General features: G+C 45.7%; 1 protein-coding gene across 1 annotated transcript; it reads left to right on the top strand.

Annotated features, from left to right (window-relative positions):
• Positions 1 to 18,454: 18,454 nt before the first annotated feature.
• Vps20 (vacuolar protein sorting 20) lies at positions 18,455 to 99,810 on the top strand. The gene is made up of 7 exons (XM_037431527.2): positions 18,455 to 18,735; positions 18,791 to 18,900; positions 18,957 to 19,044; positions 19,098 to 19,184; positions 29,632 to 29,697; positions 45,968 to 46,109; positions 99,558 to 99,810. The coding sequence occupies exons 1-7, from the start codon at positions 18,607 to 18,609 to the stop codon at positions 99,611 to 99,613; spliced, it is 678 nt and encodes a 225-aa protein (XP_037287424.2). The 5' UTR covers positions 18,455 to 18,606; the 3' UTR covers positions 99,614 to 99,810.
• Positions 99,811 to 121,896: the final 22,086 nt, after the last annotated feature.

Genomic DNA, 121,896 nt, shown 5'->3' with positions numbered 1-121,896 from the left:
AACACCCAATGTTAACAGTTTCTTTTCAAATGAGTTAAGTATGCGTTCTTTTTGTGTGAGGAGAGCTAGTTCCGTGGACATGCCCCGTCGGAAGCCAAATTGATGCGGTGATAATATAGAGTACTTTTCACAAAAAGATTGACACGTTGATATATTATTTTCTCTAGCCCTTTAGATATAACAGGAAGTATCGAGATCGGACGATAATTAGAAAAGATGTTTCGGTCACCAGATTTGTATAGGACACTAACTCTCGCATGCTTCATTTTTTCTGGGAAAACTCCCGTGGATAAGCAGATATTAAACAGATGGGTAAGAACAGGTAACAAAAGATCAAGTGCTGCTTTAATAGGTCTAATTTGTAGGTCATCTATGTCCCGAGCAGTAGTGTTCTTTAGTGACATAAATACAGACAGTACTTCTTCAGGAGTTGTGTTCAAAAAATATGCAGTGCTCATGTTTGGCACACCTAGAAAGTCCCTGTAATCACTATTACAGGCACGAGAAGGGTTTGATAAATCAGAGGACACCAGCGTTGTGAAGTACACGTTAAATTTATTAGCAAGATCTTGACCCTTTACTATCTTGTTATCTATGTTTAACTCAAGTGCGTTGTCTCGAGAGCAACTTCTATTTAGAAACTTATTTATTTCTCGTCAAAGCACGTCACCACGAGTGCTGACCCTCTTGAAGAGAGCTTCATAGTACGCATCCTTAGTTTTTCTCTGGTGCTTCGTTACAAAATTTCTATACCGCTTGAATTCCGAAAGATCGTTATGGTGTCTTGTTTTCACGAATTTCGCGTACAGTAGATTTTTCTTCTTAATCATTTCCAGACATTCTCGCGTCATCCATTGTCTCCGACCTTTCTTCAGGGTTTCGACAGTTTTATATTTAAAACACTTATGGTAAGTTTTTCTTAATAGGCACATGAATATTTCATACGCCTCGTTAGCGTTAACTGATTTATAGACAGGATCCCAACAAATCTGCGCAATTTCACGCCTAAAAGTGTCTAATGTTTTGTTACTAATGTCCTGTATTTTGTATGATTCTGGAGTTGATACTTTTGCACGATTAAGATACTCGTTGCGATATTGAAACATGTATATAGGGTAGTGATCACTAATATCGGCAATAACAGTTCCAGATACGGTTGAATCACTTATGTCATTTGTAATAAGTAAGTCGATAAGGCTTTCAGTATCTAAAGTGACACGTGTAGGTTCAGTAATAATATTAGCACACGCAAAGGAATCAAGTAGTAGTTGGAAGTTACGAGTGGTTTCAGTTTGCTGTAAAAGGTTTATATTGCAGTCGCCCCTCATGATAATGTGCAACTTGTTAGTGCACGCATACGTAAGCAGATCTTCAAGAAGTTGAAAAAACGCTTCTGTTTTTCCGTCAGGTGGACGACAAACTACCACATATACATACTTGTGACATGCTAGTGATAATGCCTCATAGTCTGGTGTAATCGCTGAAAATTCTGAGAGAAGGCTGCAAACTAAGTGGTCAGCAATTAGTTGCAAAACACCTCCCCCTCGACGAGAGGGCCTGTTTAGAAAGAACGATTTATACGTTGGCAAGCATAGTACCTCGTCATTGCACGTGTACCAAGTTTCAGAAATCATGATGATGTCGAATTTAAACGAGAATTCGTCGAGAAACGTAGTTATATCATCGTGCTTGTTGCGAGCTGAGCGAGCATTTAAGTGCATGATACTGCAATATCCACTAGGGTAAGGTATATTGACATCACGTGGTAATATCGCCATCTTAACAAACGGAAAAAAAAGAAAAAAAAAAGGTCGCGCCGAAAAAACGAAAAGTGCTAATCAGATAAGCCTACGGCATGCTAGATGCCCCGCGGCTGCTTGAAGTGGCCGCGTGCATTTTGTGCAAGTCAGCTTCACATGTGATTTGAACTGCACGAGATGTTTCCGTTTCACGCGCAAATATTTTGCCACCACTTGCCCACGCGAAAGCGCCAGTTCATTTCCCGTTTCCGAGCAATCGTCATACCCAGCAATTTTTTCAGTTGGGGACAAAGGTGCTCATTTACGAAAACAGACTGTTTAGTTGTGAAACCCAGTTCCTCAGCTGTGAATCGAGTTCTCCTTGCTTTCTTAACGATGGCATCCCTCTTAGCTCGGCGATTGAAAACAACCACGATGTTTTCGTTCAGGGGGGCGTCACTGCCTGCTTTGCTACCCCGATCGGGAACAGCGCTTGCATGAGGGCGTACCTCGTTGTTCTTTGCAACACCTGGGTCTGGTGCCGTGTTACTTTGCGAAGTGGCACTCCTCGCTGGCAAACGGTGGCATATTTCTATGTCTTGTTCACTTATTGGCTCCCCCAAGGCGTCACCAACTTTGGCAAGCAATTGCACAAGGTTTTCATTAGGGGTACGTGGGATCCCTTTAATTTCTATATTTTTGTTTCGAGAGTATTGATCCTGAGTAGTTAGGCGCGTGGAATTTTCGTGCACCAACTTTCTCAAACGGTCTATCTCACATTGCATTGCCTCTTGGGACGTTCTGAGAGCAGCGTTTTCCTTTCTAATTTCAGCGCACTCTTGTTTTATGTTTTCGTAGTCTTTGTCCATGTATTCAAGGCTTTTGTTTAACTCTCTGATTTCTTTCCGAATGTCGCGTTTGAAGTCCGCGAACTCAGTACCCATGATTAAAGGGCAAGTTACAGATTCAACAGTGGGCAAAACAAGTACGAACTTTGAAAAATAGGCAACAGAGACAGCGCTAGGATAGCGAATGAACTATACAAAACAGGAGGGCAAATGCCTAACCTGGGAAAACAACAGCAATAAGCGTCCCTGTCGTAGGCTGTCCCTGCTGCCAAGTGATCGAGGGAGGCGTTGCAGCTGTCTTTTTGAAGGGCCAGGGGTGGCCGCGGTGCCACGTGGTATGGTGCCGGGCGCAAAAAAGTAGCCGGTCGGTCGGCGCGGCACTCCCGCAAGGCGCTGGATGCAGCACGCTCCGCTATCAACGCCGATAGTCAGCCACTGTACGCCTCGAACACCTGGGAAAACAACAGCAATAAGCGTCCCTGTCGTAGGCTGTCCCTGCTGCCAAGTGATCGAGGGAGGCGTTGCAGCTGTCTTTTTGAAGGGCCAGGGGTGGCCGATGCCACGTGGTATGGTGCCGGGCGCAAAAAAGTAGCCGGTCGGTCGGCGCGGCACTCCCGCAAGGCGCTGGATGCAGCACGCTCCGCTATCAACGCCGATAGTCAGCCACTGTACGCCTCGAACACCTGGGAAAACAACAGCAATAAGCGTCCCTGTCGTAGGCTGTCCCTGCTGCCAAGTGATCGAGGGAGGCGTTGCAGCTGTCTTTTTGAAGGGCCAGGGGTGGCCGATGCCACGTGGTATGGTGCCGGGCGCAAAAAAGTAGCCGGTCGGTCGGCGCGGCACTCCCGCAAGGCGCTGGATGCAGCACGCTCCGCTATCAACGTTGATAGTCAGCCACTGTACGCCTCGAACACCTGGGAAAACAACAGCAATAAGCGTCCCTGTCGTAGGCTGTCCCTGCTGCCAAGTGGGGACAGCCTACGACAGGCTGTCCCCGCAGTGTTCTGCCATTGTGCTCCGTTCCCTGTTCCCTGCGCTCAAGTTGGGTCGACATGGGGCGTTGCAGTGCCATTGGTGTCGTGTTTCCCGTGTCTTTTCTTATACACAGTGTTCTGCGAATAAATGCCTCTGTGTAGCCACTGATGCCGAGGTCACGGATTACGTTTTTCCTTCCTTCCGCAGCTGTGGTGACAATTGGTGGTTGGATTATCGGTTGTTTATATATTTCAGTTTTCTCGTTTAGCAAGCTTTCTGTATTCTAGCCCAAGAAAGGCGATCTAGGAGTTTTTTTCTTGTGGGAATGGCCATAGGTATGCGCGTACGTGGTTGAAGCTCCACATGTCCAAGTCATACGACTCGGACTGCCCTGCCAACGGCCCCTATTCTCTTTCTGCTCTGGCAGCCATGGCCGTCACGTTCTTCCAAACCTTCTCCTCCTTCCTACTTCTAAACTCTTTTCTCCACTTCCCCCCCCCCTTCCTTCAACCCACTGAGCCCTGCTCTCGCAAGGAAAGATAGCGTCTTTTTCTTGTTCTTCAACCACAGATTCATCCATTCAGGGGAAACTTGCATGCAGTAACTGGTTTGGAAGGCAGGTAAGGTTCGCGGAAACTCACCTCACCCTGAGCTACCGAGCACAAAACAAAGCTTAGCCGAGAGTCATGAGAAGGCTATAGGAGATTACACAGCAAGATGAAAAGAGAAGATATTTTGCCTAATGAAGTATTGCGAAAGCCACTGGGGCCATCCTTTCCTTTACCACCACCCCACTTCTATTCGCACATTGAAGTAATGAGATAAGTCCAACCAAAACATATTAAAAAAAACGACGTTTTGAAGACAATCTCTCCCCCTGATGAAGAAGCCGGACCAGCTTCAAAACATCTGTTTTTTTTCCCCTAAATATATTTTGGTTGGAGTTCTCATTCATTCAGTTTCTATCCAAAACAGACAGGCTTATGTCGAATGTTCACCTTTGATTCCTGTCGTACATTATATCCTCGCTGCTCCGATAAACCCCCTCACACCGAAACATAGAGAAGCAATGACAGGTGCGCAACCGTAAACAGCCCCTTTTTCTTCTTGGACGCTTATAGCTCTCGTGTGCGTGTGTGTTCGGAGGGGGGGGGGTGGAGAGAGGAGTACTGACGAAAAAAATGTTGCATCTTGTTTTGTTTTTTTTTGCACCAGGGAGCTAACGACCTAGTCATTATTTTATTTTTGAGGAAGCAGCATACAATACAACATAATCATGCCCACCTAAAAAGACGCAAATACAGGCGCTGTATTGCAACTGATGAGGTATTGTCGAAAGACAGCTTATGTAGGATAACACGTACATGTGCACTAACACCAGAGCATACAATGAAGACAAGTTTTTCTTGCAGTGTTTTGCAGGAAGACTTGATGAAGGATGAACCATGAATGCACCTTACCTGATTCGAAACTCGGGACAGGTAACAGACTTTTTAAAAAAACGCGACTCTGTCAAGGTATGGTTCTCAGACTTTCTGCTGACAAACATTTTATATTACAGCATTCCGCACTATGACCAAATTACAAGCGTGGGCGAATGTATGTACCAGCATAGTATCACCAAATTTCAAAATAGCACAGGTATTTACAGCAGCCAATTCATATGGTACTTATTGTATTTAGTGCTATCAGCGCGCATGTGCCTGTCGCGGAAATTGCATGTAATGTCAAGTTTCTCTTTAATATTAATATTTAGAGACAGTGGGAAAACTTGTTTTTGTATGTTGAAAGCTATAATATATATATATATATATATATATATATATATATATATATATATATATATATATATATATATATATATATATATATATATATATATATATATATATATATATATATATATATATATATATATATATATATATATATATATATATATATATATATATATTGTGAGGAACCGGTTTATTCGGCCAGGCTCGAGCTCAATCACGCTGGTGATGATATTCTTAGATGAAGAAAAGATGTACAGGTGATGATGATTACAAAGAGAATAAAGAGTCATTCGCTTGTCGCGCTCACACTAATTCCCCCGCGCGGTGGAAGCGGCCGCCTGGTCGCTTGACAGTATTATGAAATGCGTCGCGCATAAGGCTTTAAACGAGATACGTGCACTATCTCTGTTCCTCGGCAACGATGATCAGGACTAGCGCTAAGAGGAGAAACGCGGTAATTGACAGGAGATGTCTGTTCGACCACCGTGTATGGCCCAATGAAGCGACTGATGAATTTGTCGCATAGGCCGGGGATGCGTAGTGGAGTCCATAGAAGAATTTCGTCACCAGGGGAAAAACTCACAACACGGCGAGACGAGTCGTAGCGAGATTTTCGAGTGTCTTGAGAGAGGCCGGTGTTAACACGGGCCTGGTGACGGCAGTGTGCGAGACGAGATAGGAATTCTTCAGAGAAAGGAGCCGTCGAGGGTGCAGGGGCCGAAAGGAAAGAGACATCCAGAGCGAAACTCGGCGAGCGACCATGGACGAGAAAGAATGGAGAAAACCCGGTAGTGCGTTGAGCAGCCGTATTATAGGCGAATGTCACGAAGGGTAGAATTGCATCCCAGTTCGTGTGGTTGGGATGAATGTACATGGCGATCATGTCCGATAAGGTCCGATGAAACCGTTCAGTCAATCCGTTGGTCTGCGGGTGGTAGCTAGAAGTGGTCTTGTGAACAGTGTTCGGGGCACGCAAAACTTGCTCGACAAGGGAAGATAGGAAGACTTTGCCACGATCACTGAGGAGAATGCGTGGAGCTCCATGACGCAAAAAGATGTGGTGAAGAAAGAAATCGGCGATCTCAGTGGCAGTCCCAGATGGTATAGAAGCTGTTTCTGCGTAGCGGGTAAGGTGGTCGACTGCCGTGACAATCCAGCGATTCCCATTGGATGATATAGGGAGAGGGCCATACAAGTCGATTCCAACGACTTCAAAAGGTGAGGCGGGACAAGGAAGAGGTTGCATTAAGCTAGCCGGAGCAGTTGTCGGTCGTTTTCGCCGTTGGCAATGGACACAGGAGGCGACGTACTTAGCGACGGCTGAAGGGAGGCCAGGCCAAAAACAACGACTTCGTATTTTGTCGTAAGTCTTGTGGTAGCCTAGATGAGCAGCGGTTGGATCATCATGAAAGGCTTCCAGAACTTCACGTTGCAGAGAACGTGGGGTGACGGGTACCCACTTGTTGCCATCGATGTGGTAAATGTAGCGACATAAAGCATCACCGACAAGCTTAAATTGTTTAAGTTGTCGACGGAGTCTGGCGTTTGGAGGAGTAGTAGAGCCGGTCAAGCGGTCAACAATGGTGCGGCAGTATGGGTCGACACGTTGTTGTGAAACAAGGACGGATAGGGTGGCAGGTGATGAACTTAGCGCTGCGATTGGAGAGGTGCTGTTGTTTTGGAGTATCGATGGTGAATTGCTTCCGCTGGGCAAAGTACAGCGCGATAGAGCATCAGCATCTTGATGCTTCTTCCCAGATCTGTAGGCGACATCGAAATCATACTCCTGTAAGCGAAGCGCCCAGCGACCAAGGCGACCCGATAAGTTTTTCAGCGATGAAAGCCAGCATAGGGCGTTATGGTCGGTCACGACGGTAAAATGACGGCCGTGAAGATATGGTCGGAATCTTTGCACTGCCCAAACAACAGCAAGGCACTCCTGCTCGGTGATAGTGTAGTTCTTTTCTGGAGCGGTAAGAGCACGACTTGCGTAAGCAACGACGCGTTCGCGTGAGTTTTTGTCACGCTGCAAGAGTACCGCACCGAGACCATGACTACTTGCGTCGGTGTGAAGGATGGTGGGTGCGGTGGAATCGAAGTGGCACAGTACCGGATCCGACGTGAGGGCTTGCTTCAATGCCGTGAAAGCGCTTTCGCAGTCTTCGGACCAAATGAAGGGGACGTTCTTTGCGAGGAGTTGATGGAGCGGAGACGCAAGTTCCGCGAAACCACGTATGAAGCGCCGGAAGTAAGAAGATAACCCAAGAAAGCTGCGCAGGTCCTTCTGACGTAGTGGACGAGGAAAATCGAGGACAGCGGCAAGCTTCTCGGGGTCGGGCCGAATTCCTTCTTTGCTGACAAGGTGGCCGAGAACCTTGATTGTCTTGCTAGCAAAGGTACATTTCTTGGCGTTAAGCTGTAGACCGGCTTTTGCAAGGCATGTGAGGACTTCGTCAAGACGTTGTAGATGCTGCGAGAACGTGGATGAAAACACTACTATGTCATCGAGATAGCACAGACATGTTTTCCATTTCAAACCACGCAATACGCCGTCTATCACGCGTTCGAAGGTGGCGGGCGCATTACAGAGTCCAAAAGGCATCACATTGAACTCGTACAACCCATCTGGTGTTGAAAAGGCGGTCTTCTCTTTATCAGACTCCGACATTGGTATCTGCCAGTAGCCTGACCTAAGGTCGAGGCTGGAAAAATACTCTGCGCCCTGTAATGAATCCAGTGCATGGTCGATCCGAGGGAGGGGATAAACATCCTTGCGCGTTATTTTGTTTAGCGCACGGTAATCGACGCAGAAACGCACTGTCCCATCTTTCTTTTGAACGAGAATAACTGGGGATGACCAGGGACTCGAGGAAGGACGTATGATGTTGCGTCGTAGCATGTCTGAGACGTTTTCCTTGATCATCTTGCGTTCTGCCTGAGACACGCGATATGGACGCCGATGTACAATACGAGAGCCGTCAGTCTGGATGCTGTGAGTAGCGGTGGTAGTCATGCTTAGGGCGGGCGAGTTCACGTCAAATAGAGAACGGTGTCTATTTAACAGGGCGAGTAAACCTTCAGTTTGATCAGGTGTTAAGTCATTGCTTATTGTCGCCGACACAGGTGTGGCAGAGGCATTGAATGGCAATGAATGGCTGCAGTAAGACGGCGACGTTGGATGGGCCAGGGTTTTCTTGGGCCGCCATGGCAGGGGGTTGTATGCGATGACCCGAGTGGAGCTCCAGCGAGAACGGGCGAGAGGACTTGAGGGAACGAAAAGCTCAATCCACCACTTGTGAGGAACCGGTTTATTCGGCCAGGTTCGAGCTCAACCACGCTGGTGATGATATTCTTAGATGAAGAAGATGTACAGGTGATGATGATTACAAAGAGAATAAAGAGTCATTCCCTTGTCGCGCTCACAATATATATATATATATATATATATATATATATATATATATATATATATATATATATATATATAGTTATGAACTTCGAGAATAGTGCAGTATAGGAAACAAAACAATAAAATATTTATTTGATCCTAACAGTTTCGGCTGGTGAACCAGCCTTCTTCGGAGGATGTAAGTGAAATGGTACAAGTTCCCGTAGCAGAGGGTCACCCTCACAGTTTGAAGACCCTCCAAAAAAAAAAACGAGACAAATGGGCGAACGAGGTAGCAACAGACAACAAGAAGCAGAAGAAGGAGAGGAACTAGAAAGGAGTGACGGAGAGCCGCCGGAAACGAGCGGGTTATTCTGGCATATATATATATATATATATATATATATATATATATATATATATATATATATATATATATATAGTGAAGGTATGGGATATGGCACAACGGGAGCGTTGTCAACAAGGATAAATATATTTATTTCCCAACAGTTTCGGGATATATATATATATATATATATATATATATATATATATTTATATATTTATATATATAGTCCAGTAGATCCTCCGTGAGCGGTCACAACGTGGTTTATTTCGACGTTTCGGCCTAGAGTCTGGCCTTCATCAGGATTAAAGGTACAGTTTGTTGGTGCTCTGCTTCATACAATCTCAAATCAGAGGGCAAGGAAAGAGGAAAAAAGACAGAAAAAAAGAGAAGAAAAAGAAAAGAAAAAAAAGAAAAAAAGAGAAAGAAAATAAAAAGAAGAAAAAAGAGAAAAAGAAGAGAAAAATTATATACGGTGGACTCTCCTCAGGCACCACCTTCCACTTTTCCTTCCACTTCCCCCTTCATCTCTCTCCCCTTCACCTTTCTGATGTCAGCGGTCTTTGTATGCTTCCTTTCACTAACGCATTCCTCTCGACCAGACGGCGCCTCCTGGCACTGGCGGTTCAGTGTGGGGCAAAAAAGAACTTTTTTAGGAAGTTCTAAGCCTTTAACAACTCGGAGTCCCGTCAACATTTCGTCGTAGAAAGAGGGGTGCCGCGTATTGTGGCAGAGGTTGGTAAGTGGGCATTTTAGGAAGTTCTAAGCCTTTAACTACTCGGCGCCCCGTCAACATTTCGTTGTAAAAAGAGGGGTGCCCCGTATTGCGGCAGAGGCAGGTAAGCGGGCGCAATGCGAATTCCATGCCCGCTTCTGGATTACGCGTGTAGTGGGGGCCTCCCGGCTGTGCACAGGGTTGCTGTTGGGCATGTCATGCATGGCACAATTGATTGGGTAGTAAAATAAAACAGAAAACAGACGACAGCGGCACTTAGGAAGAGTAGTTACACTTGGAATTCTTTTTGGGTTGTCCAGTGCCCTTCGCAGCTGCAGTGCCGTGAACTAAGTTACTATTTTCATTATTGCCGTTATTGTTTTCTCATGCTTTATATGCTGCAAGTGTACCAGGATTCTCATTTATTCTTCTATCGAGGGCGTTAAATCGGTGGCTAAGGTATGACTCTCGTTGTTCACGTTCTTGATTTGATTTGAATCCCGTCTCTAAGAGCGTTACTGATAGTTTGTCGAATGCATGGTCGAGAAGATTGAGATGTTTTGATAGAGGTAGACTTGGGGCTGATTTCGCATGGGCTCTGTGATTATTGAAGCGAATCTTAAATGGTGTTTCTGTTTGTCCGATGTACTGCATACCACACACGTTGCATTCGAGTAGGTATACCACATTAGAGGAATCGCATGTTAGGTTTCCTCGTATGTTAATCGAAAACTTGGATTGTGTGCTGGTTGCTTTGTGCGTTTCTCGCATCGCCTTACATACAAGACATCGTGGCTATAAACAAGGGCGGCATGAATTATTGGGGGGTGATGTGTTAATGTGGGAGTGGACAAGGGTGTCTTTGAGGTTACGTAGTAGTCGGTAAACGACGCCTGGAGCGGATGGAAATGCGCGTTTCAGACGTTCACTTTGTTCCAGAATGTTGTAATGTCGTTTAAGGATTTTCTTTACATTGGGGAAGTTTGTGCTGTAAGTCAAGCAGAGGTTTGTTCGTTGTGGGTCTTCTTGTGGTGGTCGCTTCATAAGTAAGTCTTCACGCTTTAGTTTTCTTGCTTTTTGAACAGCGTCATTAATTACATGTGGGGGTATTTTTGTTTCTCAAGCATAAGTTTTAGCCTCTGTGAACTCGTGTCAAAGTCAGCGTCTCTAGAGCAGATTCGCTTAAACCGGTGAGTCAGGCTGTATGGAATACTGTTTTTACAGTGGCATGGGTGATCGCTTTGGTAATGGAGGTATTGTTGTCGATCCGTTGGTTTGCGATATAGGGTTGTAGAGAGCTTCTCTTCTTATATCGTTATGGTAACATCAAGAAAATTTACGGTTACTTGCGAGTATGTGTGTGTGAAGTGTATGTTCGGATGTACAGCATTGTAAGTGTCGATAAAGCTGAGAAGTTTGTCCTCGCTGTGGGTCCAAATGAGAAAGATGTCGTCTAGGTATCTTCTGTATAACATTGGTTTCAAGAAACGTTGTGCAAGAAATTCAGATTCTAGCTTTCCCATAAATATGTTGGCATAATTAGGTGCCATTTTGGTGCCCATAGCGGTCCCGCTGATTTGTCGAAAATAGTCTTGGTTAAACTCGAATGAATTTAATTCGAGGACCTCATCAAAGTTGCAATGGCAGAGAAATCTGGGGTGTTAGATTGTCTATGGTTTGTGTACATGTTTTGTAATGCAGCTATGCCGTCATCGTGAAGAATATTTGTATATAATGAAGAGACATCAAGAGTAACCAAGTACGAGTTTTTCGGCACACACAGACTTGCAATGTCTCGAAAAAAATGTGTGGTGTTTTTTATGTACGACGCGAGGGTGCATGGAATGTGGCTTATTAGTTTGTCCACGTACCCTGATATGGGTTCAGTTATTGTACCGGTGCCTGATATGATTGGTCGACCTGGGTTACCGGGTTTATGAATTTTTGGGAGGATGTAGAAGCGACCTGGACGAGAGTATGCTGCTCGACTCAGTTTGTGGTCAGTGTTAGTTATCTTTTCTGTATCCAACAGTTTCTTTAGTTCTGTTGATACGATACGTTTGTATTCGTCTGTTGGATCACCTGGGAGGCGTTCGTAAAATCTTGAGTCGTCTAGTTGGCGGTATGCTTCTTGTAAGTAGTTGGCTGAATTAAGGACTACAATTGCCCCTCCTTTGTCAGTGGGTTTTATTGTTATGTCTGTCCTAGATGCCAAATTTTTCATACCTATTTTTTCAGATTTTGTCAAGTTTTCTCGGTTTCCGTTTTGTCTGTGGTATTCGTGTACAATATCTTTCTGTACTGCGGTGATATAAAGGTCCAAGCACTTGTCTCGATTACTGTTCGGTGTCCAATCATTTCATTTACGACGGTGAATTGTTTCGTGGTTAGAAGGCCTGTCCAAGAAATATTCGCGCAACCTTAAGCTTCGAGCGAAGTTGTCAAGGTCTCGAAGCAAGTGAAATTCGTCGAAAAATTTTGTGGTCGGGCCGGAGCTTAGTCCCTTAGATAGCTGTTTTTCTTCGTCAGATGACAAGCTCGTGTCCGATAAGTTTACAACCACAGTGTCACAGGGTGTGTTCCTAGATGTGTGCTCGTTTGTACCATTAGTGGTTTCCTGGGTGGTGGTGTTGTAGTGATAAGGAACTATATCAGGGAACGCGGGTTTGGGCACATAGTCTCTTTTGAGTTTATGAATTTTCGTGGTCATGATGGCTTGGTATTTATTCTGTTGAAATTCTGTTAATCGGGTGATTTGGCAATAATCCTAGCTAATTACGACACAAAAAACAACAAACAATGCTTCTAAGATGGCAGTGTCTATGCTTTACTGTAACTGTTACATTTTTTTTGTCAATTTGTTCAATATGTCATTTCATGCAGCGGCCGCCGAACTTGTGCCGCTGTTCATAGTGCTACTCTCGGTCTCTGAAGCTGGATGAAGATAACTAAGAAGCCTGATTTTTACTGGTCACATAAAATGTGAAACGAAGCTATGAATCAAGATGAAAAAGAAGACAAATCTGTGAAAAGTCAGAACTGACGCATAAATGGCGCGCCGATGAAAAACGTCGGCGGCGGCGGCGCGCCGATCAGTTCGCGTCGGTGGCGTGGCGAAAACTTTCGGTGGCGGCGCGCCGACCAGTCGGCGCACACCTCTAGGCACCAGCCAATGCCTCCTCTAAACAATGCCTGGGGAATGGCTCGCGCTCCCAGCGGAGATGGCCTGCCTTCAGTTTTGAGCAAGCGCCGCGCGGTGGCGCTCGCGACCGAGACTAATATTTTTGCTGATTGTTGCCACCCCGTGGGGGAGGTGCGCGTACATATAACACGCAAATTTTTGTAGTAGAGCTTAGACCTTCTTCTTTTTTTTTTCGTAGTGCACGGCTCGAGTTTAGTAATTATCGAGTATAGGGACAATTGGTGTCAAAAAGACATGGCTAAAAAGACTGTAAAGTGTTCAGGATGTGGAGTGGGTTTGAAAGTGGACCCAAGCGTAGAAGCGGATGGAGAAGAGGCTGACGCGAAGTGTAGGCAATGTGAGGTCGAGAAAAAAATGGAGAAAATGATGATTGCCCAAAGTGAACTGCTGGTGAGAATCGATGAACTCGAGACTGCGTTGGCGACAGAACAAGAGAAAACGAGGGCAATGGGAGAAAGACTGAAGTCCACCGAGGAAGCACTAGCGAAGCTGAACAAAGAAGCGGCCTACGGAGAGAACAGTAGAGAACCGGTAACCAGAACGGTGGAGAAGGAAGAGCAAGCAAGTTAGGAAAAAAACAGGTTTAGCTGGTTCAACTGTCGCAAGGCCCAGCTTCAGCGAGGTAGTGGTGGGGCAGTGGGGGAACAAAGCAGCCGGCGTCACAGGTGCAAGTAGCCCCCAGGTGCAGGACGCTCCAGCTGAAAAGTTACAGCATGTGATAATCGCCGGGGACTCGAATTTAAACCGATGCAGAGAAGCCATAAAAGAGAGGGTAAGAGGTGACAAGAGGGTTGCAGTAGGGGCGTTCCCAGGACGCAAGCTGGAAGCAGTCATGAGGCAAGCGAGCGCAAAACTCAAAACTACAGCTGATAGACGAAACCTCGTGATAATTTCAGGTGGTTTAAATGATGTCTTAAATGAAGATACAGCAGGACTAGCAGCCACACTGGCGAAAGGCGTCAATGACATGCGCGCCACTTCTCCTAAGGTACAGGTAGTGATATGCACGATACCGGAGGTACCGGTGCATGATAGCAACCTGCAAAGAGCGGTTGTCAACGCAAACCAAGAGATATGGCGGTTGAGTCGAGAGAAAGGGTTTAATTTGGTGGAAATAAACAGAGAGGTGCATAGGTGGGGCGGTTTTCAACGAGACAGAATTCACTTTGATGGGCGGCTAGATCACGAGGTGGGTTGGCGACTTGCAGGGCGCGCAGTAGCTTTTTTGGGGGGCAAGCGAGCCCTTCGGGGTGCAGGATAGCTAGTAACGAGGAAAACAACCAGGGAGACTCTTCGACAGGTGTTATGGACAGATACGATTCCAAAGTGGCACCAATGTCTAAGATAGGTAGAGTCCGGGGTATAAATAGACGTAGCCACGAGCGCCGAGCCCATTCAGACATAGGGTATATTAACATGCAGGGTGGTAGGAACAGGCTGAAGTGGGAAGAGATAGAAGAACATCTAAGGGAAGAGAGGCCGATGGTATACGGTTTTGTAGAAACACATCTCAGGGACATGGAACAACCTCCGAATATTGTAATAGAACAGAAGGCAGCAGAAAGGGGGGAGGTATTGGGGCATTCATTCATAAAAGTACAGACTGGCAAAGGGTCAAGCAGGAGTGCAAGGAACATTTATGGCTAAAAGGGAAAGTGGCAGGTCAAATGACACTCCTTGGTTTCGTGTACTTGTGGACGGGAGCAAAGGCCAGAGAGGAAAACCAGGAAATGGTAGAGTGTGTATCAAAGGACATTCAGGAGTTAGGAAGAGAGTGCGAGATAATTATACTAGGAGACATGAATGTGCACATAGAAGATATAGATGGGTATACCGACCCGACAGGCAAAATTATCATGGATATGTGTGAAAGGCTTGATTTGATCATTTGCAACAGTACCGAGAAGTGTGAAGGGCAAATAACATGGGAGGTAGGAAGGCTGCAGTCGACGATAGATTATGCACTGATGTCACATAGGATGTATGATAAGCTCAGGGGAATGCACATAGATGAAGGTGGCTCCAGAAGTCTGGGTAGTGATCACAAACGTATCAAGCTAAGTTTTGGAAGAGCAGTGAAAGTGGGAAGGAGACAAGATGAGCAACTATAGGAAAATTTTTATTCAGAAAGGCAAATTGAAATAGCCACTAAACAAATTGAGAATGTAATCATGGAGGATAATAAGACAGTGTGGACATACACGAATCTAACTAGACTCTTTGAGCTAGAGCTTGCTAAGACGCGTAACAAGTTACCCCGGAAAAAAAGACACAAACCCAAAAGTTGGTGGGATGAGGAAGTTAAGAGAGCCATAGCAAAACGCCAGGAAGCCTCTAGGGAACACAGACATGCTAAGCAGCGGGGTGAACCGACAGATGATGTTGAAAGAAAATGGGAAACTTTTCTAAGCTGTAGAAGGGCTGCATCCCTTCTGATTAATGAAAAGATTAGAAGAAAGGGAGCTCAGTGGCTGGCAGAAGTACATAAAAAAGATAGAAAGGTAGCTGCGAAATTTTGGAATCATCTAAACTCCCTAAGAAATGAAACGAGCCTAGAGCAGAGTTTTATAACTACAGCCCAAGGTGCCAGGCTAGAAGGGGACGAAGCTATTGAATATATAAGAACAAGGGTGATAGAAAAATTTCAACAAAGAAGTACTTTATGCACCACAATAGACAAGGACGAATCAAGTGGTGCAATGGCTCCATTTTCACAACGAGAGTGGGAAAGGGCTGATAAAAGGGTTCCTATTAGTACATCAACAGGCCCAGATGACATTTCAATTAGGCTGATAAAGACATTAGGTCCGAAGTCTAAGCGGGCTTTGAGAGAGGCAGTGAGCAAAATAATAATCGATGGTGAAGTTCCCGATGGATGGAAACTTAGCAGGATGAGCATGATCTATAAAGGAAAGGGGGACAAAGCTGACATAAACAACTACCGTCCTATAACAGTGACATCAGTGGTCTACAGGCTGGCGATGCAGATTATAAAGGAAAGACTGCAAGCATGGATAGAAGACGAGGGGGTGCTGGGGGAATTGCAGAATGGGTTTCGGAAACACAAGAGGTTGGAAGATAATCTGTTCTCACTTACGCAGTGCATCGAAATAGCAGAAAAGGAACACAGGCCCCTGTGGCTAGCATTCTTGGATATCAAGGGAGCGTACGATAGCGTGGTTCAAGAGGAATTGTGGGGAATACTGGACACACTAGGCGTAGAACATGTAGTCACTAATCTTTTAAAGGGTAGCTATAAAGGTAACAAGGTAGTTATAAAGTAGGAAAAACAGGTATCCAAGCCTGCAGAGGTAAAATGGGGGTTTAGGAAGGGGTGCCCCCTGTCACCCTTATTATTCATGATGTACCTACAAGGATTAGAGGCAAAATTAGAAGAAAGTGGGCTGGGCTTCAACCTCTCTTTAGTCAAACAAGGAAAACTTATTGATCAGGCACTACCAGCATTAACGTATGCAGATGATATAGTGCTAATGGCCAACAACAAGGAAGATTTGCAGAGATTGATGGACATCTGCGGTAATGAGGGAGATAGGTTAGATTTTAGATTCAGTAAGGAAAAATCTGCAGTCATGATTTTCAATGACAACGAAGGTAGTGAGCTTAGGATACAGGAGGTCACGCTTGAGATAACAGATAAATACAAGTATCTGGGTGTATGGATAAGCAATGGGACCGAGTACCTGAGGGAACACGAAACATACATGACGACTAAAGGTAACAGGAATGCAGCAGTGATGAAAAATAGGGCACCGTGGAATTACAATAAGTATGATGTTGTGAGAGGAATATGGAAATCGGTCATGGTTCCTAGGCTGACGTTCGGCAATGCGGTCTTGTGCATGAGATCAGAAGTTCAAGCAAGATTAGAAATTAAGCAACGTGGAATAGGTAGGCTTGCTTTAGGAGCTCACGGGAATACACCAAATCAGGGAGTACAAGGTGATATGGGATGGACATCATTTGAGGGCAGGGAAGCTAGCAGCAAGATAAAATTTGAGAAGCGATTGAGAGAAATGAAGGAGGAGCGTTGGGCTAGGAAGGTTTTCAGCTACTTGTCATGAAGAATGTCGATACAAAATGGAGGAAGCGAACCAGGAAGTTGACTGGTAAATACTTAGAAAACAGCGGGTGGCCAAACCAAAAAGATCTATCGGTTAAGAAGAAAGTGAAGGAAACGGAGACTGGCATGTGGAAAATGGGCATGATTAAGAAGTCCGCACTAGAGATCTATCGAACTTTTAAGCAGAAAATTGCCAAAGAAAGGATCTATGATAATACTCGGGGTAGTTCTCTACTGTTTGAGGCAAGGACGGGAGTACTGCGAACCAAGACATATCGGGCCAAATACGAAGGGGTAGACACAGTATGCAGTGCGTGTGGAGAGGAAGAAGAAACTGCCGAACACTTGATAATCTTCTGTAAAGGGCTTCACCCTATAGCTCAGGATGATGGCGCAGAGTTTTTCAAAGCACTGGGGTTTAGGGACCGGGAGGGCAAAATAGACTTTAAGCAAGTAGACTTAACTAGAAGGAGGTTATCTGATTAGTGGATAAAGTCAAGGCACGAGTGAAAATTAAACTCTTCACTGCAAAGTACGAATCCTCAAACTCACTTTTTAAGGAAAAAAAATATAATTTTGGTGTCATTAAGTATTACGGCTTGGTGGCGCTAGCCACCGCCCAATCTAAAGGGTACAGCCATATCCATCCATTCATTCAATATCACGGCGACGGGCGGTACTAGCTGAGCGTTTTTCATCTGCGGCCCCTAGGGGCGCGTCAGTCGAAAGTTGTTTGAGACCTACAACTGTGCACCACTGTTTCAGAGGCTATGCAAAGTGTTGCGTTGTTGCACCGTCCGCCACAAGTGTCGCTAGCGACCAAGAACATTTTAAAATAAAGGAGGAAAAGGGTGTGGAAGCCGTTTTTCTTCTCATGCGGCAGGCATCTTATAGAGGAGGCGTTGTACCAGCTAAGTGTTCTTCGTCTGCTGCCCATAGGAGCGCGTCAGTCAAGAGTTGTTCAAGGTCTGCAATTTTGCACCACTGTTTTGGAGGCTATGCAAAGTGTTGCGCCGTTGCACCTTAGAAGCGTGGCAGCTTGGGCTAGTTGGTATGGCATGACGAGAGTTATAGCGCGAGAACAAAACGACGACACAGAGACAAGAAGTCTCTGTGTCGTCGTTTTGTTCTCGCGCTATAACTATCATCATGCCGTTGCACCGTCTGCCACAGGTGACGCTAGCAACCGAGAACATTTTCAAATTGAAAGAGAGAAAGGGTGTGGCAGCTGTTTTTTTTCTTATGCGGCAGGCATCTTCCTAGAGGAGGCATTGGTCGTGATCACCTTTTTCCTTCCTCCGTGTACGGTACGATAATGTCACGTGACAGCGGTACGGAGGTGAGCGGTCTCATGTGGCGGCCGGTCACAACACAAGAAAAAAGGCATGGCCTCCGAGATTAAGTGCTGGCCAAAGACTCTCAATTGAATAGAAGAGCGACGTTTTTCTAGGAGGCGTTGGTTGATAAAGCCTTGGTTGAAAACATGCCTACGCAAAGTTGTTTGTAAACGTTGTTGTAAAAGTTGTAAACGTGCATGACTGTTGTTGAGGTGTGGAGATGGGTGCGAGTGCTGCGTTCAGAAACTTCTCTGAATAAGATGGGTATCCTGTTCGCGAAGCACAAGAAAGTGAGTCGCGTGACGGAACAAGACAAGGCCATCCTGGTAAGCTAGCTAAACGATCGACTGCAGTGCGTACTCATTCGTCTTCCCCGTGCAGCAACTGAAACAGCAGAGGGACAAGATCAAGCAGTACCAGAAGAAGATCCTCTTTAACTTGGAGAACGAGCGTCAGCTCGCTCGAAGGCTGCTCAACGATGGACGCAAAGAGTAAGTGCTCTCGTACATTATTGAGCCGCGTGTCTGAAAATCGCCGTTATGTTTAGGAAAGCGAAGCTGCTCCTCAGGAAAAAGCGCTTCATGGAAAAGGTGCTGGAAAAGACTGACGGCCAGCTAACCAACCTAGAGAAAATGGTGAGTGATGATGCACGTTTGTCGTGGTCAGCACCTTCGGTTCTTTCGCGCAGGTCCATGATATCGAGTTCGCCCAAATTGAAATCCAAGTTGTAGAGGGACTCAAGGTCGGCAACGAGTCATTGAAGAAGCTGCACGAGGCAAGTGCTCCTCTTGAACTTTTCTTCTATCCCGATTGAAAGCCAGACTTCATGAGTTTTTCTTGTACATTGTTTGAAGGACACGGCACAGTCGTTCGCCCATCTCGTCAATGACCTAACACTTGGTTTTTAATATGCAATATATTATGTTCCTCATTAGTGCTAAGATTTTTTTTATTTCGGTATGAATGCCATTATTGCTAAGCATTATTTATATTTTTCCTGATGTTGAGAATTTTCTTATTTTCGTACCTAGTATTGTATATTCTTATATTTTTATATTCTGTTTTGTCACTGACATTTGTTACCCACTCCTGCTTGGGCCCGAACAGGGCCTGCAGTATTTGTAAAATAAAAAAAAAAACGCTGGCTTTCACCCCATTCAGTGCATCGCTAACTTTTGCCGCATGCTGTTGCCGCAGTGAATGGACAGCTCAAGCAGATGAAATAGTGCAAACTTGCAGCTCTTTCGTTTTTGAGAACACCAGCACCAAGATAGGCGTACACAACACGTGCCGCTTGGTATGCAAACCCCCTGACCTCTGTCAACACGCACTGTTGTGCAAGTGTCAGAAAAAACGAAACAGCCACACTTTTGCAAAAAGCACGAGCAGCAGTCATTACACGTCCGCTTAAGACAGAATACCTCTTCTGCACCGTTACAAGACAAGTGACCCCTAATGGCGACCCTAGCAAAAATACTGATAGAAAAACTGATAGGCTATCAGGTTATTGACAGTTGTATCAGTTTATAGGTGTATCAGTCTATAGGTGCATCAGTCTATGAGTGTATCAGTCTATGAATATATCAGTCTATAAGTGTATCAGTCTATCAGGGTACCACTACTGGTGTACCAGCCTATAAGTGTAGCATTCTACTCTGATAGGCCCACAAGCGAATCGGTGCTTAGCCAACTGGCAGGTGCACCGTTACATCAGAGCAAGCAGGACAGAAATATGAACACAGAAATCAAACAAAATATTTTATTTGATGGGCCGTTCCTTGGTTAATCTTTTGATTTCATAAAGTCATTAATTTTGTTTGCCAAAGCTTTATTGAGGAGCTTCTTCATTTGCTCAACCTCTACAATCAGAACGGTGAACTTAAAAAAAAAAAATGGTTGAAGAAATCTGCATGATCAAAAACAAAGTAAGGTACAGGCACTTATTAAGCGATAATTATGTGCACTCTAAATAGAGGAGTCAATATGACAAGGAAATAAGTAGGAGTGCTACCAGTCTGCCTTTCTAATATTGTTTAAAATTAGTTTATGGATTCTTGTATAAAAGTACCCAGCTCCAGTAGGCAAAAGCTACACTTGAAGCTTTAGTAAGTAATTATAAAACAAGTTGGCAGTGAAACCTCGGCTGATTACGTGCAAAAATGGAGCCACGAACTTCTATGAATTTTGGTTAGATTGCAAAATTTCACCTACCTGAAAACACAGCATATGTTTCTTTCTCCAAGGGAGATTTCGCCTCCCCTTTAGACCGATAGGAGGCTGCGCCAGTAACACTTCTACCGACTAGGCCTGCTGTATAAAAAATGGCAACGGCCACCTCACGAACAAAACGGGTCTGTCTTTTCAAGCCCATGGGGTGATTCTACAACCTCTTGGGAATGGCAATTCCTTTGCTCCGATGCACCTATAAAACAAGTCAAAGATGATGTGCACACATTAGTTTGTCAATGCACATTTTCTCATTAAAGCAGGGAGCACGTCATCCAAACAAGACTGACTAGGTTCATGGAAGATGAAAACCTGTACCCTGATACTATGATAGGCTTCAGATCCCACCTATCGACGTGCGATATTATGCTACAGCTAAAGAAGGAGATAATAGACAAAAAGACTGTTGACACCAAAGTAATTGTGGGTCTGGACGTCTCCAAGGCATTTGACAATGTCAAACATGAAGCCTTACTTAAGAACCTTAGTGCGCTAAACGTAGGCGTCAAGACATACAACTACGTGAGGGGCTTTCTCTCAAATCGTACAGCCACTATCGGCATGGGAGGGCAGTCGCTCGAAAACATTAAATTGGGGAATAAAGGGACGCCACAAGGGTCTGTACTCTCTCTGACTCTTTTTAATATAGCGATGATTAGACTTCCTGAGAAGTTGGAAGGAATCGAAAATCTGCACCACACAATATACGCAGACGATGTGACGCTGTGGATAAACAGGGGTAGTGACGGACATATTGAAAGCGCACTTCAGGTGGCTATAGATACCATCGAACAATATCTCGAACCACTAGGGTTAAAATGCTCAGCAGAAAAATCAGAGGCTCTTTTTCTACCATTGCAAAAAAGGAAAACAAACAATCCTCTCGGAAGGGGTTGTGACGTCGCTTTGCGAGTGAATGGTAATGCTATTCCAACCGTAGACAGTATTAGAATTCTAGGGATTCACATACAAGCAAATGGAAAAAACACCGAAACTATCCGGAGACTCAAAGCTAGTGCTAACCAGACGTGCCGCCTGCTTAAGCGCATTTCTAACAAGAATACGGGGATGAAGGAAGCCAATCTTTTAAGATTAGTTCAAGCTTTCGTGATAAGCCGTGTACTATACATTGCCCCTTATCTTAAATTAAGTAGAGCAGAAAAAGATAAAATTGAAGCCATTATAAGGAAAGGCAACAAGACTGCGCTAGGGCTTCCCCCGAACACCTCTACGGTTAAACTTCTTGGGCTGGGTGTCTCCAACACTTTAGATGAACTAATAGAAGCCGCCATGATGTCACAGCACCAAAGACTTCTGAGAAGTAGAACCGGGAGGAAAATCATGGAGCGCTTGGGGTTCGAGCCCACGGAGTGTTCCAGGCAGACCGCTAGCATACCTAAATCAACTAGGGCAAGACTGAAAATTATACCGCTGCCGAAAAACATGCATCCGGTGTTTCATGAAGGCAGGCGCAAAGCTAGAGCGGTAGCCCTGCAGGCGAAACTAGAAGGTCGATCTGGCGTGCTTTACACGGACGCTGCAGAATACGAAAGAAAGGGAGCACACACAGCGGTAGTGGTTCGCGAGAACGGGGACCTGGTCTCGTGCTGCATCTCTAAAAACACAACCACCACAGAGGCAGAAGAACTTGCGATTGCTTTGGCAATAGCTCAAAAAGGCTGTTACAAGCTGCCACTCTAGCGTCGCCAGCGCGAAGTCGGCGACGGGAATGACAGCAGGTTGGTTCGTTCCGTACGCAAGCAGAGACAGTGAAGAGATCAGAGACGTGAGAAAACAAAACAAACAACAAACTTTACTCTAGTGATATTGCAGTACACGGGATCTAATACAACTCTTCAATACAACTAACAAAATACATCAACACTTGATACAACTAAAATACATATAAAAACAATAAATCAGCTTACGCGAGAGAACTACTACAAACTACACAAACTAACACCAATAGACTACGGGGGAGAAAGTTCGAAGATATAAACAGGTGAAGGCATACGTGTGATGACCGGCAGCGTTGCATCCCCGACGATCGGATGCGAGAAGTCGAAGAGAGTTCTGGCACGACTGCGATGTCGGCGGTGTTGCAACGCTGGTGGCTCCGGGAGTAGTGCTTGCAGGTGACTTCGAGCAGGTTGAGCTAACTCGAGGCGAAGTCCCGATGTCTACGTTGCAGACGTTAATATCGCGTCACAACTACACAAACGGCTAAGTTTAGGTGGCCAGCCGATACAGAGCCACACTAAAAACTTCTAGAAGAGATGCTTGTTGATCGGTTTCTACACCATGTTGGTCAGCGACTAGTCTGCCTAGCAGGGCAAAATCCTGCGCTTAAATCCCCCTCGTGTCTCCTCGCTCTCTTCCTTGGGGACAAGAGACCTCTGCATGGGTCCAATCATGTGCGTTTAATTGATGGAAACTTTGCCCCCAAAATATTTTGACCCCACCTCTTTTTAATTGGGAGAGGGCCCTCAACTAGCGAGAGTGACAACCTGTCGGGTTGTTGTCATACGGCTTGGCCACCAGAGCGTTTCCCACGCTTTTCCCCGTGGGAACGGTCAACCGTTTGGCTCTCAGCCGGTGCGTCTCGTAGTCTAATCTTTGTTCGGGGTATACCGCGCCCTTCTACGACCTTGCAGACGGCGCCGCAGTTACAAAAGGATCAACCGTCGGCGGCGACGTTCTAAGAAGCGCACCCCATTCTGCACTTCTCGGCTCCCCTTCATGCGCTCGCCATTCTCACGGTCAGTGGGGGAGTACGGCGCCCGTTAATTGCCGTGACGCGGTGTCGCCAAAAATGGCCGTCCGTGACAAAGGCACTCGAGTGATTGTTAGCGACTCTAAGTCAGCCATTAAAAACTACGATATGGGCAGGATCTCTGCTACAGCCGTCAAATTCTAAGACAAGGACCAGTACCCGCAGAGCTAATCTCACTAGTATGGTCCCCGGCCCATGAAGGTCTGAAGGGGAATGAGAAGGCGCACGCGATCGCCCGAGGGCTCACCTTCCGGTCGATCGACGCTGACCCGCCGCCTTCGCGCGAGCAGCCCTTCTCCACAAGGGACGAACTACGAACGTTTCAGGAAATCACCGCACACTATAAACTCCACCGTAAGATTTATCCAGAGGCAGCTAAACAGCTGAGCAAAAAGGAGGAAATTCTGTGGCAAAAATTGCAAACCGGGGTGTTTCCAAACCCTCACCTGTACAGTAAATGGCACCCGGAAGTGTTCAGCTCCAGATGTGCGCACTGCAACAGCACTGCGGGTTTAGCGCACATGGTATGGACCTGCCCATCCTACAATGATCCAAGTAGAAACGTAGAATCCTGGGAGGCCTTATTACACAGCCGTGACGCCGAAGAACAGCATCAAGTCATCGGTCTCGCCCTGACCGCCGCCGAGTCCCAAGGGATTCCGGCCGATGGCTTGGGGGATGATTGGGGGCAAAGGCTGAAGCCTCCTCCCCCGTCATTCTAGACGGGTGAAATAAACGTTATTTCTCTCTCTCTCTCATTAAAGCAAAGCAATATATCTTCAAGACAAAGCATACTAGAGTTTAATGATACCTCTCTGTCAGTGGGCACATAATTGATAAGCGGTGCAGTCTCCCTCACACTTGAGTGGGCTACTTCAGGACTGTCCGTGGTCGCTGTGGTGGTTCCAGTGTGGCAGCACATAGTGGTGGCAAAGGTGCAAGTCGTTTCTATTTTTGAGGCTTTTGGCTGCAACACCCGCAAACGACAAGGTTCTTTGCTGCAATGAAAAAGTAGAGTGTGCAGAAATGAACGATAACATCCTAGGTGTGCATGGTCAAATATATGATAAACATAGCATGCAGCTGAGATATGCAATTAAAGTGTAATGATACGTTGCATGTCACGTCTCAAAACCATGGTGTGATTATAGGGGATGCCTAGTGGAGGGCTCAAGAAATTTTGACCAAGTGGTGTTCTTTTTAATATCCACCACACTGTGAAAGTTTTAAAAGCCCATTTTCAAGTGATTAGAAAAGCATGCATGCATCCCTGCCACCCATGAGCTTACATTGCATTCTGCTTTTCAGCAAAATTGTACGCTATAAGAATAGGGCAACTTGCTGCTGCATACAACCCTAGCAGCAGTGCGTTACAACAGCTTATGAAGAAATGATAAACCTGTTTGGAAATTTTTGCTGCGAAGGGCACTTTCCAGTAGGCTTATTTTTTCTAATAATTTTGTATTTTGAGCCCTCAGCATATATATTCACTTCTTTCAGAAGCTCTTTCTCTGTTCTTTTTTTCAGCATCAGCAAACAGCAGGCCTCCCTGCTGCTTCTTAAAACGGTTGCTGACGTGCTTTGTCTTCTGCTTAACAGCAGCTTGACGTCGTGTTTCTTACAACTGCAGACAACCCAACACACAAATTTCACTGCAAGTTCACAAGCACAAACAGGGCGTATATCCGCACAAGCAAAAATAATTTTAAACCAGTCAATTGTACAAAAAATTGTGACTAAGCTGCGCTGATACTATGATAGAATAAAATAAAATAGCTCTTCAGCATATTGCAACTTTACTACCGCCTTCAATACGACGTTCCGGCGCCCACGCAGTAGTGGAGCAGCGATGCTCTGATATATTTGCTAAGGGGGCGGGGAGTATATCAGAGCATTGGTGATTCATGTGTGACATGGCACCACAAGCAGAGCAAAATTGGCTGTCGATTATAATAGCGCCACAGTAGCACATCAGCCGCAATGTCAACGATAGCCAAACTTGGCTGTCGGTAATAATTACGCTGCAAGTAGCATATCAGCTGCAGAGTGACCAATTGTAACTTACTTTTCAAACGACTCATTGTCCACTCCATTTGAACTGCAGCTATTGGAGGAGTCGCAATCGAGTCTGCGGAATGGATGGTTGTTTTTCTGTTGCATTCTTTGCATCATCCTCAGTGCCTAAGAAAATATGACCAGTAAATAACTTCAGAATGACTGCTTCCTCCTCTTCGTTTTCGTATTGGGAATACAAGAGGCGCGGACTTACCATAAAGCTTAATCACTTGAGCGTGATACTGGCCGCAGTGTGTGTTATCCTTCCAGAACACCCGGTACCACCTGTGAGGGTCAAAATTGCCCGTATCCTTCGGATTGATGTACTTACATGCACTTACGGGACTATTAATATTTAATTATCATCACGAAACCAAACATCTTGGACAGTTGCGAGTGTACAGGTGCGATACTGAGCAATTAAGAGACGCAACAATGTTCACATGCGCGACACATGCACCAAGGCCGCCACGAACTTGCTATTGATGATGATGGCAGTGACATTTGTGGATCTCCAAACTGGTAGGTGTTCTGTGGATCTCCCGAGTAGTTTATGCAACAACGAGTCCACGACTTCTTCCTCAACACAACGCAATTTAGTTTCTGAAAACAAAAATATTTATTTGCAAAAAAACATTTACTTCATGTTTTTACAACTTTAGAGGGTAGTTTTTTTAGAGCTCACAGCAAATAATATATAAATAATGAACACAGTTACTGTAAAATGGTGACGCTGTGCATAGTCTCCGAGATGGCAAACGCGCAATGACGGGCGCGCAGCGGCAATTTCAGAGGTCATGCGCTGTGTCGCCATATTCGCGTTGGTTAGGCTAGGTGGCGCTAGCCGCCACCCAATTTAAAGGGTACAGCCATATCAATCCATTCATCCATCCATCTATCACATCATTATGGCTACAATCATTTAGCCATAATGGCAGTCAGCGACCACCATGACGACCACCTTCCTCCGTGGCGACCACAGTACAATACACCTTAAGCACGCAAGGTGTTCTGTAGGGTTTCTACCTAATGCTGTGATCTCGCGGCACATGTTATAGTTTTCGGCAAAATCCGCGACGCGTGCTTAACATTCAAGACACAGCAAGCAGGTTATGAATGTAAAGCCTTGGTCGATGTAATCCATCTTTACCCGTTCACGTATTATCAGTCCCGCAGCCTCACTTTGCGTGGACACCATCAAGCGCGCTATTTGAAGTTTGTGTCAAGCTCGACGAGAGGTGGATTCAACTCAACCCCAGCGTCGATTAAAAAGAAAAAAAAATCTATTTGGAGCCTGGATCGCAATATGTAGTACCTCGGACAAGGAGTGGTGGAGGCGCAGTCGGCCAACCAGCTACACTCAGCAAGAGCATTCCTCAGTCTTTAGCTGGTAATTGATGTTCTGGAGTAGCGGCCTTCAACACGCGAAGTCTGAGTGATGCACATGGTGACAGCAATGAAAATCCTGATCCCGACGACACTTACGGCTTCGAGGAAAACTTGCTCAGCGATTCCGACCGGACTGCAGATGCGGCTCGTGACAATGTTGCCATGAGCGACACTTTTTAAATGAAACAATGGCATGTATTTTACACTGGTGCATATCAATAAACTGCCAGGCTCTTGTGTGTGAGGCTTACATCAAAACTACTCAAGAACACATCTCACAGTGGTATTTGCTCAGAAACAAAGAAAAAAAGTTGTGCTTCTGCCGAAGGATGTGGCCAGTGTGTTTGCACATGAAAGTTGGATGAGTTTGCTATGTTGCTGACGTACCAAACTTGTTTAAAACTTGTGACATATATAGCCAGTCTAATATGAGTTTAGCAAGGTAGGACAACTAAATGTTGGCTTGATCCTTTCTATTGTTGTTCTCTTCACAACGGCACTTTTCTCATGGTAGGCAGTTCCTTGTGTGTGTCTGTGTGCGTTTTGCAGTCAAATGCTTTAGCCTTAATAAGTACATGGTTTTTGATTTATCAATCTTGTGAGGATTACAGGCAAGTAATATAGCAGGTCTGTGCCACCGCTTGGGCTTTTTGAAAAGACACGCCTGTGAATAACAGATGCTGCTATCAACATATCAGCCAAATCTTGGAGCTGCAAGTGACTTTTTTCATATATATGACTGTGCTCACTTTGAATTTTCGGATGCCTGTATGTGGTGTAAAACAACTGAAAGCATGCTATTGGCCTATAGCCAAAATAAATCAAGAGCAGGGTTTTAATCGAATGTGCTTCTTGCCGCAGTGTGCTGCCACATGCTGGCACTGCTGTCCAAAATCTTTTAACATTGCATAGTCACACTCACACATGGGAATGGCAACACGAAAAAGCTAATGTGTTTCTTCACGCATGCTCTAGCTCATAATGTGTGCTTACATATTGCACTTCTTTACTGCCATTCCTCCCTGTAGTTTTCGGTGCAGCTTGTTGGGACCGACGAGATAAAAAAGAAAGCGGTTGAAGTGCGCAGTAAACCCCTCACCTTGCTTTGAAACATTTCTGGCAGTGGATTTGCGAGGCATTAAGTTTTGATGATGAAGTCAATTAATGATTACTCATTGTTTCTTCAAAGTATCTTATCCAGTATGGGTTATGACACTAATGTAGTGGCTCGTCATTAAAGGCAAAGCACTATGTGGGAGAGACAGCTGGGGTTGGCTTGTGTTGTGAAAAGGAAAAACTGCAGCACCACCCAAGGCTTTCGCATCTACGCCGTTTGGAAAAATTATTTTATCAGCATGCTCATTTCACAGTAGTGGACTGATTATTAAGCTATCTCCCTTGGAATGTTCACTGGCCCTCTAAATTAAAGTTTAGAAATTATGTTAATATAGCTCTGTGATGAGAAGTTTTGTTTGTATCGTTTCAAGTTATGTTTATACTGTCATCTGATAAGCTTTGGATACTTGTATCTTGAAATTTTTAGATGTCATCTATCATTATCAGCATTAACTGTGTTGCTATCTGGCACCTGCAATCCCATTTGTATACAGAATAAAGCGTTCATCTAGGCTGAAAGCTGCTTTGCATATTTAAAGCTCTGTTTGTCAATTATGCACCACAATGAAACATTGTACATTTTATTCTATGCATCCAAAAGCTGCCAGTTGCACTCTTTGAGTCATCATAATATTTCACACAATGGTCGTCAAGTGTTCAATAGAAAACACTGATACACTAATATACATGCAGAAGTGATCAATTACATATATGTAGGCAGTGCGTTCAAAAAAAAGATCTACCGTTAAAATGACAGTAATTCATCTTATGAAGATCCAATAATTGAACAAAAGACTAAAAATCTATAGACTAATATATGCCATATAAATGACCAATCAAACTTATTCAAAAGTTGGTAGCACTGGTAAGACTGTGTATCAGTCTGATATGAGACTGGTAGCACTGGTAAGAAAATGTATCAGACTGATATGAATGTCTATAGGAACTGGTAAGACTTTGTATCAGTCTGGTACATGACTGGTACAACTTATAGGAAACTGTATCAGACTGATTCAGACCTCTGTCAGAATTTTCGCTAGGGGATATATAAGGCCACTGCCCCGATCGACAAGTTGCCACCATGTGATTGGTCGTACATGTGATTAGTTGCCAGCTCAAATGATAAGTTCTTGAAGTCAAGAGTTCGACGAAAGTTCATCTCGTCAGGTGAGCGACGAGAGACGGTCACCGACCGAATCCGATAATGTGACATTCTGGAACTGCATACGGGTTCCTTGTTCACTAAGCTGGACCAGAAGTCGTCCCCAATATTGAAGCCAGGAGGTGATGCAACGAGCGTGCGTATATAGCAGGCGTAGTTCCTGTTGTCCTATTCTTTATAGCTGGCGTTGACTGAATGATTAGATATTCTAGGGGCTGGCAGGATGACAGGTTCTTTTCCTTGGCAATGACAGTGGCATTTTTCCAGTCAATGGTGTGATTATGTTTATGCGCATGGTCAGCAATGACATTTGTCGTGTAACTGCTATTAGTGTCATGCTTGTGCTCCTTGAGCTGTAGGGGGAACTTTGCTGTTTCGCCAATGTACACTTGGTGTCCTTGTGAATGCCTTGTGTACGTTTGTACTTGAATGCCTTGTGTGTAAATAGACTTGTTTTCATCTACCCAGCAAAAGTTCACGATATGATTATGTTCTTTACAGGTGCTGTCAGTGGAGGCCATAGAAAAAATAATGAACGAAACACAAGAAGGCATTGAAAAGCAAAAGGTAAGCTGTCTCTTGTATGGCCTGTCAAGCTATGGGCGTTTTTTCACTGGTCAGTCTAGAGCCATAGTTTCCTAATAATACACTCGGGCACTAGTTTCTTTGGGAGCGGATAAGCACGGCGCTTCAGCCGGCACGGGAATGACGAGTAGCATACACGGATTTGTTTGTCCTTCTTTCTTTGGGATTCGTGTGGACTGAATCTGCTTTGCCACAAGATGAAGTTCAGCAGTGGCTTAACAGTTGCGCTTCACCTTTTCAGGCTCACAAATTCAAATTTGCACCGGAAGTTCAAAATTGTTCATTATTTTATTTCATACAAAACCAAAACACGCCAGAAACAAAGCCACAAGTCTGTTCGAAGTACGAAACTAGGCAAATCTATGTGCCACTTGTCATTCCCACAGTGGCTGAACAATTGCAGGACCCCACTTAATTTTAGTAAACTCTATGCCTGGAGCGGCAGCCGAATTTCTGGAGTTCTTCGATTAGATGAATCCAAATATGCCATTGGAAAACAGGAGTGCTCTGCAAGAAAGTACTACTACAACCAATCCCATATACATCAAACTCAAATATATGGAAATATTGGCTATATTGAAGGGTTAAGAAATCCCTCGAATTTTCCATGCAAAAGGATGGGACTGGTGCTCCCGTGCATCGAACTCCCGCACATTGGGGCATCTGCTATATCGAACGCTGGGGCACGCTGAAGCCTAGAAAGTGCATTTTTTCTAGTAAATATTGCTCAATTTTCAGCTATGTTCTAACCAGTTCTAATCCCTCTTCGCGCGCAGGTGACTAAAACGCAGTGTTATTCCATTGCACTGATGTGGTTTGTTGTGCAGCACTTGCCAGTGCGCTGTGTCAAGGGCTCGAGGTCGATGGTAGGAACGGCGGGTTCTCTTTAAGGTAGCTGGCTTCCCGTCGTCGTCCGCTTAGTCGATCTTCGTCAGTGAGGGGACGCCTTAGGAGAGGTAGAACGAAGATTTATTTACGTTATAGAAGAAAGATACGTTATGGAAGAAAGATAGGAACTGTACAGGGATCTAGAAGATCCCGCAATATGTATATCATAGATTCAGTTCATGGTTCAGCTCATGATTCCACACAAGATTCAGCGCTCTTTAGAATCATGCTTCAGCTTTTATAGCCCACCGTCACCGCCGTCCTAAGGAGGCGCTGACCACTTTTGCCACAAAGCAGGGGACGAAGTCTTTGTGGTTCACCCACAGAAAGGGTGCAGATATTGCACCACTCGGCTGGGCGAAACATTCCAAAGGCAACAGGAACGCACCACACAAAGACTTACCCGGTGCACGCCTTGAAGGCCCCGCAGGGTGAGAAGGTAAGTCCGGAAAGGAAAAGTTGAGTTCATCCGGGGAGATGGCTGCTAACCCGTACGTCAGCAGCGGTCTAAGCTGCTTTCAACTTCAGCCAGTCCAAACGCTCGATCCAGGTGAACGGCTTCTTCGATGTGTTTCCACGCTTCCGGGCTGTCGGTGCTTTGAGATGGCCTCGCGTAAATGACAAAGGCCGAATCAAGAGGTTGACTTAATGAGGCCCGCCACAGTAGCGCCGTTCTCCTGCTGTTCGAGCCTGTTCAACAAAAGGCTTGCCTCGCGAAGCTTCCGTTGAGACCCGACTCTTTCCTGGAACATCTACCGGACAACGTCTTGCAGACTGGGCTCCGATGGGGGTGAAAGCCTCCCTAGTAGACCGGCTTACGTACACTGGTGGCTGCCCAGACGAATCGCCGGGCTCAACGTAACAGCTCCTCCGCCGCCCGGAAAATCTCTGCTGGCCAGCACTCCCAACCGCTGGGCACGAAGAGAACGGCTGGTGATGAGAACGATGGCCTGGCTTGGACCCTCCAGCTGCGAACTTGTAACCCACTCCCAAACCACCTCACAATGATCGACAACAGCAAGGTGAACCACACAACACAATACCATGCTGCAGTCAAGCACATTGGACTTGCTTAAGATCCCTCCAGGCTTCTCAAGAAAACACAAACAAATTCTACTCGAAAATTTTGACAGAATTTCGTGCCGCCAAAGTTGCAACAATCGTGGATGTGGAGATGCTTACTAAAGATGAAACAAATTGCCATGTGAGAAAAGCACACAAAGGCAAATAAAATTTGGCCCCATATAACCATAAACCCACTCTTTCAAAGCTAACCTCCTACCATCCGCACTATGTTGCAACTAATACCTGCTAACTTCTCATTAACTCATTGAAACACCACTAACTATAATGATTTCACAGGAATGCTGCTTGTACCTACTCAAGGTATCTGTGCACATTCTTCATTCTCTCAATCCACACTTAAAAGGTAGTCGTGACTATCTACTTTTAGGACGCCCCGGTGCCAATGAAAACTCTCCCACAACAAATCAAACTGTGTCTTTCAACTACCTGAAACGTATCCCTAACGTTAACGTTCGCTAAAGCGCAACTTTCAGCTCAAGAGATCCCATGATCCCCAAGCACTCATTAAAATAACAAAATAAAGGGAATAATACCCCTCATACTACATGCTCATTTACTGAATGTAGCCTCATGTCAGCCCATGTTTTTAAAGAATGCACAGGACTTTGCTGTGCGCCCTAGCACGACATCATACTCTCATCCAAAGAGCGCTAGCATACCAACACGCACCTAACCATAGGGGATATCCCTATAATCTAGGCATCATTAAACATTCATCTGAACCTAAATATTCACAAAGAACAACATGCAAAGAAAACAACGTCAGATGCCGTACACATCAAGAGTGCCTAACAAAACCTGCCTAAGTTTTGTGCCAAAAACCATGTACCAAATGCTTTTCAAACATGAGCATTTCGAATACCGGTTCTGGTTTTATCCTAAAACATTCCCTATAAATGCTCCTCTGCTCTTTCAAGATGGAATACAACTTCGCGTTGCACCAAAGGGCACGAGGCATACAAACTTCGGCTCCGCTCGACCAACATTAGCACGCTTTCAAATTTAGCGGATGAGCCACACTCTATTTACGACTTACGTGCCAATATATAAAAGAAAAATTTATGGCACACAGTCGGCTGACTGATGCGAGTTACTGCTTCCGCATAATGCTTAACAACTTAACTCAAAACTCTTACAATGCTTACAAAATATCTAGAAGGGAAAAAGCGTAGCAGTGGAGATGACAAAAGAATATTACTTCAAAACCAAAAATAAGCAAGCAAACATGCTTCCTTGTGAATTCCTTTGTCCCTCTCTCCAGCTTACAGCTGTCCCTCACTCTTCAATAGTACACGCGGTGGTCGCGGTTTCGGCGGATTTCGAGAGCGTCTGAGGCAACGTCGCGTATGTGCTACAAGCTGAACAGCGCAGTCACACATCATTCGCCTGCCCTTGACAGGTTCGCGGAGGGGACACGAGCATTGCGTGGGGAAGAGCGGCGATTCCCCTGTTGGGCTTGCACCCACGCAGTGCTTAGCTACTGTGGCTTTTCTTCTAGGACCACGTCGACACTCTTGTCCATGAAAAGCTCTTAATGTCTACAGCGCATTCCGTTGCGAGGATACATGCTGGGGACAACCTCTTCGCCGCATGCGCCTTACTGCACGAGCCAAAAGATTTTTCTTTGAACTAGCCCGTGACCTACACTTTTTTCTTTCGCCCCGTAGTGTGTCATCCCTTCGCATAGCCGCGCCTGTTCACCTCGCTCCTTTACGGCGATGCTTGCAACCGACCTTTCCTGCACGGTTAGTAAATTCTCTGTGGGCTGCATCATCGGCGTTTGTAAAGCTCAAGGGTGCTTCTGCACCACCTTTCACAGCACTTTGGCCGCTCGATTTTTCAGCATTGTTGCTATGTCGGCCCGATTCACTTGTGCTAAATTTGCACTCGCGAGCGCCTCTAAGTGGGCAGCCGATAGAACTGAAGTTCCGACACCTTACAGGGGAATGCAATAGAGAAAAACCCGCTTTTCTTTTCGTCCGGCGGCTCGGACGTATGCGAAGCAGTTTCGACGCTGCTGCAAAGCTCTTAGGTCTGCTTGCTACGCTGACATGTTTCGAACCTTCTTTTACACGCATAGTGTCTTTTGTCTTTCTCGCGGCTTTCCGACGTCTCTTGCGCCGGCGCCGCTTCTTGGGACTCAATTCTGAGCTTCCGGCTAGCATCTGAAGCTCTTCAATACTCACAGCTTTCGTCAGCCGTCTCACCCGCACAGTCTAAATGATTTTCGAAAAAATTATCTCTTTCACACTCTTGACTGGCGGACAGGCTAACGTGCTTAGGAACAGTGCGGCTGTTTTCCTTCAGGCAATCTAACTCGCATGGCTCTGAGCAGTCTACAACTGTACTGTTTTCCTCACTCTCTGCATTTGCTGCTTCTCCTGAGCTTTCTCCGGTGTTCTTAATCCCTTTGACCTCATTTGCAAGGTCCATCGTTGCGACAACCACAGTTGAGGTCTGTCCCAGCTTTTCTATAGCTGTCCTAGCTGTTTCACTAGCATTCAGTGGGCACAGTACCTCGTTGCACTCACTCTGGCCTTTGTCGGCCTCTCTACTCAACGCAGCATCATTTGCAGCACTCAAACTCGATTCGTCTTTGAATCTGCTACTATTTTCACACGTGCTAGCCTTCTCTGCGGCTCTAAACTGCACCTCACTTGTTTGTTCCTCGCACTTTTTGTGCCCTACACTTGCAAATGGCTGAATCTTCCGCCGCATTGCTTCAGCTTTACGTTCCGGTAGTTCAATCTCTTCCTCTTGTTCCCTTTTTCCCTTTTCTTCTCTTTCTTTTTTCTTTCTTCGTTCCTCCAACCTTTTGAAACCTTTTAACGTGAATCCAATATACTCCTCACTGGTGTTTTGCCAAATTAGCTCTAAAATTTGTGACCTGCCCATTCCTTCCTTAATCCTAATACCTAGGTCTTTGCAATTATTTAAAAGACCATCTTTTAGCAGTGTCTTTACCTCGATGATTGCCATTGTACTTTGGTCCTGCATCTCACATAAATGTAGGGGATCCCTCTAACACACAGATAGATGATCTCCCTAACTCGCACACAATCCAGCTTCTATTCAAATCGTACTCACAAAATGAAGGCTGGAAAGTTATAGCAAAGACCAAGCACTCACCACAGCATAGCAACATGTCGTGAAGTCCATCTCACCGCTGCCAACCTGTTGTAAAGGGTAGGAAAGTTGCTGATGGCATCCCACCGCTGCCTCCAGTTGTTAAGGGTAGGAAGGTCTCGATGGCAGGTACGGCGGGTTTTCTTTAACTTCCCGCTGTCGTCCGCATAGCTGATCTTCCCCAGTGAGGGGGCGCATTAGGAGAGGTAGAAGGAAGATTTATTTACATTATAGAAGAAAGATAGGAACTGTACAGGGATCTAGAAGATCCCACAATATGTACCCCATAGATTCAATTAATGGTTCAGCTCATGATTCCACACAAGATCCAGCACTCTTTACAATCATCCTTCGGCTTTTATAGCCCACCGTCACCGCCGTCCGAAGGAGGCGGTGACCACTCTTGCCACAAAGCAGGGGACGAAGTCTTTGTGGTCCACCCACCATAAAGGGTGCAGATACTTCACCACTCGGCTGGGTGAAACGGTCCAAAGGCAACAGGAACGCACCACACAAAGACGTATCCGGTGCACGCCTTGAAGGCACCGCAGGGCGAGGATTTAGAGTCCTGAGAGGGAAAGTTGAGCTTCTCCGGCGAGATGGCCGCTAACTAGACCGTCAGCAGCGGTCCACGCTGCTTTCAGCTTCAGGCAGTCCAAACGCTCGATTCCGGTGAACGGCTTCTTCGACGCGTTCCCATGCTTCCGGGCTGTCAGTGCGTTGAGATGGCCTCGCGTAGATGACAAAAGCCGAGTCAAGAGTTTGACTTAAGGAGACCCGCCACAGTGGTGCCATTCCCCCATTGTTTGAGTCTGTTCAACAAAAGGCTTGCCTTGCGAAGCTTCTGCTGAGACTCTACTGTTTCCTGGAACATCTACCGGACAGCGTCTTGCAGACTGGGCGCCGATGGGGTTGAAGGCCTCCCTATAGACTGGCTTACGCACAATGGCGTCTGCCCAGACGAATTGTCGGGCCAAACGTAACAACTGGTAAATTTGATGCCTGATCTGCAGGTCTAAGCATAATGTTTTTCAGAAAGACCGATAGCCGAGGACACGAAATTAGGAATTCCAAGTGACTTCGCGATCTCGTTGCAATGTTCGCAATCACTTCCTTGTTTATTAGCGCACCATGGCATGCAAGCGTGAAAAGCATGGCCTTCGAGAAGTCCAACTTTGTGATGAATTTTCAGTGTTTTTGGTTTTAAAACGCATGTCTCGAAGGCTGCACATCAAAGCAGCTGAAAACAGCGGCTGCCAGCTGGAAGCCCCTAAGTGACATCGATATCGCTATCATGTCTGCAGTGGGAACTCGGCACTCGGCGTTGTCTTTTGTGCGTTGTGGAGGTGTGTATTTCTCGTGGTCCCTCGTTCCTGATAAATGCTCGTTGAGGAGTTGAATTGAACATTAGCCTGCACATAGCAATAAAAATTATGACTGGCGCTTCGAGCAACATCAAGTAAACGACCATTCTAAACCGTCATTGCGGGCCGGGTGACGACTTTGGGTGCGTCGTGACCCCTGGCAACGGCGTATGGTGCCTGAGTGAATTTGGCGACATCGTTTCCCGGCACCATCTCGAACAGTGAGCGACTTCATTGGAGCAGATAACGACGTAGCTGTTTCTACTGCGCGTTAAAGAACCCCAGGTAGTCAAAATTTCCGGAGCCCTCCACTAAGGGGTCTCTCATAATAAAATGGTGGTTTTGGGACATTAAACTCTATAGATCAATCATCAGCTGTTTCTACTGCATCGATGCCGAGATTAAGTCTGCCAGTGTCGCGGAAGTGTGTCCACGTGTGGCTATGAATATGCCCGTGCTTTTGCTGCCGCCTCTAACCAACCTTTTACAACACTACAAAGGTTGCATCGACTTTCTGCATCAATAAACACTGTTGTGGCCGAAGGGGATGAATTCGCCTATTTTATTGAAAAGCTTCAGTGATACTGAGGATGACCGGAACTTGATGGCACGCAAGAAGCAAGACAAGTTTATGGACAATTTTATTGCAAAATAAAGTGCGCTAACTTGCAGTTCTCATCTTTTTCTTCATTATACTTTGTGAAAATCATTATTTTAGTACTTGTAATGATTTGTGTGGCCTAAAATGCTTTATTTTAGACCTTAAATACGCTTATTTTGTATTCTGAATTATCACTATACCGAACTGTTTCGCGATTCCCTTAAAGTTCAATATATCCGAGATCGACTGTATATGCTTGACAGAAGGTACAACGGATGTAGTGTGGCCTATTGCACCTAAATGTGCATGGCGATGCTGAAGCAGCTGAGAGGAATCTGGTGCTGAGGGAGTTCACCCGAAATGACTAGAGGAAGGCTTGAGCCTGAAATTAGGATTCGTTGCCGCGAAGCAGATTGACCATTGGTAAACACCATTGAAAACTGGTTTGGCACAAGCCAGTGATGAATGTTGAGCTACATATTACTTCCGCCTCGAGAATCCATGAATTTATCATATTTGTACGATGGTAGGTCAACCCATTTTGTCATAACTTGAAACCTGAAGTTGAGAGGGTCGACCAAGAATCGAAAACTAGTATCGGTTGTAGAGCCTTTCTGGAAATTATTTTCGCAAAGCTAGCTTGCTTGCCACAAGAATTTGACTTTTTTTTAGAAACATCGTGTATATATATATATATATATATATATATATATATATATATAAGGGAAAGAAGTGTATACCTAAGGGCTCGTTTTTCTGTGTTTTAACACAATATTAATGAGATGTAACAGACAGTAATGCCAAGGAATGTACAGGGGAAGTTATTAGAACCAATGGAATGTAAATAAGAAGAAAGAAAAGTGGATGAAAAAATAACCAGCCGTGAGCAGGAAACGAACCTACGACCTTCGAATAACGCGTTCGACGCTCTAACCACTGAGCTACCACAGCGGCTTTCCCTCCATCCACTTTTTTGGGTTTATATGTGAATTTAGATGTAGGACTGACAGTCAGCGCCATCTATAAGCCAAACGGCGAGTGTGAAAACACTCTTATGTGCATGTTTTGGCGTCACGTAGCACGTGAACTTATTATGAGCGGGCAGCTGATTAATTGTCCCTCTTATACAACCTAAACACACCAAGTCTGCCAGTACGAGACCCTCGTTCAATGAAATAAGGGAAAGAAGTGTATACCTAAGGGCTCGTTTTTCCGTGTTTTAACACAATATTAATGAGATATAACAGACAGTAATGCCAAGGAATGTACAGGGGAAGTTATTAGAACCAATGGAATGTAAATAAGAAGAAAGAAAAGTGGATGAAAAAATAACCAGCCGTGCTCACGGCTGGTTATTTTTATGCTATATATATATATATATATATATATATATATATATATATATAGCAATCATGGGTGTCACGACTTCCAGTCGTGTAAATACGATAATCAAGTTTTCAGAAAAAATACCTGACCACCTTTTTTTTCTTGGGGGGGGGGGGGGGAGCTCCGAATTTCGGGTTCAATGATGCAGTCGAGTATAGATGTATTGCATCTAGAGGATACTACAAAACTGTTTGATACTATACCTAATCCGAATTCAGTATAGGAGACTTGAAGCACATGTACTGCTCTAATTGCTTAGTTGTTTTTACAACTACAGTTTAGCCCGCTTAGCACAAACCTGAGTGGGATCTGGCATTCGTTCATTGTATCTTGAAGTTTGTAGTAAATGAAACACAGCTTTAGAACAGTTGGCAGTGAAAACACATTTGCCCCCTTAAAATTCGTATTGTACTTGTTGTATTGTACTTGTTTCTAAGAGTGGAAGTAATTAGGGTGTTCCATACCTGCCAATTCTTCTGAATTGTCCGGGAGACTCCCGAATTTTCACCTAATTTCTCAATTGTACGAATGATATCTGGAATCTCCTGAAAAGTGGGCACCAAAGCTGATGCATTTTTTAATAGCGTGCATACGTGAGTCTTTCCATCTGCAACAGTTTCGGTGCTGCGGAAGAGCACTCTCCACTACACTCCTGTAGTTCATTGTGATTTGTAACCATGCTGTAGAGTACCGTTAGTTGTGTTCTAGAAACTATATAGTACTGCGCATCTTGGCGAAGGCCGCAAGACGCGCTTGCATCTTACCGAAGGTGACAAGGTACTGCAACTTCCGCGTCTGTCTGTTTTGACCCCTGTATTCCATACGGTAGGCCTACACCGCTTGCTTAGGTGTCAGTTGTGCATTACGTGGTTGTGGAGTTTTATGTTTCCCCGAGTTCAATTGGAAGGTCGACGGCGATATCGAAAGAAGTAGCTGCAAGTGTTTCTGGACTCATAAACAGCGGAGTTTTTATGCTTCATGACTTCACAGGAAGATGAGAAGTATAGATTTTGTAAAATGTGCATCTGTATTGCAAGCATCTTGCACGGCGGCAAGGCCGACATAAAGGTGCACATCGCCTCATAGAACCATCAGAACTACGCTCATGCTATGAAAGGGCTGGTCAACATAGAAAGCTTTTTCCAAAAGAGTTGCGAAGACAGTGCGATCCGTGCAAAATATCAACGGTACTTCTTGTGGAAGACAACTTGGCACTAAGCGTTGATCCATTATCACGGAGGACTATTGTTTAGGAAAACGTTCCCGAAGTGCTAGGACACAAAGTGGTGCGAACAGGTGTGGACCTACGAAAGCAACTGCCATCCTCGGGAAATTGGCTGGAAATGTCAAAAACACAATGGTGGAGACTAAAACGCTGTGCTTTCGCCATTGCAGTGGACGGAAGCAACGACTGTGGGTTGCGAATGTTTCAGTCTTTGTAGTAAAATACCCCCCCCCTCTCTTTCCGCTGCGGTCTCCCGCACTTTCATGCTCCTATGTATGGTGTTTGGAAGTTCATTTATTTTAAGGTGGCAGCGTGCTCTTTGACAAGGTCCTTACATGCTGCCTTACGCAATTAATTTAGCCAATTGCTACAGGCACACTTGTAAGCACTGGCTCCAAAGTTTCGTGGTAATCATCATCGGATTCCTCCAAGTCGCTCTTGCCATGCACTTCATTCACAATGCCCTCGTCCGTGCATGGTTCCACAATGTTGGCGTCATCATCGGCCATTATGAAATCATTCCATAAAATGTCCTGCCCTCCCATGGAATCGACAACATGCTACAAATCGCCGGCAGGATGGTCCTGTTCAGTAGCTTCAGGCTCGGCAAGGGTGGCGATTTGGGCTTGTTGGTATGGTAGCATGATAATATATTATAGCGAAGACAAAGGACATGGACAAGAGAAGGCACATGCAAGACAACACAGCGCTAACTTTCAACAACATTTAATTGCTCGCAGATGCCCCTAGTATATGTACTCCACAACGTCATAGCTCACATGTGCATAGCTCTCATAACCATAAATTGTAACCGACGTGCATGCTTCAACGGATTACAACACCATATATTGCATGCATTTTCTTTTTTTTCTAGTGCATAACTGCAAAACGTTTATCGCAAATACATGTAATCGAGTTCCTTATTTGTCAACATCACCGATGAACTGCTCACGCAAGCGTCACCAACCGCTGAAATTCTGCCAGCCTCCATTATCAACCGTGCCATCTTGCACCTACTTCTACTCATAATAACCGTTACCTTAAGTTTAGGTTTGCACTTGCATCTTTGGCAGTGAAGAGAGAAAAAACCATGAGGAACAACGCTTTTTAGTTTCTTATTGTGCTCACGCAAGCAATCATTTAGGCATCTGCTGGTCTGTCCGATATAGCACTTTCCACAAGTAAGTGCAATCAGGTAGACAACACACATGATGCATTCAAGAAATAGGTTTCTATGCTTATTTTGGCACACATTCCCTTTCATCTTGTGGGGTCTTGTGTTTCTGCCTAGACTCATCAACTTATTGGGTGCTGAGAAAACTACGTTTGTGCCACATTTTTCCTCAATTTTTTTTATCCTGTGAGAACTTACGTATGTATGGGATGACGGCAAAATTTTTCTTTCGTGAGCTCACCCTATCTGCCTCCTCGCACCCTTTCTTTAGCGCTTTCCTGTGCAATCTTACTGCAACTGACACGACGAGGCTGTTAGGGTACCCGGCATCGTTTAACCAAGAGACTCGTTGTCTGAAGCTTTCATTCATGAGGCACTGGCAGGACTTATTCAGTGCCTCACTCAAGCACTAACTCTACTCTAGTAACTTTACTCTAGTAATATTGCAGCACATGGGATCTATTACAACACTTCAATACAACTAACAAAATACATCGACACTGGATACAACTAAAGAAATATATAACAGAAACAAGAAATCAGCTTACGAGAGAGAACTATTACAAACTACACAAACAATCAAGAATAGAACGACGGAGGAGAAAGTTCCAAGATATAAACAGGTGAGGCATACGTGTGATGACCGGCAGCGTTGCGTTCCCGACGATCGGATGCGAGAAGTCGAAGAGAGTTCCGGCACGACTGCGATGTCGGCGGTGTTGCAACGCTGGTGGCTCCGGGAGGCTAGTGCTTGGAGGTGACTTCGAGCAGGTTGAGCTAACTCGAGGCGAAGTCCCGATGTCTACGTTGCAGACGTTGATATCGCGTCACAACTAGACGAACGGCTAAGTTTAGGTGGCCAGCCGGTACAGAGCCACACTAAAAACTTCTAGAAGAGATGCTTGTTGATCTGTTTCTACACCATCTTGGTCAGCGACTAGTCTGCCTAGCAGGGCAAAATCCTGCGCTTAAATCCCCCTCGTGTCTCTTCGCTCTCTTCCTTGGGGACAAGAGACCTCTACCTGGGTCCAATCATGCGCGTTTAATTGATGGGAAACTCCGCCCGAAAAATATTTTGACCCCACCTCTTTTTAATTGGGAGAGGACCCTCAACTAGCGAGAGTGACAACCTGTCGGGTTGTTGTCATACGGCTTGGCCACCAGAGCGTTTCCCACGCTTTTCCCCGTGGGAACGGTCAAACGTTTGGCTCTCAGTCGGTGCGTTTTGTAGTCTAATCCTTGTTCGGGGTATACCGCGGCCTTCTACGACCTTGCAGACGTCGCCACAGTTACAAAAGGATTAACTGTCGGCGGCGACGTTCTAAGAAGAGCACCCCATTTTGCACTTCTCGGCTCCCTTTCAAGCGCCGCCGTTTCTCACGGTCAGTCAGGGAGTACGGCGCCCGTTAATTGCCGTGACGCGGTGTCGCCAAAAATAGCCGTCCGTGACAACCATGATTTTACCGGGGACACTAGTTAATGATATGAGACGATAATTTAGTGGCGAGTTTCTGTTGCCTGATTTGAAGACTGGAATAACCTTCCCCACTTTCCAGTCTGGTGGCAGATTGCTTGATAATATTGACTGTGAATATAACAAAGTTAGGTACGTGGCACACACATGTTTAATGTTTACTAAGAGTTTTGAGTTATATCGTCTAGGCTTGCAGACGATGAAAGCTTAATATTTTCAATGATTGAAATGATCCTGCTCGTAGAAAAAATAATTGGGGACATGGGCTCCGTACTACTAGAAAGTGAAAAAAAGCTCAGAAAGTGGACTTTCATTGCTAAAAACAGAGAAAAAAGCCTCGCTAAAAGTATTTGCACATTCAATGTTGTTAGGTGCATCACCATTCGCCTTTAGAACACTTATTGTGCGCTTCTCCTAAGGGTTCATCACTCGCCAAAATTTGTGACGGCTGTTTGCAAGCATTTTAGGTAACTCCTCATGAAAAAAAGAGTGCTTGGCGTCTTGTGTAGCCCTTAGATAATCATCTTCAGCGGCATAATATTTCTTCCATGCAGACAAATATATGCTTAGACTGTTTAGCTGATCGAAATAGATGTTTCTTATTGTTTTTTAATTTCCTAAGTGTATGGCCATGGCTTATTTTGGTTCGCGGTGAACGTGGTTTTAGGAATAAACTTCTCCACTAGAGTGGCTAGCTTATTTTTAAATATGACCCAGTTTCTATCAACAGAGTGTGTTTGACTTATTCTTTCGAATTCGCAAAGGAAAGACACCAGTTCAATACTCAAGACGCTCTAATTGCCTTTGTCATAAAGGTGGATCGTTTTAGTGACTAAATCGCGTTTTGTAGGTTGAAACAAGAAAGTCGCATGGATTGCCTTGTGGTCACTAATGGCGCGTCGATATATTATTGACGATAGGCTCTCTGGGTAACTAGTCAGTATTAAATCTAAGATAGTGGAATTGCTTTCTGTGGCACGCGTTGGTTGGGATACCAGTTGGGTTAGATTGCTAAGATAGTGGAATTGCTTTCTGTGGCACGCGTTGGTTGGGATACCAGTTGGGTTGGATTGCAGTTGAGACAGAAGTCTACGAAATCTCTTGCGGACTCACAGCCTACAGCTGACGGGACGCTATCACTCCAATCTATTTGAGTAATATTGAAATCTTCAAAAAGGAGTATCCCCGCTCTTGGCTAACGCCTACTAAGGTCACTCAGATTATTGTTTAGTTTGAAATCTGGGATACTATGTGGAGGCCTATAACAGACACCTATAAGAACGGTATTGGGGGTAAGCACGGCAAACGGCCCAGAGAATTTCAAGCTCGGGAGCGTTGGTCCTGACCAAAGAGCACGATAATTGTTGATTCACGGCTATCAGAACACCGCCCCCTGATGCGCCCGTACGGTAATTCGGATAAAGGTGAAATTCTGGCAGGTGATCTAGGCACCCCTGCATTGGTTACATTATTTGTTAGTCATATCTCAATTATTACCAAAATGTTACTGCTGGACGATAAAACAAGGTCATAACAAGCGTCTCGTTTTGGAAAAAACTGCTCGCGTTAGAGAAGACTTACCGACAGCGACAGGCTAGATTTAGGGTGAGGTATGGCGGTGTTCCAGTTGGATTTACCCTGAGGTAACCACTACGATACTTCCTTCACAGTTTGAGATTGCTCATCGTAAATGTAGTGCTTGAGACCCATAAGCAGTGTCTTGTAATTCAACGAGAAAGGCAACGATTTGGTTTTAGTGAAAGCAATCGGATGTCGGTGGTTGTATTGAATAGGACGAGAAATGGTTTTCTTAAATTTCCGACTGTTAGAAAGTATCGCTTGTTTTGTTTTATGGAAGGTGAATTTAGCAATTACGGGGCGATTGCGGTTATTATCTTTGTGGCGACCCAGACGTTGTGCACGCTCAATTTCTTTTGGATCAACAAAAATACCTAGATGATCACGGCAGGGCTTGATAACAAGTTGCTCAGCTTGGGCAAGCGTTTCTCATCCTGTTGATTCAAGAAGGCCATAAAAAATAAGATTATTGTGCCGAGAGCGATTCTCGGCCTCGTCCTTGTGCGCCTCAATCTTGTGCAATGTGTCAGGCACGTTAGTGGTGCCCACTTTCAGTGATTCCACGTCAGAACGCAAGGAAAGAATATTTTGGTAATGCCCTTCTAGATCACTGATGCGTCTAATAAGATCTGCGATGGATTTATGCGTAGATTATAAATGGGACTTCGGGTTCTGCATCTGGCTAAGTAATTCTGTCTGACCAGTAGATAATTTCTGCAGTTCGGTAACTACAGCATTAGATACAGGACTTGTGTTGTTTTCAATATTACCCGGCATTAATAACAAGGCACGAATCGCACAAGAACACTCACACGCGAGAAGACAGCAGCAGTGTGGGCTTGGCAGCTGGAACAACAGGTAATTACTAAACTTCTTAGCAAAAAGACTGTAAGAGTTACTAACCTGCATGATAAGAGTGAATGGATTAGTGTTCTGCGTTGATACATAGCTGCCGAGCCCACACAGTGCTGCGGGAAAGACAGCTCTTTTATAGCCGGCACAAACGCCGATGTCGATTGCAACAGAGTAAACCGGGTTTCATCGAGGACTACGTAGTTGTGTGGCGGATCCAGAAGAGGTGCAGAGTCGTTGAATTAGTGAAATCCGGCGACTCCTAGAACCTTGTGGTAGATAACCTCTTGGCGATGACCAGGTGGGTGTGACAGGTAAAAATGCCACCGTCACGGCAACACGGTCGATACTGCAGGGGAGCGGTCATGGATGCTAGCACGATGGCGCAAAGCAGTATGCGCATGAATGTGCACTGAAACACCTGCATCATAAGAGTGAATGGTTTAGCGGTGTGTGTTGATACACAGCCGCCGAGCCCACCATTCATGATAATAAGTTGTGTGGGGAATAACACGATGCCGAATCACATTGGGATGTGTGAGCAGCTGGTATTTGTATTCATTGTGTGATAATTTGACATATCATGATTGAGAAGCAATCAAGATTATATATGTTTTACATAATTGTGATATACTAACATTTAATGACAATGTAACAGGAGTGTGCTGAATGTTTTGGAGATGTTTGATGAATGTGCTTGGATTTTACAGTATGATTCAGTGCAGCCAATAGGAGTGTCCGTTGTGTGTTAACTTTTCTGTGTACTCTTGTGGACTTGCGAAGTGATCAAAGCTAGTCGTTATTATTATAATTGTGATACAGGTGTATGCACTGGGCCTTAATCTGCAAGGTGGCAATACCATTATCGCACCATTTCGTAGGCCTATTTGCACGGGCCGTCCGTGCACCCGCGTAGAGGAGGTGTTCTGTAGGTCTCTGGTCTCTGTACACGCTGTGTGTCACAGCGCGTGCAGCCAAGTTTTTTGACAGTGCGCGAGCTCACAAGATGATAACTGCACTGCTAACGCTTCTCACGGATGATCTCAAGTGCATACTTCCTCTACATTTAGTTATCTTGATAAATAAAGTGAAATAACATCATACTGAATGTTCAAAATATGCTTGAACTTCAAGCTTATACGGGAAAAATCTCAGCCGCTTTTGTAATTGATCATTGTGCGTTACGGTTTTGGGAAAAGTGATCAAAACATTTTTGTTGTAATTGTGGTACTTATTTTTTAAGTGCAATAAAACTAGCTATTTTTTGAAATATCAGAGAAAATAATTCCAACCTTACATGCTGTTTTTGAGAAACCTGCTGAAGGTCCTGGAAAGTCCTTGAAGATCCTTGAATTTTCGCTTTGGAAAGCTGTACGAACCCTGTTAGGGTGTGCTAGGCTCTTGAGGGCTTCGGCTTGTATTTCACGCAAAAGAGTGACAGCTCTAAACTTTCGGGTCTGCACCTCTTGACATGTTTTGTGCTGTTCATATTTTTTAGGAGATTGACGACCTATTGAGTGGCCAACTGAGTGCCGAAGATGACGAGGCAGTGCTAGCGGAGTTGGAGGCCCTGGTTTCGGAAGACGAGGCCCGAGCTGTTCTGGACCTGCCCCCTGTGCCTTCGGCGAATCTTCCCAAAGGTGAGGCAATCGTTCGGAACTCCGTTGCAGTTGGGAAGAATGAAGCGTGCAACCCTTACAGAAACAAAATGCTTCCCTAAACAGAAGAGGCTGAAGGGACTCAAAGATGCATTTGCAATGACCAGTAAATTGATGTTTGTGAAGAAAAGGTGTGACTTGTTTTTCGGTTTGCGGCAAAATATGAGAAAGTTATCTGGAGCATGTTCAATGGAGGACGTGGCTTTGCAATTGCGGAATTTGGCCAAAACAGGGATTTGTTTAATATTGCATTCTCACATTCTGTGACACTTTTCTATTTAGTTCTGAAATTTTATCACAAAAAGTAACATAAAACTGGCGCAAAAAATGTTTAATAGTGTTAAGCTGGCGATGAATTTTGTGAAAATGGCAAAAAACGACTTTTTTGAGGCTTGATGTTTCTACATCCTTGTAACCTAGCGCCGCCATTTTGGTCTCTGTGAATAGCGCGATTCTCTATCTTCAAATTTGCCACCTCAGGCGGCTGAACTAGGCGACAGGGAGCACACAGCAAGCAAATGTTTCAAGGTAATCACCACTGTTTCTGTTTGGCGGCGCACCCCATGGGACTGTTTGGCGGCGCCGCATTGGTCTGTCATGCTGTGGCTTGTAGCAACTGGTGCAAAGATCGTCTGCTCTACATGCTGACAGCTCTTATGAGCTGCAGACTTCCGTGTTTTCAAGTCATTGTCGCATAGTTTCGAGATTGCATATTACTGCCACATGAGACTAGCACTGTTAAAAGGAAAAGGACGTCCCTGATGTCATATTCTTTAGCGCAAACAGGAAAAAAAAAAAAAAGGAACTACCTGAAAAGAGAAGAAGACAGTGCACAGTGCAAGCACTTAACACTGTCTTCTTGTCTTCTCGGGCAGTTCTTCCTTTTTATTCCCATTTGCACTAAAAAACATTGTTACGTGATTTTGGCAGACTGAAACAGGGCATAGTGGGACATACCCAAAAAGGTGCCTGAGACTGAAAAGTGGACGTTTTTGGTGAGCTGCTGCATTGTGGCTGCGGACTGACTACTCTTATTTTCCACGTGACATTTTGGTGAAAGTGCTGGGTGCTCTTTTGACAACCGAGCTACACATTGAACACCTCCTTAAGTCTGCTACCATGGCTCCGGGTGAAGATACGACTTCGCCACCTACCTCGGCAACGACAGCAACCCGGTACGTCGCCCTAACGCAACACCGTGGTCTCGGTTTCTTTACTGGAGAGGACAATGCGCATGTGGACAAGTAGCTTAGTATGTACGAGCGCGTCAGCAAGCAATATGGCTGGGACTCAACCGTTATGCTTGCGAATGTCATTTTCTATTTTGACAAGACCCCTCGCATCTGGTTTGAGACCCACGAGCACGAAATCACAAGCTGGGAAATGTTTAAACAACAGCTCCGCAACCTCTTTGGCAACCCGTTTGGTCAACAGCTTGATGCCCAAAAGCGATTGGCCGTACGTACACAGACGTCCACTGAGCCCTACTTGACTTATATTCAAGACATCTTAGCGTTGTGTCAAAGGGCCGATCCCAACATGATTGAGGCCGACAAGATTTTGCACGTTTTAAAAGGAATCGCCGACAATGTGTTCAGCCTGCTTCTATTTACGAACGTAACGACCATCAACGCCGTGATCAAAAAGTGCCGCCGTCTCGAGCAGGCGAAGAGTCGACGCATTTTGCACCAGTTCCAGCGCCTACCCAACACCGCTGCAACGTCGTCTTGCGAAGCCACTCCTTGTCATCCGTCTACAACCGAAGACATGACGCACATCGTTCGACGGGAACTTGAGGCCGCTTACCGGCTGCCAACAAACTGACGTTGCAAGACGCCTCAACAACAGCTGTCTCCTTGCTCCAGGCTTTTTTTTGTTCGCCAGGAATTCACTAAACTGGGTTTCCTGTCCACTGCACCCACCTTGGATAATACTGATTCTCGATAGCTTCTGTGGACGTGAGACGACGCCGTCCGTACTCTATTCGAACCAGAAACCTGTCTGAATGGCGAACAGCTCATGAGAAGCCAATATGCTTCCGCTGTGTTCGTGCAGGACACATCGCTCGTTACTGCCGCAGCCAGTGTCCATCTATGCTTTCTGGCTCGTACCCCGCTTACAGTAACACCTTCCATCCACCAAACCACCGTTATTCGACCCGCACTGAGTCTACAGCATTTACTGCCCCTGAGGGCTACGTCAACCCTGTCCCGTCGTCGCCGCCGCCTGAAAGCCGCCCTTCTCATCCAAATACGCGTCGCCGCTCTCCCTCGCCATCGTTTAACCGCCGCATGTCTCGGGAAAACTAGGCTGCGCAGCTTCTGGAGGGGAAGCTGCCCTGCCGACCTTACCCAAAAATCCTCTGTTGCCCTTACGTTTGAACCGGAACACCCTTGAAGTATATGTTGATGGCACACCTGTTGGTGTGCCATCACAAGGACGGATCCTGGAGATTTTGTGTGGACTTTGGCCACCTTAACAACATCACCAAGAAAGAAGCATACTCTCTGCCCTGACGCCCTTGATTGCCTCCATGGTGCCGCCTACTTTTCTTCCATCGATCTTCGTTCTGGTTATTGGCAAATTGCCGTGGACCCCATCGATTGAGAGGAGACACCTCAATCACCCGATGGCCTCTACCAATTCAAAGTCATGCCTTTTGGCCTATGCAATGCCCCTGCCACCTTTGAACGAATGATGGACTCCCTGCTCCATGGATTCAAGTGGTCTACGTGTCTGTTATCTAGATGACGTGATTGTGTTTGCTCCCACTTTTGAAGCGCACCTTGAGAGACTGTCCAAAATTGTTGATGTATTCCGTCTCGCCGGCCTTCAGCTGAATTCATCCAAGTGCCGGTTTGGTCGCCGCCACATTACAATACTTGGACATACTGTTGACGCTTACGGCGTACAGCCTGACCCAGAAAATGTTCGAGCTGTGAAGGACTTTTCTGTGCCAAAAACCGGCAAAGATGTCCGCAGCTTTGTGGGGCTCTGCTCCTATTATCGGCGGTTCATTAAGAACTTCGCGGAAATTGTTCGGCCTCTAACAGATTTACTCAAACCAGATGAGACGTTCACCTGGGGTCCCTCGCAAGCAGCAGCATTCTCCGACCTGACCACTTTGTTCACTTCCTCTCCTGTTCTGACTCACTTCGACCCTACGGCACCGACCGAAGTCCGCACCGATGCCAGCGGTTACGGAATAGGCACTGTGTTTGCTCAGCGACAACGTGGGCAGCATTGCGTGATAGCTTATGTTAGCAGGCTGCTGTCCACCTCGGGGTGTAATTATTCTATCATAGAGCGCGAATGCCTTGCGCTGGTGTGGGCAGTCGCGAAATTTCGCCCTTACTTATACGGCCGACCATTTATAGTTCTCACCGACCACCACGCTCTTTGCTGGCTCGCCTCCCTCAAAGATCCCACTGGTCGTCTCGCCCGCTGGGCACTCTGCCTCCAAGAGTATTCTTACACAGTAGTGTATAAATCAGGAAAACTGCACAAAGATGTGGATTGTCTGTCACGCTACCCTGTGGCCAACTGCGATCCTACGAGCACTGATTCTGTGGGTCGCGTCCTTTCCATCTCCCAGTTGCTTCATCTTGGGGACGGCAACGTCGAGATCCGGATATCAGCCGCCTAATACAACAGCTCGAATCTTCACCGCAAGACGCTTCTGTTCGCATGTTTACTTTAAAGGACCACAACTTATATTGGCGTAATTTATCGCCCAATGGTCACGACTTACTTCTGGTCATGCCAAAGCACCTGCGCTCCACAGTCCTACGCGAGCTCCATGACGTGCCAACCGCGGGTCACCTTGGTGTCTTGCACATATGACCATGTGCGCCGCCGTTTCTACTGGCCTGGCCTTTCATGCTCTGTACGTCGTTATGTCAACGCTCGCGAAATTCGCCAGCGTCGCAAAAAGCCGACGAGACGCCCTTCCGGGTATCTTCAGCCCATCGACATCCCATCGGAGCCATTCTTCCGTGTTGGTTTGGACCTTCCTAGTCCCTTCCCAACATCCGCCTCCGGAAACAAGTGGGTCGCGGTTGCTACAGAATACACGACCTGCTATGCATTTACGCGAGCCATGCCAACAAGCTGTGCTACAGACGCCGCTGATTTTTTACTACGCGATCTCATTTTAGGGCTTGGAGCCCCTCGTCAACTGCTTACAGACCGAGGCCATACGTTCCTTTCGAAAGCGGTTGACGATATCCTGCGTTCCTGCTCTACCCAACATAAGCTCACGACATCGTACCATTCCCAGACAAACGGGCTTACAGAACGTTTAAACCGCACCCTAACAGACATGCTATTGAAATGCATCTCGACCGACCATCATAATTGGGACCTTGCACTACCCTACGCGACGTTCGCATACAATTCCTCCCTGCATGACACTGCTGGGTACTTGCCATTTTACCTTCTGTGTAGATGCGAACCATTATTGCCGTTCGATACCTTCCTGCCAGCAGCTGCGCAGTATACTTCTGAATATGCACGCGACGCTATTACCCGAGCTGACCATGCTCGTCAGCTTGCCCGCAGCAGATTAATGGCGTCCGAAGACTCGCAGAAGCATCGTTACGATGAGCAGCATCGCGGCAAACACTTTTCGACAGGTTCCCTCGTTCTTTGGTCCCCTATGCGACATCCAGGCCTGTCAGAGAAGCTTCTCTCTCGTTTCATGGGCCCATATTGCGTGCTTAGACGAGTGATTGACACTGCATAAAAAATTGTCCCTGATAATTCATCAACCTCTTCTGCTCTGCTGTCCCGGGACATCGTCCACTTCTCAAGGCTCAAGCGTTACCTCTCTGCTCCTGCTTTGGCCCCGTAAGCTTGCCGGGTCGACGCTTTTGCCGCCGGGGGTTGTGTTACATGATTTCGGCTGACTGAAACAGGGCATAGTGGGACATACCCATAAAAGGTGCCTGAGACTGAGAATAAAGAAGTGGACGTTGTTGGTGAGCTGCGTTGTGGCTGTGGACTGACTGCTGTTATTTTCCACGTAACAATATGATGTCTGGGATACAACACTAACTAGCCCTACAGGAGGTTTTATTGAAAAATGTTGTAAAACTCGGCGCATTGCAGTTTTGAGGCTGGCTCTCGCATGCGATCATGGGCCGGTGATTGTTAAAAAAAAAATCACGAGAATGTGCAACGATTTGGTTTTGTAAAGCAGAGCCACTGATTGCAACTAAAAAATTTAGTCCGGCGACTTCTGCAAGCAACGACGGTGGCATATGGCTCGACGAAAACTCGCAGTCAAGCACTTCAAGCATGCACGTAGCATCGTCCGTGAGCGTCGAAGAAACTGTTCATGTGCCCCTGGAGCAGTGTTTTGTGCCAGAGGAGGAAACGCCTGTTTGTCGTGGTGCGCAGGCTACCGCAGACATATCGGATCCTCGGCCTAGCGCTCCTTGCGAGGATGCGACACCGTTGACCAGTACCACCGATAGCGTGATTTAGGCTCAATTAGAGCCTAGTTTTCTTTCTGCTGAGGCATCTCACAAACTTGCCGCTACAGAATCACTTAAGGGGGACGCGGCAATGGGAACAATCAATTTGGTCAAAATTTTCGAATTTTGGAATAACTTTTTTTTGCGATTCTCAGACCTTATTCCACCTCGTGGTGAAATATTATAATGAAATATGCAATACTAATAGAGAAAACAGCACTTTATCTGTGTGTTATCATCGAAAACCACGAGAAAATCTGGCTTCGGAAGGTGCCGCCGCACTGAAAATTCCGCGGCTCTCGCAAGCGCGGAGCGCCGCCATCGTCGTGTCATTTTGAAGAGAAGAGATCGGATCTGAAGATAGCCACAGCGTCGTTTTTCTCCAACGAAAAATAAAACCAGCAAAAGCAAGCGAAAAATGAGCAAAAGTGGCATCACGATTGGCTGCAATAGTCACACGGGGGCACATGGCACGCTCCTATTGGTTGTATTAGTGTTGAACGGCTTACGCGCGCATTTGGGCGGGAGTGTGCTGCGCGTTTTGTTCATTCTCGTCTTGATCGTCGCAACCAGGCGCGAGTGTTCTGCGATGAGCCCCAAAGGAGCAAAGTACCAAGCAACCCACGCGTACGGGAAACGGCGAAAGCCATGGAATAAAAGGAGAAAGCTTGACACAGAAGCGGATGCCGCTGACCTCACCGAGCAGGAAACGCCGGAGCACTTGGGAGATCGGGAAAGCTCGGCCGTGTGTGACCGCGACAGTGCGTCCGTATGGGCGAGTTACGACCTGACCACGGGCCGGGCTGACGGCATGTCCGGTGTTTGTGACGCGTCTGCGTGTGGTGTTGTGTCCACGTGCCGAGTCGAAAGGTCTGCGTGCGGTGATGATGTGTCCATGTGCCGAGTTGACGAGTCCACGTGCGGCCTTGACGCATCCACAAGCAGTGGAGACCGGGCTTCTGCGAGCAACGGTAACGTGACATTGGCACCCGCAGATGTTCGCGCATCGAGCATTAAACAGCGGATTTCGGCTCCAACTCTCACTGCTGAAGAGATTGCACGACGAGAAGAAATGCGAGTGGACGCTTTGAATGCGTTATCTGATACCCCGGCCACGAAGAGGAAATTTCAACTAATGAACGATGGCGAGAGTGACAAGAATGTTGTTCCCGAGGCATCATTTTTTATTGCAAACAAAGTGATGATGGACAAGCTGCTGTCCACATTTCGCTGTCACCAGTGTGGGAGGGCCCTAGTTCGTTTTGAAACTGGACTATGCCTTGGGCTCGCAACAAAAATGGCAGTGATATGCAACCACTGTGGGATAATAAGTAATGAGTGGTCATCCCCAAGATGTGCTGGTCCTCAGCAGATCAATCCATTTGAAATAAATGTTCGTGCAGTGAGAGCTGTGCAGTCTGTTGGCAAAAATCAAACTGCACTGAACGATATTTTTTCCTACATAGACATTTCGCATGGGTGACTGCATCATAAATCATACAGGAGGCTGCACTGCAAGCGTAGTCACTCTGCCACTGCATCTCCAGCCACAGAAATAGAGGCACCAAGTGCAGAGAAGGTGCGTCAGATATATAGGGACCTTGGATGTGCCCCAGGGAACATTGACGTCATCTACGATGGCACTTGGATGACAAGGGGCCACAGAAGCCACATCAGTGTTGGCTGTGTCATCGAGTTATACTCTGGCCTTGTCTTGGACCACTGTGTGCTCTCCAACTACTGCCAAGGCTGTGCTCTTGAACCAAAGCCTCAAGACAGTGGATACTTGGAGTGGTATGAAAAACATGAACCATAGTGCCAAAAAAAAAAAACAGGCAAATGCAGGGCAGATGAAAACAATTGCGGCAAAGACCATGTTTCAGCGATCACTTCAAAAACATCAGCTCCGGTATACAAATATTCTTTGCGATGGCGACAGCCGCACATATAGTGCCCTCAGTGAGGATAAGGTGTAAGGCTTCATAGCAATACAAAAGCAAGAATGTGTGAACCATGTAAAAAAAAACAATGGGCACGGCTTTGCGCAACCTTGTTGAGAAAAACAAGAGCAAGGACCGAGAGCTCAGCATGAGCAGAAGAGGCCACCTCACACATGGCTTAATTAAAAAGCTCACCAACTATTATGGATGGGCCATCAAAAGTAACCCAAACGATGTGCCAGCCATGGAAAAGGTCATCATGGCTACTTTTTACCATGTTACATCCACTGATTATGAGCCTCGCCATGAGCACTGTCCTACTGGAGTGAACTCGTGGTACAAGTTTAATGCTGCTGCAACCTCAGGGGAACCAGCACCTGCAAATAAGCTGCAGCTACCTGCACATGTTCGGGCAGCACTCCTGCCTATATATAAGCACCTTTCAGCAAGGGAACTTATCGAAAGATGCCAGCAAGGCAGAACTCGAAATGCCATTGAGTCTCTCAACAATGTGATTTGGTCGCTCCAATCCAAAACACAGTTTGCCTCTCTCCTAACTGTTGAGAGTTCTGTGGCAGATGCAGTTTTAATGCTGGCTGTGCAAAAGCACTACAAGAGATCCCACCACAACTTGGGTTCACTCCAGGATCGTGCTCCCTGCGGCGCGCTGCTGATAAGGATGTGTGGCGCATGAAAAAGGTGACCAAGGTGCAGAAAACTGCTCCAAAGAAGCAAAAAACTGTATTAAAATTTAAACAAAATGTCTCTGCAGAAGCAAAGGATTACACCCCAGGTGGGTTTTAGGTGTTCAAAGTTAATATTTAACTGCTTTCATGAAATAAAACTTTGAGCTCTGTTTTTTTCAGCTTTCATTTTTTGTGCAGTTGCTGTCAGTCATCCCAGTGCTACTTTATAGCTAATGAAAATAAAATCATTCTGTTTTTTGCACTTAGATCCTGAGACATTGGTGAGTTCCATAATGCTATTAATTTTTATCTGGCCACCATAAAAATTTTTATAGTTCTATTTTTGCAAAAGTTGTCGTTAGTAAATATCTATAGCACATTTCAAAAATTTTTTCTGTGCTGGTGTGGACATTAAAAGAATTAACGAATAGCTTTACGACACCCAGTGGGCCATGCTGAATATGCTCAATAAAAAATTTTGACGAATTTTTGTCTAATTCATTGATTAATTTTGGGATGACTGTGAGAATATATCAAGTGCCGTAACTCAAAAACTACAAGAGATAGCTCAAAACTGATTTCAGTTATGATATCAGCATAACAAGTCACATCGTGTGCCAAATTTCATCATTTGAGCCCCATAAATAACAAAGATAGTTTTCATTGCCACGTCCCCCCTCAAGAGCAGTGTCAGCGACGGAACGCAAAATGATAGTGATATACTAAGGGGACTGTGGCATTAAGGGGAGACTCAGATCTTGAAACCACGAAAAATTGAAAAAAAAAAGTGGATTTTTGAAAAAGTGCAGTATTGCGAAGTCCAAACATTTAATAATCTCCTAGCGAAATCAGAAAGCTGAATTTATTCGAGGAATGTTAAAACAACAGCATTTTACATGTCAAGGCGGAGGCGAAATGACCGAAAGTTGGGTAAATAAGTTCAAAATTTGCTCGCTCGTAACTTCTGAACGTGAGGAAGCGACGGAATGCAAAATGATAGTGATATACTAAGGGGACTGTGGCATTAAGGGAAGACTCAGATCTTGAAACCACGAAAAATTGAAAAAAAAAGTGGATTTTTGAAAAAGTGCAGTATTGCGAAGATCAAACATTTAATAATCTCCTAGCGAAATCGGAAAGCTGAATTTAATCGAGAAATGTTAAAACAACAGCATTTTACATGTCAAGGTGGAGGCAAAATGACCGAAAGTTGGGTAAATAAGTTCAAAATTTGCGCGCTCGTAACTTCTGAACATGAGGACTGGGCACTGCCATCTTGGTGTTGTTTGAAGCTGCTTTCTTTGTGCGTCTTTCTCTATTTTCAAAATGGCACTAGTGCTTTGATAGTGACGCTACCACTCCTTTTTCAAAGGTCCCTTGAGCGCACGTGATTGGTCAAAGCGCGCGCCCACCTTGCGTGCTGGCCTCCTATTGGCTTGAGGCATGTGTTTTTCTTTTTTTTCTTTTTTTTCTCAGTCTCGCATTGTGATCGCACACCCGCTCGGCGTGGGCTTCTAACTGCCCTGGGACATTTTTCAAGTTCGCAACTTCACTACCATGTTTGACTAACTGCGATTATTGAGCTGCTCAAATGTCTGAAGTCATTAATCTGAAAAAAAAACCACACACCACATATTCGGTAAGAAACGTCAGCGAGCATGGAACGCCTGACAAAATTTGGCAAGGCATGTCCCCTAGCCACTCGATGGATTGAACACGTAGCTGCATCCTAGTGCATTCAGTGTGGACGCCTCGAATGCAAGCACGGAACTCATCATAATTGCGGAATTGCTTGTTAACGCATCGTTGTGGAGGTGCTTTTGTGTCACACTCGCAGGTGGGCTAACGCGAAGAGAATGGACACGAAACATCATATGCAAGTTCTCAAATTGAAGTTATAATTGACAATACATCATGAAAATAACAGCTTAATACAAGCATCAAAGTGAAAGTTACACGTTAAACAAAATAGACAACTCAATTCACCATACACAGCAATCTTCTCAATTAAAAGTATAAGACAGTGCATACAGAACAATAGCTCACAGATTATTGTCCATCATCTGACTTAATGCAGTAATGACCAATGTCGGTTGCTCGTTGGCTTTCTAGTGGTGGTTTGCAGCTCCCAATTAATGTTGACCGACGGTGTTGGCGATACCAACGCTTGGCCTCGCACATAGTTGCGGGCCGCTTCGTTCGTGCGTGTCTGTTAGCGCCCGCCCAATCCAAACTTCAGCGGGGCTCTTCTACAACTGACGCTCTCTGCCCAGCGGTCATCCGACACCGGCCCAGGGCGTGGCCCTTCTGGTTTCTTCCGCAAAATTCCAGACACCCGGTGCCAGAGCACTTTTGTTTAAGTCTGTTTGAATTCTGACTGTCTGGTGACGGTGTTCGAAATTGCGTCTGGTGGGACGATTGCATCTCTGCTGCCTTGCAGGCAAGCGTCTTGCGTCTTCCAGAGAAGCATTCCAACCACTACAATCATACACAGCGCCGCAGCTCACTACATCCAGCGCGTGCGCCATGCTTTGAGTGCTGACGCGGAACGCGTTGGTTTTGTTGGTTGGCAGTTTGTGTACGGAAACGCTTTTGGCATGTGTAGTGTGTGTGTTTCGTGGGCCCAAGCCTTGAATGTTATCATGCAGCACATCAATACCGTTTTCTTATCGGCTGAAGAAAATACCCAGCGCAAAGCAAGTGTGCCCAACGTCAAAAAGCACTTGGCGTTAACTCTTTCGTTACCATGCGAGAATAGTTGTTTTTCATATGTCTCGGGAAGATTGCTTTTGCCAGTTTGAAAAGTACTCCAGCGCGCATTGCAGCATAACAAACTTTGCAAAATGAAATGCTTTTTTCAAAAAATATAGGTTGTAGAGCAACAAAAATATTTCAGAATGAATAAAAATGTGAAAAGTGCGAAATTTTTTGTCACCATCTGGTAAACAGTGGAATGAAAAACATATATGCAAAAATTTCAAAAATAAGGAAAATTCAGAATATACATTTTGTAGATAAATGAGTCAGGAACAGTATGAAAATGATTAATGTTGTACTAAATGTTTCTCTTCACATAAACAAAGAAAATCAGAACCGAGGTGCTGCTTCATTGCTCATGCCATGCGGTGATATTCCTTTGCATCTTTGCGCATATTGTAATAAAAAAAGGACAATATCGCGCGCAGTTCTATAATGTTTCGCACTGCTCCGTAGTCGGGGCGGAGATGTTATCTGGAGGCCTTCTTGCCGTTAATGGATGGATGGATGGATGGATGGATCCATCCATCCATCCATCCATCCATCCATAGAGAAGCTCTGCAGCCAGCGCCACCACACCGCACCCTTGCGAAGTGTGGACCATGCTCGTAACCTGAGTAACTACAAGATTATGCACAAAGGTCAGAAGCTATATACACTTGCGGCGGAGGAGATAACTTGAGGATGTAAACAAAACAAACCTATAATGGTCACGGATGTCTCTGGCTGACGCAAAATGCCGTCCCCATAAAACTTGAAGCTGAGGTTCTGTCATCCACTAAATCTCAGCTTATTCTCCTTCAATGCAGGTGGGGTCACAAGACAGTTTCAAGCAGTGCATGTGTTTTGCAGCGCTGATGCGCACCCATGTGCGCGTGAGGACCGAATAATTGGAGCGACTAGTGACACTAGATGTGACCCTGTGTCTCATATAACGATACAAGCAAAACCAAAGTGGCTGGAAACTGGCTGTGAGAGCCACCTGCACACTTTATACATGCAACGAACCTTGAGAAATATTTTCTGTAGAATTCATTTTCCCTGACTTCTAGCAACAACTCTCTATTGATTACCTGGCATAAATTTCCGACAATTATTATGGCTCAACTTGGCAAAATTGCAAAGCTAATACATCAATTTGATATTTTGCTTGCAAAGTTTCTTTTCATTACAGAACTTCGATGTTACTGTAGAATAATCACGAGAGGCAAGCACTTCTGTAGAGTTCGCCAACCTAGTGCATTTTCCCCACTACTTTCCCAACTACACATGCACATTGGTTTGCGCGAAAGTCTGTGAAAAAATCGCTATGTTTCCCAAGTCCGCAAATTCAAGAAAAATTCTGAAAAATGAGTGGCTGAACTAACTACTTGAAAGTGCTCGATGCACGAGAAATTAATTTAATATGCCGAAATATATGACCGAAAAGTGTCAATCACCGGTGTTCAGTTTGAATAGGTGCGTTAACGAAAGAGTTAATGGAAGACACTCCACATTAAAATAAAATAGTTTATATATGAGTTGATGTTGATCAAATCTCTATTCTCTATGTATTTTGACATGCTGATTTGAAATATGCCATTACTTTTTCCGTGCAGCAAGTACTTTTCAAAATATTGAGAAATTCATGTTTTTTGCATTGACTAATTTGGAAGTGAGTTTTATCTTGAATGCTGGTAGTGATCAAAAACAGTGGTAAATGAAAATAATGTTGTATAGCCAGAGCTTGCAGTGCTAAATGAATGAATTCTCTAGACTGACTTGGGCCAAAGTTACAGCATGTCAAGCTTTTGCAAGCAAAATGCTTCGGTAACACCGTGGAGAAATTATTACTTTTCGAAAACATCTCTGATGTTATTTGTTCTAAATTTAAGCATGTTGCACTGATCCTCAGTCCCCTTTTCTAATAAAATAAGAATCACTGCGATAGGATAAGAACCACCAGAGATATTGTCACTCCAAAACTAAGCCATGATCAAGAACGCAGTTTTGAGAAAACGAGAAAAAACATTTCAGGACAAGTTAGAAGTAATTATAGAAATCTCTTGAGCACTACAGTGATCGAGGATGATATATGGGTTTAATCAGACAAGAATAAATATTTTACAACAATCTCCAATAGAATTAGGGCATTTGAAAGTTTAATTGTAAAATTGAATAATAACTTCGAAAAAATTATTTTATAAATGTTCTTTATTAATATGTAACTATGTATTACTTCTACTGCACTTGCCCACTCATCATCTTTCTGACAAAAAAGAATTATTGACACTGGTTAAGTAGAACCAGAGATATCGTTGCTCCAATATGACACCATCAGAAATGCCACTCTGGGGACCGAGGTAAGAAAAAAAAAAATGCAGTTTATTGTGCAGCCTTCGCTGCGACACTCCGATGGACGTGAAAATACTGTTCATGAATGTCTGGCCGTTCCCTCTACAGAGCATTGCACACATGGATAAAATATTTATTTCAAACGCAATCCGCGACTTTTCTCCATTGGCTCTGCGCGAGTTCTATGCCGTCGTCACTTCGCCACAACAGTTGCACTTTGCTATCACTTTCTTAGAAAGGCTGTAGTCGCGTTCACGGTCACCCATGACTAGTTTTGCACACCTGCCACATACTTTGCACTAAGCTTTGCACCGTAGGGAATCAGCGAGCAGCCCATTCAGGATTTCTAAGTCTACCACCCAATTCGAAGCTGCAGTGTCCACGGCGGAGGCCGATATGACACGTCGCTTGTGTAGGCGAAAACCAGTTTTTCGCGCTGCCGACTCAGCTCATTCAGGCATGACCTGCTCATGAGCACTCACTTGGGCTATGTCGTTGCTCGTGATAGCTTCAGCGTGAACTCGCACAAGGCTAGAGTCTGCGCGAAGAATGCCGTCGTTCTCTGGTGGATCGCTGTCAGTTCCATCGTCGGGGGTCGCTTGCTTATCGCTTGTAAAGCCGGCCAATGGCATGCGCTTATCTTGCGGACCGCTATTACCTGAGCTGGCGATGTCGACTGTCCGGGCACCGTGAGTGGCTTGCTCTACGGTTGCAAAGCAGCACGATACCGTATTTTTGTGGAATGGACCGCAATCACCTCCATCGCCGTTATCGATGCCGAAGCAACGACACTTGCTTGCTGATTGCTTGTAGACACCCGCGATGTTGTGCCGTTAGCCTGTTTTCTTTTTGTTCTTTTTAAAAATTTTGCCTCGCCTTTGGCCGATCTGATACACCGAGTGGAACTTTCTCGGTTCTCCAAGCACGTTCATCGTAGGATCATGACCTAATGAAAATAGCGCCTCAACGAGCCAGGTTTTCAAATACAGTGCCTTAAGCCATGTGATTGGAAGTGGTCATCAGCAGCCTTTTATGCCCACTTTATTTTTCTTGTCATTTGAGAAAGTGGCGAGCTCAGTATTACTAAAGCGAGCAGGGAAGAAAAAAGCTAAACACGAGAGATTTTCAACAATACCAAAATGGCTGCGTTGGATCGGGCCGTTCAAGAGTTACAGGTAGCGAAAATAAGCGTGATTTGTTCGCAATTTAAAGTGCTGGGGGCGTGCCAAAACATTTTTGATTTACTGTTACGCCACTAATATGCGTGATTTTGAAACGAAAACTTGCACACAGGTGCGCGATGGTAAAAAGAATATAAACATGACACTTTTGAAAATTCTATATTTTGGGCAAATTTCTAGGTCCCGATTTTCGGGTCTACTCTCAAATCGGCAATGGAACGAAAATTTTAACTTCTCGGCGTTGACATGGAACAGGAGAACCCCAGTGACAGTGGAACAGAATTCTTTATCGTGCATTTGAGCATGTTTAATTACCTTCTCGGACTTATTATTTGCGCAGACTGCAGCGACAGTATCTAAGGGGCAAAGAAAAGAGTACAGACCTTAGTGTAAAACTCGTGATGGCATACTCAACGTGCAGCATGCGCCACAAGCGATTTGCTTCACTGAGGTTGACTGGAGATTCATCAGTAACGTCATTTATATGTGCAACAAAGACAATCTAGCCAGGAATACCACCAAAAACAAGCTCGTAAATACGCACAAGCCAACAATGGACAGGACACTGCCTAGAGTCCTGGTCAGCTTTGAAGTGTTGATTGAAGCCCATGTCATTGCGAGAATTCAAATAATGTTTTCTCCCCTTTTTTCAGTTTTTGCAAATAGTCACAGCCTAGACCACATAGGCATGTTGCTTTTTATGCACAGTGTACACATACAAGCTGAAATACTACTGTGAAGTGTTTGGTAACAGCTTTTTCCCACTATTTTCAAGGACTATGCATGCTAATACAGGAAATTTTTCATGGTTCCTATGGCATTATCTTGTTCCATGAAGGGCGTAGCTACGAAATGCTATCTATACAGTTACGTTGCAATACCACTTATATTTATGGGAAACTAAAACTTCAAATGCATTTTTTGCAGTATCATGTTTTTATAGACATAACACGTAGCCTTATGGGGCATTCTGAAATTTTTTTATTGGCTCACAATAACAAGTTTGATACAAATGTGTTCGTATTGAATAGATCTGGCCATGATGATATCTATTTCCTTCTATATCTTGTTCACCAAATTGTAATTCATGACGATCGTAAACAATAAGCGGCAGAAATTTCTCTCATGTTTATATCCATTTATTTCACAGCTGAAGTTTGTTGAAAACACAGAAATTAGCATCATCGACTAGACCAGGTCTCTGGCAATATGGTTTGTTTTTGTGTTTGACATAATTAAATTGCCAAAAAGCCCCTTAAGAAATATGCTGATTGCATGTACAGGTAAACCTGGATATAACAAAATTGATAAATTCCCAGAAAAAAATTAGTTATAGAAAGGATTTCGTCATATGCAGGTTTGGTACGAAAATTCGGAAGTAAACGTGCAAATTAAATGCGAGATTGAAGGCACAGCTAACCCAAAAGACTTATTTCACAGTAATAAATCTGCATTATTATTGGGATGGCGATTATATGGGCACTCTCGGCGGGCTTTGCCATCGCCACCATGTTCCAAGTTGAGAACATGTCTAAGTTGAGAATATGCCGCCGTGCATCGTAACTTTTACAAGTGGGTGAAAGCCTGCGAGCGCTGCTAAAGCAGAAATCAAATGAGTCAGCCCATTTTTTCCTATCGCCTGGAAAATGCCTAACACCTCCCGTGTGTTTAAACTGCCGTCGAATGCTCAAACAACAATGCAAGGAGGGGGGGATCGCTCGAGTAGCTATAATGAACTTAAATTGTAAGGGTGGTCGCGATTTATGGCGTGCTTGCTATCTCAGCGAGTACCAGTGTGGTTTCAACGCGAAGGGACTGCGTGAAACGACTACTACTCTCTGGAGCTGCTGTATTTGCTCACACCAGCGTTTTGCAGGAGTTCCGCAATATCGGATCCGATATAGGCTGCCAGCCTTACTTATTTTATGATTAGAAATTTTTTTTGCAACAATGTTCATTGAATTGCATTCAATGCGCCGTCGTGTTGCCAGAACTGATCGGCTAATTGTGAAAGCTGACAGCCTGCAAACTCGCGGCGCAAGACGGAAGGGCATGACGAGTCAAGCTCCGAAGATCTGTCGTCACCATGGTCTCAGAGAGTTTCCATTAGCGCCTAGTCTGACATTCCCTCGGTGGTGAAGATATGGCTGTCCGAAATTAAGAAAGGTCACAGTTTCGCCACAAGGGCGAAGCATTGAATGCGATAGCAATAACTTGGAATGTAATGCTGAGAACGGCACGCAAATTGATGCGTGCAGCGCGCTGATCACGCACAAATGACGCACGAAAACAACATACACAGGACGAGAGCAAACTAATAACGTTTACCGCTCCACACTTGACACACTGTTTAAAGAAAAACGAGGCACGAAACGTAATCACAAGTGTAGATATGAGTGCGACCTAACAAGTGCCCCAGTTGTTACTTCCCCGAGTTTGAAAAGCGTACTCTTTTCGCAAATGGTGCCTGTCCAGCGAGCGAAGTCATCTTTGTGCACCCGGCAACTACACGCAATTCTTACAGTTAAAGTTGAAGGTGCACGATTCTCCCCACTGAAGGATAACCACGCCCGTACAAGCATCTGACCCACCTCCCTTGGCAATAACGGGGCAAAGAACGCGTGGGAGATTAGCGCGCATCGGCGCATAGTGACGAGCCGAGCCTGGGCGACTTTTTTTAAGACGATTCGACGCAAAAATTTTGATCTGTCTGTCTGTACATTTGTCTATTTGTCGACTCTAACGGCACCGGGTACTTGCAGCGTCCACCTATGTTGCTGAAGATTTAGTGTTCATACTTGTGCGATTGTCAATTAAAAAGCAATTATTGCGCATGTCTGGGGCACCACAACAACACGTATACATTCTGTATGTGCGGGTTTTACTAGAAAAAGGCATGCGTAAGTAATTCTAAGGACCGTAGCGCTTATCACGCTGCGCTGACCATGCAACGCTTGCACGAAAAGGCGAGTGTTTCCACCGCTTTGCCAAGAGGAGACGGTGGTGGCACCTACCGGTCGCCTTGCGTTCTACACCTTATCAACTCTGAGGCGGGCGCGCACTCCAGTCTCGGAACCATGCACTTCGTTTTTTTAGGAAAACTGCCAGATGGCGCTCATGTCTCACGTGTGACGTGACTTGGTGTGCTCGTTCGCCACCGCTGCACGCTCAAGGCACTCTAACGCAGCGCCTCCAGAATACCATTCACCGATTTTCTTGCGCCAAACATCAAATAAATGTTTTGTTCACTCCCTCCACACACAAGACTATCGTCTTTCGTTTTTATTTGCAGATTAACATGCAGATACGGGGCCAATTTTTTTGTTGAGGTGTATATGTGTGTACGTATGTATATATATATATATATATATATATATATATATATATATATATTAGTCCAGTAGATCCACCGTGAGTGGTCACAACATGGTTTATTTCGACGTTTCGGCCTAGAGTCTGGCCTTCATCAGGATAAAAGGTACAGTTTGTTGGTGCTCAGCTTTATACAATCTCAAATCAGAGGGCAAAGAAAGAGGAAAAAAAAAGACAGAAAAGAAAAAAAAGAAAAAAGAAAAAAAGAAAAAGAAGAAATAAGAGAAGAAAAGAAGAGAAAAATAATATATGGTGGACTCCCCTCGGGCGCCCCCCTTCCACTCTTCCTTCCGCTTCCCCCTTCATCTCTCTCCCCTTCTCGCTTTCACCTTTCTGATGTCAACGGTCTGTGTATGCTTCCTTTCACTAACGCATTCCTCCCGACCAGACGGCGCCTCCTGGCACTGGCGGTTCAGTGTGGGGCAAAAAAGAGCTTTTTTAGGAAGTTCTAAGCCTTTAACAACTCGGAGTCCCGTCAACATTTCGTCGTAGAAAGAGGGGTGCCGCGTATTGTGGCAGAGGCTGGTAAGCGGGCATTTTAGGAAGTTCTAAGCCTTTAACTACTCGGCGCCCCGTCAACATTTCATCGTAAAAAGAGGGGTGCCCCGTATTGCGGCAGAGGCTGGTAAGCGGGCGCAATGCGAATTGCTTGCCCGCTTCTGGAGTGGGGGCCTCCCGGCTGTGCACAGGGTTGCTGTTCGGCATGTCATGCATGGCACAATTGATTGGGTAGTAAAATAAAACAGAAAACAGACGAAAGCGGCACTTAGGAAGAGTAGTTACACTTGGAATTGTTTTGGCGGAATTCTTTTGGGTTGTCCAGTGCCCTTCGCAGCTGGAGTGCCGTGAACTCAGTTACTATTTTCATTATTGCCGTTATTGTTTTCTGATGCTTTAATTGCTACAAGTGTACCAGGATTCTCATTTATTCCTCTATCGAGGGTGTTAAATCGGTAGATAAGGTATGACTCTCGTTGTTCACGTTCTCGATTTGATTTAAATCCCGTCTCTAAGAGCGTTACTGATTGTTTGTCGAATGCATGGTCAGGAAGATTGAGATGTTTTGATAGAGGTAGAGTTGGGGCTGATTTCGCATGGGCTTTGTGATTATTGAAGCAAATCCTAAATGGTGTTTCTGTTTGTCCGATGTACTGCATACCACACACGTTGCATTCGAGTAGGTATACCACATTAGAGGAATCGCATGCTAGGTTTCCTCGTATGTTAATCAAAAACTTGGATTGTGTGCTGGTTGCTTTGTCTGTTTCTCGCATCGCCTTACATACAAGACATCGTGGCTTTAAACAAGGCATGAATTATTGGGGGGTGATGTGTTAATTTGAGAGAGGACAAGGGTGTCTTTGAGGTTACATGGTCGTCGGTAAGTGACACCTGGAGCGGATGGGAATGCGTGTTTCAGATGTCTCTTTGTTCCAGAATGTTCTAATGTTGTTTAAGGATTTTGTTTACATTGTGGAAGCTTGTGCTGTAAGTCAAGCAGAGGTTTGTTCGTTGTGGGTCTTCTTGTGGTGGTCGCTTCAGAAGTCTTCACGCTTTAGTTTTCTCGCTTTTTGAACAGCGTCATTACTTACATGTGGGGGTTATTTTTGTTTCTCGAGCATAAGTTTTAGCCTCTGTGAGCTCGTGTCAGTCAGCGTCTCTTGAGCAGATTCGCTTAAACCGGTGAGCCTGGCTGTATGAAATACAACCAGGCTCACCGGATATATATAATATATATCCGGCTTATATATATATATATATATATATATATATATATATATATATATGATTCTGACGAAGGCTGCCCCCACGGCCGAAACGTAAGGAAACATTTCTGTTTTTCGACGTGTGTCTTCTTTTTATTCATATATATATATATATATATATATATATATATATATATAGAAAAAGGAGTAATTCACACACAACGAACGTTTCAGCACAGTTTAGTCCGACGTTTCGACCGTGGGACCGGTCTTCGTCTGGGAATACAGGGCATAAAATTCGCGCGCTTATATATGTCAATATTCGAGACCCCCCCAAAAAAACACACATGCTCTTGTGTAACGAACAAGGCTCATCTGTATCAGCACAAAAACGGTTTTCAGTGATCAAAAATATATATCTATACAGCACTGTGTGATGTCACCATTTGTAAGTCATTGGCAGCTGATACGGCTTTGCGGGATACACGTGTGCATCGCGACATTACGGATGTCAAAGCTCTTTTCTTACAATAATGGTTCGCGTGTAAGATATACGCGTTGCCGATGATAAATAATTCTATTATATATATATAAGAATCGCTGTTTCTGTATACATTATCAGCACAGCGCACTCTCTGATAAAGAAGCAGACTAGCGTACACTTGTTATATTGTTGACCAATAAGCTTACGTGGAAGGAAGACACGTCAATGTGCCTGCATCCTCATTGATACCATCTGCTACAGTATTGAACTTGAATATCAGGTATGATTCCCGGAGTTCACGATCATGGTTTGAGCGGAAACCAGATTCAAGAATGGTCGCTTTCATTTGATCGAAAGAGTGGCCCGGCATGCGAACGTGTCGTGATAGCGGTAGATGAGGGAATATATTTACATGGGATTTGTGGTTATTAAAGCGTATTCTGAATGGAGTTTCAGTATGACCAATATATTGTTTCAAACAGGCACTACATTCCAACATGTATACGGCATTATAAGTGTCGCAGTCGAAGCTACCACGAATCTTTAATTTAAAGTCCGAAGACGTGCTCGCGGCGTTTTGCGTGGTTTGCATGTGCACACACACTTTGCACCGTGGTTTGTTACAAGGTGCACAGCCACTCTCTTTACGGGTACCAATTTTAGATGACGTTAACATGTCGTGAAGGTTTTTTGACCGTCGGTAAACAACACGAGGCGGAACAGAAAAAATTTTTTTGAGATTATCACTTTCGGTTAAGATGTTGTGGTGCCGTTTCAATATAGCAGATACCTTAGGAGCTGATGATGAAAATGTCAGAACAAGGTTAGTTTGAGCAGAGCTATCGTTCCCGTCCTTTCCTTTCAGAATCTCGGTGCGGTTGAGTTGGTCAGCTCGAGTTATGGCATCGTCTATTAGTTTTTCCGGGTATTTTCTTTTTACTAGAGAACTTTTGAGCCTATTACAATTTTCAATGAAATCTGTACGGTCAGAGCACAACCGTTTAAAGCGGTGAGCCTGGCTATAGGGAATTCCTGTTTTGCAATGCCGGGGGTGGCTACTCTGAAAATGCAGGAGTTGATGTCGGTCAGTAGGCTTGCGGAACAGCTTCGTAGCAAGTTGTCCTTCGGAAATGGTGACTGTGACATCGAGAAAATTTACAGAAGTGCGCGAAAATTGGTGCGAGAACTTAATAGACGGATGGAAATTATTAAACTTTTGAATGAAACCAAGCAGACTTGCTTCATCGTGTGTCCAGACAAGAAAAATATCGTCAATGAAGCGCCTATAGTAGAGAGGTTGAAGCATGTTTTTACCTAAAAATTCGCATTCCAGAATGCCCATAAAAATGTTAGCGTAGTTAGGGCCTACTTTCGTACCCATTGAGGTGCCGTTGGCTTGTACATAGTGAATGTTGTTAAACTCAAAATTGTTTAATTCAAGGATAAGTTTCAAAAGAGTACCAAGCGCTTCTTTATCAATAGGTTTATCTAAAGGGGAATTTTCATAGGCCTTTATTACTGCAGAAATACCATCTTTATGCGGTATGTTGGTGTATAGTGATGCTACGTCCAGCGTTACTAACATTGAACCAGATGGAACATGAAGATCTACAATTTCTTGAAGGAAATGGTTGGTGTCTTTGATGAATGACGGAAATGTGGCTGGAATCTTGTTTATGAGGGAGTCAACGTAACGAGATAAATTTTCGGTAACGGTGCCGATTCCGGAAATGATGGGGCGGCCGGGATTAATCCCGGCCGCCCCATCATTTCCGGAATCGGCACCGTTACCGAAAATTTATCTCGTTACGTTGACTCCCTCATAAACAAGATTCCAGCCACATTTCCGTCATTCATCAAAGACACCAACCATTTCCTTCAAGAAATTGTAGATCTTCATGTTCCATCTGGTTCAATGTTAGTAACGCTGGACGTAGCATCACTATACACCAACATACCGCATAAAGATGGTATTTCTGCAGTAATAAAGGCCTATGAAAATTCCCCTTTAGATAAACCTATTGATAAAGAAGCGCTTGGTACTCTTTTGAAACTTATCCTTGAATTAAACAATTTTGAGTTTAACAACATTCACTATGTACAAGCCAACGGCACCTCAATGGGTACGAAAGTAGGCCCTAACTACGCTAACATTTTTATGGGCATTCTGGAATGCGAATTTTTAGGTAAAAACATGCTTCAACCTCTCTACTATAGGCGCTTCATTGACGATATTTTTCTTGTCTGGACACACGATGAAGCAAGTCTGCTTGGTTTCATTCAAAAGTTTAATAATTTCCATCCGTCTATTAAGTTCTCGCACCAATTTTCGCGCACTTCTGTAAATTTTCTCGATGTCACAGTCACCATTTCCGAAGGACAACTTGCTACGAAGCTGTTCCGCAAGCCTACTGACCGACATCAACTCCTGCATTTTCAGAGTAGCCACCCCCGGCATTGCAAAACAGGAATTCCCTATAGCCAGGCTCACCGCTTTAAACGGTTGTGCTCTGACCGTACAGATTTCATTGAAAATTGTAATAGGCTCAAAAGTTCTCTAGTAAAAAGAAAATACCCGGAAAAACTAATAGACGATGCCATAACTCGAGCTGACCAACTCAACCGCACCGAGATTCTGAAAGGAAAGGACGGGAACGATAGCTCTGCTCAAACTAACCTTGTTCTGACATTTTCATCATCAGCTCCTAAGGTATCTGCTATATTGAAACGGCACCACAACATCTTAACCGAAAGTGATAATCTCAAAAAAATTTTTTCTGTTCCGCCTCGTGTTGTTTACCGACGGTCAAAAAACCTTCACGACATGTTAACGTCATCTAAAATTGGTACCCGTAAAGAGAGTGGCTGTGCACCTTGTAACAAACCACGGTGCAAAGTGTGTGTGCACATGCAAACCACGCAAAACGCCGCGAGCACGTCTTCGGACTTTAAATTAAAGATTCGTGGTAGCTTCGACTGCGACACTTATAATGCCGTATACATGTTGGAATGTAGTGCCTGTTTGAAACAATATATTGGTCATACTGAAACTCCATTCAGAATACGCTTTAATAACCACAAATCCCATGTAAATATATTCCCTCATCTACCGCTATCACGACACGTTCGCATGCCGGGCCACTCTTTCGATCAAATGAAAGCGACCATTCTTGAATCTGGTTTCCGCTCAAACCATGATCGTGAACTCCGGGAATCATACCTGATATTCAAGTTCAATACTGTAGCAGATGGTATCAATGAGGATGCAGGCACATTGACGTGTCTTCCTTCCACGTAAGCTTATTGGTCAACAATATAACAAGTGTACGCTAGTCTGCTTCTTTATCAGAGAGTGCGCTGTGCTGATAATGTATACAGAAACAGCGATTCTTATATATATATAATAGAATTATTTATCATCGGCAACGCGTATATCTTACACGCGAACCATTATTGTAAGAAAAGAGCTTTGACATCCGTAATGTCGCGATGCACACGTGTATCCCGCAAAGCCGTATCAGCTGCCAATGACTTACAAATGGTGACATCACACAGTGCTGTATAGATATATATTTTTGATCACTGAAAACCGTTTTTGTGCTGATACAGATGAGCCTTGTTCGTTACACAAGAGCATGTGTGTTTTTTTGGGGGGGTCTCGAATATTGACATATATAAGCGCGCGAATTTTATGCCCTGTATTCCCAGACGAAGACCGGTCCCACGGTCGAAACGTCGGACTAAACTGTGCTGAAACGTTCGTTGTGTGTGAATTACTCCTTTTTCTATACTATCAGAGCCTGCGTGATACTTCCTATAATCCCTTCTATATATATATATATATATATATATATATATTGCCGCATGAATTCGCGTGGTTTTCGTGTGGAAGAGGACGAAGAAGTTGGGACTGGGCCGCTTTTGTTTTTCCTAGCTTGACGAGCAGTTCTGCGGAAGGTTTCCTTGAGTAAGACAAGATTGGTGACAAGATTGGTGACAAGATTGGTGGAGGTGCTGGGTACGACAACTGACGACGCACCCCATGCACAAGAGCCCGCCCAGGAGCCGGAACACAAGCCCTGTGCCCGTGGACACGCCAGTTCACAGAACAAGCCGCCGCCAACGAGGCCTACCACCAGAGACACCGGCACAGCTTATCCATAGAGCGACTATGACTTCGCCTCAAGGCGTCATGGAAACTCCTACGTCGTCGGCACCAATTTATTGCACTGTCCAGAACCCGCTGATGCCTAGTCCCTTTCACGGAGAGCTGTTTGAGGATGTGGACGACTGGCTGAGCGAGTTCGAACACGTCGCAGCGATCAACTACTGGGACGAAGCCGCCAAACTCCGCAACGTCTACGCGTGTTTGAAAGACGGCGCCCGAACGTGGTTCATGAACAGAAGTGATGTCTTGACATCCTGGCGCGAGTTCCAGCATCGCCTCTTGGAGACCTACCGGAGCCCCGACCGCCGCGATCGTGCTGAACGTGCATTGCATTCACGCATCCAGATGCCTAATGAGACCGTCACCATGTACGTGGAGGACATGACGCAGCTTTTCAGGCGAGCGGATCCGGCAATGCCAGAAGAAAAAAAGCTACGCTATCTGATGCGAGGCGTGAAGGAGCAGCTTTTTGCTGGTCTAGTGCGGAGTCCTCCGAAGAGTGTAGCAGAATTCCTGACCGAAGCCACTACGATGGAGAGGGTACTTCATCAGCGGTCAGCCCTACTCAACCGGCAAGTGAATTCTGCATCACCTACTGAATTTTCCGCCAGCTTCGGGAGCAACAGCATTGAGTGGATTCGCGAAATCGTCCGCTCCGTCGTCCGCGAGGAAATCGCGAAACTACACGGGGCGAGACAGCCGGAGGTAAGCAGCATCACCAATATTATTCGGGACGAGGTCCAGCAGGTGCTTCACAGCCGTCGCCCTCAACCATCGGTTACAAATCTAGAACCACCTCCTGCGTCCACTGATGTTGGGAACCGCACATATGCCGAAGCTCTGCGCACTTCCATGCCGGTCTCAAGCCCTGCAGTCCCAATCCAGACGATGCCGCCAGTTTCAATTCAATCTGCGCATGCTGGTTTGGACATCGACGGTCGCCGTGCCCCTCCGCGGAAGTCCGATATTTGGCGTACGTCGGATAGAAGACCCCTCTGCTTCCATTGCGGTGAAGCCGGCCACATCTACCGGGAATGTCCATACCGACAACTTGGACTGCGCGGTTTCTCTATTCATTCGCCTCGTCCCCTAGTTGGTCAGAGGCCAAGAGAAATTGAGGACTACCTCGCGCAGCAACGCCTGCCTTTCTCACGGCGTCAATCGCGGTCTCCATCTCCACGACGACCCGCAGCTATTGGACCACGTCTCAGTACGATGGCACGGGGACGTTCCCCAAGCCCTCGTCGGGAAAACTGAAGGCAGCGACCTTCGGGGGCGAGGTCGCTGGGACTAAAAGTGCGGAAGACCTCCTATCGACGCTTCCACAAAACGCTGCAGACATTGAATTGACGTCTGAGTGCAGTGCGAGAGAAATGCCGGATTGTGCGTCTGAACCCAGTGGCCGAGTCTCACTCGACATTCCCGTGCTGATAGACGGTCTTCAGGTTAGCGCATTGGTGGACACAGGTGCAGATTATTCTATTATGAGCGGAAAATTGGCAACCAGTCTTAAGAAAGTGATGACACCTTGGAATGGGACGCGTATTCGCACTGCTGGAGGCCACGTTATTACTCCATTGGGTCGCTGTACCGCAAGAGTGGAAATACGCGAGTCAACGTTTGTGGTAACCTGCCTCGTACTACGCGACTGTTCTCGTCAGCTCATCCTTGGAATGGACTTCCTTCGAGAGAATGGCGCGATCATAAATCTCCGCGAGCGAATGGTGACTTTCTCGACGCAACTTGCAACCGATCGAGGCGCTGATAGCTGTCGTAGACCTGCGCTGCGTGTTGCCGACGAAAGCGTGACGTTGCCTCCCCGAGCGACTGCTTTCGTAGAAGTCACCTGTGAAGACCTCCAAGACGGTGACGTGGTCGCCGAGAGCAACGTATCCCTTTTACTGCTTCAAGGTGTGTGTGCAGTGCGAAGCATTCTGCGTGTGCGTGACGGACGGTCGCAGATACTCGTCACAAATTTTAACTTCGAGCACCGACATCTTTTCCGCGGCACCACCGTGGCCTTCGGAGACCGTGTAGCGGATGTCACCGAGTGCTTCGCATCCGAGGAAATGGTTGATGGAGATAAGTTTCTGGACCACATCGACGTCAGTTCGAAGCTTTCGGACGAGAAGAAGGCCGCACTGCATACCCTGCTGAAGGAATTTAAATCTTGCTTCGCCTCTTCATCTAGAGTCGGTCAAACACCCCTCATAAAGCACCGAATTATTACCGACGATGATGTTCGCCCAATCCGCCAGCAACCTTACCGTGTTTCGGCTAAAGAACGCGAGACTATACAGACGCAGGTAAAGGAGATGCTTGACGACGGGGTGATACAACCGTCGAGCAGCCCGTGGTCCTCGCCAGTCGTTCTAGTAAAGAAGAAAGACGGAACGCTGCGATTCTGTGTTGACTACAGGAAACTCAATAGCGTCACAAAAAAAGACGTCTACCCGCTCCCACGGGTTGATGATTCTCTCGACAGGCTACGACACGCGAAGTATTTTTCATCGATAGATTTGAAGAGCGGCTATTGGCAGATAGAGGTCGATGAGCGAGACAGAGAGAAGACAGCGTTTGTAACTCCCGATGGGCTTTATGAATTCAGAGTTCTTCCTTTCGGCCTCTGTTCGGCTCCCGCAACATTCCAGCGAATGATGGATACCGTTCTCGCTGGCTTGAAGTGGCAAAGCTGCCTTGTATACCTTGATGATGTGGTCATCTTTGCCGAGAGTTTCGAAGAACATCTGAAGCGTCTAAGAATGGTTCTGGAAGCTATTCGTTCGGCCGAACTCACGCTAAAACCCCAGAAGTGCCATTTCGGCTACGATGAGCTGAAATTTTTGGGACATGTTGTGAGTGCGGATGGAGTGCGGCCTGACCCAGAAAAAACTGCAGCAGTCGCCACCTTTCCTGTGCCGTCAGACAAAAAAGCGGTGCGGCGTTTTCTCGGCTTGTGTGCTTATTATCGCCGATTCATTACCAACTTCTCGACGATAGCCGAACCGCTCACGCGACTCACCCGAGATGATGTACCGTTTGCCTGGACTACAGAGCAAGAAGCAGCTTTCACAGAGTTACGGCAGCGAATGCAAGAGGCACCTGTTCTTGCGCATTTTGATGAGGACGCTGATACCGAAGTTCACACGGATGCAAGCAACGTCGGACTTGGCGCTGTCCTTGTACAACGGCACAACGGCGTAGAACATGTCATAGCTTACGCCAGTCGTACTCTCTCTCGAGCCGAGGCCAACTACTCCACTTCAGAGAAGGAATGCCTCGCAGTCGTGTGGGCAACGGCAAAGTTTCGACCTTACCTCTACGGCCGTTCCTTCAAGGTGGTGACCGATCACCATTCGCTGTGTTGGCTGGCCAATCTCCGTGATCCGTCTGGTCGTCTCGCTCGGTGGAGTTTACGCTTACAAGAGTTCGACATCATGATTGTGTATAGGTCTGGGCGCAAGCACGAAGATGCCGACGCACTTTCTCGAGCACCCGTGGGACATCCTGATATGGACTCGGAATATGCTGATGGTTTTCTCGGAGCCCTCAGTGATTCTGACTTTATGTCTAGACAGAGAGCCGATCAGGAATTGCGCCCTATTATTGATTCCTTAGAAGGCCGAAATTCTCACACTCCTCGGCGCATCGCTCGCGAATTGTCATCCTTTTGTCTAAGGAGGGGCATTCTTTACAAGAAAAATGCTCGAGGTAGCAACAAAGCCTTCCTCCTCGTTGTACCAGCCGACATGCGGGATGACATCCTACTCGCGTGCCACGACGAGCCCACGTCGGGACACTTGGGCTACTCGCGGACTCTCGCCAGAGTGCGCCAGCAGTACTATTGGCCACGACTTTCGACCAGTGTACACCGCTACGTGCAAGGCTGCCGCGAGTGCCAGCGTCGCAAGACGCCACCCGTGAAACCTGCGGGCCTTCTCCACCCTATTACACCACCACGGACACCTTTCGACCTCGTGGGAATGGACCTTCTAGGACCCTTCCCTTTGTCGGCCACTGGTAACAAATGGATTATAGTGGCAACCGATTACTTGACCCGGTATGCTGAGACAAAGGCATTACCCCGCGGCACGGCGTCTGAAGTGGCGAAGTTCTTCGTGCAGCACATCGTCCTCCGGCACGGCGCGCCGTCATGTGTGATTACGGATAGAGGAACATCATTTACGGCACAAATGCTAGAGGACATTTTCAGACTGAGCTGCACGAGTCACCGAAAAACAACGGCTTACCACCCACAAAGTAATGGACTGACGGAAAGGCTCAACAAGACCATAGCGGACATGCTGTCAATGTACGTGGACGTGCAGCACAAAACCTGGGACGATATCCTCCCATACGTCACGTTCGCATACAATACGGCAATGCAGGAAACAACCCGATTTTCACCTTTCCACCTTGTTTATGGACGCAACGTACAAACGATGCTTGACGCTATGCTGCCGTACGATAATAGCGATGCTCTTTCTCCAGAAGCCGAGCAATACACGCAGTACGCCGAAGAGGCTCGTCAACTGGCTCGCGTGAACATCGGTCACCAACAAGACGCAGATGCACGACGTTACAACCTTCGCCGTCGAAACGTCGCATACCACCCGGGTGAACGAGTGTGGGTGTGGACTCCTGTCCGACGACCAGGCTTGTCTGAAAAGCTTCTGAGCCGTTATTTCGGACCATACAAGGTTATCCGACGTGTGAGTGACCTTACATACGAAGTACTTCCGGACGGCACAGTGTCGTCACGTCGACAACATCGGCCCGAAACTGTGCATGTCGTACGACTCAAGCCGTACTACACACAATAGTCTCTGTGCTTGCGAGTTACTTCGCAAACGTGACAGTGATCTCATGTGGTGTTTTTTTTTCTTCTTGACTCTTCCACTGGTGCTGTTGTGTTCGCGCATGGTCCAAGTGCTTGTGCGCCCTCTTTGTTTTCCCTGGCACTCACTTGGTGATTCTCTGCGTCAACGCGTGTTCTAATTATGGGTTTTTTTTTTTCTTCTTCTTTTATTTAGAAGCATCGAGTCGATGCTTTTTAAAAGGGGGGACTAATGCCGCATGAATTCGCGTGGTTTTCGTGTGGAAGAGGACGAAGAAGTTGGGACTGGGCCGCTTTTGTTTTTCCTAGCTTGACGAGCAGTTCTGCGGAAGGTTTCCTTGAGTAAGACAAGATTGGTGACAAGATTGGTGACAATATTGTTACCACATGTGTAATTTAGGTATGTGCACCTGTGTAGCGGGGAACATGGTGGTGGTAGAAGAGGAGGACGTTCGGTGGGTAGCAAGAGCTGGCTGCTGCGCGTTCACTGCTGTATACCGTCGAGTCGACCGTTACGTCAGCTCTGAATAAGCCCCTCTCGTAGACGTACCAGAGTGGTGGAGGTGCTGGGTACGGCACGTCGACGGACGACAGAGCCACAGCTGTTCGGAGCTCGCCGGAGCCGTCGTCTTGCCAGTCTGCCGCCGACAACATTCGTCATGGCCCAGAGCAAAGGTCAGGAATCAACCACCTCGACTTCGCGCAGGTCTGCGCTGGCTACACCTAGGCATCACTACATGAAACCCCGCCCGTTCGCGGGAATGGCAGGAGAAGATGTGGACGCGTGGCTAATGCACTACAAAAGGGTGAGCCGGTACAACCACTGGAACTCTATCGATCAGCTGGAAAACGTCGCGCTGTTTCTCACGGACACTGCCCTGATGTGGTATGAAAACCACGAAAAGTCCTTGACAACATGGGCTCTTTTTGCTCAAGAACTGAAGAAGTGTTTTGGTGATTCCGACTCAAAAAAGAAAAGCGCGGAGCGGACTCTTGCTGGAAGAGCTCAGACTCCTGGAGAAACCTGCACTGCTTATATACAGGACGTTCTTAAGCTTTGCAAGATTATAAACCCGCAGATGTCTGAAGAAGACAGGGTCGGACACCTCTTGCAAGGCATAACGGAAGACGTTTACAATTTTCTGATAGGCAGAGATGACCTCACCTCTGCCTCCTACATCCAACATCACTGCCGCACGTTTGAAAAATTGAAGAGTCGTCGCATCGCCCCGAAATTTGGTAGGCTGGCAAATGTGACAATGGTTGCCAGCGTTGACGTGAGCCCGCCCACCAACCTTGCCGCTCCTGTTCGGGCAGTTGTGCGTGAAGAGCTGCAGCGACAAGGTGGTAGGGTTGACGAAACCATTCCTCATCCACCTACCAATACACCCTACTACACGGCGGCACCATCAGCTTCTTTTCCACCATCGGTATGTGTGGCAGACATCAGTGAAATTGGAAATCCGAGGCCACGTCGTGACTCATTCGCGGCCGACCAGCGATACAGCCAACGCCTTCGGCACGGCCCCGACACACAGAGGTGGGCAGCCCACGCTCAGCAAGCTCGTCACCGACCCTTCACAGCTGAGCGGTCACAGTATTGGTTCAGCGAGCGTCCTCTACCAGTGTGCTACAACTGTGGCTTCGAAGGACACATTGCCAGGTATTGCAACTACCGGTAGCCGCCAAGGTACGACCGATCACAGAGATTTAACCGTTCTGGCGTTACCCGAGCACCGACGTTCCCGAGAAGCGCGTCTTACAAGATCCCAGGACCGCTACGAAACCAATCTCCGCCCTCTGACCGCAGTGTGACACCACCACTTGCCCCTCGCGCCAACCGATCACCGTCTCCTCGGCACCGCCACTCCTCGCCTCCTACAGAAAACTAGCCGGCGCGGCCGTTGGAGGTGAGGTCGCCGGACAGTCTTCAATTTCAACAGATATACCTCCGTAAGCTTCCATGTTTAGAAATAAGGTTCGAGTGCTTATCGATGGTGTACCAACAATGGCGTTGGTGGACACAGGTGCAACCGTGTCAGTAATGAGTTTAGTTTTCACCCGCCTTCTTGGACGAAAGGTGATGTTTCGTTGGGGCCGTCCTGACACGTTTCGTGGGGTGAACGGAGAGGTGTTACAACCTGTTGGTGTCTGCACTGTGACTGTTAGTTTGGCGTGCCAGAACTTTGTCGCAAAGTTTGCTGTTCTCCCTCATACTACGCATGACGTCATTCTGGGACTCGATTTCTTGAAGCTATGTGGTGCTACTGTCGATTGCCGCACAGGACAAATTACAGTAGATTCTGATATCCCAGTTGCATTTATGGAAAACTCGCCCTCTCAAGAAAGTGCTCTGTGCGAGTCCGTGGACACAACTGTGCCGCCGTTGTCTGCAAAATGTGTCCCTGTTGTCTGTTCACCTGCAAGCGAGAAAATATTTGACGCAACTGTGGAGCCCATGCATCTCAGTTGCATAAAGAAGACAGTTTTAATACCCTACTGCACGCTATCGGTTGCGCAAAGGCATACTGGTTTATGGTTGATTAACTGCTCTAATGAACCCACAGTGCTGCCGGAGGGTCTGAAACTTGCAGAGATTCGTGAACACCAAGTATTCTCGCTTGCCACCTTTGCAGAAAGCAATGATTCCCCGGATAAGACCCGTTGCAATAATCTGCACGCCAGGGACACCATCGTTATGGCTATGATTGATAAGTCACTCAGCAACAAGGAACGTAATGAACTGGTGAGTATTCTGCGCAAACATGCCGGTACTTTTGATTTCGCTCAGCATGATTCACCGTCATTCCCTGCTTCTCGTATAAAGCACCGAATCGACACGACATCTCACAGGCCTCTCCGACAGAAACCATATCGTGTATCACCTTCGGAACGCGCAGTGATCAATGAACAGGTTTGCGAGATGCTCAAGCAAAATGTAATTCAAGAATCATGTAGTCCGTGGGCCGCTCCAGTAATTCTAGTGAAGAAGGATGGGACATGGGGATTTTGTGTTGACTACCGTTGTCTCAACGCCATCACTAAAAAAGACGTATACCCACTCCCGCGGATTGATGATGTTATCGACTGTCTATCATCGGCCTCTTACTTTTCATCCGTGGATCTGAGGTCAGGCTACTGGCAGATTCCAATGCACGAGGAAGACGAGGAGAAAACGGCATTTGTTACAACAGATGGACTATTTGAATTCAATGGAATGTCGCTCGGACTCTGCAACGCGCCCGCAACTTTTGAGCGGTTTATGGACAACATTCTGCGTGGATTGAAGTGGGAAGTGTGTATGTGTTACTTGTACCACGTTGTAATTTTTGGGCGCACCTTTTGTGAGCATAACACACGCCTTGGCCTCGTACTAAACTGCCTAAGCAAAGCACGCTTGGTGGTCAACTCAAAGAAATGTCGTTATGGAGAGCGCCAAACACTCGTTCTTGGACACTTAGTAAACAAAGAAGGCATACGACCAGATCCCGCCAAGACGGCCGCAGTGGAGGCATTTAAGCAACCAAACTTTGTGAAAGAACTGCGCAGCTTTTTGGGGCTTTGTTCATACTTTCGCCGATTCATTCCTGGCTTTGCCAATATCGCATAGGCGCTCACGTGTCTGCTTCAAAAAGGTGCACAGTTTGACTGGACCCCGGAATGCGAGTCTGCTTTTTTGGAGTTGAAGTCTCTTTTGACGTCTCATCCGATTCTTCGACACTTCAATCCTCTGGCTCCCACTGAGATTCACACAGACGCTAGCGGTATTGGTGTAGGTGCTGTCTTGGTTCAATGCTTGGATAATCAAGAACACGTCGGAGCGTATGCAAGTCGCTCGCTAAGCAAGTCCGAGCGTAACTACACTGTCACAGAGCAAGAATGCCTTGCAGTAGTCTTCGCAATGCAGCGCTTCCGGTCCTATCTGTACGGACGCCCTTTTAGCGTCGTGACAGACCACCATTATCTCTGCTGGTTGGTCCATTTGCGTGACTCATCTGGTCAGCTGGCGCACTGGGCACTTTGTCTACAAGAATATGACTTCACGGTTTCCTATAAAAGTGGCTGACGTCGTGCTGACGCAGATTGTCTTTCGCGATTACCGCTTCCAATGACGGAATGTGATGCGGACACCTTCGATACCTACATTGCATCACTCGACCAACCATTTCCCGATAACAAGACCTTTAAGGATGAGCAACAAAGGGACAGCACCATACAACAGCTTCTTGCTACCAAACCAAAATCATCGCCGACGCATTTCTGCATCCGAGACGGGCTAGTTTACAAAAAGAACTACACCAACACCGGCTCACGATATATATCTTCTGATGGCTCCGAAGAGTCTTCGCGTTTGTCTTGCAGGCTATGCATGATGGCTCAACATCCGGTCATCTAGGCACAGCGAAATCTCTTTGCTGTGTTCAAGAAAGATTTTACTGGCCCAAAATGCGCCAGACAACGGAACAATACGTGTCTAGCTGTAACGAGTGTCAACGTCATAAGCGCCCAACAAGTGCTCCTTTAGGGCGATTACATCCGGTGCCGCCTCCTAGAACTCCATTCGAGCGAGTCGGGATTGACCTCCTTAGACCCTTTTCCGGTCTTCTGATGGAAATCGCTGGATAGTCGTTTGCACCGACCATTTAACACCGTACTGCGAGACAGCTGCCATATCATGGGCCACGGCAGCCAATGTGTCATCCTTCATGCTACGTTTTGTAATTCTTCGACATGGACCTCCCAAAATTGTAATCAGTGACCGTGGCCGACAATTCACAGCAGACGTGATGGAAGAGATGCTTCGTGTCTGTGCTTCAAGGTTTCGGCACTCTACGCCATATCATCCCCAAACGAACGGTCTAACTGAACGTACGAACAGAACTCTCTAGAACTTGCTGTCTATGTATGTTGCATCAGATCACAAGGACTGGGACAGTATTCTGCCCTTTATCACATATGCATTCAATACCGCTCAGCATGAAACTACCGGCTACAGTCCTTTCTTTCTTCTATATGCCCGACCATCTCGTCATACCCTGAATACCATCGTCCCGTGTTTGGACCACCATGATCCTTGCATATCCGAGATCATCTGTCGGGCCAAAGAAGCTAGACGCCTTGCTTATTTGCGCATACTTGCTTCGCAAGACCGCTCGAACGCACATTTTGACCGCTGACGCCGACAGGTGACGTACAATCGTGGCGACCTAGTGTTGCTATGGACACCAATTAGAAAATGCGGTTTAAGCGAGAAACTGCTAGCGCACTATGCGGGACCTTATCTTGTAGACCGTATCAGTGATTTAGTTTACCGCATAGCACGTCTTCATTCGAACGGCCGACGGTCTGCAAAAACTGAACTTGTTCATGTTGCACGTTTGAAGCGCTTTATTCCTTGAGAGACTGTTTGACTCGTCCAGTGGGCTCCGTCTGCGCGGAGGGAAATGTTACCACATGTGTAATTTAGGTATGTGCACCTGTGTAGCGGGGAACATGGTGGTGGGAGAAGAGGAGGACGTTCGGTGGGTAGCAAGAGCTGGCTGCTGCGCGTTCACTGCTGTATACCGTCGAGTCGACCGTTAAGTCGGCTCTAAATAAACCCCTCTCGTAGACGTAACAATATATATACTGTGAATGATGGTGGCGGCGGTGGCAAAAAAAAAAAAAAAAAAAACCAGCAGAAACTGTCTATATAATTGCTACCGTAATAAAAAAAGAGCAGCTGAACGTAATCGGGGCGACACTATGCGCGTGCAGGGAAACTATGCACGCGCGCACGGCGTCGAACACGGAAGAGCGAACGACATGGACACGGATACCACGGAAAATTATTTGGTAATGCGCCCTCCTATGCAGTGTGGCCCCACATATGTGACTCTAACTAAAAGCATGCAAAAGTATAATTCTTTTTTTTTTTTTGGAGTGAGGAGAGGGAGCACACACGCGCCTGCACCCGTGGCGGTGAGAACGGCGGCAATGCAGGCTCGTGGAGTGGAGGCCCGCCTGCCCGCCTCGCGTTCACCCCGTGCGCGTCGCCGCCGCTGCTTCGCGCTTTGTTGGCGGCGGGGCAGTTGGGGAAGATTCATGCTCGTAGTCAAAGTGCAGAGCGAAGTTTCTAGATTGTCCATGGGGAAAATTCGTTAAATCAAGGTTGTCTCCCACTGTTACTTTGTTACATAGACGTCGCAAATACATGTACTTCTATGGAGCTATAGCGGGGAATCGAAAAACTTCGTTATATGGAGGAATCCGTTACATGGAGGTTCATTAAAAGCAGGTTTAACTGTAATAAACATTTATTATCTTCTGTTTTAATGCAGCTATCGCACATTTACGTAATGATTTTTGAATCTGCAGAAGAAACTGAATAAGTGTATCAAGTTTCATTAAACTCAGACAAATGATAAAAAAAGTTTTTTTCAAGACCCACGTCTCACTTTAAGCAGAAGCCGAGGACGAGTTTTTCTTCGTGCAACGCAAGGCCGCCAATGGTTTTCTAGACAGCGCTCTGTGCCCACCGTGGAAACAGCCGAAACTAAAAGAGAAGCATGATCCGAAGTGTGGTTTAGCAGTCAAGATGGTGCTATGTATCGCCGCATTCCTTCCTCAAGTTTTGTTATGGCACCGTTTCGCTGTCAGTAATTCTTAGTGCAAACCGCGTGCGTCAACACTGTTCAAGAAGCTTTGGGACTGCAGTAGGTCATTTTGTTGAGATTACGGCCACTTGGTGAACAATGCAGATTATTCTGAAACCTATGTTGCCGCTAGCGACAACGCTAGAATATTCGATGGCAAGTGTATAGATGCCGACATGCTTCGCTACTTATCAGTTGATCGACGGCCGACGCTGTGTTCTCCGCTATCAGTGCCAGTGTCTTGCTGTAATCTGACTTTCCTTTTAAGTGGCCACAAGTTCGGTCCAAATAAACAGTTTATTTGACCTGCAGTCTGCTCCCTTCCTCCATGTCACGACCTTGTGACAGTATTTACTCGCATTATCCTCGCAATTTTTTTTCTGAAAACTGACGAAAAATTGGGAGACGCGAGAGTTACGCGAGGAAAACTTTTCGTGAAAACGTACGGAGCAGAAAAAAACAAGAAGGGCTGATGGCCATTCAACACGTAATCATCCGCAGTTGCATTCTGATGAAATAAAGGTTTTACCCTCCATTCCAGTTAAGGTACACATTTACTCGCATTATCCTCGCAATTTTTTTTCTGAAAACTGACGAAAAATTGGGAGACGCGAGAGTTACGCGAGGAAAACTTTTCGTGAAAACGTACGGAGCAGAAAAAAACAAGAAGGGCTGATGGCCATTCAACACGTAATCATCCGCAGTTGCATTCTGATGAAATAAAGGTTTTACCCTCCATTCCAGTTAAGGTACACAAAAGGCCCTGCACGTCTTATTGACTTCCTGCTGCCTGTTGTCAGTGATGAATGGGGCATAGAAGTATACATCATAAAACATTTCAAAGGCATCTCAAAGAGGCATTTCAGCCTGCCCATGCGGTGGCACATGTATTTTTTGACGCCATTGTAGTCGTTCACGAAGGCGGCACTTCCCCTAGATGACACGTGGCAACGCATCACACATCAGTGTGGGTGCAGTGATTGAATTCTACACTGGACTGGTGCTTGACAGTGTTGGCCCCAAAGGAGGGGATGACAGCTACAGTTCGCCTTTGAGGCAAACTTGGGCCGGATAGAAGTTGAGGTGGCCACGATGCTCTCACTTAAAAAGAAATGCTGTGCCTTCCTGGCTTTGCTTCAGGACTATGTTTTTATGCCTTTGAGGAAAGAAGACTGTATCAACCATGTAAAGAAGAGGATGGGAACAGCTCTGTGCACCTTTGTCAAAAAAAACAAAAGAGGCCTATTGGTGGAAGAGGTGGGCTCACACAAGATCTAATTATTATGGCCACACCCTAATGAAGATGCCCAAGTGGGAAACATGCAAAGAACAGTCATGGCAACATTTTGTCACACCACTTCCACGAACCCTGATCTGCACCATGAGCTATACCCACCAGGTCCCAATAGCTGTTGCAAAAGCTAAAAGTCAACCACCCCGTAAGTACTACCTGGCAGGACACGTTGCCGTTGCCCCCCTACCATTGTACGAGCGATTTCAGACCCACCGTCAATCCATTAACTGAGGAGAGGAGCCTATGCCCTTCAAGGGAAAATGCGGGTAGAAAAAGTGTGATTTTTTTCATAAAAATTGATTTTGTGTTTTGTATTCTTCCAAGCATTCTTCTTAAGGGTAGATGCGGGTCGGAAGACGCGAGTTTCCTTCATAATTACCGATCTTTTATTTTCACCTGTTCTGATAAGATTGGTACCTCTACTGTTCTCAGAAAAAAAGAAAATACATGTCAAGACTTAACTGGAAATGCTTTAAAATTGTGTCTAAACAGCACAAGGTGCCTGTTAAAAGGCCCAAAGTGTGCAGTCTTCAAGCACCTTGTCGCCGATAATGCGCCACCGCTCCTCATTGTCGATGGCATGAGGCGAAGGGTCAAGCCTCACTCTTCAAATAATGACAGTTTTCTGCTCTGATGCGGCAAAAGGAATAATAAAAAGAAGCACGCTTTTGCGTGATTTTCGAGCGCCGCGACTGGTTTGGATCTCGTGGTATGGATCGGGGACTGCCATTGGCCGCTGCGCGCCGGTTTGTGCTGTGAAGCCTACTTGTGGGATCCATGTTTTGTCGAGCAGCGCAGCTCAACAATGCTTTTCTCGTGTATTGATCTCCGTTATGAATGAAAAAAAGCGATTGTTCGCACATGAAAGGTGTTGTGGCGGCGCGCTTTGTAGGAATAGGCTACGAGCAGCTGGTTCGATTTGCGGCAGTTGTTGGCTTGTAAAAGCCAATGCATCAAAAGTCATTTGCAGCCATCAGCCGGAAAGTTCGTGATGCGGCAATCGATGACGTCAGCACCAATCTTACGAGGTCGAAGGAGCTCACTGTGAGAAAACTTAGCGGGGACGACATTGCCAATATGTACGGCGGTATGTGGCACAAGCGTGGCCGCAAAATGGCATCGGCACTGTTGTGTTCCTCGACACTGGACTTAACTGGACTTAGTTTAGGTTTCGCAGGTCTGTCCAACTTCTTCCTAGCTTGCACTCGGCACAAGGCTCTGCCAGATAGAGCAGAAGAAGTTGGGCAAGCGTTGAAGAAGTTGGGCAAGCGTTTCATGGTCCTGTCTATGAACAAGATGGCTTTGAAAGTCAGCTCGAAAGAGCCGCGAGGGACGAACTCATAATGCTGGTGCGTTTTAGCGGCAAAGGCCATCACAAGAAGGATTGTTCTGTTTGATGTGCAAACTTTATTGCACTTAACGACATCTTACATAAATAGATATTCAACTTTGAAACTCGTTTTTTTGAAACACAGATTTTGCTCTTTTTTTTTCAGTGTGCCCCTCCTTTTTCAAGTACTTCTGTTGCTCTGATCTGCATGAAATTTTGCACAATTTTCTTCCAAAGAATGACAAATGCAATTATATAGTTTAAATTTCAATGTCCCCATTCTCTAATGAAAAAACACAATGTAAACCCTTTCAGGGGTAGAAGAAATCTGGACTTTTCCACATCTATTACATATTTTGTCTCCACTTCCTAGATAGTTACTTGCATTCTTCACTTTATTTGAAACATTATGAATTGTGAATGAGCAAAAGTTATGGAAGTCTAGGGATAAAAAGATGGGGATGGGGGCAAAAGGGTTAAGGTTTTCACTTTGTCATATGGCAGAGCTAAAAGTATGCAACTTGCAAGAAAACTAATTATATATTTGAAATTAGCATAAAAAGTTTTACAAACACCTCAAGTTCCACTGTGCTAGGATGAATATTAAAAAAAAATTGTCTTCGAGTAGCATTTTCTCTTAAATATTAATTAATCAAAGCTGAGAATCAACTACAACTTATTTAAAAATACAATTATACAACTCGCAGAAGCTCGCAAAAGTGCTAAATTACTTGATTTTAGCGCATGCAGCACTTCGCTTTGCAGTATCGCCGGCTCTTGAAATTTTGCGGGCATGCAGGCCTACCCCTTTCTTCCCAGAGCCCACATCGGCAGAGTGGCATTTTCACTAAAAAAGTACAACAAAAATTTGTTTCCCCACTGCATTCTAGCGTGGCGAGTGGGCCTTTGAACTCACGTGGTAAGAACGGAGCCCTGTCATTCATTGCAAGCATCCGGCAGCTCAGCCTGACGCGAGCGCTCTTTCTTCGTTTTCCTGGTTTTGCCGCGCCATCGATGAATACAATCTCCTGAGTTACTTTTTTCCTGCCATAGATGCCGGCAAGAAATGAGACTTTCATCCACGAAAGTTTATGACGAGATACTAGCTCAACGGAAGACCCACCGTACGCGAGCAGTGAGCTCCCGCGACGGGAGGTTCATCTGCTGCTAGGCCTAGCCGCAGCAGCGGCGACGCACCCGATTTGGATTGTTTGAGCTTCATTTATAGTGTCAATGACTTTGTCAGTGCTTGAGAGCGAAAGATAAAGATGTTTGAGGACGAAAGCAAGCATTGAAACTAACGCAGAATCACATTTATGTGTGAGACCGGTGCGATGTGCAACCTCGTTAGCGGTGCAGTTTTCCCCGATTTCGGGTGGTGCGAGCTCTCTGTTTGAGAATCGACAAGTAGAGGCTTAAAACTGGCATCATTTTTGGAACTTTATTGTCAAAACAACGCATGTAGTGCAACCGTTGCTTTGTCCATGTCCAAGTCAAGCCACGTGTTAAGCGTAATGCGAAGCAAGCAAGGAGAGGTTCCAGCGGCAGTGCACGGGAAAGCTTTGTCGGGAACGTAAAATTGTTGGCTTGCGATCAGTGTCGGACACGACCAGCTTGTCCTTAGTGTTCCAAAATGAGTACATCACAAGACTTTCACTGCCATTGTGAATAAAGTGCATGCCGCTGCCGAAAACCTCGCGCATCAGCCCGAGAGCTATGGCCCTTTGCCACAGTGCTGCAAAAAAAAAAAAAAAAAAAAAAGCCCGCGCCGGAAAGAGGCAGCGCACAGAGACTATCAGGGTCCTGTATATGGTGCTGGGTCATTCAGAAACTATGATTTTTTCCAGATAGCCTTGCTGACATTCCTTGTATTTTATGCTGATTGGTTGAGCAGCATATTAATAAACATATATTTGAACTGTCAAACATGTTTTTCTTAATTCTACATTTTTTTGCATTTTTAGAGTTTGTGCACTAAAATTTGTGTGCTTTATGTAGTCAGATTGTAATGAAACTTGGCATGTCTAATGTTTAACATGCTCTGAATTCAAATAAACAACGCTCTTCTCTATCCTTGTTTTTTCGCTTCCATAGTTACGCTGTAACTACTTCTAGGTTGTGCTGTTCGTACATTCCACTTTCAGAGGTTTCTGTTAGCATATTCAGCTAGATAATTTTAAGAGCTTATTGTTTGAGTATGGTAAAACTGAAACTCAGTATCAGACATTTTCTCCAGGTCAGCACATATATGTTACACAATGTTTCTTTGCTTTATTGAATTCTCCAATTCTTTAGGAGCAACATTTATTATTTTTTTAGTGTTTTCTTATGCTCACTATTGTTCCCAGAGCTTGTACAAAAATTCATTGTTTTAACTGCAAAAAATTATCAAATAAGCTAAAAAAATAAAAGTACATTTGAATAGAGGAGTTCGAATTCTATAATTAGTGACAGCTTTGTTTAGTTGTCACAAATATGTAAAGAAAAACTTTTCCGACGAGCACCTCCCCTCAAAAGGGTAGGTCGGCACCCACGTGTTGACATGCCCCTCCCCCGAACTGCACTCCCCCTCGGTCCGAGCTGCTGACTGCCATCCTCCGGGCGTTCATCGCGCAGCACTGTGCATTGCATGTGGGATAACAAGCATTTTCTCTCATCGCAATGACGGGTTATGCTCTAAATCCATTCTGCCTAAAAACGAACATGTTTCACTGATAGCCAAAGGAACTGCCGTCAGTGAAGCAGTTCCCACTAGTGTCCAACCTGGATCTGAAACAGATTCCATCCAGAAAAACAAGTCTGAGAAAGCTCATCAGGCTTAAGGATCGGATGGCCAAGCAATCAAAGCATTTGAAAGAGTACAAAAGACTACAGTTAAATGTCGTTACAGTGAACCTCAAAGTAACAATTTTTTCAGATTACAAACTTTTCTGGAAATCACCCTCCAAATGTCCTTTGGTATAATGCAAAAATATTTCGCTACGACGACTTTCAGAATCCTAAATGTTTCAGAATAACATACCAAATTTTATTCCCCTTAAATCTCCCTAAGGCTTCAATATAACGAGTAGCGATTTTAGAAAGTTATTCACGGCTGTAAAAAATGCCAAGCTCCATACCTGCCACTATTATCAGAACACCCACGTATTTCTCTCTCTGCCCCCTCTATTCAAATGTGGGATAGACCTATTGCCATCATCATCGCCTGGTAATTGTTTTTCGCCTAAGGCCGTTACTACAGAGCCGTTTCCATTGCTTTCATCGGGCAGCTTTACCTGCGTGCTTATTACACGGCTGTTTCATAGCCGTTTCGTTGGCGGCTGATCATTCAAGATGAGCTCCGGAAGCAGCAGGAAAGGAACGCTACGATGGCCAAAATTGTGAAGTGGGTGACCCGTGGCATAAAGTGACTGATGATCACCTGCACATGCTTCACAAAAGCTCGAACGCACAGTGCAACGACGAAGCATGCACGTGAGTGTAGTTGATGACTGATGAGATTCATGCCATTTGTCGTGATAAGGAAACAGTGACAAATACAAAGACGAACAGCGTTCGCAAACAAAAATTAAGAATTGGCATTAATGCCAATGCTTTGCAGTGCGTAGTAAGGATGCACACGCTTAAGAGTTATTCTTTGAGCAGTCCAGCTGCACATATCGGGATAGATTGTGCTCTTTTATCAATAAACTTGCACTGATTCCGCAATATCTTGTTTGTTTTTTCTTGCTTATAGAGAATAATGGGTAGCGAATGTATAAACAGCACAGGTCACTTGTTTGCATTTATGACTTGCGCATAGATCTTTAATATCTTCAAAATAACAAATGATTTTTAGAGGTTCCTTGAGATTTGTTGTACATAAATTTCGCTGTAGCTTGTCGAAGCACCCTGTTAGCCCGTGTGTGGTACCAGGGGAGAAGGAGGGAACATCCTCAAGTATAGGGGCGAGCCCTTACTGATTTTGAATGGCCCCCACTTGTTGAAAACGCCCCTTAGTTTTGTCTCAGTGAAAAATCTTGTATTGCAGAACAAAATATAAAGATGTCACGGCATTTGGTTCTTATGCAAGCGCTCTTGCACAGATTTTTAATATCTTCAAAATAACAAATGATTTTTAGAGGTTCCTTGAGATTTGTTGTACATAAATTTTGCTGTAGCTTGTCGAAGCAGCCTGTTAGCCCGTGTGTGGTACCAGGGGAGAAGGAGGGAACATCCTCAAGTGTAGGGGCTAGCCCTTACTGATTTTGAATGCCCCTCACTTGTTCAAAACGCCCCTTAGTTTTGTCTCAGTGAAAAATCTTGTATCGCAGAACAAAATATGAAGGTGTCACGGCATTTGGTTCTTATGCAAGCGCTCTTGCACAGATATTTAGTATTTTCAAAATAACAAATGATTTTTAAAGGTTCCTTGAGATTTGCTGTACATAAATTTCGCTATAGCTTGTCAAAGCAGCCTGTTAGCCCGTGTGTGGTACCAGGGGAGAAGGAGGAAACATTCTCAAGTGTAGGGGCGAGCCCTTACTGATTTTGAATGGCCCCCACCTGTTGAAAACGCCCCTTAGTTTTGTCTCTGTGAAAAATTTTGTATCGCAGAACAAAATATAACGATGTCATGGCATTTGGTTCTTATGCAAGTGCTCTTGTCTTTGAGGCAAAATAGTCCACGTCATTTTGCCTATTTCGCAAAGCCTTTATGTTTAATCTTACCACCATGGGGCCGTGGCTCCAAGACCTTCCTGTCTTAGCCGTGTCAACCCGCAACATGCAAAGCCAAAATGTCTTCACTATCGTTACCATACATCTCATGATGATGGCAATGCAGACTGCACCACCGTGGTTTGGTTGTGTGCGAACGTCATTTCCACTTCTTCGCACTTGCGATTATCCATGCTAAACTTGCTTCGTGAATTGTCCAAATGAACGAGAGTTTGATGCTATGAATATGCATATTCCATTGGTATACATATGCTTGCTAGGAGCAAATAACCCCTTTGAAAAATTGTCTTCCAAATGGGTGTCTAATTATCGAGCTTTTACTGTCCTCTAGTCCATGACAGAGTAGTTTGTCTAAAATTCTATATATTTTGCTATTATATGCCTGTAAACAAGATTGTGTGTGCCAGACCCAAGCTTTCATTTGGGCTGATGGGCAAGTTTCGCTGAGTGTTTTGATGCATGATGCAGCGTGTGGAAAACATTTTGATGTGTTGAAGGGACACTGACATGAAATTTCTCACTTATCGTTTTTGCATCAAATAATAAGCCAAGAGCCTAAAAAATGTACCGGTAAGCGTGGGTGCACCCTGAAAAAATAATTACAGCATTTTTTCAAAAGCTAGTCTCGTTTTCTACTGTACCCTGAAGTCACAACATGGTGTCAGCAGCGCCACCAGGCGGTAGCATAGGATTAGAGAAAAATAAGTGGAAGTTGCACCCATTGTCCTCTGTTTCACTGGTAGAAAACTTCACAGAGAAAAATATTTGTGCCATGACGACAAATTTGAAATCAAATTATTCTTTTGCCCTCTGATAAGTATATATCTTGTACTCATTTGGGCATACACTATTCCTCTCTGCCAGCTCACTTCGCAGGTACGCTGAATGACAGTGACTGCACGGCGTGAGCAGATGATCAAGAAGGCAATGCGCAAGCTTTCATATATTTGTGTGTTTTGGTGCTTGACATCATCACAACCAACATTACTAGAACCAGTTCAGTTTCGCAGCTCCTCGCAGGCGCGCGCTCTCCGAAGTGGCCGCGGTGGCCGACACGATAACTAGTGGCGCTGCTGTGCCATTTTTCTTCCAGCCCCGCGCGTCGTCTGCTGCAGTGCGAATAATCCGCGTTGTGGTCACGGCTCTCGCTGGTCGTGAGAGCCGAGATTCGCCATTCACACTTGCGCAGTAAACTCAACTGCTTCAAAAACAAAACTTTGTAAAACAATTGCTCTCTAATCACCGTTAAAATTCAGAAGCCTTTTCCAATCGAACTTATTTTTATTTATTTATTTGTTTAAGTATTTATTTATTTACTTATTTATTTAGCGGCCGTCCTCGGAACGCTGTTTTCAGTTGGAATTGGCTGGGCCCTATAAGCGTGTGTTGGACGGTAGTTGGTAAGACATGATTAGAAAAATAAACTGCGCTAAAGACGCGACACCCGAATAGAAGTACACAGGACGAGTTGTTAGTCTGCGATAGTCCGGTGTACTTCTATTCTGTACACAGGACGAGTTGTTAGTCTGCGATAGTCCGGTGTACTTCTATTCTGGTGACTCGTCTTTAGCGCAGTTAACTTTTTTAATCGGCTGGGAATCTTTAAAGTTATTCCCAGTATTCACCAGCCTGTAAAACGGCCCAACTAAAGGGCCACTTGGCTATCATGGAAACACTGTTCAAAAATTTGTCTCTAAGTCGCGATTTTCCTGGAATGCATAGTTATTATCCATCTTTCTCGCGGTAAAGTTCTATCATGAAAGTAATTAGCACAGTTATCAGCCATCTCTCTCGCATACATTCGCTGGGTTATTGCCGCGTACTCGCTACTTCCTGGCTACTTCCTTGTCACGAAGGGCGTGCGGTTAGCACAGAGCTTTCAAGAAAAGAAAACAAGCAAGTCAGATGCCGATTATTGATGCGCAACTGTATTACTCCCATATGTTTTTTTTTTTCGAGTATATTCGGAAATAAAAACAAAAACGATTAAAGAGTGAAAGAACAGCATGCCCTGCTTGGCTCACATTCCTTATTGTGCATTGCACGATTATCGAAGAAATGCTTACGATTTACAGCAGTTTTGCCTTCTTTCTTGCCGACTGCACTCATTCGGATACCAGCATTTCACTATTGTTCTTTCTTGAATAGAGATGCAGCCTTATGATAACATAAAACTTGATAACTTCGGCTGTGACCTCCTGAAAGCGAACCACGCAGCCGACGACAGGCAAGGAAGCTTCCTGTAATAGCTCCAATGTTGTCCAAAACAAGTCGCCAAACACAGGGTGGCTGTCAAGTGTTTGGCGAATGATGCGTTCAACTTTCTTTATGAAAGTGTAGAACAGGAGCGATGGCCGATGAAGGCAGCCTGACTTGAATTCCCTCATCTCTGTTAGGCGAGCTTGAGAGAAGTCGGTTCCCTTCTTTTCGTGTGTTTCAGCATCCGCCGTGAGGATGCCGAGACATTGCCTGCAGGCTACAGTCTTTGTAACCTTTTTGAGCGCATAAACAGCAAGATAATAAACAACCATTTCTTGTGTACCTGGCTTCCCGCAGTAATGCTCATCTAGTTCATCACTGTTACCCTCGGAAGCAGCGATGCCAAAGAGCTTCTTGTGGAGCTTTGCCCCAACAGCACGTTTGATTTCGGCAGCTGCCTTTGCTTTTTCACCAAGACTTTCGTGCAGAGACACGAGCACAGTGTCAGTTTCACCGGAACAGTTTCCTTTGATAGCATTCTTCATGGGAGTGAACAGGGATAGAAGCCTGTAAATCTGGCTTAACTGAACGATTGTCGGATGATCATCATCACCATGGAACGAGCGAAGAACACCAAAGAATCTCTGAAAAACAAAAAGGGGCAGGAGATTAAAACAGCTATGAGCACCCTTTTTACTGCAGCTCCTAGCGTTTTCAGCAGCTCCTAGCTCCCTTATATACGCTATAGTTAATATTGTGATTGCTATAACAAAAAATTATATGTGAAAATATTATTGCGATTGCTATAATATTAAGATCAAATCAGTTCACTCTTCACACGTTCATTTCTAAAAATAATGCTTGCTAAATATGTCCATAGTCAGAATTTGCGCACTTAACCTATTTTATTCAAGACATTAGCGAGAAAATCAGTAAGTTTATATAAAAATTATGCAGCAGTTCAGTTGGATAGTAACTATAATATTAAGCATTCGTGCTGATATTTATGCACAATATCTTAGTTACTTATGTGAAGATAATCACAACAGTGCCCGATACCTCAAGCGGATCCTGGTTTAGCTTTGCCATCAAGATGTAGGGAATGAAGGCTTTGTGAAGTCCATCGGTAATATCGAGAACCGACATGAGCGTAACACGGAGAGATTCAGTAGTTTGCCGTGATGCAAAGAGGAGCATGTTTCGTTCACGGTGGTTTTTCTCCGTCGAGTTCAGCAGTTCCAGGAATCCTTGGATTATCTGCATAACAAAATTGAAATCGCAGAGCTGAACTACTGTAAAAAAAATAACGGCTCTTAATTCTATTTGAAAACTTGGGGCAAGAGCCCACCTGTATTTTCGGAGACCCTTTCGTATGCCTTCAGCAGGATGCTTGGCGTTGAGTGCATCAAAGACGTCGTTAAATGTCCTTGTGAACGCCTCCGTCCCCGCAGAGTCTTCTTGTCCTTCCACTCCTTCTTTCCTGTACATCTTTAGGCCAATCGCAGTACTGCGGCTGAAGAGCTGCGTTGAAAAATAAGGGCGAAGGTAATGTCAGAGCGCTGAGCGTAATCAGCTGAAAAAATACAATATAAATATTTGTACATGTTGCCACGCTAGTTCCTTTTTGTATTTTTATGTAACCGCACCTGTTACTCTTGTAAACACTCTCTCGCGAATGCTAACCAAGAATTTTGAACATTTTGGAATATTTTACATTTTTCTTATAAGCTTGAACGCGCTATGTGAACAGTACAGTACATTGTGCAACTAATGCGGCCATTAACGATAAAGTTAGAATTTTCTGTGCCGCATCTGTAAGTGCGACATCGCATTTATGAATGCGATAATCTGGTCAGCCTTACCACTGACTAGGTTACCGCCGGCAGACAGCTGTGGTTGCCGCTATCAGTGCACAACTTGTACTTTGACTTTTAAAACTAAAGCCTTAAATGACTCACAAAACAAGAAAATTGACCGTCAGCACCGGCATCCCACATTGGTTGCCTCAAGATGAGTGATGTAAAGAATCATAATCACGTAATGACGTCACCATGAGACGTCACCATGACGTCACAGATGTGACGTAACCATGACGTCAGTAATAAATCGCCATCGCGTCGTACAACGCGATGTCACACGATAATGTCATCACATGCCATGGTCGCTTTGCATTACCTTCGTGATGGGTGGGCCGATCACAGAGGCAATCCAAAACCAGCAGAGGTACAGGAAGCTTTCAATGCCTTCGATTTTGAGGGCCGTTAGGTGCAGAAAGCATTCAGATGGGCAGGGCGAGGATCTATACTCTCAATGGGAAGAAAAAGAAAATGGCGTTCGCCTTTCTGTTCCCGAACACATTACGCCCAATAAAGAGCTTTCAATAGCCCGACCGTCGTCTTTTTTCCATCGTGACCACGTAACAATATTTAGGCGCATACACAGTGAAGCTCACCTTTGCTGCAAGTCAGACAGACATCTTCAGCAGGTTTGATAGCTCAACGTGTGCTGCAGTTAGCTTGGGAACGATCTTCAAGTGGTTTTTTTTTTCAGTCTCAAAAAATTTGATAGTGTTTGAAGTTAATGCGGTTATCTCCAGCCTGAAAATAAATATATAATGCAGATCAATGTCACAAAACCATATTTTATGGCATTTTATGAGGTAAACGGTGACAGGTTCTTACCTGACCGTACTTGTGCTTGGGCAGATGGTTTCGGACACATTTGAAGGCGTGTGGAACATCACATAGAAAATGCAGAAAGTTCTCTTCAGCCAGACACGGGTGTGGGATCTTGTGACAAGATGATTCTATGCTTCCACTGATGCCAAGCTGCTGCCTCATTGACCTGTTATTCCCGGCTCCGTCATTTACGACAGCAATAACTGTCGCGCCGTGCTTGTGAACTTAGATCAGTGCTTCCAAAACAAGTTGAGCCAAAATTTTGCCTGGTGCAGCACCTTTAGTCGCAGAAGTAGCAATTGGCTGAACCCATCCCTCAAACATCGGCACAAACATAAGGACAAGGGCATGGTCCGCAAGCTGATTTGTCCCTTCCTTTAAGGGGGACGCGGCACTTCGGGACCGAAAATCAGCCAAAAAATCGAGTTTTCGCGGACCTTCTTTTCGCGTTCCCGACATCATTGCGCACCTATTTACAAAATTTCATAGCCGAATACCATCAACTTTTATCGTTATTCAACTTTAAAAAAACGAAAACGGGTGTCCTGCCCTTTAAATTGAGGGCGAATAGCGCAGGTTTCGGCTCTACGATACGCGGGAACTACGCGCTCGATCGGCGCCATTTTGGTCTTGTTTGAAAGAACGCGTTTTCAGCTGTTTTTTTTATTCAGTAAGCAACATTGAGCGTTTCCCCGGCTCGAAAAACGGGGCCTCAAAGACGAAGAGCCGCGCTCACTGCCATTGGCTAAACGGCGCACGTGACTGAAATGGCGCTTTCCGGTTGGCTGGAAGCTCGCGGCTTGCGCCTGCATACGCGACCCGACGCCATTTTGAAAGGGTTACCGCTGTGACGCCTCGAAATCGGCAGAGCACTCTGAAGCTTCTGATCGTATCGCCATGCCTGGAAACGCAAAAAAGTATCGGACCGTGCACGCATTTGGTCGCAGGAAACGCAAAGGTCGTGGGAGAAAGTCTACGAAGTCATCAGAGCCCTTGGTTGACTCCGACGAACGATGTGTCGACGCTCCGCGGCCGTTCAGCGATGGTGCGACCGAGCGCGTTGCCTCCGACGACGATGACGGTGAAGCGAACTCCGGACGACTACGAATCGACGCCAAGGTGGTGACAAACGCCGAAGTTGAAGAAAATCATGCCTGGGAGAAAGCGACGCTCGACCGGCTTTCATCGGCGCCAGCAACTGCACGGAAAATTGACTTTTTCACCGCGAGTTGTAGCGAGGCAACCGCACAGGACTCGGACCACGCTGCTCCTTATCTGCTTATGCATCTAGATATCCTAAACGCGATAATGGGTGCCTTGTGTTGCAAAGCCTGCCACGGACCGGCTACGATCGTCAGAGGGTATCGGGACTACGGACTTGCCGTGAAAGTGCTAGTGCAGTGTGAAAGGTGCAGCGAGATCGCGAATGAATGGACTTCGCCCCGCACGAACGGCACGAAAACGTGCAATCCGTTTGAAGTAGATCTTCTCGCTTCGAGGGCGATGGTGGCTACCGGCAACGGCCAAACGAAAATGAACGATATTTTCGCAACAATGGGCATCTCACACCGCGGTATGCACCACAAGACGTTTCAGCGGCATTTGAAGAACACGCTGGCACCCGCTGCAACGCGAGCGGCTGAGTCCGCTATGAGCGAATGTGCGGAAAAGGTTAGAACAATTTATGATGACTTGTGCTTCGGCCACCGGGGCAATATTGCCGTTAGCTACGACGGCACGTGGAAGACGCGAGGCCATTCCTCCCACATCGGCGTGGGCACAGTTATCGAATTATTTAGTGGCTACGTGTTGGACTACGTCGTTCTTTCCAACTTTTGCCTAGGCTGCGAGGTGGGCCCAAAGCCTAGTAGTGAGGGCTGTCAAGAATGGAAGGCTAACCACAAATGCCAAAAAAATACGAACAGCAAAGCGGGGCAAATGGAAGTGGAGGCGGCTCTAATTCTATTTCAGAGGTCGCTTGAACGCCATGGCCTGCGCTACACAACTATGCTGTCTGATGGAGACTCTAGGACATTTTGCGCCATACAAGACGCCAAGGTGTATGGTTACATTGACGTGCAGAAGGAAGACTGTATTAATCATGTACAGAAACGGATGGGCACCGCATTGAGAAACCTGGTGCAGAAACAAAAGTGCGATGGGAAAAGAGGCCTTGGTGGGAAAGGCAGGCTCACAGGTGAGCTGATCACCAGGCTGAGCACATATTATGGCCGGGCTCTGAAATCGCATGAAGGTGATGTGGGCGAGATGCAAAAGGCTGTGATGGCCACATACCGCCACGTCACCTCCACTGATGAATGCTCGGACCACAGTCTGTGCCCAGCTGGTGAAACTTCATGGTGTCGGCACAATGCCGCAAAAGCAAAGGGTGAGCCCGACCCCAGGCATGCCTACAATCTACCGAAAGACGTGGCAGAGGCATTACTACCGGTTTATACCCGGCTTTCGGAAAGAGCCCTGCTTCAGAGGTGCGAACGCGGCAAAACGCAGAACTCCAACGAGAGCCTACATTCGGTAATCTGGAGTTTGGCCCCCAAGGAGCACCATGCGTCCCTGTTCGCTGTTGAAGCAGCTGTTGCAGAAGCAGTGCTGCGCTTCAACACGGGCAATTTGAATTCTGCAACGGCAATCTTAGGTGAAATGGACATGAATGCGACAAGTACTGGTGCCAGGAGAGCGAGAGAAAAAGACCACCGTCGCAGCATTGTCTCCAACAAGAAAAGAACAGCCTCATTGGAACTCCGGAAGCTAGTGAAGAGGAGGCATGAGCACAGAATGCATTCAGACTATGCTTCTGGTGCGTTTTGAGGTTGTCTTGTTGCATCTTCTGCAATAAAAATGTGTGCCCACGTTTTTTCTCGATTTCTCAAAACGACAATTTTCATGTGCTTCCCATTATGCCGGAGCAATATCTCTTGTTCTATCTGGGTTATCATTACGATTTCTTTTTTGTTTCGAAGATAAATGCAGGGGATGTGTCGTAAAGTAAGTTTTATTGTAATAATTTTTGGAGAAAATTCTCTAAATGGATCTCTTGTTTCAAGTGTAGATGGGGAAATTTTTCATGTCATATTCAACATCCCACAACTTTGCTTCGAAATAGCCCAGAACAATGATTTATACTTTATTGCACACTGTGAACATACCGAATTGGTTCTATAGGTTGCACATCAATATCCAAGTTACAGTTAATTAGCTAATTAGGCCTTAATTGGAAAAGTCGCAGTTCATTATATATTTAAAACTAATTGTCACAGCAAAAAAAGAATTAGATTTTTGAAATCAGCAGTAAAATCTACATAGGCTCTCCAAATTTGACTGAGGTACTCGCAAAAATAAGAGTTTTTGGAAGGTGTAGCATCCCCCCTTAACAGCCCGTCATAGTCAACAAAGCCATCAATTTTATAGCTTGACTTATTGAAGTCGTAGGCCTGTCGCAACTTAATTGTATCGAGAATTAGTGAGCCGAATCTTTGATTGTCAGTCTTCTTGTCGAACTGCTTGGCGATAGCCTCCAAACAAATAGGATTAAAGCCGTATTTGCATGGTATACCTTAGTATTTGAGTCAGGCGGCTCATCGAAGGAAGAGGTAACATCTTCATGTCACTTAACAGTTTATATGCTTGTGGGCTTGCAATTCGCAGCATTAGGCAATTAAAAATCCAGTCGGCCTTTAGCGCATGCCACAGGCTGCTTTCACTTTCAGCTGCTTCAGTGATGTCATGAATGACAGCCTTTGCAAAGGAGGAAGCTCAAAAAGGGCATCTTCGATTTCCTCATTCGAAACTGTGGAAAGCTTTTGCTTAAGAGCCAGGATCTCCTCATTTTTCTTCCTTTTTGCGGCAGCCGCACGGGCAAATCTCTTTGAGAGGTTGCGAACCTTTTGTGTTTTAGTTTTCACCGCCTTTGCAGGCTTTCTGGCTCGCAATTGTCTCCGTAGACACAGGCAGCGAAAGCAAATGGGCTCTAGTGGCTAAGGTACTCGGCTACTGACCCGCAGGTCGCGGGTTCGATTCCCGGCTGCGGCGGCTGCATTTCCGATGGAGGCGGAAGTGTTGTAGGCCCGTGTACTCAGATTTGGGTGCACGTTAAAGAACCCCAGGTGGTCAAAATTTCCGGAGCCCTCCACTACGGCGTCTCTCATAATCATATGGTGGTTTTGGGACGTTAAACCCCAAAAATCAATCAATGAAAGCAAATGGGCTGCTTTGTAAACACTGTGCAGTGTTTGTGATGAACAGTAATGATTGTGGGCACATTCTTGACTGGTGGTATGCCTCCACAGATGTTCAGGCTGTCTATCTCCTTTAATACACTTTCCAAATGGTCAACAGTGGTCAGAGTTCGCAACAGCTGCTTGTGCACTTTGTTGTAGCCGTTAATTGTGCAGCTGCCATCTCGTTCTACAATAACAGTTTTTTGTACTAGCAGTTCTCCTACTACAAGATTTCTGTAGTAAAAAACACCGCACGTCATCCCTGACATGGCGTCATCGATTAATTCTTGCCGCCAATGCGCAGAAGGCAATGAGACGTTCATCGCTTCATTGAGCGCGAACGGTGCAGCTGACGTGCCGTCTTAGATACTCGGAGATGCGTCGTCACAAGAATCACTCGACCGACTCGATGACGGCCCTCTGTCATCTTCTGCCATGAGGCATGTCATCCCTGCCCGTTTTTTTGGCGACCTCCTTGTCCTTGTTGTCACTTTTGGCTTCGAGATGCGCTCTGGCAGACCCGGAAAAAGGCGAGGCAATGCGCCTGGCGCTAGCGCCCATTTTCCATGAGGTAGAAGTACTTAATTTTCATTTATAACGTGCTTATAATATTTGACAATATCGTCAACCTCAATATGTCGCTCACATACCTTGGACTTGTGAGTGAGCCGCCTATCCTTGCAACGCAGCATCTGTTCCCACTTTTTAAACTCATCGGGATCCCGGGCTGGTTCTAAGAAATGGTGATCGGTGTCATTTCTCTAGCCGCTTTTGCAGCCCCGCGCAAAACAAGAAGGCATTGTTCATTGGCGTCACTTGTCACATCTTAAAGCTCTTTTGTAAGAGACGACAGATTACTACTAAACAATGGCGCAAAAAAGCAAGCGAGTGCCGAAAACATGTTGTCGTGTCTGAGCAGCAACACGCGGTCGCTATACGCGCGACGTGGCGCGTGAAGCAAAACGGAACAGCAGCGCCATTAGTTAATGCGCCAGCCGCTTGTGCCGGCGCGCGCGGAGCTGCGAAACTGACTTGGTTCTAGTAACGTTGATCACAACTAGCTAGACTGCTGTATGAAGTTACCAGGATTAGCACTGTAGCCTGACGTCAAGTTAGTGTCGATGTCTGTAGGTTGTCACAAGAAAATTAACGTTAATAATAAAATACAACATCTTGTCAGCATTTGCTTTGGGTCACGCTCGCTCAGAGCAGTGTCTCTATACAGGAGATTTGTATGGCACAGTAAACTCGCCTTCGAAAAGAGCTGTCAGTACCCCTCTAATACAAGCCTAGCTGAGTGAAACCTTGACTTGTTCACTTTTCAATAAGTTTGTAAACATCCAGTGAGCTGAGTAAAAAAAAAATTGGCATTGGTTCTTGTTCCATCTTTTGCAGGTCCACCAACAAAGGTGTGGAAGGAACAGAAGACAGAAACACTAGTTGAAGCCTAACCTGTATTTCTGCTGTCACAGCACCCTTTTTCTTGAAACACTGTACTGTACTATAAGAGTGTCTGATATTTACAGCAGGAGGTTCTGGGTATTTATAGTAGTTATACTGTTTTATTTCTTAAAAGAAACGTCACTTTCAGCTGAGATAAAGATGGTGTGAAAGGGGCGCTGTTGCGGCAGCACCAAGGCTCTCTGAACTCACGTCGTCGTGGTATGTTCACGTGCTCTACTGTCAATGTTCTGGCATGCCGACACAGTGTGGCTTCCTAGCCTTGATAACATAACTGTTCCAAGTGTCACGGGGCAGAGTATTATTAAGGGCATCTTCATAATCATACTACTATAACTCAAGAGGTGTGTGGCATTACTCCTAATTAATGCTTTGCTCCAGCCCAAACCTTACGCCGATAAACTCGTATTGATTCGACTCGAGGGATGCGAAGGTCCGAAAAGAAGCTGTGGGAAATGAAATGGTGATCACCATAACACATATTCTACATCCTCTTCTGCATTGCTCCCAGAACACATGCGCTTATTTCTCCAGTGTGGCCTCATGGGTAAGAAAATGAATACCGAGGAAAACAAAAATTCGCCAAAAAATGTTCACACTAAGTGAGAATCGAACCCACGTATCCTTGAAACAAACACGAACATCCTAACCACTATACTATCTGGCCACCTTTTTTCTTGACCATGGTATTCAGCAGAACTCATAATTAAAAAATAGGGCTCACAGCATCATGCAGAGTTACAATATTGCATATAACATAGAGATGATACAGGTGCGAGGACCGCTGAGTAACTCTAAGCCCTGTATTTCGGGGAGAGCTCTTCATAGTGTTCTGCACAGGAAAGGTGAGGAGGCTAAGCACCTTACCAAGATGTAGTCTGCTGTAATGTCAAGTTCATCGTGCACATTCTTTAAAGGGCCCCGGAACCACCTACAGGTCGAAATCCAATTGTGTTGAAGAAGTTGTGCGCGAGTGGACTATTCTTTTCAAATGAAACAGCTGCAAGCATTCGCACTGGTATAATGCACACCCTCTAGTCATCGCCAGTGACAGGCGCACAGCTGGTTTAGCAGTGCTGCTAGAGTGGCTAGAATGAGGGGGTGTGAAAAGCGAGCTACATTTCCCTTAGAGATACTGGAAAAAATTTTATAGTGCTGCAAAGGTAGGCTGAATGCGGACAACATTGAGCTGCGGTGGCCCTTATCCTTCCAGGCTGTCATTACTAGCGTGCGTGGAGACAAGACTGATCTATCCACGTCGATGCGGTGTTACGTTCGCCTGAACTGGAATATGTGTGTGTTTCTTCAAGCGGATACTAGAAGTAATTTCTAGTCATTAATGGTTTCTGTGAATGTAATGTGCGGAGAGAATCCCCATGTGCTCGCATACTCTCTTCGTGCCCACCGGAACTTCATCTCTCTTGTTTTATCATGGGTATGTTCGCTCCGTACAAAGGTGTATGTGTTCTGTCACTTCACGCAAGACACCACTTTTATTCTAGGGGAACACACAATGCCATGGTTCTCCTGATGGAACTGTAATATGTGTGTTTCTTCAAGACAATATAAGAACTGATATCAAGTTCTCGGGGGTTTTTGAACAAAACAAACGACATGGTAAACGGTGTGATTCTCAATGTAATGCATGGCGAGTGTCGCCATGTGCTCGCTAACTCTCTTCATGGCTTCATCAGTCTCGTTTCGTGTCATGGTTGTGTTCGTTAGGTAGGAAGGTGAATATACTCAGTGACTTCACGCAAGACTTATTCTACTCAAAGTGAACACGCGATGCCATGTTGCTCCTGACAGAACTGGAATATATGTGCGTGTTTCTTCAAGACAATATTAGCAGTGATACTCAGTTGAGTAATGTTGCACGCACGGCATCATGCGTGAAATCAGAAAATGCTGCACGCAAGACGCAGTGGTGTAGCAGTGGTGTAAATCCTCGTGCTCAGGATGGTGAGGACACCCCCTCACCTCTTCGAAATTTATCGTTGAGAACTTATACTGTTGCATGGTTTAGTCATTTAGTAAAGTGCATTAGACTTTTTTAAATCCTCTTGAACATCGTAGTAGACTACTGAACCCTAAATGACTGCTTGATCCGTTTCATACAAGACTAAGCAGACCAGTGCAGGTAATGAATTCTGAACACAGGTTCGTTTTTTAATTTGCCTTCAAAGTATGATTTTAGTTTTTGCAAAAGTAAAAACAACTACAATTATGTGACCTAAATGGCTGCCATCAGAAGATGCGAGTCCTTGTAAATATATGAATATCACACAGATTTAGTGATGCAGTCAATGACCTTAGAGGACTGATTGCTGGGTTTAACGGTACCCTAAAGGTGATTTTCTTCCTGCTTGGAAATGTTGTATTAAGACAGCCTAGGCCACCCATGGAAACATGCCGATGTCGGGTGCGAAAAAAGAAAGCAAGAAAAAATAAAGCCATAGTCCTGAGTGTTCAGAGCTTAGCGTGCACTGTTAAATCGAGGGCTGAGGTGCAGGCGATATATCTGTTTCATCGAGTTATTATGCACGTGCCCACTTTTCGCACCAAGGATGCTTGAGGAAATCCTTGGTGCGAATTTCTATTCTACTCGCGCTGAACCGTACGCATCTTGACAGCCACCGTACACTGTCAAGTCGCCCCGTCAAGAGCAACGTTACTAAAGGGTCAAGAGCACGGTGGTGACGGTCTAGGTTTTGAGAATTAGCCACGTCCATTACCGGGTCTGCCGCGCTGTACACTTCTCGAAGGCCACTCGACGAAGCTGCCGAGCCGCACACCTTCATCCATGCCGTCTTCGGGACTCGCACGCTGCTTGTTCCCTAAAAATACGGAAGCATGTGCGTGAATCAGGAGCGATTGCCTTAACATTACCGCGTGAGAGCCATGTCGTTGTAGCTAGCCATGGCTTCCGAGATGGAGGGCGCATGGCTGGTTTCTCTCCAACCGTCCCAAATCGCATGGACAGCGTGTTTCCAGAGATGGGCATGGCCCGCCCTTTTCTCCGCACCGTGGCGCTGCCTCGTATGGTTGTCAAAGTACATTGAGGAGTTAGGAGCAGGGTGCGAGATAATTATACTAGGAGATTTGAATGCACACATAGAAGATATAGATGGGTATACCGACCCGACAGGCAAAATTATCATGGATATTGACGCGCGTATGTGCCAGTGGTGAGGACAACGAAGGAGCGCGAGTGTCTTTGGCCGAGGGAAAAAGACGAAGAAGTCGTTGCAGTCTGTTTCCTGCGATCGATAAATCGTATTTGTTTGAGGCGCTTTGTGTGCTCGTCAATCTCGCGTCGTCATAGTGGTGGAGGTGCTGGGTACGTCTTCATGCTTGGCACCCCTTCGCGGACCCGACATTCAAGCCCGGAACCACTACCACCCGTGGACACACCAGTCCACCGTTCCAGCCGCCGTCTGCGAGGCCTAGCTCCCGAGCTCAATCCCTTTCCAGAAACTGCCAGCAATCGCTTGCCTCCTTCAACCACCATGGCCAATGCAGCTACATCGCACATGACACTTCAGAATCCCATGATTCCTGACTGCTTTCATGGTGAGACCTATGAAGATGCACAAGACTGGCTGGACCATTTCGAACGCTGCACGAAGTACAACCAGTGGGCCACCCCAGAAGACAAGCTCGCGAATGTGTACTTCTACCTGAAAGACAACGCCCAGACGTGGTACATTAACAGGGAAAGAAGCATGGCTACGTGGGATGACTTCCGCAACCAGCTGATTGACACCTTCAGTAGTCTTGACAGAAAGGAGAATGCACAACGTCTCTTGGAAGCTCGAATTCAAAAACCAAACGAGAGCGTCGCTATGTTCGCCGAGGACATGACCCGTCTTTTCGGCAGGGCGGATCCCGAGATGCCGGAAGACAGGAAGCTCCGGTATCTAATGCGAGGCGTGAAGGAGCAACTGTTTGCTGGGCTTGTGCGAAATCCGCCAACAACAGTAGCTGACTTCACCAAAGACGCCACAGCTATTGAACGGGCCCTACAGCAACGGTACCGCCAGCAGAACCCAGTCAACGTTCGAGCGAGTAGCCCTGTCACGACTGCGGCGAGCCTCTGCGACAACGACAGGCCGCTGCGGGAAGTCATCCGGGAGATTTTGAGGGAGGAGCTTCGGCAGCTTGGTTTAATTCCAGCAACTGAACCGACGCCGGCATTGTCTTTTGTCGCTGATGTTGTCCGGGATGAGTTCCGCCATGCTCTCTCTTCATCCGGCTATAATGGTGTGTGACGACATTTTACTTATGCTGATGCAGTCCGACGCCCCGTCGTCGCTCCTTCAGCACAGCAGACCCCAATGACTGGACCACCACCAACCCTGCAAACACAGCCACTGTCAGCACCGACCACTTTCGCAACCTCACCGATTCCTCCGACAAGCCGAATGCCGTATAACCAACATGCCCCACAACGTCGCCCCACAACGTGGCCCAATAGTGAGTCTCCACTTACCTACCAGCGTCGGAAAACCGATTTGTGGCGTACCGCTGACCGTCGACCAGTATGCTTTCATTGTGGCGAAGCTGGGCACGTCTACAGAGTTTGCCGTTATCGCGACGCTCAGTACTCGAGATTTCCTCGCTACCCTGATTACGTTGCGTACGACGATCAACGCATGTACAACTACGCCCATGTGAACACACCGCCGCAGAATCCAGTAATGCCCAGATCACGTTCTCCATCTCCTGCGCGGCCCAGTTCACCTAATCGTCGCAGTTTTGCCGACGTCACCAGGGGCAGGTCCCCTAGCCCGCGACGGGGAAACTAGACGCAGCGACCTCGGGGGGTGAGGTTGCCAATATTCGAAATTCCGAACAGCCCCCATTGCAGACAAGTGACAGCTCGAAGCCATCGATACCGAAGAAGACGACAGCAACGACTAATTCGATGAATGAGACAACTGCCGACGTAACCGACGTTATCAGCGCTGACCTCGTCGTTCACATTGACGGCCACCAAGTGACGGCACTTGTGGACACTGGCTCCCACTTTTCTATAATAAGCCTACAGCTAGCCGAAAGACTCAGGAAGGTGAAAATGCCATGGCAGGGACCCAATATAAGAACTGCAGGAGGTCAGTTGATGACACCGGTTGGAAAGTGCACGGCCCGACTCTTCATTGCTGGTTCCACCTTTGTCGCCACCCTCGTCATTCTCCACGAGTGCTGTAAACAGCTCATATTGGGAATGGATTTCTTGCGCGAATACGGGGCTGTGATTGACATCCGTGACAGAAGCGTAACGTTCACTGTAAGCTCGGAGACTGCTACAGATGAGGAACACCAGCCACCTCACTTCCGTATTGCCGATTACGACGTCATACTGCCGCCACGAAGTTGTTCTCTCGTATCCATGCACTGTGACAAATTACGAAATGGTACTGGCGTCGCTGAACACATCAAGGAGCTCGCATTCACTAGCGACATTTCTGTTGCCAGGGCTGTCATCACTGTTATTGACGGATGCGCTGAATTGCTATTGACAAATTTCAGCAGAGAACGCCGACACATAGTTAAAGGCACGGCTATTGCCTATTTTGACGAACTCTCGCAAACAGAAGATTGTCATTTAGTGGAGGAAGCAGCAGCGTCTGTTATCACTACACCGACACCTGTAGACGTTGGTCCAATGTTATCTCCTTTTGAGCGAGACTGCCTTCTCACGCTGATCAACAAGTTCCACGGCTGCTTCTCATCCACATCAAGAGTTGGTCAAACGGCACTGACGAAACACTGCATCATCACGGATTCCGATGCCAGACCCATCCGGCAAAATCCTTATCGAGTCGCCCCAAAGGAGCGTGAGGTAATTCAAAAACAGGTGAAATCGATGCTAGAAGATGGTGTTATTCGGTCGTCTAACAGTCCTTGGGCATCACCTGTAGGACTCGTCAAAAAGAAGGGCGGCAGCTTGCGTTTCTGCATCGACTACCAGAAGCTCGATCAGATCAAAAAGAAGGACGTCTATCCTCAGCCGCCTATTGATGATTCTTTGGATAGACTACGAAACGCACGCTACTTTTCGTCTATGGACTTAAAAAGCGGCTACTGGCAAATTGAAGTGGATGAGAGAGATCGTGAGAAGACCGCCTTTGTTACGCCCGACGGACTTTATGAATTTCAGGTTCTTCTTTTCGGTTTGTGTTCGGCGCCAGCAACATTCCAGCGTCTCATGGACACGGTTCTGTCGGGACTAAAGTGGCAAACCTGCTTGGTGTACCTCGATGACGTGATTGTCTTTTCGGCGACTTTCGAGGAACATTTACGAAGGCTCGAAGCAGTTTTCGAAGTAATACGCTTGGCCGGTCTTACTCTAAAACCAGAAAAGTGCCACTTCGGCTTCCACGAACTTCGATTTCTCGGTCACGTCATGAGCAGCCAAGGGATCCGACCCGACCCGGATAAAATTGCCGCCGTGGCAAACTTCCCGACACCATCAGACAAAAAATTAGTGCGACGTTTTTTAGGTCTCTGTGCCTACTACCGGCGGTTTATTGCTAATTTTTCGCGCATCGCATGGCCATTGACACAGCTTACTCGGCAAGATACCCCCTTCAGATAAGGCGAAGACCAACAGCAGGCATTTCACGAGCTTCGTCAGCGAATGCAAACACCCCCCGTGCTGGCCCACTTCGATGAAGACGCACCGACAATACTTCATACAGACGCTAGTAATGTGGGTCTTGGAGCAGTGCTCGTACAGTCGAAAGACAACAATGAAAACGTGATCGCCTATGCCAGCAGGACGCTTTCCCGAGCTTAAGCTAATTACACTACGACGGAAAAAGAATGTCTTGCAATGGTATGGGCAGTCCTGAAGTTTTGTCCTTATTTGTACGGCCGCCCATTCACCGTTATCAGCGATCACCACTCTCTCTGTTGGTTAATCAACTTGAAAGATCCGTCTGGCCGCCTTGCACGATGAAGTCTTCGGCCCCAAGAATTTGACTTCACTGTTGCCTACAAGTCGGGAAAACGACACACCGATGCCGACTGTCTTTCTCGGTCTCCTGTTAAGACGGCTTCCCCGGACAACGACGATGACGACACGGCCTTTCTCGGAATTGTGGACACTGCCACCTTTTCTCAACAGCAGCGTGGCGATGCTGAGCTGCTACCACTTATAGATTACCTACAAGGGCGAGTGAATAGCGTTCCGAAGTTATTTGCGAGAGGGCTGCCGTCGTACTGCTTGCGAAATGACGTTCTTTATAAGAGGAACTTTTCACCCACCGGCAGCAGCTACTTGCTCGTCGTTCCTTCTTCCCTTCGCCGTGAGGTACTGCAAGCCTGTCACGACGAACCTACCGCTGGTCACTTGAGTTACGCAAGAACATTGGCGAGGATAAGGCAGAACTAATACTGGCCAAGACTTGCCGAAGTTGTCAAAACTTACGTGCAGGCATGTCTAGATTGCCAGCGCCGCAAGCCACCATCCATCAAACCAGCTGGCCTGCTGCAGCCTGTTCGAGTGCCGGCGACACCGTTTGCACAAATTGGCATGAATTTTCTGGGCCCCTTCACAAAGTCTGCCACTGGAAACAGGTGGATAATCGTCGCCACGGATTACCTGACCCGATACGCGGAGACAGACGCTCTGCCACAGGCAACGGCAGCTGAAGCGGCGCAATTTTTCATCGAAGCCATCGTCTTAAGACACGGTGCCCCCGCAATAGCAATCACCGACAGAGGTACTGCGTTCATGGCCGAGCTTTTGAACACCATTTTCCGACTAAGTGGTACAGCTCACAGGAAGACAACGGCGTATCATCCCCAGACCAACGGGCTCACCGAACGCCTCAACAAGACCCTGGCTGACATGATAAGCATGTACGTAGATGTAGAGCACAAGAACTGGGACATCATTTTGCCCTACGTCACGTTCGCCTACAACACGGCTCGTCAAGAGACCACTCGGAAGACACCCTTTAGTCTCCTCTACGGACTCGAGGTTACAACAACGTTAGATGCAATGCTCCCTCATGAAAATGATGGCAATGAGACAGACGCCCAAGAGTTTACCCAGCTAGCAGAAGAAGCCAGACAACTTGCCAGGTTGCGAATCACCAAACAGCAAGACGACGATGCCAAGTATTACAACCTCCGGCACAGACCCGTCATATACAACGTGGACGACAAAGTATGGGTCTGGACACCTGTTCGTCAGCGTGGGCTTTCCGAAAAGCTGTTGCGAAGATACTTTGGACCCTACAAGGTTCTGCGACGCATTAGTGACGTCAACTACGAGGTTGTTCCGGACGGCGTGCAGTGTTCAAAGCGGCGCAGACATTCACCAGAAATTGTCCACGTGCTTCGGATGAAGCCTTACTTTCAGTGACTAACTGTGCAGTTTTGGTTTCGCTTTGCTTCTGAAACGTTCAACATCGGGACGATGTTTTTTTTTTTAAAGGGGGAATAATGACGCGCGTATGTGCTAGTGGTGAGGACAACGAAGGAGCGCGAGTGTCTTTGGCCGAGGGAAAAAGACGAAGAAGTCGTTGCAGTCTGTTTCCTGCGATCGATAAATCGTATTTGTTTGAGGCGCTTTGTGTGCTCGTCAATCTCACGTCGTCACAATATGTGTGAAAGGCTTGATTTGATCATTTGCAACAGTACCGAGATGTGTGACGAAAATAACATGGGAGGTAGGAAGACTGCATTCAACGATAGATTACGCATTGATGTCACATAGGATGTATGATAAGCTCAGGGGAATGCACATAGAGGAAGGTGGCTCCAGAAGTCTGGGTAGTGATATCAAACGTATTAAGCTAAGTTTTGAAAGAGCAGTGAAAGTGGGAAAGAGAGAAGATGAGCAACTACAGGAACATTTTTATTCAAAAAGGCAAATAGAAACTGCTACTAAACAAATTGAGAAAGTAATCACTGAGGACAATAAAACAGTGTGGACATACACGGATCTAATTAGACTGAGCTAGAGCTTGCTAAGGCACGTGACAAGTCACCCATGAAAAGCAGACACAAACTCAAGAGTTGGTGGGATGAGGAAGTTAAGAGAGCCATAGCAAAACCTCAGGAAGCCTCTAGGGAACACAGACATGCTAAGCAGCGGGGTGAACCGACAGATGATGTTGAAAGAAAATGCAAAATATTCCTAAGCTGTAGAATGGATGCATCCATTCTGATCAATGAAAAGATTTCAAGAAAAGGAGCTCAGTGGAGGGCAGAAGGACATAAAAAAAGATAGAAAGGCAGCTGCGAAATTTGGAAACATCTAAACCACCTAACAAATGAGACGAGCCTAGAGCAGAGGTTTGTAACTACAGCTCAAGGTGCTAGGCTAGAGAGGGACGAAGCTATTGAATATATAAGAACAAGGGTGACAGAAAAATTTCAACAAAGAAGCGTCTTATGCACCACAATAGAGAAGTATGAATCAAGTGGTGCAATGGCTGCATTTTCACTATGAGTGTGGGAAAAGGCTGATAAGGTTCGTAGTAGTACATCAACAGGCCCAGATGGCATTCCAATTATGCTGATAAAGACATTAGGTCCGAAGTCTAAGCAGGCTTTGAGAGAGGCAGTGAGCAAAATAATAATCGATGGTGAAGTCCCCGATGGATGGAAACTTAGCAGGATGAGCATGATCTATAAAGGAAAGGGGGACAAAGCTGACATAAACAACTACCGTCCTATAACAGTGACAGTGGTCTACAGGCTGGCGATGCAGATTATAAAGGAAAAACTGCAGGCATGGATAGAGGATGAGGGGGTGCTCGGGGAACTCCAGAATGGATTTCGAAACAGAGGATGTTGGAAGACAATCTGTTCTCACTGATGCAGTGCATCGAAATAGCAGAAAAGGAACACAGTCCCCTGTGGCTAGCATTTTTGGATATCAAGGGAGCATACGATAGCGTGGTTCAAGAGGACTTGTGGGGAATACTAGAGACACTAGGTGTGAAAAATGGAGTCACTAATCTTTTCAAGGATATCTATAAAGGTAACAAGGGAGTTATAAAGTGGGAAAAACAGATATCCAAGCCTCCAGAGGTAAAACGGAGGCTTAGGCAGGGGTGCCCTCTGTCACCCTTGTTATTCATGATGTACCGACAAAGATTAGAGGCCAAATTAGAGGGAAGTGGACTAGGCTTCAACCTCTTTTTCGTCAAACAAAGAAAACTCAATGAACAGGCACTAACAGCATTTATGTATGCAGATGGTATAGTGCTAACGGCCGACAAAGAAGATCTGCAGAGATTGATGGACATCTGCGGTAATGAGGGAGATAGGTTAAATTTCAGATTCATTAAGGAAAATCAGCAGTCCTGATTTTCAATGATAATGAAGGTAGTGAGCTTAGAATACAGAAGGTCACGCTAGAAATGACAGATAAATACAAAAATCTGGGCGTATAGATAAGCAATGGAGCCGAGTACCTAAGGGAACACGAAATATACGTGACGACTAATGGTAACAGGAATGCAGCGGTAATGAAAAGCAGGGCACTGTGGAATGACAATAGGTATGATGTGAGAGGAATATGGAAAGGGGTCATGGTTCCTGGTCTGATGTTCGGCAGTGTGGTTTTCATGAGATCAGAAGTTCAAGCAAGGTTAGAAATAAATCAACGTGGAATAGGTAGGCTTGCCTTAAAAGCTCACGGGAATACACCAAATCGGGGAGTACAAGGTGATATGGGATGGACATCATTTGAAGGCAGGGAAGCTAGCAGCAAGATAAAATTTGAGAAGTGATTGAGAGAAATAGGGGAGGAGCGTTGGGCTAGGAAGGCGTTCAGCTACTTGTACATGAAGAATGTCGATACAAAATAGAGGAAGCGAACCAGAAAATTGACTGGTAAATACCTAGAAAACAGCAGGGGACCAAACCAAAAAAGAATTATCGGTGAAGAAGAAGGTGAAGGAGGTTGAGACCGATAAGTGAAGAATTGGCATGATTAATAAGTCCGCACAAGAGATCTATCGAACCTTTAAGCAGGAAATTGCCAAAGAAAGGATCTATGATAATACTCGAGGTAGTTCTGTACTGTTTGAGGCCAGGACGGGAGTATTACGAACCAAGACATATCGGGCCAAATACGAAGCGGTAGACACGGTATGCAGTGAGTGTGGAGAAGAAGAGCAAACTGCTGAACACTTATTAATGTTCTGTAAAGGGCTTCACCCGATAGTTCAGGATGATGGCACATAGTTTTTCAAAGCACTGGTGTTTAGGGCAGGGAGGGCAAAATAGACTTTAAGCGACTAGAATTAACTGGAAGGAGGTTGTCCGATTGGTAACTAAAGTCAAGACACGAGTGAAAATTGAACCCTTCACTGCAAAGTACGAGTCCTCAACTTTACTATTTAAAGGAAAAAGAAACAAATCTAGTTATTGGTTTACTAAGTATTACGGCTTGGTGGCGTCAGCCACCGCCCGATGTAGAGGGTACAGCCATATCAATCCATCCATCCATCCAGTTGAAATTCAATATTTAAAAACATAGTGATAGTACTTTGTGGCTAGGTGGCCTGAGCCACCGCCTGATTTAACGGGCTCAGCCGGAGACATCCATCCATTCATCGATTGGTTCAATTTGGCTGGCGTCTCAGCGAGTTGGTTTGGTGGCGGATGCACGTGTTTTGCGAGGGCACTGGATCGACTGCATAGATCTTCAAGCTTGTTTTTATAATTCATAAGGCAGTAGTCGAAACCTTTATTGCACTTATTATATTGTACGGCTGTTGCGTGTCATTGACCTAGTATTTTTCTTGTTTGTGTGTTCTTTTTCTCCTGCGACCACAGGGTGGGAGTGCAAGTACACCGACATCGTGAATGTTTGTAGTAAAGCTCAGACTTTTTTTTACTTGGAGCAGTGTTCGTCGTAGTCTGCGCCCTGTGATTATCGAGTGGAACAATTCAGGTACTCGTAGACATTGGTGAATTCGTGTCAAAAAGACTGTCAAAAAAAGACATTCTGTAGAATGTTCAGGACACAGTCTGTAGAATGTGTAGTAAAGACACAGTCTGTAGAATGTTCAGGATGTGGGGTGGGTTTGGAAATGAAGGGTATTGCAGATGTGAATGAAGAGGAAGCTGATGCCAAGTGTAGGCACTGTGATGTTGAGGGAAAAAACGGATAAAACGATAGTTGCTCACAGTGAACTGATGATGGGAATTTCGGAGCTGGGGAATGCGTTGGTGATAGAGCAAGAAAGAACGAAGGCAATGGGAGGAGGGCTCAGGTCAGCCGGGGAGGCACTAGCGAAGGTGGGCAAGCTGGACAAAGGAGCAGCGTATGGCGAGAACGGTAGGGCACCAGCACTCAAAACAGTGGAGAAAAAAAGGGAAAACAGATTCAGTTGGTTCAATGGTCACAAGACCCAGCTCCCGCAAAGTAGTGTGGGTGGAAGGGGATAGAGCAGTCGGTGGTACAAGCGCAAGTAACCTGCAGGCGCGGGGCACTGTAGCAGAAAAGTCTGAGCATGGAATATCGCCAGGAACTGCAATATAAATCTACGGCCAGAAGCAATGAAAGAGAGGGTAAGTGGCGACAAGAAGGTTTCAATAGGAATGTTCTCGGGACATAAGCTAAAATCGGTGATGAGGCAAGCGAGCGCGAACCTCGAGCTAATTTATTTATTTATTTATTCAGTTACCCTCAAGGCCCGAGGGCATTACAGAGGGGAGTGGGTACATACATACATGTACAGCATACAAAGCAAAATACAACAACTTAAAAATTGCAATCATCACTTGCTACAGGGTTGAACTGAGGCTACGTACAAATAAAATTAGTGACGGCAGTTTTAAATAAAGCGGCAATGAACGAAACCTCGCAATAATTGGGAAGTTCTAAACGATGTCTCGAATGAAAAATAGGCAGGACTAGTCACCACACTGGCGAAAGAGGTCAATGACATGCGTGCCATTTATCCTCAGGTAAAGATAAGATAGTCGTATGCGCGATACCGGAGGTATCGGAACATGACGGCAACCTTAAAAGAGTGGTTGTCGATGCAAACAAAGATATTGCAGGTTAGTAGAGAGAAAAGCTTCGAGGTAGTGGAAATAAACCAGCGGTGCATAGGTGGCGTGGTTTTCAACGAGACATAATTCAATAGGTGACCAGTAAAAGAGCGAGAAATTGTGAGATGCACCATCTGCTACTGGCTTCCGGTTCGATAAGAGTATACGACGGTGAACCGCTACGCCGCAAGCCTCATATTCAGGATTCGTGCACGCGGTCGCCCGTTTATCGTCGTCCTGATAAACCATGGTTGGTTCTGCCATTGGCTGCGCCAACTCGAGCGTGCAAGGCCAACGCAGGTATCAATTCCCATGTAATAAAGACAGAAAAACGAGCCGGGCTTAGTGCAGAGAGCCACAGTGACAGGTAGCCTTTGAGTACGGAACTTTGAAGCCAGAGTGTGCGAAAACCATTTTATCACAGGTACGTGTGTATTCCACTCTAAAAAAAAAAAGCATACGCATGAGTTTGCTGCGAATATTATATTGAGAAATAAGTTGTCGCTCTGGTGCGCCTAGCAAAGATCTTATGGGAACGAACGGGCGAAATCTACCTGTCGTACGAGATTAGCGCCGGTCATTGCACCCTTATCTATGACAAAAAAAAAAACGCGAAAGCTTTCCTCAAGAGTAAGTTTACACGAAGCGCTGGACGAGTTCATTTGCATTGATTGTGGTCAAACTGTGTGCCAGGACGGCACCCAAATGATGAAGTGTGTTAAACAAGCGCAGGGTTTCGATTATTCGGCGCCGTCTATGTCTGACTGTATTGTTTATGTGCCGCCGTGCCGCGCAGCTTGACGAAGATCAGCGTTCAAATAAGCAAGTGGCTTCGACTAAAAAATGCATCTTTTAGCGTGCTAAAGGCGAAAAAATATATCTCAACGCGCTCAATAAGTGCTGCGCTTCATGCCGATCGAGTGACGATGTCAGCCGAAGCAGTGATCCCGAAATGAACTCTTAGCACACTGATACAGTCATCCCCATCCCCTGAGATATTTAAAATGGTGACTTTTTATCTGCAGTAACGTATCATACAATAAAAACTGTTTCTTGTATCGACTGATCTGCTAGCCAAACTGACAGTACCGCAGATCACAAACAGTACCGCAGATAAAAGCATCGCAGATGAATTTAGAGGGAAAAAAATTTTTTTCTTCACCGTTCATGGCTTTCGTAGCTTGTCATCGTCACAGTACACACACACACACACAAAAAAACTACTTCTAACGCATTGACATTGCATAGAGAGGTGCTTTTTTCAACGGATCAGTACAAAAATGCGCGCGTGCCACTTGCTGACCCGTGTGGAGTGTCGAACCGGAAGCCGTCGTATCCCACAGTTCCCTGTGATTGCCCATTTCACCGGTCACGTATTCGATGGGAGGCTAGGTCATGAGGTGGCTTGGCGACTTGCAGGACGCGAAGTAGCTTTATTGAGGGGCACGCGGACCACCTCGAGATCCCGGGTAGCTAGTAAGGAGAAAAAGAAGCAGGGGGACTTGTATGGTTCTTGAAGAAAAAAGAGAAAAGTGAGCCCCATAAATGTCTGCATGAGGGCCCCGCCGTGGTGGTCTAGTGGCTAAGGTACTCGGCTGCTGACCGGCAGCTCGCGGGATCAAATCCCGGCTGCGGTGGCTGGATTTCCGATGGAGGTGGAAATGTAGGCCCGTGTGTTTCTTTGTTTATTTGATACCCACAGCGCCATAAGGCATTACAGTGGGGGGAATACAACATGATTACAAGACAGAAGACAAGCTCAATTTGCGGCAAGTAAAGTACAGCCTAACCAGATAGTAGGAAGTACACTGAATACACAATGTAACGGAGATTGACAAAAATGTACGAAAAATGCCAGCAGGTAACATACAGTAAGACGAAAACAAATACAATCTGTATACCGCACAACAAAACACCCGTCATGAACTGAACAATTCACTTGACTCTAACAAATGAAAAAAATGAATCACTACCAACAGCGACAACGATCGCTGAAGGTAATTGATTCCACTGGGAAACCGTTTTAGGGAAAAAAGAATTACTGAACGCTGCTGTCTTACATCGGTACTCCCGCACTTTGTAAATGGGATCGACTCGTCCAGACAAGTAATGAGGTGGAAAGATGTAACTGTCACGAGGAATACAAGTTCGAGATAAGTCTACATCTTGGAAAAGCTTCAGACGCTGCTTAGCCCGGCGTGTGACCAACTGTTCCCATCCTAAAGCTTGCTTGCAGCGCGTCATGCTGACGTTGTGGCTCTTAACAATGTTTCCCAGGACATAAAGGGCGCCCATGTTTTGCACTTTTTCCAATTTATCGAGGGCAGCGGGCGGGTCCCATACGCTACTCGCGTGATTAAGTATCGACCGCACGCATGATTTGTACAGTTATTCCCGCGTGGACTGGGGAAACTCACGCGTGTTTCGCCGCAGGAACCACAGCGATCTACAAGCTTTAGCTGTCGCATAATCAACGTGACGGTGCCAACACAGAGTTGGCGGGAAAAATACGCCCAAATACCTGTACTCAGAGACCCTTTTTAAAACCTTTTTGTTCATAGTATACGAAGGCGAGGCTTCATCCTTCTTTCTAGAAAACGTCATACACATTGTCTTCTCCAAATTAAGTTGCATTTGCCATTTTTTACACCATGAATTTATCTTGTCCAAGTCGTCTTGAACTGCGCGCCGATCACTTTCGCAGTTTATTGCTCTATAAATGATGCAGTCATCTGCAAACATTCTAATCGACGATTGTACGTCCAGGGTGGTGTCATTAATATACATTAAAAACAATAATGGGCCCAGTACTGACCCCTGAGGGACCCCGGACGTCACATTGGTAGTGGATGACTGTTCACCTTTCATGACGACGTACTGCTGCCTGGAATTTAAGTATTCTGCTATCCAGTTAATAACTTTCGGGTTAATTGTGTATTGGGTCATTTTCTGCAACAATAACTTATGGGGAACCAAATCAAACGCTTTTCTGAAATCCAAAAAAAATGCAGTCAATACTGGTTCGGTTGTCCAGTGCACATGCAACCTCATGAGTAAATTCAATTAACTGGGTCACACAGGAATGGTTCTTGCGAAAGCCATGTTGGCGTTCATTTAACATGGAATTGGCTTCTAAATGCTTCATTATTGATGAGTATAAGACATGCTGTAAAATTTTGCAGCAAACGGCTGTTAACGATATAGGACGATAATTTGAAACAATTTCTCGTGGTCCTGATTTGTGAATAGGTACAACAGCAGCCAATTTCCAATCACTAGGTAAGGCACAATCGCGTAAAGATTTTTCGAAGACTATTACTAAATACCGAGACACTATGTGCGCAAAGAATTTCAAGAGAGCGTTAGGCAGTCCGTCCGGTCCAGAAGCTTTTGATACATCTAGGCGCTTTAGCAGGGTTTCAACTCATTGGCTATAAAATACAATATTGTCCATCTGAGTCTCCCCCGGAGAAGGTACAGATAAACGGTACGCATTTGTTTTCGTACCTGGTACGGAAAAAACAGAGGTAAAGTACGAATTGAAGCTCTCAGCTTTTTCAGTAGCACTTTCAATGACAACGACATTCTGTTCCAGAGCAGGGATTGAAACAGAGTCCCTTTTCTTTCCTTTCACATATTTCCATAGTTCCTTTTTCTTTTGCTGAAGTCGTCATTGAAATGACTGAAAATATGCAGTTTTCGCAGCTGTCGTAGCACATTTTAATAGAGACGCAATTTCCTTAAGCTTACGAAAATTTTGAATGGACGGATTGCGCAAATGGTGGTGATAAGCCCTTTTCCGTTTCTGGGCTAAGGCATGTAAGTCTTTTGTAAGCCATGGCTTGCTTTTTTGACGCCTTTTAGATAGCAGCGAGGACGGCACGTGACGGTCACGTAGTTCCGAAAACTTATCTTTGAAATTTGACCAAAGCTGCTGTACTGAAAGTGATTCTGCAAGTGTCTCGAAGACAACAAAGTAATTGTCAAGCTCGGCCCCAATTTCATCAGTATTTGCCTTCGCATAATTAAATATACGCCGGTTGTTAGTAGCAGTAGTATTTTGATATCTCTTGTTCATTTTACAGACAACAGCTTCGTGGTCACTAATTCCTGGTATGACTACCGTGGACAGAACTTTATCTGGTGCATTTGTGAAAAATAAATCAAGAACATGACTTTCTCTTGTGGGCTCCAGAACAGTCTGCGTAAGTGAAAATAAGCTAACAATACTGGCCATAGCAGTGTATAGCCTGCCAGTAATTTCTAAAAAGGCAAGCTGGCTGTGCCAATCAAGATCTGGAAGGTTAAAATCTCCAGCGGCAACAATGTAATCAGTTTTAATTACTTCTAATTGGCTCGTAAGCTCTGATAATGTTTCTACAGAGGCCTGCGGTAGGCGGTAAAAGGACCACACAGATAACGTTTTACCATTCCGAAGTCTTATTTGGCGCCATACTGCTTCGCATGTGCTTTCCCGCACTATAGTTTGACACGACGCAACGCTTTCGTCAACCATAACAAATACGCCCCCACCACGGTTATTCCGATCTTTTCTGAAGCATACAAAGTTGCCTGGAAACGCTTCACTGTCAGATACGCTCTCATCAAGCCACGACTCTGTTCCTATTACGACTAACGGTTTAACAGTTTCTAAGAGGCTACTTAATTCATGAACCCTATTCCTAATACTGCGGCAATTCACTAGAAGAAAAGATATTTTGCCGGATGGATTGCTGCATGGTCCCTTGCTTCGTACGACTTCTTGAGTACTCTCATCATAAACATATTTGGTTTTGTTCAAGTAGAGGGTGTCGTTTTTTTATTATAGAATGTGTGTCATCAGTTTTGTGTTCCTGTGCGAATTTCAAAGCCGTCACCTTATCGTTCGCCTTTGAGGCGAGAAATCTTCTGATAGGCTGATATTAGTTCCTTTTAGGTTCTTTGCACTCATCAAAAGCTTTTGTTTTTTTTTGTAAGATGCAAAGTTAGCGATCACAGGTCGATTTTTCCCCGGGATGAATTTGCCAATTCTATGCGCTCGTTCGATGATCTGCGGTGTAATTTTGAGCATACTTGTGCATATGTTTTTGACGTGCTTTTCCGACTCTGACCACGGTTCCTTGCTATCGCTGTCTGCTATGCCGTAGAAAATTAGATTACATCGCCTACTGCGATTATCCAGGTCGTCTACTTTTGACATCAGAGACTGCATACTGCGTTCTTGATGGTCGCACAGCTTTTTACATTCATCTACTGCTGCTTATACTTTTGAAAATCCAGCAACTGCTGATTCCAAGGATGACATGTGCTTCATCAAGTCTACTAGAGCAGCTTTTTGTGCGGTTTGGTTTCTTTCAATGCTATTAAGCTGTTCCTTAATTTCACTTTGTCCGTCCAAAATTTTATGCAGTGTTGCCGCATCAGGCCCCGGATTCATTTCAATATCTCCACACAAGAGCGAAAGTAAATAAAAAACTCCATCGCTTCAACAACAGGAACCGCCGTTTTGTGCGACAATGTACAGTAGAGTGCGCCCTTACACAGTCATACAACACTTGGGGTGGAACCGGCAAAAAGAAAAAAAAAACGAACTTCTCGTGGCGTGGTAAGTGACTAGCCTGCATGAACAGCAAAAATTGCGTGACCGGCTTACCCATCGATGTGCCGGTTCCACGCCCAGTTTTTCGTGTGTCGCTTCCTTTGTTATGTACGGTGTAGTCGCAACAGGCTGCCTCCGGATCATCCCATTGCTTGCAGACTGGTATTGGGCACTGACTAAAATCAGCGGCTGTGCAGGTCTCCATGTATCCTCGGTCGTTGGTAGATTGAACGCTGAAACTTGAAGAATCCTGGTTCCCTTGACTGTAGATAAGTGGGTGCTCCGACGTTGCAACGCAGATAGGCTGCACGAACAGCAAAAATTGCGTGACCGGCTTATCCATCGATGTGCCGGTTCCACGCCGGCACATCGATGTGTGCTCTGATTTGGGTGCATGTTAAATTACCCCAGGTGGTTGAAATTTCCGGAGCCCTCCACTACAGCGTCTCATAATCACGTGGTGGTTTTGGGACGTTAAACCTCACATATCAAAAACAGTCTGCCTAAGGTGCGACACCTCAACAGTAGCTCACAAGGGATGTGGGTAAGGAGGGATTAAAAGGATAGGATTGAAATGTATATATAAAGAGAGGAAAGAGAGAGCAAGGCGCAGAGACAGCGAGCGACGGAAGTAAAGAGAAGATAGAAAAGATTCACAGGGTCGTAGGAGTCTGAGGACGGGGCACCGCTCGACGAGAGCTCTTGTCGGTGTCAGGAGATGGCGTAGGGCAAGCCCAGTCGGCCAGAGCTGCGCTGTTGTCGTAGATCGCGAGGGCGCAACTGGTCGGCACGAAATCCAGCGAGCGGGAGACTCTTTGACAGGTGGTATACACAGACACAATTCCAAAGTGGTACCAATATCTAAGATACGTAGACTCCGGGGGAGAAATGACGTAGGCACAAGGACCGAGCAAATTCAGACGTATGTTATATTAACATGGAGGGTGGAAGGAATAGGTTTAGTTGGGGAGATATAAAAGAACAGCTAAGGGAGGAGAAGCTGATGGTATATGAACCAGTAGAAACACATCTTAGGGGCATGGATAAACCACCTAGCAATTCAGACTATGCATGGCAATATTGTAATGGAACAGATGGCACCAGAAAGGGGGGCGGTATTCGCAATGCCCACGGCTATTGGTGGTGCGCCGTGCGATCTAAAATGGCTGCGGAAGGATAATCAACCCATGAACTCGCATGAGATAGGACGCACGGATGTACTCGCCGTGTCGATTTCACCGGATGAACTCTTGATCTTCAAATGAATTCATATCGAAACAAAGTACATTCCCAACCGATAGGAACTGCTAAGTGTTCGCTACCTCATTTCTTGCCATAGTGCAAATGGTGGTGTTGTCAGCTGATCGACTGTGTATCAACGATGCTTTGCGTAATCCTGTACGTGCTACAGAAAACTATGCGAACCATAATTCACGTACGAACTGAAATCCTAGATCATTTGTGCCTAGCCTGTCTAGTGAATTTGCCGCAGTAGTCGGCCATTAGCGAGTTGCGCGCCGTCGTGGCTGCACAGGAACGATTGTTTAACCTAGCTATGGTTTGCAAACATATAACGCCGTCGTTACTTGCGCTGTAAGCATCATTTAGCTGCTGCTTCAACGCAGCGCAATCATTTAACTTCCCATCAAGTAGCACTTCCGTCACAGCCATGATCAGACTAAAAGTGTGCAATTCCCTACACTTTGATGTTGCAGGTTTCATCAGTGCGATCGAAACAAGGATATTGAAACGAACACATGCGTACGCTTTTCGCAACTTCGAAATTGGAAAAATTCGTCGAACAACATCGTTCGGACGGCACCAGTGAAGTGCAGGAGAAGTTAGCGTGGACTGTAGCCGTAACTGCGTATTTAATTGCTCTAACCAATTCGCTTCGCTGGTCGACCTCGAGTGTGTTGGCGGTATGTGGGGCTTTGTAATATCCACTGTAATTGGGATACATTCAATGCACAAGAAGACGTATGCTTTTATTTGAGCTCGCTGAAGAATATACAATAAATACAATCAAAGTGACTTACGAGCGTGAAAAAAACATTAACGCATGACGGGACGTGAAGTGCAACTCTCTGCTCGGGAGCTAGCAGCTGATCGTTCATAGTCGCTGTCACTCTCAGCGTGTTGACAACCATCTTCGTCCAGTAAAAAATCCTCCACGTCAAGACGATTTCTGTGAACATCACTGCTGAAAGTAATCTGAGGAATTATCTCCGCCAAACGACTTCGATAGCACAAACAACGCGTCATTCACTACGCAGAACACCCACACGGCGTTACTTACCACGTTTAGCTGGAGTGTGTGGATATCATATCGCTCCGACACCCGGCAAGAAAGGAATCGCTTGCAGTGTGCTGCCGTCTATCAACGAATATAAAAAAAATAGCGGCGCAGTGTAGGCCAAGGTATGGAAGCGCAAATCGCGAGCCTGCGCTACTTTCCACGTACAATGAATGTTATGGGATTCATGCACTACAAAATCACTGACGAATGTTAGACGCACGTAAATCAAGACGAGTTTTAACTGAAATGGTGAGACGTTAACATTTAACTATCCAAAGTGGCTGCAAAAAATCTCGAGAAGCTGATATGTGTACTTTGCGGGCTATCATCGAAAGCGCGAGTTGCCATGTATTTTCACGAAAACTTCGTAACTCGCAAGAACGAATCAGATTTATCGTGTCATGGACGGTCCGGTACATTCACTGAGGAGCGAAACATACAAAGTGGTTTGTGTTCGGCTCTTGCTAACGCGCTAACGCAGGGGCTAGCACCGACGAACAAGGCAGCATTGGGAGCGTCTGCCTACTGATAATTCATGAGAGGACGCTCCTGAATTTCGCTAAGTGGCGTGAAAGTCTATGAACATTGTGAATTGGGGCATTTACTCATATAAGTACAGAATGGCGAAGGGTCAAGCAGGAGTGTGGGGAATATTTATGGCTAAAAGGGAAAGTGGCACGGCTCAGGACGCCCCTGGGTTTTTGTATACTTGTGGACAGGGGCAAATGCCAGAGGAAATCAAAGAATTGGTGCAGTGCATATAAAATGACATCGAATAATTAGGAAAACAGTGTGTGGTAAATATATTAGGAGATATGAATGCAGACAAAGATGATATGGATGGATATACTGACCCAACAGGCGGAATGCTAATGGATATGTGTGAAAGGCAGGAATCAATGATTCGCAACACTACCGAGAAGTGCGAAGGGCAGATAACCTGAGAGGTGGGAAGGCTGCAGTCGACGGCAGATCACGCAATGATGTCATAAGATGTGTGGTCGGCTAAGGGTTGGTGAACATATATGAATATGGGTCTAGAAGCTTAGGTAGTGATCAGAAACTTATCAAGCTGAGTTTTGGAAGATAAATGAAAATGGGAAGGGAACATCATGAGCAACCACATCGTAATATTTATTATTATATATATGAGGTCCGAAAACTAGTTCAAGTCTAACGTAGTCGGTCGAGAAATGCACCACCTAAAAAATAGCAGGTGTGCTAAGGGGCATTGCTTGTATATATATATATATATATATATATATATATATATATATATATATATATACATATATATATATATCTGTGTGTGTGTGTGTGTTTACTCTGTACACACACACACA

The sequence above is a fragment of the Rhipicephalus microplus genome, chromosome 7 (genome assembly GCF_043290135.1).
Source record: "Rhipicephalus microplus isolate Deutch F79 chromosome 7, USDA_Rmic, whole genome shotgun sequence".
Lineage (NCBI taxonomy): Eukaryota > Metazoa > Arthropoda > Arachnida > Ixodida > Ixodidae > Rhipicephalus > Rhipicephalus microplus.
The sequence above is the reverse complement of the archived record's forward strand: the minus strand, read 5'-3'. Positions and strand labels throughout refer to the sequence as shown.

What these genes read in the sequence shown, in the direction of transcription:
- Vps20 (XM_037431527.2), top strand. Translation starts at nt 18,607, where the DNA reads ATGACTGTTGTTGAGGTGTGGAGATGGGTGCGAGTGCTGCGTTCAGAA. An exon ending in CTCAACGATGGACGCAAAGA is followed by an intron (nt 18,901 to 18,956) that starts GTAAGTGCTCTC and finishes CGTTATGTTTAG; the next exon opens with GAAAGCGAAGCTGCTCCTCA. An exon ending in TTCGGCGAATCTTCCCAAAG is followed by an intron (nt 46,110 to 99,557) that starts GTGAGGCAATCG and finishes CATCTTTTGCAG; the next exon opens with GTCCACCAACAAAGGTGTGG.